This window comes from Pelecanus crispus, chromosome 9 (genome assembly GCF_030463565.1).
Source record: "Pelecanus crispus isolate bPelCri1 chromosome 9, bPelCri1.pri, whole genome shotgun sequence".
In the NCBI taxonomy this organism is placed as follows: domain Eukaryota; kingdom Metazoa; phylum Chordata; class Aves; order Pelecaniformes; family Pelecanidae; genus Pelecanus; species Pelecanus crispus.
In genome coordinates this window covers 2213450-2356843 of record NC_134651.1, presented here as the reverse complement: position 1 = coordinate 2356843, position 143394 = coordinate 2213450, and the positions used below count along the sequence as shown (strand labels likewise).

General features: G+C 44.5%; 3 protein-coding genes across 4 annotated transcripts; 1 reads left to right on the top strand and 2 right to left on the bottom strand.

The window, feature by feature from the left end:
• Positions 1-12639: 12639 nt before the first annotated feature.
• LOC104029405 (lysosomal amino acid transporter 1 homolog) lies at positions 12640-25720 on the bottom strand. The gene is made up of 7 exons (XM_009480737.2): positions 25383-25720; positions 24009-24138; positions 22778-22868; positions 20868-20992; positions 19865-19960; positions 18712-18897; positions 12640-12741 (listed from the first exon to the last, which is right to left on the bottom strand). The coding sequence occupies exons 1-7, from the start codon at positions 25718-25720 to the stop codon at positions 12640-12642; spliced, it is 1068 nt and encodes a 355-aa protein (XP_009479012.2).
• Positions 25721-51415: 25695 nt separating this feature from the next.
• VEPH1 (ventricular zone expressed PH domain containing 1) lies at positions 51416-134283 on the top strand. 2 transcript variants are annotated; one of them, XM_075716925.1, is made up of 13 exons: positions 51416-51553; positions 53653-53868; positions 58331-58505; positions 72657-72823; positions 74362-74571; positions 82980-83200; positions 89137-89346; positions 90256-90650; positions 107554-107693; positions 111717-111851; positions 117253-117370; positions 129163-129299; positions 134047-134283. In XM_075716925.1, exons 1-13 carry the CDS (start codon positions 51416-51418, stop codon positions 134281-134283), a joined length of 2499 nt encoding a protein of 832 aa, XP_075573040.1. The 2 variants fall into 2 exon arrangements, with proteins under 2 accessions (XP_075573040.1, XP_075573041.1); XM_075716926.1 differs by lacking the exon at positions 111717-111851.
• On the bottom strand, positions 62998-67798 carry PTX3 (pentraxin 3). The gene is made up of 3 exons (XM_009477682.2): positions 67651-67798; positions 66707-67240; positions 62998-63611 (listed from the first exon to the last, which is right to left on the bottom strand). Exons 1-3 carry the CDS (start codon positions 67796-67798, stop codon positions 62998-63000), a joined length of 1296 nt encoding a protein of 431 aa, XP_009475957.2.
• Positions 134284-143394: the final 9111 nt, after the last annotated feature.

The window sequence follows — 143394 nt, the reverse complement described above, 5'->3', positions numbered from 1 at the left end:
GTTGTGCAAAAGGAAGCCCTGCTGTCTTTAGGCCATAAGTAGGAAAGTGTCACCCTGCAAGTGCGGGGAGGGGGAGAGGGGTCATGGTAACGAAGCACAACAGCATTATTTACCACATCTGTACCAGAGTTTGCTCAAACCTCTTTGGTCTGATCTGCGGGTCCTCGCTGGCGTTGTCCAACCGTGTTGCCATTGCCCTTGGGGCTGGGGCGGGGGCTGGGGCTGGGGCGGGGGCTGCCCTGTGCTGCTGGCTCCGCACGGGCGAGGGACGGCGCCGGCCCCAGAGCCCACAGCCAACCACGGACAGCATCCTCAAGGACAGCATCCTCAAGGACAGCATCCTCAAGGACAACCTCAAGGACAATCTCAAGGATAACGCCTTCTGTCTCAGCACCTTCGCTCCACTTCCCATCAATCCTCTTCCCACATCTTTTTCTTCTTTCCTTTTTAAGGCTATTGCCTAGCCAATTCCTTTTAAGCAAAGGAGATTTCACAAAGTCTCACGGGCCATTTCCCATGTCTATAAACGTTTTATTACTTCGGCAATATGGCCAAAGCACTCACTTGTCTCCTCTCCAAGACCTCAAATGCAACAAAACCGCTCCCCTAAATCCTCACTCCCGAGTGAACACTCATTTCCTTGCTACCACCGGATCACCTTAATGAAATCAGTGGGTTTCTACAAGTACTACTAAGCCATCAAGAAAAGTGTTTCTGTATTAAAGCAGTGATTTTATTAAAACATCTCAAGCGAAAACAAAGAAAGAACTTAAACAGATCTGGGGAAAAGAAAGCCACGGACAAGAGACGGTGGACAGCCCAGCAGTATCAGACACGGTGGCTGCAAAGACCAGGAGTGCAATGGGCGACGTCTTGGCGAGGGCTGCTCTTTACATAAAGGTGTTTGCCTACGAGCAACACGCTCCTGGAAGGTTTTGCTTCTCCCAGCATCGTTTGCAGACAGTTTGCTCTGACATACACACGGAGTTGTTGAGGAACAACTCCTGCGTTGCGAGCTCCCAGCCTTCTTTTACCCAAATTCACTTGCGAGAGCAAAACCTTGCCCAACCGGGGTGGCTCGGTGCTTCCCCATGCAGTTGCAGGGGTGCTGCCGGGGGCTTTGGGGGTGGGAGGCTGCAGGGAAAGCACACACCTCCAGCAGCCGCCCTGCCCGCGGCGGGGGAGAGGGAGGCAGGCAGCAAGCGTACAAAGGTGGAGTGTAGCCCCAAGTGAAAAACCCGACACAACCACAAAGTAAAGGTAGGATAAACCAAACCTGCTGCTGAGAAGCTGCAGAGGTTATCCATCATTGTCAAAGCTCCCTTGGCAGTATAAGCCATCAGAGCAATTCAGAATACTGGCAGCTATAGCTGTTCCTCTATCTTAAGGATATCTTTCTCAGAAGACGTCAGTGACAAGAAGAACAAACAAAAAAAATCCCTCTTTTTAAGAGACCCATCACACTGAAAACTTGCTTGGGTTTGTGACAGCACTTTTACATAAAGATAAAAGCATTCAGAGTTTCCCTGTGATGAGGTACCAAAAAATCACATTAGCAGATAGTTGAGCAAGAAGATCAACATTTAATATCTCCCCATCATATACTCATTTTTAAGTATAAAATGAAATATTGAATAAAGAGGGCTTAAAATAAAACCCGTCTCCAGCTCTGTGCTTGGGGCACCTTCAACGCGGCGCTGGTAGCCACCAGGATTGCGGTATATTCGTTGTCGGTTACGTTGGGCTCCAAAGCACAACTAAAATAATTTGTCTGTTGTAGGTAGGGAGATTGAACTGATACATGTTGGCACGAGGAAGATTAGAAGACATGCTCTAAAGCTTAATATATCTGGAATATATATTATAATCTATCCTAAACTACACGCTCTGTGTGTGCAGCAATTGGAGGTGGCACCGAAGACCTGTAGTCCTTGGTGCAATGCAGACCCCCCCTTCCCAGCCCCTTCAGCTCGGGCTGTTTCTGAACTGAGTCAGGCATGGTGTACAGTATGGAGCAGGGGCGTACATCGGTGATGTGATCAAAATAAAATCTCACTTTCTTTCGGGAAGACATGGAGTTTAAACAGGGCACGGATGGACTGCGCTCTTTGGGCAGCGGAGCATGGTCTCGGCTCGCTGCAAGGTGCTCTGCCAAAGGGAAAGCTGCTTGGCAGGGAGGGTGGCAGATGAGAGCGCGCGTGCTGCAGGTTGTTGTTGCACTGAGCAGCCAGATTTGTATTTTAGCAGCACCTAAATCTGTATTTTGGCACCCGGGCAGCGCGGTAGAAACCTGCGAGTGCTTCTGCTTGCCTGCCCTGCCTGCTGCGAGGCTCCCACAGCAGCACCAGGAACAGGCAGCAATAGGTGTGCGAGAGTTACACGCACAAGAAATGAGTGCGTTTCAAGGCCAATGGCATCCTTTTGTGGGGGTCTTTTGTAGCAGCAGCAGCTTGATGTCCAAGCCTTTCGTTGCAAATGCTTTGCTGAGACACGTCTCCCAGGACAAGCCAGGGCTCCTGTCCCACTGCCGGCCAGCTCGGCTGCTCCGAGGTCACACTTTGCAGAAGTTACTGCAGCTTGGTAGGCACAAACGGGCAAAAGATGTTGGTTTCCTTTGGAGGGACTTTGCCCTGTCCCATCCGTCCGGCCTCCAGGCAGGAGCACTGCCTGCTCCCCAGCACTGCCCACCATCCCGCAGCCCCACCAGGAAAAGCACGGAGGACACTATCTACCAGGAGAGAGGGTAAAGCTTCCACATCTGTGCAGGGAGAGAATGCAATAAATAACAAATGAGATTTGAATATATAATATAATATTACTTTCAATGTAAAAATGAATTACGCTGCATGCAATAATAAATCATAACTTTACATTTCACCAGCACAGAGCCACTTCTGAACTGCGACAGCTGGAGCTCAGGCTGAATCTTCCAGCTTTTGGGGATGCTTCGACCCCAAGCTTCATCTCCAGCAGATCAGATGAAAAACTTGAGCCTGATTGTCATGAAAGTACCTGCAGGTGGAAGAAGGCATCGCCAGTCCATGGCAATGTGCAACCCTTGCAAGAAGGCCATATGGGTCGGGAACAATTTTTTTAAAGCAATAGCAAAGCAGAGTCAAGAAGGTCTAAGCTTGGTGATTTGAACAGGTTTCTTACTCCCATTGCAGCAGCACGTGAAGGTACTGGTCAGTAATATGTATGGAGCCAGCATCATGGGCTGTCCTCCTGCAGAGCAGCGTCTCTCTGCAGCCAGGGCTGGGGCAAATCTCCCTGCTTGCCTTCACAGGGCTGGTGTCAGATCCGCGAGGAGCAAGGGCGTGGGATGGGATGCAGGACGAAGTGCACATTAGATGGGTAAGCTCAGCGCTGACGTTTTTCCAGGCCTTCGCACGGCCCTGGTGCATGACCAGGCTGTGGCTGAGTGTGCCGGAGCGGGCGAGTGTGGCACGGCACCGTGGGCACCCCGCTGCTGGGAGTCACTGCCCACCCCACAGCTCCCCGCTCCCGTACGGAGACTGGCTCCTCAGGAAAATTTGGATAATGAGGGCTTAAAAACCCTGCTGCAGTTTGGCATCATTCCTTCCGTGTTTCTATTAGCAAGCATACACTTAGCAAAACAATAACAGTTTTGCAAATGCATGGTCACCGCAGACCCTCGGAGGCGGTGGCCGGTTCTTCGGCGCATCGCCCCGGTGCCTCTCCTTGCCTGCTTGCTGCAGCTCTGGGGAACACACCCACCGGGTCCAACACCAGGCACGGCCCCTCACGGGTACACCCTGCCCACGCCACGTTGTCGGTGGCACCTGTGGAACCCAAGCACAGGCTGGTCTGACGCAGGGCGAGCTGCCAGACCCGGGCACCTGGCTCGCCGTGCCCCAGCCGCTGGCTGCCGGAGCTCTGCCGACGGGAGGGTGACGGCTGCACGGGCAGCGCGCCGGCTGCTCCCACCCGGCAAATGCACGCCCGGATCCACAGCTAGGTCACATTTTACTTTCAAGTGTTGCATGATTTTTAAGCACTCGTTCGGCATTTTGGCCAAACCAGGTGAAAAGGGACAGTTTGCTAAAAAAGCACTGCAAATGGCAAAGTTAGGAAAAACAGGGACAGAGGTTTGGGCACGCTCGACAAGCGAGGAGCTGCCAAAAAGCAAAGCGAAGGACCAAATCAGAGGCAGTGCTTCGGCTCGGCTCTCACGGCTCTGTGACTTTTGGTGCAGGTTTACACCCCGGGAGCAAAGACGAGCTCCGCCGGGGCACTTTGCAGGGCACTTGGTGAGGACCCGCTGCAGGGTCCCTCCTCGGGGCCGGGGGATGCAGCCCCTCGGGGCCCCGCAGGGTTTGGGGTTTGCCGGCTCGGCAGCACTGGAACGGCAACTGCTCCATCTGGTGGGAACGGCTCCGTCTGGGTTGGGACGGCAGGCTTCCAGCTTCATCCTCGGGAGCAGGCGGCCATGCCCCGGCCAGCCCCGGCACGCCGCGGGGCTCCCAGCCCTCTGCCACCGCACGCCCGTCACCCGCTCGAGGCACCAGGTCCCCCGCCCTGATGCGGCAAGATGGACGAGGACAAGTGTACTTCTTGATAAAGGGCACGTGTGAAAGAGGGGCCGAGGATCGACCGAGGATGGAGCGTTCGCCCTGCGGTTGTGCCTGTAGGCGACAAAGGGGGAAATGAAAGTGGGCGTGCTGCACGGCAAGGCGTCTTCTGCTGAAAACCCGGGTGTCGAAGGGCTGCGTCCAAGGGGTTTGAAGAACAAGGCCAGCACAACCACGGCAGGGCAGGGCCGGGAGCACGCAGCCTGTGTCGGGCTCTGCCTATATTTGCAGGCAGGTGCTTTGCTGATTAGCTGAACAATCTTAATATTTAGGAAAACAAATAGTAAGCCAAGATAAAAGTGGAAGGGGCTGCTTGCACTACAGCTTAGGTTCAAGAAAATAAACCAGTTGTGAAGCGGTGGTGTGGTCTGGCTGAGCGGAGCAAGGTCCGGCTGACAGCTCGGCAGCTGCTTGTAATCCAACAGCCCGCTGGCATTTCATCCTACAGCAAACATTTCTTGCTTCTTCACTATAAATATGTGAACAAGAGAGGACTGCAGCACCCTAGGACTCATAGAAAGCTTCCAGCTTTGGTACTTTAAAAAATAGACGCAGAAATGTAGAAAAAAGTTTGATGTTCAGCATTTAAACTTCCCTTCCGTATTGAGTTTCTGCTTGCTCGCAACCCAGGGAGAGCGCTGAGAGACGAGGCTGTGCTGCAGGACTCGTCTCCAAATTAATGATCATAGATGTGCTTCAACAGCGTTGACTCCACACGTTTGTCCAGGGCCAACTCAAATGAGCCCACGCTACAAAAGGCGTCAAAGCACCCAGCTGTGGGCCCTTATATGGGTGACGGGAGAGGTGCCCTGAGCCAGCCCCGCTGGCCCCGTGGCCAGGGGCTCGCAGCAGCTTTCCGTGCTCTCCAACACACCCGATGTGCTGTACGGAGAGACGCAAATGAGCAGAGATGCTGAAAGAAGAGAGGAAGAAATACTTGCTTGCTTTCTAAGCATGGCACTTTTGTATCTCAGCGAATTGGCGTAACTGCAACCGGCAGTCCTTATTTTAAAATATGGGCATTTCTCTGCTGGAAATGCTATCCTCCACTATTTCCTTGATCTGAAAGCTGCAAGTGTCAATACATCAGCAGTGAAGTCTGCTGAGTGCCTAGAAATAAGGCGGTATCGTTTCCAAAAGTAAGTGACCACTGGGCTGCCGTTAGCTCTGCCAGCGCAGAGGGAGAGATGGCTTTTTGCAACTTTGATTTACTGGCAATTGTTGGAAAAGAAGCAAGCAAGAAATGAAAACCCAATATTTCCATTACAGTTTACTTAATAAAAAAATATTGTAGGAAAGTCAGACATCATAAAATGCCCATCTTCTCTCTATATTTACAGGATCATACAATAACTTGAGCCGCACCGGTAATCAATTTTAAAAAGCCCTTTGCAATTGAAGGCACAGCCAAGCGAGTGTTCAATATCCCCGTAGCAAACCAGCAGCCACACTTCACCAGAGCAGCCCGAATACGGCCAGACTCCATTACAGCAACGGCGGAGGGTAAAGCACTGACTAAAAGGCTGCTTGCAGAGAGCTCTGGAGCGGAACGCTCTATTTCCAAGAAGCTGTTTTGAACACTGAGCAATTTCTCCTCCAACGTGCCCAAGAGCTCTTCTGCATCATCCATTCTCCTCACTTGCAAAACACCTTCTCTCGTTGATGTGGCGGATATTTTTAACATCAAGCTCCCGTGTTATGGCCAATCCATCAGGCAGCAAGTGCTGCCTATGGGAAAAGAAAATCAGTTCTGACTTGGTGGTTTCTCCTCCCCTTCATGCACCCCTCCCGCTCCTCTCCCCCAGCTTTACACCCTCCTTCCTTGGCTTCTTCTGGTCCTTCCCACTATCTTCACTTACTACTGGTCCTACAAAAGTCTTTGGTTTTGCTGTAGATACCATGACCTCAGTGCTAGGGGACAGTCCTGGAGGAGAGGGGCTGCGGAGGACCACGTCACCTTGCCCAAACAACGTTCCCCCCCACAACATCTGCCGCAGGCACTCTGCCCCATGGGCTGTGGTACCTGGGGGAGTCCCCAGCCTTCCCTGAACCTGCACTGGTTTCAGCTCGGTGTCCTACCTCCTGCTGAGCCAGTGTCCCCTAAGGAGATGGCATTAGTCCATGCGAGACGCCTGGCCCATGGGCTGGTGGGTTTAGGGCTACCTCGGGTCCATCTGTCCTCCACCTCAGATCATAGAATCATAGAACCGTTTAGGTTGGAAAAGACCTTTAAGATCATCCAGTCCAACTGTTAACCTAAGGCTTTGCTCAAGCTGCAGTAAGTAAATAGCCTAGGCAGCTCCATACGTTGAGCTTCGTCAGAAGAACCACGTCATTTCATGTATGAGTCACTTTGGGCCGTACCTACAAGAACTTCCTTTAAGAGGAGAAAGTTGAGGCTGGTGCTGAAGGCAATGCAAAGAGAGTTGCTGAGGCTGCGCTGAGAAATAAAGGCTCATTTCCCAGTGAGGGCCATTCCCTCTGGAAGATGTCCTTCAGCCCAATAGCGGCTTGGGCTCCAAGCAGGAGTGGGTACAAGCCTGCGGCCACTAGCAAGTCAAACAAAATGATGCAATGCTGCTTTCTTCCTGAAGTCTGCAACCTGTCTTCCAAAGACATTTAAAGATAAAATGTGCTGTTACAATAGGTGCTAATTTTGAGGCACGTGATGCTCAGGAAGAACAGTAACTGGTACCTGCCTGAACCTCCACGTAGCAATGAGAAGTTGCAGGGAGCAGGAGGGGCTCTGCTGTAAAGTCAAACCAGCCCTTCTGCCGGAGTCAACCAGCGTTTCTTATTCCTCAGTCAATAGTTTAATCTATTTTAATGATTATCAGTACCAATGTTGAGTGTAATCACCTTGTCTGATACAATGGCTAGAATCTAAAAGTCAACTTGATTTTAATGGTTTATCGTTAGGAGTATTATTTAGTTGGATTAAACTGGTCTTAATTCCTCCACAGTCATCATTTAAAAGCTGTTTGGAGCACATCACGGTGACCCCCCTCATCACGATATGAATCAATGCCCTGTCTCCATACCATATATTTTCAGCAGCCTCTAGCAAGCAGCCGCATGGACGGACAACCAGAGTACTACAAGCTATTAATATTCATGAATCATCCCTACCACCATTAAAATTTCCTTAAAACGCACCACAGCAGTGGCTGGATTTACCTCTCCTGGAGATGATGGGGGCCATTAACCCCTGACTGTCAGAGGAACGGCTGGGAATCGCTCATGAGCTGGGATTTGGAGGAGAAGCTGGAGCAGCCCTTGCTGCAGTACTGAGGAGCTTTCAGGGGGTAGATGCGGTTGGAGGAAGCGCTGCACCGCAAAGGTAGCTCTGGGTGCATACCCATCGCTTGGGGGTGCCCATGGTGGCAGGCACCGCCCGGCAGCAGCCACCGCTCATCCAAGCACGGGGCGCAGGAACCGGGTGCTGCCGGCAGCATGGACACTGCCCTGAGGCTCCCCGTGCCCAGGGAGCAGCAGCATCCCGACTGCATGGCCGCTGTAGGGAGCAAGGGCACATCTACAGCCAAGAGCCGTACCGGTGGCTTTTGGAACGGGAGCTCTGGATCTGAGGCAGACCTGGGCCCCGCGGCAGTAGGCGGCTGCGGACTGAGCAGGGCTCCGTCGCTGCTCCTCTCCTGCCTGGGTACCAAAGCCACCTCTCTCCTCCCTCCGCAGCAGCCCCGTGCTCCGCTCCCCGCGCACACGGACCGGCCGCCCTACCCTTACCCACAGGACTGACGGCTTTCACATGCAGAGCATTAATTTCCCAGCCGTCTGCCTCTAGGAAACCGGGGGAGGTATTTGTGCCGCTGGGAGACTTGCCCGTGCTCGCTTTGGGAAGCAGGCAGAGCTGGCACGGGGACCACAGACCCAGGATGCCCTGGCTTGGTGTCGTGGCATCAGCTCACTGCAGCCGGTGGCCCAAGCGTTTTCCATGTCTTTTCCTTGCTATCCATTAAGTTGTCTTTGCCATCCATTACCTAAATACTAACAAATGTCGTTTGAAGGGACCCAAGCCCTGGCTGTGGGTAACAGCTCCTCAGGCTTCCCGCAGTTAAAGGTCTGATTAACTGAACCTGCCGCTTCTTACACACGGTGCCGCACAGGCGCTTAACGCTCAGCTTAAACATCCACAAACGTAAAGCATCACGGATGTGTCATGCCCCGCAAAGAGGCAGCAGCCAAGCAAGCGGCACGAGGCACAGCTGCCATTTTTCTCCAGCACAACCGTTGCTCCGTTAGGAAAACGCTATTTCACCTCTGTAATAACTGCTGCCGTGACAAACAACCGTTTGCTCTCGCATCTCTGAGGTTGCAGAGGAGTAAGCAAGCAAATGAGGGTGGAGTAATTAGAGCAAGGCGGCTGTTGCCCAGTCACGCACGTTCTTGTCTCCGGGGCTTCCCAGAGAGCGAGCGACCACCTTGCACAGGTTCAGCCACGGCACTGATGGCAAACGGAGACACGGTGCTGGCTCCTGCTCTTTGAACCTGAAAATAAGGTGGGTTTTCTTGCTGTACTTCCTTGTACTTTTGGTATAGCTGTAAACAAACCCCCTCTAGAAGGCATCGTACTGTCGGGGCTCAGCGCCACGCAGCCATCGCTCACTGCCCTGCCCCGGTGGGATGGGGAGAGAATTGGAGGAGTGGGAGTGAGAAACACTCCTGGGCTGAGATAAGAACAGTTTCATAATTGAAAAAAAATAGTAATGATAATAGTAACAGTATAATAATGATAATGATAATAACAGTATCCAAAGCAAGTGATGCCCAATGCAACTGCTCACCACCCACCGACCGATGCCCAGCCAGTTCCCAGCAGCGATCGCTGCTCCCCGGCCAACCCCCCCAGTTTCTATACTGCCCATGACGCCGTATGGTATGGAATAGCCCTTGGGGCAGTTGGGATCAACTCTCCTGGCTGTGCCCCCTCCCAGCTTCTTGTGCCCCTGGCAGAGCAGGGGAAGCTGCAAAGTCCTTGACTGGCATAAGCAGCGCTGAGCAACACCTAAACCATCAGCGTGTGATCAGCATTCTTCTCATCCTAAATCCAAACCACAGCACTGTGCCTGCTACTAGGGAGAAAATTAACTCTAGCCCAGCCCAAACCAGGACACGTACTAAAAACCTTGTGGGAGCATCTGCTGTTGCTTCCGTAAGATGCTGCAGACCTTAAAAGCAGGAAACGGAGGGAATGAGATCCTGGAGCAGCCAACAGCGGTAGCTTTTGCTCCGTGCTTCCTACTAGAACCAACCTTGTCTCCTTTAGACTAATAATACTTTTTTTTTTTTTCAGCAAGAACACAACCATGAATTTAGAAAAAACACTGCCAAATTCACCCTTTCAATAGATAGAAGTGGCAAATTAAATAGATATTTTTCTTACTGAAACAAGTGATCAAAACCGATGTGTAACAGCCAGGAGTAACTTGCTCCCTGGAAGAATCTTCCATGGATGATGGAGAACTATGTTAGCTGAATTATTTGATTTATTTGTTTAAAAATAAAGCCCTGAAGACATTTTAGATGTTTCCTTTAGTTAATGAGATTTCCATGATAGCTAAAAAAAATGAAATTAGAAAACAATGTCGTTAATCTCGGATTACATGCAGCATGGGGGAAGAATTAGCAGCATAAAGCGAGAAGATTAAGACATTTTGCTTTCCACCAAAATAGCTGATAGATGCTACATGCGGTATTCTCCTGTCTGCGATCAGCGACGAGGTGGTCGGGATCTGCCCTTCAGTCTCTAACCTGGCATATTTGGGCACGGCCCCCACTTCTCCTTCTGACATGGCAGGGTCTGGTTCAGAGAAAATAATTACGGGCTGAGCAAAGGGATGACAAAGATGTAGTAGGCGGTAGGAGACAGCAAGGACAAGCGCATGTATTTGATCAGCTCGCGCAGTCAAATAGCTAATCGGGAATGTTTTCTCAAGCATTTGGTTAATGCATACACTAAATATTACATACGTGTGAACTATCAATAAATAACTATCATCACTTCACATTTTAAAGGTTAAATTATATTCCATTAAAATTCTCAAATTAAATCACAGTAACTTTATATACCCCGTATTCGGCTGTTCTAATAAACAGCAGTATGAAACGGGGATAAAAATACATCCCAAAATAGGATTACATATAGCAATAAAAGGGGAAATAATCTTTGAAGAAACGATGTAAGAACAAATTCTAACTGCATTAAAAAGGAACAAGTCATGTTTTCAATCACCAGCCAGCCCAGGGTTTGATAATCTCATGTGTACAGCATATAAATCTGCGAGTACGACAAATTGCATTTTAATTTATGTACTGAAAAGGTTAACTTCTCCTACCCTCTACTCGCTTCAGAAATCAGGGAAAACACGTTCGCTCTCAGCGCACGCCGAGACTCACGCAGTAACCGCCTTCACTGGTGCAGATCTCGCAGAAAGCCTCAGCGTCTCGCAGAGCTGCAAAAGGTTTCAGAAGCGCTCGGCTTTTCACACCGCGCCTTAGCGCATCCCTTTTACCCAGCTATCGCGGCCCTGCCTAAACCGACACCACCGAGGCAGGGAGTACCAAGCAGTATTTTTGGCAGGACCATCAGCCATCCGGACCTAGAGAGCCGCCGGAATGTGTTTACCTTCCTGCAGCACGTTGTGCCACTGACGCCCAATCCACCATCTTCCAGTCAGCCGTCGCTTGATGGGACCCAGTTCGTTTCTAGCAAAACCACAGAATTCAGTTACTCACGTAACTTACTGCTGCAAGAGAAGTTGAAATTAAATTTCCGTATACAGCAGCAGGGATGAGATTGCCCCCCACCCCTCCAAAACCACCCCGACCCTGTTTCATGGGGTTTTATCAGCAGTATATGAAGTTCTATAAAAGTTACGATCAATTGCACTCAGTTTCTTCTATTATTTAAAAATAAATTTATTATTTATTCCTATTGTTTCAAAACAAAATTTAAATCATGTCGCTTTCAGTTATCTGAAATCAAAGGGACTGAGCTTCATGATAAGCCCGCATATGTACAAAACGCTCACACCAACCTTTACAAAAACACAGCCCTTTTGTTCACAAACTTTTTTATTGAAGAGTGAATCGTTATGCAGATATTCAACAAAATATTAACAAGTTTATTCTTTGAGATAATTTTACTAAAGTTTTTGTCAAACACAACACAGTATTCCAAAAATCCGCAACTGCAAGGTACAGTCTCCTTAGCTTCTAATTTTTTTTTTTTTTGGTACTTATCTAAACCAGAAAAGCTTGCAAAGAAAATGCATATTGTACAAAACCACTGTATGGGGCATATGATGACATACAGAAATTACGTTCCTTGGAACACACAGGTATTGATGCATAAACGCTTTAACTCTTAAAAATAAAACGCGCAGTGATACTCCACAATGAGCTCTGCATGAGGCTCCTGACTTACACCAGGATTCTGCTTTTGCATCAATAATGGATCCTCTGCACTGCAGTTACTTAATTACAGGGTGTTTTTTCTTCTGATGCATACCAAAATTGAGCAGGACTAAAAAAAGGCCAAATCTTACATGCAATGCAACTGGACTGAGCAGTCGGTAACTCCAGGTTGGGTTCAAGGCATGCAGGTAATCTCATCCCCTGTTTTTAAACCAGCCACACTGCTGTTAACTAGATGTACACGTTCATCTCAAAATAAATAGTCATCCCATGATACGCACTGTATCACGACGTCAAATAAATATTTCTACAGCACCTACTGCTGTGACTCCAGATCACACCTTGAGGAGAGACAGCTAAAATGGGAAGAAGTCAGGAAAAAAAATCGTCTCTATCCTGAAACAACATAGTGAGTATTAAATATTTTATTATTGGCATGTCATATTTTATTATTGGCATGTCGTTTGCAAACAAGTAATGACAAATTCATGACAAAATAATTAATAAAAAATAAGTAATAAATTTGGTCCCTAAGCAACTGCAATCTTAACCGTTTGTCAAAGTCACCCAAGAGCAAAACCCAAGGGAAAGGGGAGCCGAACCCAGCCCGACACTAGGCAGTCTCCTCGTTCACCAGCAATGGTTCCACTTCCAGTGCTACTAAAGCAGGCTGCTTTTCCTTGTGCTGCCGGTACAGGACGAATTGCAGAGTCACCTGTTATTTTGGGGTAAGGAAGTAATTAACTAGAACACAGAGGTAGCATTTGCGGTACTTGCTTTCAATTAAAACCAAAATAAGCTGTACAGAATAAAAGCAGCCATCCATTTAGTTCTGGCACATACTCTGAATACCACAGTCCACAGAGGAAAGCTTAAAACTTGCTGTATCTAATTCATGTACTGTAGCGTAAGTATTATCCATTTATTTAATCCCAACTGTGGAATTTTCTACATTAGCATATAACCTTTTCCAAATCCAACTTAACGCTCATTTTCAGTACTCCTCTATGGCAAAAATTCTAATCGTATTTTACTTGCAACACTAGAAAAGGGAACATGCAGAAAAATTCCAACTCAAAACTTCAGATCTCCTTGGTTACATGGCTCAAATACACATGAAAATACCCTTTACTGCCTCATCCCCGTGCTTGCAAGGGCCCCAAGTGTGAAATTCATTAGAAGCAGAATAGGAACAAGGTTCATCCAGGAACAGTTTGGAATCAAACATACTGCCCTGCGCCACTCCAGCATCAGCGGTCTAAATACTGCGGGCTGGGCTGAGGGCGGATGCTGGCAAGGAGGGCGAGTTATTAAAAACTTCCCTTAGCAATAGATCAGCAGGGCCTGATCAAAAAACAAAATTCTCGTGTCCTGCAAAATTCTAGGCGGTTTGGTATTTACAGGCACTGACAGGCAGACAGCGCTGTGACTCAATATTTAATGCTGTTTTCAACACAGACTTGTGCAATTAGACATAATTATTTATTTCTATTGTAAAATAGGCCATTGGAAATCCTGCTAATCTAAAAAGAATTAGCAAGTATGTACTTGTCCTTCTTCTTGATGGTTCCAGCTCTCCAACAAAATTATTGACATTGAGCATATAGAGCCTTTATATTAAAAAAAAAAAAAAAGGGGGGGGTGTGTGTGTGCAGAACGGGCAGGAGAGATGTCTTACTTGTCAGAATTTTTGCTAGATAGTTGAGGAGTTTCATACTTGAGTACTGAACTTGATACAAACCACTTTGTTTTCTGATACAGATACCATTTTAAGATATAAAGATATCACGCAAACCTATCCAGCCATGCCCTCCCCTTAAGTATTCTTCTCTATTCTAGTCTATTCTAAGAAATATGCAGAATAAGGATTTCCTAGCCACAGTAAATCGATACGGAAATGACGTGAAATGCAAAGCAGCAGGTACCAGAAGCCCGTCTTCACCAAGGCAAACCACCACCAGCCAGCAAAGTGGCAATACTCTCCATACGGCATGGTTTATGGCTCCTACTTCTTTTGCTCACTTTGGGCACGTTTTTTTCTTTCGTCTTCTAAAAGACGGAGTGATTTCAGCAGCAGACTGTGCTAAACCCAGCATTATTCGCTATCCAACTTTGCCGAAAAGTTTTGAGGAGGGCATTAGCTGGGTGGAAGCAGTAGGCGAGGTCAAGTAGGGAGCCTCCAACATAAGGATCTGCACGAAAGCACGTTTAAAGGCATGCGGCGCAGAACCAAGTGGCCATCCGTACAGCCGAGTACCTTCTACAAATTCCAATGGATGCTCGTGTAAGTTCAGCTTTTGTAGATCCTGGATCACCACTACTGTTACATCTAAAATCCCATTTTAAAAATGAAATCTGACATGCAGAATTCTAGCAGGAACGCTTTAGATCGGTTAAAATAACTTGGCTGGTAGACAATGGTTGTGAGAAGTTCGAGGCTAATGTATGTAATTGTTTATAAAAATGAGGAGAGGGAAGAAAAAAAAACAAGCAGCTTTCTGGGAGGCCTGGATGAATGGAGAGGAAATTCTCTACATCCTAGGCAGAGCCCCAAGAATTATCCCACCTTCCCAAAGCTTTCCAGCATCCCACCTCTGAGGCCCCCCAACTAAAGACTAGACAGGATTTCCTTCAGAGACAGCAGGTCAGCACTCCTTTTTTAGTCTTCCGACAGTATTATGTGGGGAATGCTTTCTTCTTGGAGCTTCGCAAATTAGTTTTATAGCATATATAGCTACCACTTAAATTTCCTGCCTTTTTTTTTTTTTTTCTTTTTCATAGGCCTTACTGTACTTGCAGCTGAGTACCTCCCTAAGTCTTCATAGTTGCACTGGTGGAAAAAGAAACTGTGAACTAGGAATCAAATTTGCTGAAATCATGCTGCGGGCTTGGGACAAGCCTGGGCTGTAGCACTGTGCATTACCACTTTTAGCCACCAAGTTGGCAACAGCAACAGAGCTTTTAAGGAGGAATAAATTATAAACACAAGTTATGTGGAGCTTATCAAACGTATTTCCAGAATATGTTTTTGTAGCATATGTACTCAGCTGCTCATATTTTTTAAATAAATGCTAAACTGCCAAGACTACTTAACATAGAAACTAACTTGCTGCTCAAGTCTGACTTTCTGGGGGAAACTTTAAGACCTATGCATGCAGACAGCCCGAAGTGGAGGAGACAGTCAAACTGACTTCTCAGAGTAAAGTTCATGACAGCCACTGAGCTAGCGTATCAAATTTGTTTCATTAAATAAAATAATTTCATGACAATTCAAAAAACAAAAGAGTTTTGAGACAAAAGCGGGTATTTACAGGAGCGCAGAGAAGCAGTTGTATGTTTGGCTGGGAAACTCTCCTGGCTGAATTGTCAGGTCACACTTACATTCTTTGCACAGTGTAATTAAATTACAAAGCGTGATGTTTTGTAGAAGTATATAATGGATTCCAAGTGGTTGCCCTGCAAATCACAAAAGGTGCAAGAGAAGAGCCTCCGTACAACAGCTTGGCTCTTGCTCGAATATACTTTGGCTATCTAGTAACAACCTGGCTACACTTAATGAAAAGAAGTATATGTGGAGGATTTGAACACAGTTCTCTGACAATAGGGTGATGTCAAGTTAAAAAAAAAAAAAAAAAAGGCAAAAATCTTGGTAAAGGGCTTTGTTGGGAGCAGGGGAGGAAGGAAGCAGGGTGAAAGAGGGGAGCAGGCTTACAGAAAAGGACAAAGTTTTCTGGAAAAACTTGCACTAGATTCAGTCTCTTGGAAACTTAGCGATGGCTGCTGCTGAAAGTCTAAGGGCAGAACTGTTCATCAACCGATTTAGTATTTTAAAATATGTAGTGTTGCATCCTCATGTACAAGCGAAACAAGAAACAATCATGCACATAAAATAAAGCTCTAATAAGATCCACCGTGGAACCTTAAAATAGGCAAACCCAGACTAAGCGTCTCTGGCCCATTTAAACCCTGGGCTTTGTGGTTTCCTGAGAAACTCCAACACCTTCCACTGCAAAGCAGCAGTTGAAAGGAAACATTTCCTGCAGAAGAAAATCATGTCCAATTTCTAATTCAAATGTGTAAGGCTATGAAACTCCTTTTAAAAAGAAAAGGAGGACAATTCATACTCTACAACCAACTGGACACTTCCATTATTTATTGAAAATAACTGGCTTATTGTGCAACCAACTAACTTTAACTTTAGACACCAAGGAAACAGGATGACCGTGTCAGCCTGTTGAACTGAGCTGAAACTACTCCAGTGTAATCCTGCACTAAGTAACGCTGGAGCTGCTGTTCCAGCTATGATCTGGAGTCCATTTGTTTCTAAAAATAGTCAATGTCAGCCGTGTCAGATGGAAGCAAAAGAATACTGCAGCAGACACAGAGTAAGTGAACTCCTAATCCTTGCTTGGACCTTGAGAAATGAGAGTTTACTTTCCACCTAATGAAACTCTGGACACTATCAGGAATAACATCTACTAGAATTAGGCAATTTCTGCAACTACTCCTCAAAACAGAGGCCATCTGTTACACAAAAGATCAATTATGAAACACCTCCCTCTTAGAAATTATTACTTTTTGGTTTAATTCCTCTGTTTTCCAAAAACCAGGTGATCCTGTTCTTCATTTTCTGGTCCAACATGACGTACCAGTTTGTTAGATTTTTTATTTTCTTGCTTGGCAAGAGACAGTAATGAAGCTCTCTCTAAAAGCGCTGACTTCCATACCTTCAGGGCTTCTCAAAGCAGGAGGTCTGCTTTTGTTTTCTCTTGATTACAAATACTTCATACATTTTCAACTAACACTATATACTTGACTAGAATCCTATAAGCTCCTCAACCTGATTTGGAGGCATCTGTTTTCAATATAATTTGAACTGGAGGACTATTAGCAAGATTGGATTCAGACTCCAATCAAGACAGAACCCAGAAATGAATGTCATGTGCACACTGGCACTGCAATCCTGGGGCAGGGTCAGAGAGGGGGGAGGTTTGTGGCCAAGTTCCTTTTCAGAGTACATCATAGAAAGGCATCTGCAAATATGCATATAATGTACTGTAAGGGTCATCAAGATCAAGTTCTAGGGGGTTTTGGGTAAATAAATACTGGCTGGTTTATGTTTCCAGCTGGGGGTGGAAGAAAGAGTCACTGTCACCGAACAAAAGGCCTGAGCGCTCAACGTGGGCTAGCAACCCCGAATCCCTACAGTCTGCTCACGCAAAAGAAACTGCATTGTCTCCTACAAGATAAAACTACAATTTATTTCAAAACGGGCCACCAACCACAGTTTAGTCTCACCACTAGTGGAGTATTGTGTTCCCACGACGCAGAATGTTTTACTAAACTGCCCGCTCAAATCGCCATGGCTGGAGATGCAGAAAACACAGATGGCTATTCTGAATGACAGTATAATTTAGCAGTCCATCCAAAGGCCAGGCTGTCCCATCGCTAGTCTAATTGGAGTGGCTTATGAAATTACTTTAATCAGAAAGACAAGACTGAGGCCTGGGAATCATAACTTCTGGAACTGTTCCAGGTAAATCTGGTAAAGAACTTCCTTTTAATATGGAACGGATTAACACAATATGCTTCAGCATGGTCCTGAAATCACTCTTCATTATATCCTGTTTTATAGTTTGAGTTCATGGAGCTAAGTACCAAGATGTTTTCAGACACAAACCTAAAATTCTTATTTTGGGAAAAATCAGAAAATCTCCTCTTTATACTCTTTTAAGTGAAAATACAAGCTATAGTATCAACACAGGTAACTGTAAACCTGTAGTGAACAGTAAGACCACCACATTACTGTTGACTAGGCTTTTAAAACAAAAGTACAATATTACTCTAAACATTTTGCTTTTAATTTCTTGATCACAAAATGGTAATGCTCAATCTAGAAAGAGCACGACTAACAATAACCAATATACTGCGGGCATCTTACCTACGTCCCCTGAATAGAATTAAAAAAATAGAGTGTTTTAAGTTTGCTCAAGACTTTCAAGAAACTGGCATACTAATCTAGACAACTGTGTAGTCGGTTAGCCCTTGGCATGACCCAGTGAGCATAGCTGCTGGTTTGCAGAGGCACCCAGCATCTCAATGCATCTGATTTTGCCCCGAATTATGCAGTTAAGGGTAGCTGCAGCATCTCTTTGCTAAGTGCTCTTTTCTGACACAAAGTCTGCCAAAACCTCACTGTTTGTCTCTGACGTTAATGCAATCTTGCAATAACACTTACAATTTAACCAAATTCTCAAAGCTATAATTTTATATTTGCATTTAAAAACAAGCAGGTTTGGGGTTTGTTTTGGTTGGTTTGTTTGTTTGGGTTTTTTTGTGGGTTTGTTTTGTTTTTTTTTTACATTTATCAGACAGCAAACCTAAGAAAAACAGCACAATGTGCAAACACCCCCCCCAACTTTTAGTATACTACACATTGGCTACAAGATATAAATTAACCTCTGCAATGTAGCTTTAATGTAGGTATTTTCTATAAACTTGTTATTCTTATCAAGAAATATTATTATAAAAAGCATAGAAATTATTGTCCAGAAAGAAGATTTTATGATCACGTTAGAACCATAGAAAAAATTTCTATTTAAAAAAAAAAATCCAATCTAAATTTCTGATATACTTATTAACAAGCCTATCCTGAGAAACTCTAGCTATAACAGGAAAAGGATACAAAAATGTCTAGAAACAGAACTCCAAAGCTCCCAATAAGCCATGGAAGATGGTGTAAAAAGTAGGGGGCCCGGAAGGATGGAGTAGCTGGCATCTTTAAAACAAGGCTCAGTCCATATGTGCAGTTTCCCATCATGGCTAATGCAAACAGCAGGTAAGAGGTGCCTTCTGTTGATCTTCTTCGGAACTAAATACAAAGAAGTTTTTACAAATACGAAGAAATTTTAAAACATATATCACAGTAGCCAGTTATAGATAATTTTGGCATTTTGTACTGTAACACATCCAAAGACTTTCAGTCATTCTTGTCCATCTCTTCCTGGGCTCTGAATCCCCCAAGCTTAGTACTTTCAGCACATATCACTGAAAACTACAGAAATTGTTACAGTTCTTACAAGCAGCTCTGGTTAATGTAATTTTTATGCAAGTGTAAAGCAACAAGGATAATCTGATTCCAAATAATATTTAGTTCTTAAGAAATCTGTTGCTCTATCAAGTCTGTTGAGTAGACCTTTTTGAAAATATTGTGGTATTCCAGCTGTGAAGGAAAAGGTAGAAGGGGAACATGAATGGGCTTGGAAATGAACTAATCATTTCCATAATCAATTAAAATGCCTGTATACAATTGACAATGTAAAACCTTCAGGTCTTTTGTTGTGGGTTTGGGTTGGTTTGTTTTTTTTTTTTTAATATACTGATAGTGAAGAGGCTGGGGGTGGGGGGAAGTTGGTAATGGCATCTTTGTGAAAAGGGGCTGAAATTCTAAATGAATTTTCCTCTAACTTTTGATCCCATGGTTGGTTACTTCAGGTAGAATAGTTTGGAGAAAGAAAAAGGGCAGACATCACTTGCTCGTGACAACAATCACACAAAGCATAAATCTAACTGATAAATCCAACTGTAAACACTTCCTCTTCCCCAGCCAATCAATCCTCTTCCATCGATCAAAGACCATCATTTTCCTAAAATTCTCACCATCTTCCTCTGAATGGGAAAACACACCCATTTTTTTTTTCTTTACCATTTAGACAGTCACAAAAGCAAAGTAGGCTTTCGAGTTCAAGAGGGCTCACTGTTAGGGAGAACCCAACATCTAAAGCAACAGAGAGTACTTTGTAAAGTATATAAGTGTACTTAGCCAAAAACCTACTTACATTTTTATACAGCTGAGGAAATCTACTTCCCAAGTAAAACACACAGGATATATAGCCACAAATGAAGCCTGACATTTCAATCATATCAAGAGAGTTCTGAAAAAGAAAGGTACATATATTTTGGCAAGAATGTTTTCAGGCATTTCAGAGGATTAAACTGAGAGTCCACTGGCTGATTTTCTGGACAGAACTCCTTTCAAAGGAGTTCAGGGCTGCTCTTCATATGACCAAAAAGGGCTAGAAATGGTTTAATCTTTATCTCACAACAATGCACACTGCTGCGTCATGGCCATGACCGAGATCAAAACTAGTGCCAGGCTTTAGGATACGACACTAATATCAATCCAGTCCTGCTAAAAAAGCCTGCGCACAATAATTCAAACCAGAACTAAGAACTGTAGCTAGGACCACTAAAAAAAAAAAAAAAAGAATCATCCTGTCTGGAGAAAGCAAAATACTCGTTTTTCACAGTTTAAGAGTTGTTAGTTTTCTCACTCTCGCTGCGTTTTGAAAATAAGCTGCTTCCCTGCTGGGCAATGTTGCTGGATTACAATTATTTTACTGGCATTAGTACGAAGGCCATAAAATCGCCAGAATAGCCTGTGATCTTTCCTGCTGAAATGACAGCAGCAGCAGGTACAATTGTAATTTTCCACTTTTATTGATTTCACTCGTGACTGTGTAGTCTCTACATGGATGTCTACAGTATTTAACACAAGCAGAAACACAACATGTATACATGTTATTTCACAGAGCAGCACATCCTAATGACCCAAGGGACAGAAGAAGCCCGAAACACAGGAAGCTGCTAAAAGCAGCTATTTTATAACTTCTTTATTTTGGGATGTATGGTCCATAGTTAAAACATCCACACAGAGCCACATTTATGATTTCTAAATCATTGTTAAAACGTCATCCAAATTTCTTTAAAGCTCAGAGTACACAATCTTTTCAAGACACTTTTGGGTGGGATTTTTTGGAACGGAAGCAGGTGAGAACTTACATTACTCCTTTCAATTACTGTACTCTGGTCTTGGCTCCTTAGTAACAGCTGACAGGGCAAAATACTACACAGTGCTATACACACCATGATCCAGGCTACACAGAAATTCTTCAGGCTTTTGCTGCCTAAAATGACATACAAACAAATTAGCTGAAAAACAACATCTGCTGTTGATTTAAGGTTACTTTTTGTTTGCAGTATAAATATGTAAATTTAAAGGTACAATTTCATGTATCTTTTTCTTGGCAGCAACGCAAGTCCAACCTCTTTCTTCCGGGCTCTGTGCCCACCCCTGCTCACTATCACAGTTGTGCTGTGTCTTTGTGCAACAACTGAGGGTAGCAGTGCAGGAACAGGGGGGCAACTCCTTAAACAGGCATTGCTACCAAGAGAGAAAATTTTCATACTCAGCTTGTCTCTTATATTAACTCCTAACAGTTTGCTATTAAGTAACAGCTGATAAACAGAAAAGTGCTAAGTAGAATAGAATGTAACAGTTTCTGTCAGCACGTCTCGATTCAAAAGTGCAAAAGCAAGGATATTTGAAATTTAACTTAACAAAAATATCTTTAAGATAAATATGTAATCTAGGCGCTCTGCTGGACCAGCCTCTATGGCCATGGTTAACTAGATACTGAGCCTTACCGAGACTCACATATTCAAAGACACAGACTCCATCTAGAAAGTCTCCATCGACACCTACAAGACAACTTGAAAATAGCAGGCAATCTCCTACAGAACTCTGGAGCTACGCTAACTTCTGTATCTACACGATGCTGCTGAAGTCCCGCAGTCACGGTTACCAGTGGAACAAACTGCTGTACGGCATTAGTAAGCCTGTGCTGAAGACCTGTAGTCTAAATAAACCAGACTTAATAGCTCTGTTCCACAGGCTGCACTTCGAGATGCAAAATTGACCAACTTGTCCAGGGCAACTGCTCCAGAACCGGGTACTGAAAAGCTCTCTTTCACAGCTTTGATCACAGTACCGCTCCTTCCTCTCCAGCTATGCAAACCACTGAGCTGAAACAAGGCACTGGCAGTTAAAATGTACAAAAGCCTGTGTTTGTTTTCAAGAGTAGGCAGCAGGAAGGAAATATCTTCAGCACTGACCTATCTGCAGGTTTATTATCAGTTCCATATTGAATGAATCTGCTTTAGCTCTATTTAGTCTGCTGGGCAGGCATCTGTTTTACTTCAGCTTTTTGTTACCTCTGCTGCACCACGGATTTTCTTTGATACTTACTTTTTTTTTTTTAGATTGATGAGTTAATGTTTTTGATTTGATACAATGTGAACAGAGCTTTCTGTCTTCCATTTCAGTCAAAACGGCAGTCCATTGGTAGGCTGAATACTACAACTACTGCCAGGATTTTATGAAGCACAACTCAAGTAATTTCATTCCCCTTGAATATGTTTTTTAACTATATGTATTGAAACAGAACACATGAAGATGTCAAGATATTTTATGCTATAAGCAAATAAAGTCCGGTTGCAATCAACATGGAGGAAACTAACTGAACCACACAAAGAAATAATGCTTGCTTTCAACTTATACATATATTTAGACGGCTGTAAGTAGATAGGAAAACCATGGAGTAAGTTAAAATATGGAACCAGATTCCACAAAACTACCTCATTTTGTATGTCTATATAAACTGCAAGTACTACATGGAAAATATTTACAGATATTATGTGGGTAAGAAAAGAGAAAGGCAGAAAAGAGAAAGGGCAGGATTTTCACAAGAGCCTGAGAAAACTGGAAGCAACAGGCCTAACAACTTCAACCAGAATTTGTGCACTCTATTTTATGATCGCTCTGAAAAAAAAGTATTTAAATGCGGTAGAAAATATCAAAGTAAAGAGTGTGCTATGTTATGGAGAACATTTTAATTCTTGAAAAACCTTACATTTTGTCATCTTCTGGTTCTTGAGCTTGTAGTAGACAAATTGTGAAATCATAATTATATCCATGTTAACATAAAAAATGGCAGTGACAATCTGAAAGAGAAAACACATTTGCTTGTTCAGTATACAAATAGTCCAAAATACCTTAACTGCATGGAAATTTTGCTTCGCAATCATAATGTGAATGACAAATAGCAAAGCACTGCCAAAAAAAAAAAAAAACCCAAACAAAAAAAACCAAAAAAGCAAGCGTTTTCAGTACAAAACAAGTTAGACTGCTGCAGATGAACACAGTGTAAACCTTATGCAACAGGGACTTGCTGACACAATCGCAATAGCTGGTCATTTTCCAGGATGCATAGCACAAATTCCTACCTGGGCAGACTGATAAACCCTTCTGGCCCAGAAGCTTAAGTCCGTTCCACCTAGTTTCCCAGTGCTTCGGCAGCTACTAATCTTACTCAGTGCCTCTTCCCTCGATAAGACAAACCCGACATTCTCTCTTCCCCTTTTCATAACGGGGAGATGGAACGGTTAGCACCACACGTTAAGTTGTAAAAGAGAAGACAACTCTGTCCACTCTTGGATCCACCTCCAGCTTGTGAAAACTTCTGCAGGTGGCTGACACGTACCTCTTTCTCTTTTAATGAAAAGTCAAAAATAAAAACCGCAGATAAAGTTTCTGACACAATGTATTACTGACAATGACTGTTCCGTTCAGAGAAACCCTCCCCTTAACGAAGAAAATACATTTTCAAATTAGCCAGACATTAACAGCTTTGAACCAGTACTTCCCTGTTAATAAACACTTTTCTCAAAAACAAAACCAAAAAACAAAATCCAAGAGGAATTTTAAAGAGTAGCTTCCCCAAAACAGCTTGATCCATTACAAGCTAAACAACACAACTTCCTTCCAGCCCTATTTGCTCTGCAAGCTTAATTTGAAGCTGAAGCTCAGATGAAAATTCCCAACTTCATTCATCATTGAGCAACACCCAGTAAGTCTCTCCGGATGTTAATTACAAGTGTGAAATGATTCCTATAACATGTAACAGTATCAATGTAAACATTTGGGAAATTATGACTTATTTTATAGATGGTAGATCAGTGAACAGAACACAAAACTATTTTCTTTCCCACTATGTACTTTGTTGTGCAATATTAAGATATCCTAGAGTTTAAAGAGACAGTTTGAAAAGGATAGAACAAAAAGTAGGAATATTGAGAGGTTACCTGAATTGGCAGTTGATTTGTTAAATAGCAGCCTACGAAATTTGTAAGATCTCCAGCTATCCAACACAGCAGAAAGCCCAAAGACAGCGCTTGATCCACTTTTCCATTCTGACAGGCAACGTAAATTTGACTGCCACAAATTAATTGTAAAATAGTGTAAGCAAAAAATGTTTAATAAGCTCAGAAGTACATTTTTCAAAACCCAAATAAAGATTAAAACTCTAACTACAAGAGACCTATCGCAGCAATACTCCACTTACCTTTCGAAGAACTCCTCAGGATCACTATAGCTCACCATGTCTTACTCTAACATAACAAAAGACTCAAATCACAACCTCATTACTGCTTACATGTGCTCCTTTTTTATGGCCTGCACTGAAATACCATTTTCTGGGCACCAGAACTACGCCATAAGCATTTTATGTTCATCTGCTGTAAATGCCAGCCTTTAAAATATTGAAATAAGGAAAACACTGTTATTTAACACAGAAGGGCTAAGAACGAACAAAGCTTCTAGAAGAGCTGACAACTACAGTTATGCCTCTAAATTGGAGAGCTGTTATTCAGATTCACAATGGGTACTATGAAGCAATCCCAAACGTGAGTCCGTTAGATGTATCTTGATGAATTCCATGCTCACTAACATGACAGTTTTAACGTAAAGCCCCCTTTCAACTAATATTTCAACTAATATTTCTGAAGCTCAACGGCTTACCAAGAGTGGTTTTATTTTGCTCGATTTCCATAGCCCTTTTACTAGCTCAGTAAATTATATCCCCTTTACGGGGATAGACTTTGGAGTCAGTCCCATTTTGTTTCAGGCATTTTCACCTGCTGGGAGCATTTCTACTTTTCCTTTGTCATCTCCCACCTACATATCTGAAACCTGAAGCCAGCGCCAGTGACCAAACCGCAACTGATTTAGCACTGCCGAAGTGCTAACTCATGTGCTGTTTCTGACCTTTTCTCAGCCCAAATTTCATTGCTAGTAGCCCACACAACAGAACTGGTGACACAGCATGTGGTTTAAATAAACACTGAGCCAGCTTCTGCTACAAGTGTGCCTGTGCATGCACGCACATCTCAGGGTGGAGAAGATAAGAGAGAAGAGGTGATTTATTCTCATTTGCTCTAAGTGGCAGAGATTAGTGTCAAGTCAGTACAACAGAACAGTACATCAAGCGCATTTGTCAACCACCAAATATTGTTGCAAACATGAACAACATGCTTCTCTGGCATATTATATCTGTATTATGCAGATAGAGAAACATATCCAAGATAAAATAAAAAAAAAAAAAAGGCAGCTTTTGAAAAAGGCTTCAGGCGAGATTACTTATGTTTGAATCTGAGGACTGCTTAAGACTTTAAACTTACGGTAGTGCAGCAAACAGAAAACAGACAATGGAAATCAGTCCTATGACAACGCTCCAATACTCCCACGCATTCTCGACACATTCTTCTAGGAGATGCCAAATCCATGGTGTTCCATTTATGCACAATCTCCTCTTCTCTATTGGGGAGATATTGAAAGCATGTGTATGCAGCTGAGAAGCCATCATTCCTGGACCGAGATTCAATTTCAGAAGTTTATTTCTGCCTCCATTTTTACCCCATGCAAATCCGCAAATCCATTTACCAATGCTGAATATCCTCTGTGAAAAGACCTCTGCATCCAGACGGATGCTTGATATCACAGTTATTTCCAATCTCATAAACGAACCTGCCAAATTCAAAGAAATAAATATAGCCGGTGTGAATAAGACATTAACCATACAATGCTTGCTTATATTTACTGCTTACAGAAGAGAAGTCAGACTTCCAAGAAAGAAAATTACTTTGTGGTCCATCGCATCCATTAGCTCTTGACAAATACGCAACACACCAGGTTTATATCACTATAGCATTTTAGTCTGAGGTCGAGTTAGACCAAGACTGCCAGCTACACCGAGGTGCCAGCAATCTGCTACAGGGTAAAGTAAACCAAGCAATTTATTTGCACTTAGGACCAAAATTCTGATTTTCACGTTCAACATTATGCGAATAAAGTAACAGTACTTTCTTTAATGGTACTAAGCCCAGATTCTGAACACTCTACTCACACTTACAAAACATAATGTTGCTTTTATGCAACTGATTTCAGGATAATGTTATGAAAAAGAAGTCACTTACGACTCAGATTCCAGACGAGCTCTAAGGTCTACTTGAATCTAGCAAGCCCATCAGACTAACTAGTGATTCGACATAGCGTCAAACAGTTTGCATTATTTAATACTCCAGAGGAAAGACAGAAAGCATAAGAAACTTGCAGAAGGCAAGTGTAGGGTGCTCCTGCCCCCAAAATTCCCAGAATTAAACATAATAGTACAATACAGCTTAAATTGTAAAGCAAGGGAGGGTTGGGTTTGACCTTTAAAAATATTTCCTTGTAGCCAGTTATAATAATTCTGGATATTTTTTGTTCCTGCTGAAATATCCATCCTGTCTGAAATTTTAATATTTACTTAGAAGACTAACAACTACAAAATTGAAGAAAACTAACAAAAAAGCAGAATTATCTATTACTATTCCTTGAAACTTCCTGCTGACAAAAACCAGCTGATATCCTACTCATTCTGATGATAATTTAAGTCTTCTGAAGGTTAATAATTCCTCATACAGAGGAGTCTAAAATCAACTAGCTAATAAGGAAAAAAGCCAGAGCAAATGCGCTGTTTAAAAAAATGAAAAAAACAAACCAAAATGAGTACTATACTAGTAGGTTCACCTGTTTTGTATTTAAAGCCAGATGTAGAACCAGTAACAAGAAAGATGGTGAAAATTTTTAAGACCATTTGGAACATCTCAGACGCGCAGCAAATTCAGGAAACAGGAAGAAGTAATACTGAGGCATAAGAACATCCCTCCAGAAGTGAATAAAGTTATGCAGTATCTCACAGACAACAGTCCCCAAAGGCCTGATGTTTGTGGCTGGGATTTTTGACGTCCTTCACTCTACACACATGGGGACAGGGCTTGGAAGAGCTGACAACATACCCCTTCTGCAATGTAACAGGCTGGAGCCACCTTCATGATGCGCTAAACTACTTTCAAATCTTGATAAAGTTTCACAAAGTTTGTTTTCATAGAGCATCATTCACTGTAAAGTCAGGACTCACTTTGCTAGTCATCGAGAAACCTGCTTTGCCTTTTCTTGAGACTTCAGGTATCTGTGGCGTTAAATGCTGGAACAAGGTTTCTGCAGAAACTGGCTGCCTCTCAAGAGAAGTGTCATCATTGGACCTAAACCAATTAAACAATAAAAAAAGAACATGTATTCATACACTGAGAATTACATACACCTTAGCCTATTAGATATATTCAGTTTATTCAGCTTATACTGGTGAAGTTATTAGACTTTGTAGCCATCTTTGAAAATAATTTTTAAAGTTAAAACAAAAAAAAAAGTTGCGAGTAATGTTTCAAGTAAGCTTTCCCATTCTGGTACTCTGCAGCTGAGCAGGGTTTTACCACCCACTAAAAAGGGAGAAATATCAAAGCACACGTACTACTTAGGATGCAGGTTTTAGGCATGAACTTTCAACTATTTGTAAACATTGTAACAAAAACCTTATACATTTTATTAAGCTTCATCCCAAAATGCCCATTTCAAGATAAGCAAAATAGGTCAGATGGGGAAAAAAAAAAATATCGAACATGGTATTTTAAAACCATGTCTGAAAAATTATGTTTAACGTGGTACTTAAACCCATGTCTGAGTATCACAACCGCAGTTGGGCTCACGCATGCAAAAGTTCTCCTGTAAGATCAAGGACTATGTGGCAGCAAGTCTAAACAAGGCAATTCAGACTCAACCACCTGATCTTATGCTATACCCTGCTCCAAACCCCTGCAGCTATTACGGAAAACCAAACACTTTAAAAAGTGGTAGGAATTAGGCAGGCCACTTACACTTCCCAGATGACTGATGACTTGCGCTTTGGCCTCCTGCCACGCAACACACTTAACACATTTAAAGCATGTGGATATTCTTGGGTTGTTGCTACTTAACAGTTATACAGCAGAATAATGTCCATGTTGCCAATCCTTGTGACCGTATTATTAATCTTACAATAACTGCTATTTTTCTTAAATCCTCAGCAAAACACTCTGTCCCAGTAAGCATCACCAAAACCAACAACTCCAGCAGTGGCTAGCACAACTGGCTGCCATCAAATAAACACATCAGCTGCAGAACCTGAATTCTTCCTGGGAAGGCAAAAGGCAATGGTGTCAGTGTCTGATCTTCAGTTATTTTCACACCTGGACTGGGTGTGCCATATTAGGCTACACCCTTCACTGAATAAGCTACGTCTTCTGACACTGAACTGTTTTATAACTATGTTTTCAGCTGAAAAGAATAATGGTGTTTGAGCTAGACTGATGCAGATGGTTCCCTCCCCAGGTATATACAGTATAGCATAGACATACAGCCTTGCATTGAATTTTTCCTCAACGTTTAAAAAAAAGCTTTTACTTTTCTACTGTTGCATTAAATGCTTTCCGCCTGAAAAGAGGATAAGGAGATTGCTATGACATTTCTTTTCTTCTTCTAGTATTTAAGTTATCAATAATGAGAAAGGAAAATAATATTAAAAGGTGATTTATGTTCCTATAACAATTGTTTGCCTGTACCCTCATATTCTTTCTTAGATTATTGCCCAAATACTAGCTACTACCACTTGGAAAAATTACAGTAAAGGTATTTTCACAGAACAGTTAACTTGGAACCTTGACATCCTACCTTTCTGAAAAGGCTTAGTGTTTGTCTAGCTAGAAATAAAACTATTCTGGTGTAAGACATTTAGTAATAAGGAATCAGTAGCTTGAGACTCCTGTTTGGGCATTCTTTTTCTTACTTTAATCCCTTATTCTGGCATAAAAACGTGCAAACAGAAACAGGCAGCAGTTTAAAAGTGAAATCCACTTCATTAAGAATAGCTTCACAGCGCAGACGAGGAAAAGCAAGCCTTCCCTGGAACTTGGGAGACTCGCCACAGATTCTCTGCCTCTCCAACTGCCAAGCTGCCGTGAACATCCATGTGTTCTGGCTGCTGCGTGTTCCTGGATGTCAAATAAAGAGACACTGCTAGTAATGTGTAAAGATGTCAGATACGTGCGTTTGGCAGATTTGCAAGTTCTGTAAATAGCAGCTAATAACAGCTTGAAATCCAAAAGGATGTTCAGTTGTACAGTATTCATAATTTAATTACTCCTGGGGAAAAGGAAAGGAAAAAAAAAAAAGCGGAGCTAAGCTGAGGAGCAATTCAGGGCTTCTGAAACAGTTCCCAGCATTAACCCGGTCGGCATATTGTCTCCAGCTACCCTCTAAACACATTTTTACACAGCTGCGACGGTGAATGCCACATCTGAATTCAGAGCTGACGGTAAAGCATGATCAAATTTTACCTAGAAACCAAGCCCAGTTCTCACAAAGCACTTCCCACACAGCTTAAGGAAAAAAAAAAGAAAAAACCACCAAACAACCCAAAAACCCCCAAACGAGCCTTCCTTCAGAAGAGCCCCTCAGGCCGCACAGCCCTCCAGCCCCCGGGCAGCGCCGCGCCTTTCGGGGGGGGGGTCCCCACGGCGGCAGGATTCCACGGCTTTCTGCAAAGCCGGGCTGCCCCGGCGGGCCTGAGCCTGCACCCCAGAGGGCGACAGTGCTTGGTCACCAGAGGAGAGCCGCGAAGGCGACACGAAAGGAACAATAATTAAGAATGACTTTAAGGGAGGGCAGCGGCTCTCCGGCGGCCGGGCATGGCGGGCTCGGCGGGGAGGGGGCTGCCCAGGGCCGCAGCCCCGGGAGAGCGCGGCGGGCCTGGCTGGGGAGGCGCAGACACGCACCCGAGCGGGGCAGGCACCGACCTGGCGAGAGCTGCTGCTGCTCCGGGGAGCCGGGGATCCGGCCGGCCGCCGCGGGCCCGCCCGCCGCCGCACGCCTCCGCCCCGCCGCCGCGGGCTCCGTCGTGCCCTCAGCCGCCCCGCTCCCCTCAGCCCCCCGCCACCCGCGGCGGCGGCTGCCCGGCCCGCGGCGCGAAGACGGGAGGGAGAGAGGGCCGGGCCGTCCGCGCCACCGCCCCTTCCCGTCCTCCGGCCCTGCCCGGCCCGGCCCTTCCTCCGCCCGGCCCGGGCCGCCGTCAGCCGCCGCAGCGCGGGCACGGGGCGCCCTCTGTGGGCGGGCGGCGGCGCCGCGCTCAGGGCCCGGCCGCGCCTCAGGGAGGCCCAGAGCGCCCGGCTGGGACCGCCCTTGGGGGCCGCCAGCGACCGGGCGCTGCCGAGCCCGCCGCTAAACCGGGTAAGGGAGGGCAGTAATTTCGTGTGTCCTGCCTGCGTGGCTGGATTAGTTTTAATGACAGTAAAACTGGGAATCGCTAAGGTTGGAAAAGACCTTCAAGATCATCAGTCCAACCATCACCCCAACACCCCCATGCCCACTAAACCATGGCCCCCAGTGCCACCTCTGCCCGTTTTTTGAACCCCTCCAGGGATGGGGACTCCCCCACCTCTCTGGGCAGCCTGTTCCAATGCTTGGCCACCCTTTCCATGAAGAAATTTCTCCCAATATCCAACCTAAACCTCCCCTGGCGCAGCTTGAGCCCATTTCCTCTCGTCCCATCGCTGTTCCTTGGGAGAAGAGCCTGACCCCCCTCCCTGCCCCCTCCTGTCAGGCAGTTGTAGAGAGCGATCAGGTCTCCCCTCAGCCTCCTCTTCTCCAGGCTGAACACCCCCAGCTCCCTCAGCCGCTCCCCACCAGCCCTGTGCTCCAGACCCTGCCCCAGCTCCGCTGCCCTTCCCTGGACACGCTCCAGCACCCCAATGTCCTTCTTGTGCTGAGGGGCCCAAAACTGGACACAGCATTCCAGGATCTAAACCTCCCCTGGCGCAGCTTGAGCCCATTTCCTCTCATCCTATCGCTGGTTCCTTGGGAGAAGAGCCTGACCCCCCCTCCCTGCCCCCTCCTGCCAGGAGCTGCAGAGCGATCAGGTCTCCCCTCAGCCTCCTCTGCCGAGGCCCCCGGCCATTCCTTCACCACAGAGGTGAAGCCGATGTGGCCTTTGCAAACCCGGCCTCTGCCCTGGACGTCTGATAAACACCACGGCGACCTTTCCACTGCGGTCTTACTGCCCGCTCGCTGAGCCTTGGCGGCTCGTGAACGCCGCCTTTTCATTTGGTCGGTAATCGCAGTTAGCGATCCGCGATACAAAGAAGTCCAATGCCCAATCCCGGGATCTTCGCAGGATGTGTACTTTTGGACATGAATATTTAAAAATATTTGGTAAGAGTGTTGTATAATTTACTGAATTTTTAATATAATTTTACTTTTCATTCTCCTATAGGCTCATCGTTTCTGTAGTTACTGCAGCCTGGCTAATTAACACAGGGTTGGGGGAATGATTAAAGGAAGGCTTGGGTATCCGCATTGTTCTAGTTTAATTGCTGCTCAAGCAATGATTCAGCGTTGGTTTTGGCAGTTGAGCAGCGTTTGTACTGGCACTGTGAAATTCCCCGTTTGCATCCAGGAGACTCATAGAATCATAGAATCGTTTAGGTTGGAGAAGACCTTTAAGATCATCCAGTCCAACCATTAACCTACACTACCAAGTCCACTCTAAACCAATCAAGGGTAGACCAGACTAAACCATGTCCCAAAGTGCCACATCTACCCGTTTTTTAAACACTTCCAGGGATGGGGACTCCCCCACCTCTCTGGGCAGCCTGTTCCAATTCTTGACCACCCTTTCCGTAAAGAAATTTTTCCTAATTTCCAACCTAAACCTCCCCTGGCGCAGCTTGAGCCCATTTCCTCTTGTCCTATCGCCCAACACCCACCTCACTACCCCCTCCTGTCAGGTAGTTGTAGAGAGCGATCAGGTCTCCCCTCACCTCCTCTTCTCCAGGCTAAACAACCCCAGTTCCCTCAGCCGCTCCTCATAAGGCCTGTGCTCCAGACCCTGCACCAGCTTTGTTGCCCTTCTCTGTTGCTGATGGGCAGAAGCTAGTGTTAGGTCAATGGTTGGACTTGACGATCTTAAAGGTCTTTTCCAACCTAAACAACTCCATGATTCTGATTCTAAGCGTGCAGATTTGCAACATTTTTAGTGGCAGACCGACCTGGGGAAGGAATAGGTTCTGTTAGGTGCCTTGCCATGTTTTGGCTGAGGTGCTCAGGTGGTGCCTGTCGTTACAGAGCCTGCGAGCTGGAGTCTTCTCGCCTGTGCAGACAGAATTGGGTCTGGGGGTTGCTGCAGCACGGGGGAAGAGGGGAGCAGGCTGGAAGGAGCTGCCCGTGCTGCAGAAGGGGCTGCACCCTACACCTCCCCACTGCCTAAAGAAAAGCTCTCTCGGTGTCAGTAACCCATGCGGTACCCAACCCAGAAATGGATGTGAACCTGAGGCATGCAAGGGCAGTAACCGGGGAGACCATCAGGCGACTGGAGAGGATAAAGTAATCCGCAAATGCTCCTCATAACAGTTTACAAAGGCGAACAACACTTGAGCAAACGGGTCATGGGACCTGGGAAATGTTTGCGCTCTGAGGGCACTGATAGGCCTTGATGGCCCTGACCAGCCTCACCTGGGGCCTCCACCCACACCTGCCCAGGGCCCCAGATCAGCTCAAGCTCAGGCCCAGGTAGACCCCAGCCCGATGCTGTTAGCAGCCTGGCTCCTGGATGGACTCTTCATGCAAGCATGTCATCGCTTGCATCCAGCCCTCTTTTCTGGCTTGACCAGCTGGGTTAGCTCAGTTGGTTAGAACATGGTGCTAATAACGCCAAGTTCACAGGTTCATTCCCTGCTTACTGCGGGGGGGGTTGGACTCGATGATCTCTCAAGGTCCCTTCCAACCCAAAGCATTCTATGATTTTGGAACTCTGCTGTCGCCTTGTCACTGGTCTCATCTCCTTTTGCTCCTGGCTGGACTCCCTGGGCGTACGTGGGACTTGGTTCATCGTTTGACTCTCCCGGGGCTGTCGGCAGCCGGTGTTGCCTGCACCCAGCTGTGCTGACCCTGCGAGGCTGCGCGCTGCCTGTGCTGATGTGTCTCCCTGCTCGTGGCTTGCCTGGCTTTAGGATACTGAGTAAGGAGGTTTGAGTATTTTTATTATTTAAGTCAAAACTCCACATACCATTAAATACATGAATGTAAGCATGCTGATGACTAGATACAATCTGTTGACCTCAAATGAGTGAGTGCGTTTAAAAATACATAATGTTAATTGTAAGGAAAAAGGAGTAAAGTAGCAATTTATACGTGGAAAAACACTGTAAAGATACCTCCAAAATCCTTCCAGAGACTAGAAAACACTTTCAGAAACAGAAGTTGAAATGCATAGGTTTATCCAGGCCAGTTGTTGTCTTTGTTTCTGGAATGAACACATCTTCTATGTCATGAACTGTGTTTTATGACACCCGCTTAAAAAAAATAAAAGTGAATAAAGAGAGGCTAATGTGGTGAAAGACAGCCAATTATTTCATAAATGTAAACTACATTAAAAAGTGGTGTACAACATTATATATTTATGGATACAATTTTGTTCTACTGTCACATAACAAAATGAATAATACATTAGTCCAAGAACTTGTCGTTAAGTGAATTCCTTTGTTGCCTTGCCGTTAAAATTAATAAATCCTTGGTCTGTATGTATGCATGACATTAACCCTTTTCTGGGAGTATAATGCCTACATTATGGTGGGTGAAGGTACTGTTAGACTGCAAATTTGAAGTACATTTTATAATTTTTAAGGTGAAATAATGCTAATGAAATTCATCAGAGAGATCTGAAGACATTCAGGAAGGCTTTAGGGTTTTCTTCTGTTAATGAGATGTGATAAATGGAACTGACATTGGATATTATTTAGACAAGAAAATGCTGTTCTGTTTTACCCTCTCTGTTGTCAGAATGTTATTATGGTAACCAGTAGGAAAGAGTGTCTTTGCAAGAGTTAATGAGAACGTGGAATTGGAGAAGATTTATTTAAGCATCGGAGAACTTCCAGGTAAGGCTGACAGTTCTGTTTGATCAGTTTTAACTCCAGAATACCAATCCTTTTTCTCTTTTAAGTCACTATGTATTACAACACCAGTGTCGCACTTATGTCTGTCTTGTTGTAATGAGGTTGAGTCCAGTTGTGACAGCCACAACTTTTCTCTGTAGTGCCTGTTTATGTTGTTCTAAAGCCTGGTTCTCAAAAGTAGTGACTGAAAACATTTGAAAACAGTGCATGGAAAGCTGAACCAGTGTCTACAGAAGTTTCTGGATACAGAGGACTTTCAGTGGCTCGTGAGCCAGCAATGTGCCCTTGTAGCAGAGGCAGGCAACAGCACACCGGAGCATTGCCCGGCCCTCGAGGGAGGTGATCTTTCCCCTCTGCTCAGCACTGGTGAGACAAGCCTGGAGTGCTGGGTCCAGTGCCGGGCTGCTCAGTACAAGAAAGACAGGGATGTACTGAAGCGAGTCCAGTGAAGAGCCATGAAGATGATTGAGGGTGGGAGCATCTGCTACAGAGGGAGAGGCTGAGACTGCTTAGCCTGGAGAAGAGAAGGCTCAGGGAGATCTTATCAATGTATATACATGCCTGATGGGGAGGAGTGAAGCAAGGCTCCTCTCAGCAGTATCCAGTGACAGGACAGAAGGCAGTGGGCACAAGTAGAAATACAGGCAATTCCAGTTAAATGTAAGGAAAAACTTTACTGTGGGGCAGGTCAAACACTGGAACAGGTTGGCCAGAGGGGCCGTGCACTCTCCATCCTTGGAGATGTTCAAAGTCCAACCGGAGGTGGCCCTGACCAACCTGCTCTGACTAGATGATCACTGGAGGTGCCTTCCAATCTCAACCATGCTGTGATTCTCTGACTCTGTGAAATGGGGCAATGAATAGTTAAAAAGAATGAGGCCGTTACTCATATGGTTAAAGTTAAGTTCAAGAATCTGTTAACTTAAGATCTGGTACCTCCTAACAACGTCTCCTAAGTTCATGGTATCTAACTCTAGTTTGTATGGGTTTCAATCTTTTCCCATGTCTCTTCTTTCTTTAATTTTTGTCCTTCCAAGAAGAGAGAGGAACATTTACAGTCTGATGAAGACGACTAAAGGGGCAATCTAACTTGACGATTAGGAGAAAATTACCTTTATGGTTAAAGTCAGATAGACTGGATGTGGGAATTTCAGGCCCCGGCCTAAATTGTTGTCTTATCCCATGAGTCCTGCTGAGAGAAAAACAAAACAAACAAACAAACAAAACCCTAATACAGTTAGATGATGGTGTAACTGTTTTGGTGTTGAGCCTTCCAGGTGTTCTGCAGAATTCTCCGTGTAGATGTATGTGATGAGTTTGCACCTTTCAAAAGAAAGATTAAACTTATCTGAAATACCATTTATCTCAGAATGTGTTAATCTGATTTTTTTTTTTCTATTTTCTCCTTTTTCTCCCTAAAGTAATTGACAGCAAAATTGAATCGGTTCACTAATGAGTTGGACTTGAAAGGTGAACACTGAATTTTCTATTACTTTATTTTAATGCAATGTGTACACTTCACTATGTGATAAATTCAGACCTGCTGGGGAAAAACAGAACCGCATTTTGGACACAAAGGATCAGATGTTGACTTATTTTGCAGAGACTATTGGTTTAAATTTCTAGTTTATGACAGAAAAATGGCTTCTCTGCAATGTCTTCTGAAAATTCAGGGAGCTGGTTTCGTACTGGAGCCCCTGCTGTTGGCTGTGTGCCACGTCTGTGGAGTAGGAGGGTCTGCGGCTAGGGGGAATGCTCAAGGAAAAAGATAACAGGTATAGCGGTACCACCCAAAAAAACCCGCAACCCCACAAACAAACCCAAACTAACAACAACAAAAAAGCCACGAAGAAATTGAAGCCATGAAAATTTTGTGAGGCAAATTTTGCTCAGGCCCTGGCCTGAAGTTAAGGCAAGTGAATAGTGCATGCAAAAGCACTGGGCACAACGTGTGAAATTGCCAGGTGTCGATGGTGTGAGAAGCTAACAAAGCAAACAGCAGTCGCAGGTATTGGGGAGGGCTGGATTGCACAGCTGGTTAAGAAGGGGCCATTGGGGAAATGATCAAACCTCACAGATAATTCAGGGGCAGTACTGGGGACCTTCTGGGGAGGGGACTCTTGCAAGGCCAACTATATCTAGACAACTGTATCTGTAATACTATATAAAACTGAGTTTACCTGGATGATGGTGATGGAGATACTAGTTTTTTGCATGGAGAGGCATCCACAAGGCAGCAGAAGGGAGGATGGCCAAGAAACAGGAGAGGGGGCTGATAAACGCTGCTGCTGCTGGGGGGTACCTGTTGGCAGCCTTATGATTGATCACTGCAGCTGGCACAGGATAATAAACCAAACTGGTTGTTCTGACCATGCCACAAGACTCTGTGCCGCTGTTGTGGCCAGGAGCTGGGGCAGGGAGGCTCCAGCTGTGTGCCACCTCCCTTGGCGGAGAGCTGGGCAGCTTGAGCATCCTGGCACCCTGTTGGTGCCCAATCCAGGCCTCCAGGCATCAGCTACCTGCTGCTCCCTGATGGCACAAGTGCCTATGGAAATGGGCTGAGAAGTTCCAGAAAAGAGAGTCCAGAGGAGATTCGACAAGAATGGAAAAAAAGCAAGAAACTATGAGAAGGGTAAGAAGCTGAAAGAGGCGTTTGCTCCAAAAGGAGATGTTAGAGCAAAGAATCATAAGGTCAAACACTGTAACAAAACAGTGATCTGTTGTCCTCTGTTTCTAATGGAGTAGGAAAAAGTCTTTGGCTACTGGGTGAATTCCTAATTATGAAGTGTTGAAAAGGAATTGTTGAAGCAAGATGAGAACACCCATCAGGTGTGCTTAGACCTGACAGCTCTTGCCTCAACATAAGGAGGTAGCTTAGATAATCTCTTGAGGACTTTCCAATCCTACATTTCTATGGTTTCATGCTCACTTATTTGTAGAAGAAAGCTTCTATATAAATCTAGCAAACAAAACTTTGTCCTGGAAAGGCATTTACATAGTCATATTACTGCTGATATTCATTTAAATAACTTGTACCATGAGGCGGTGCCTCTCTCTTTTTTTTTTCCTTTTTTTTTTTTTTCCTGCTGACTGTTTTCCTTCAGTCTTCAAATAACTTCCACTACTTAGCTCTGATTCTATTATTGAGATTAGAATTTCTGGTGGAAGTACTACTCTTGTTTGTCTTTCAAAGCATCGTGCTCATCTGTGAGGTATAGCATTGATGATGGTAAGCTTATTAAGCATCTGAACAGACTTTTTAGCGGTTTTTAAATACTGGCTCTTATGGTGGCATCTATCCATAGCCAAGAGGAGAACCTGTGCACAAGGAAGGCGTGAGCACATTGTATCAGTGTGTACTGCTTGTCTTTCTTCTAAGTTAGCATAAATGCCTGTATTATTTTTAAACATGGATCTATGGTACAGATTATCTGGTTTCATTAGTAGCTTCAGAGGGTAGGTGTTTAATATTAATAATCACTGTTAGCCTATAGACTTAATTAGGATGAGAAACAGCTGGATGCTGTGCGGAAGCAGTCTTGGCTCCAGACGCCGTGTCTCTCTGCAGCAGGCATGCCCTGATCGCCGGGCTCTTAACTCGTGGCAGCTGAGAACAGCATGTCCTCATGGTTACTTATCAATGCTGCTTTTCCTTCCTGCTTCTAGGACCCTTTTAAAGGCTTCTGGCTCCTAACCAGGAGCGTGAGCGCCTATTGGAACAGTCCCTTCTGGTCAGGCAGATTTTCTCCTGCGTGGGAGTAGCTGCCTTTGCTCTCCTAGGATAAGTTTTCTTGACTTCTGCTCTCGGGGACAGAATACAAGGGTTACTTGGGCTGTCATCAACAGTTTAATTCATTTGTCCTGGCTAGCCTTAAAAAAACCTTTGCTGAAGCCAAATGCAGATTTCAACCCATTCGGGTATTAGAAAGTAGGAAAAACATACAGAAATTTAAGAAGTGAAAAATACATCAGGACTGTTAAAGTACTCCTCAGCTTGCAGAGCTTGTAACTCCAGTGGCACAAATCCAGCACTCGATATTCTGCTTGATGCAGTATATAAAAACTCAGCAGTGGAGTTATGCAGCTCAATTAGCACAGTTCATAAACTATGCAGCTCAATTAAGAAAGCCCTGTATGTGGGAAACAAAGTGAATGGAAATAGGTGCCTGAAGTAATAAAATATGCAGTTCGATTGGAAAGTGATGCAGGAGGGTAATGCGAATGTTATTTGATACGCAGAATGTGAGAGTGTGTGCGCATGTACATGTACGTGTTAAAAAAACAAAAAAAAGAATAGATTGAGTGTGTTTGCAGTTTGTCCATCACAGCAAGGGAGGCTGCGGAGCATCTGAAGTACTGTCAGATGGACCGGCAGTGGCATTTGTTTGTTGCCTATGAGTATTTTGGAACCGTCTCCAAAAGAGCAGTGGCTATAAAGAAATGAGTATGCAAACTTTTTCTATTTCTGATATACTTTATCAACAAGATGGCACCTAGATGCACAGCAGATGTTGTCTTTTGTGATGCAGATGAGCCTTTTGGAGCAGTGCAGCTGATAATGAGCTCTGTGTATTGTTACAAGATAGGGCTGCCAGGCAATAACCACCTCCGAACCTGACTAACGAACAGCAGCAGTGCTGAGGCAGGGTCTAGCTCCTCCGAGACAATGGGTTAAATCCTATAGTTTTTAGACTTCATTCGGGGAAAACCTCGTTTAATTTCAACAGGAGCTTTGACTTTGTCTGGTACACAGGATTTGGCCTTTAGAAATAAACAGCTATTCTAAAAGTGTCAAACAAGATTGCTGTGCTTTGCCGGTAATTGGAGTATAAGCAATACTTAGTGTGGGGAAAAAAAAAAAATTAGAATAGCTAGAGAATAACTTTAGTAATTCATATGGAGTTTGATAGAAATGTTAGGTTGACATCTAACATTTTTTATTTGGCAGGACAGTTTACAATCCACTTATGAATGTATATAGAACTGTGCAAATACACTAAATATTGGGCTGCTACCAGTCAAATGCATGGCCCAGAAATGCTGCTTGTTACGTGGTCCATATAGAAACCAAAGATTATTTCATAAATGTCTGTGTCATTATCCATTTCTTTGGGACAGCAAATGGGCATAAGGTAACCTTAGAGAATACCTACTGGGAAAACAAAAGACTATATAGATCCTTGCAATGACAATAAGAGTCTCTCCATTAACTTCAGTGGGCTTTTGAGAGGCTCTGTTAATTCTGGAGCAACATTTTCATCCTCACGGGAACAGAAACACCAGGATGTGTTATCTGAAGGGAAAAAAATCAAATTGGATATCTCCTAGTATGGTAGCGGAAACATTGCACCCAGTTCTACAATTCTTGGGCAAAATTCCTAATATGTATGTAAAAGATGTAGCTGTGAATTAGTGAACTATATGGCATGTGATAGCTAAAGAACTTGCTTACGTGGAAAACATTTTCATGGTCCTCAAGGTATTTGTATCCTTTCTGGTTCCATCAGAATCAGAGGAATGTTGCCAGGTTTTAAAAATGAGTGGGTTCGGGGAACATTCATCAGCATCTTGCTCGGCAAGATTTTGAGGGGTGTGGGCACACATATTTGAAGGACAGTAGTAGGTGGTGCCCCATCCTGTGCTGAATCTGTCCCCTGACAATGCCACCACCAGGTCCCACAACACAGAACAGAATTTTGCTGTGTCAACTTGTTTTTTATCGCAACGCAGGCTTTAACTTCAAAATTGGATAATTATTAGTCAAACACGTAAATCATTTGGAGGTATGATCTGTGATTTCTATACTATTCTCCTTGTTTTTCCATGGCTGACTTTTGGTGTGCAACAGATTTTTGGCATTGAGACAGACTGCAGGGACGTAAACCTGTTTTTTCCATTAGCCTTTTATGTTAGTAGGTTGGAAGGGGGTTGGATTTTTATGAATACTCTAAATTAAAGAGACTCCAGCCTGACTGTGAAATTAATAGAGCTATCAAAAAACCCACTGTCATTATACAACAATTGTTAATTATTTACAAGCAAACTTCTGCAAGAACAGTATTGTAGCTGTCAGCATTGTCGTTATTAAAATTAAAATGCTTTGTCTGGGTAGAAGATAACATGACTCATTTAGGCTAAATGCAATGAATATGGAATATTCTGTTTCTCTTCACCAATTAGTCAGAGAGAGAACAACAGCACGTCTCTGTCCTAACAAGATGTTTATTTTAAAAAGTCTAACAAAATAAATATTTTCAGGGCTTTGTTTAAAAAGGACATACATTCATTGTAGCTATTATAATAAAAAATAAACCCAAGTTTTTTCTAGGATGGGAAAACCGATTTTCATAAAGTAAATTCTCCTTGCTTGTTTGGGTCTCTCTCACCTGATCCTTACTTTGCTGCCTTATATTCCCCAGCCTGCTGTCTTTCGTGTTTTTCTTTCTGACTGTACAGATGATTCCAGGAACAGAGCACATTCACTTCACAGTAAGAGATATTCTGTGTGGAGATCCCTTTCTACTGGCCACCTCGTGACATTAAGAGAACAGGTTGTCTGAGAAGACAGTCAACGCTGGTGTTATCCTTTCAGCATAGTTATCAGAAAAGCTTTTCCATGTAAATCTTCTGAGGAATGTCATTAGCCACAACTGTAGTTGTGTTTGAATAAGTGCAAAACCAGCTTGTGGTTCTACTTTTCCTTCCACGTGAAAAATTAAAAGGTTGTCAGACACTAAGGGGGGAAATGCTACTTGGATTCCTATTAGAAGTCAGAAGTAGGCTTGCAGTGAGTGAAGGAATCAACCTTTTAATTCCTACTGTACAATGACTTAAATAGTTATCGGATGCAGAAGTAAAATCCAAGGCCCTCGTTTATGCTCTCCTAGTTAGACCATGCTGCCTTTTGAAATTTTTTTTTTTTAAAGAAAATCTCTTGTTCAGAAAATTATTTTTAGAGTGAGTATATTTATGTTCTGCTATCAGCTTGCAAGTCTTTTACAGTCTTGTGGAGGTAGGAGAGAAGCAAGGTGTGTTCTTCATGTACATACTAGAATCATAGAATTGTTTAGGTTTTAAGATCATCGAGTCCAACCATTAACCTAACACTACCAAGTCCACCACTAAACCAATTAAGGGTAGAGTAGCAATTTCATGTTTCCTGGCTTGGTGACTGGATTATTGAAAGGAAGATGTAGAGAACACACAATTGCATTTTATTTAAAAAAGAACAACAACAATTACTTTCTTAACGTCATTAAAAGTATGTGTTCACCCACCATTAATTTTGTATTTGGTTGTAGAGGCCATGGTGGAATGAACAGGGGCAAAAAAGCTATTTGGAGGATTTGCCATCAAAATTGAGGACTCACGTGACTGAATGCGTATTCTATAGCACAGATTTTTTTAAACTCTGTAATTTATAAATCCTTTCTGTATTGCAAAAGGACAAAAGCCCTAACAAGAATGGTACAAACATGCTTCCTCGTTATCTTTGGGTAAACAGTCTTTCTTTTCTTCCAGCAGCTGGCTAAGAATGCTTGACCTTACTCTCTGCTCTTCTGAGAGCTGGTTCATTTGATATTACCTTGGCCGTTATTGGAAAAATGTCAGTGCTGGGACACTCCCAGTGTGGGTTTGCTCCGAGGCTTTCCCAGGGAAGGATGCCATAGCCAGTGTCAGTTCTGTGAAGATCCGTTGGGTCAGTGTGTAGGGTAGGCTTCAGTTATGGTTGATCCATTGGGAATCTGGAATTTATTTACCAAAGGAAAGTTAAGGGGAAAAGTATACAGACGTGCTTAATGTGGAAGGAAAGCATGTTCAGCTTGCATGCAGAATGCCACCGGAATGATTTAGAAATAATTTCTCTGCTACAGCTGCCAAGCTTTGGAGGTGTTCAGGTAGGTCCTGGGCACTGGTTCCACCTGGGTAGTTATGCTTTCTAAGGGCTGGCTGAAGTTCCGTGATTTGGTGAAATGCAATGGGTGTCAACTGAAAAGGTGCATTTCCTCCAGTGTCCTACTCTTTCCTGAATTTTCTTCTGGCTAATGTTCCTCCAAAGACACTGAAAGGGTTCTGCCTTCTCACCAACTTCTGAGAAGAGGCCCCATAAGTAATATTAACTTCTGCAATTTCCTCGTTACTCTTAAGCAAGTTATTAATTAACTGAATGTAACCACTGGCTGTTGATAAATCCTTTTAACTAATTCAAATTCCATATCAAGCTCGGAGCATTTTCACTCAAGCTGCTGCTGAAGTTAAGCTTTGTGAAGAATTAGTTCTGATCTGTTTTTGAGTGCCGGAGTTGGGGAAAATGGAGAGAAGATATTTGTTTGCTTGATTCCACATGACAACTCCAGGGTAACTGAATAGACTGTACGGTTGGTTTGACAAGGCTGTGCACCGAGCCAGCAGCCTCGCATACCAGAGACAGGGGGATGGAAGGGGGACTGACAACTGTAATGGATTTTATCAGAATTTCTCTAAAGAGCGACAATTTGCCTTCAATTATTAATGTTTTTCAGAGGTTTCTCTTCTGAGAGGTATGAATAACTAACTTCAATATGCAATCATGTAACATTTTCAGTAATGAATAAATTACTGCGTGGAAAGGAGTTGAGTAGCAGATCCAAATATTAAATAATGGAAGAGGTTTTTGAGAGTGTAGGAGATGTAGTTTTTAATACTGTGACTGTTACTGGTTTTTCCGTGAATGCAGAAACTGTGGTTATTCTATGTATAAATGTATTACAGTGATGTTTGTGAAAAACGTCGTTAAGTTAGCTTGAAGTGCCACAGAAAGAAAAATCAGTGCCTGTTGTATCATGGTGTGTGACAGCGCGTACGTTAATCCTGCAGTTCTCTTGACTCATCCTGGGGCTCAAATGTGTTTTGCTTTCCTCCCCATGCTCCGGAGGCACTTTGTGCCCAGTGCTGCAGAATTACTGCCTTATGTTAGGGGAACTTTGAAAATGCAGGCTAGAGAAGCTGTTGGCCCTGTTAAAACATGTGCTGAAGAGAAACTGGAGTGGATTGCCAGGTACCTGGGAGGAACCTTAGGACGATCGATGATTGTTCAGTGACTGCTATTTCAGGAGACTTTGAGGGACAGTGGCTTTGAATTTATTTATTGCTCTAGTCCAGTTTTCACTTCCAGAGTGGCGTTCTTAGAGACCCGATCCTGTAGTCCCTCATGCTCTGTTCCATTTAGTCTTTCACTCTCTTTAGACAGAAATACATATTTATACATTTCGCAAAAATTTATAACAAGTCCTTTTTCTGTAACATAGCTACAGTCTTGAAAATTTGTCACAGATATGAAAGCTTGTTAAGCAGCACTTGAAAATGATCCGCTTTTGACAGCATCACCATGACAATGAGTGTGTTGGTATTTGTTATATGAAGCAATTTATTCCATATTAGCAGTGTGTTTGTTTATTTTAGCATAATATTTTAATATCATGAAGATATTTAGAAATGGAGTTCTTACAAATCTGTCTTACTGATGTTAAAAAATGCGAAGTCTTATGAAGTGTTATATATAGCATTGGTGTGTTCTGAAACAGCAGGCAAATACAAACCTTTGTAATCTCTTATATACCGAAAATTGTAGAAAACTGCCTTGACAGCACATAGGTTATCAAGTAGATATATATATCTCTATATAAAAAAATCTGGTCAAGTTTTAAACTGTTTGCAAAAGTAGCACTTAGCAAGTTGCTAAGTACATTCTTACCACTGCATCAGTTGGGTTCTGCATGGATTGTGCAACCAAAATTGCCTCGGAGACCTGTGAAATCTGCTTCACTTAAAGCAGCATCTGACCTATAAAACCTACTGATTAAGCCAGTTTATCGCAGGGGAGAATGTTTACACGCTGGTTTACATGTCTAGGAAGAACACCGAACTTCAAACTGAGGATAATAGTATAGCCCTGCAAGTGTGGTAGAAGAGATGGATTGTAAAAGAGGCCGTATAATTCCTCTGATTATTTTGCAGTTGCCCCCAATAAGAATCCTGCTTCCTTGTGTATAAGAACTGGATGTTGAGAGCAAGTCACTTCACAGCTCCCAGGACTGCAGCAAGGTGTTTCATTAGCAAAAACCATTTTTAACCCTAGCCTAATTAGTAGACCTCATAATTTATTGTTTCATCATCTGGTCCAGCTCAGCATCCATGGGATTTCTAGATGACATGAAGTGTGGAAACCTGTCATGACAGAAAAAAACAGAGGCTTGTAGGAAACAATGGTTGTCTTGTGGGAAGAGTTTAAATATATGCAGCTGATCCCATGGGAACTGCTGTAGTCTATTCACCCTGTGTGAAAATGATGCTCTTTCAATATAATCTTTAATCCTTTTCTTTCACTGAAAAATGTGAGAACTTTATTTAAAAGTTTTGAAAGAGTGCTCTATTTTAGTGAGTAAATGCTTTTCAAACATTAAAAATAAATCAAATCATTAGTGTAACACGGAGGGGAAAAGTTCTCTGAAATATCTGGCAATATTCTATCCATAAATTGCATATGTGAATGTTCTTGGGAAAGTTTCAGGCTGAAAATAACCAGGAAATGTCTCCAGGCTTTCTTTTTCTCTTTTTGCCTGGATGGGCACATGTGGGGAAGGAAGTATCCAGCAGTCTTGGGGATATTACAAACTCCTGTAACTGTTTGAGACATACTTTTTCTAATCCCACAAAACAGATTTTTTCCTGTGAGATGGGGGAGAAGGATTTCAAGAGGGGAATCCTATCATATGCACAGAATAAAAGTTTGCTTTGAAGATGATTCTAATCTTCCTCCTATTCATGGAAAAGTAAAATAAAACTAAATATGCAGTTGTTGAAAACATTTGTCCCCACCCCCAGAGAGAATGGAAATCTAAACCTCGCTTTGTTCAATCCATGCGTGTGTGAATAACATCACAAACTCCCACAGGGTTTAGTAGAGCTGCTGTCCTGTTTGTTTTTTTATGGGACCATGTCCTAAATATTAAACCCTGTTTGGTGAAATACACAGTTGTATTCCTGGAGGTATCATGCAGCATATATTTTATAGTCTGCACGCAGAGTGCTGAAAAGGCAAAGAGTTACTAATACTATTTTGTTTTTGCTTTCCTACAGCGTCTTTCATCCAAGGCATCCAAAGCACTTCATACAATCCAGTGCATTAAGCATGGCAACATGTCTGCGAGGTAAGGAAATTGCTTTTTTTTTTTGGTTTGGGGTGGTTGGTTGGTTTTTTTTTTTTTCTTTTTATAGGTAGAGTAGTCAAAACATTGGGCTGTGATTTGCCCAAGATCACCGTGGTAAAGCAAGACCTCTGGCCTCCCAGTCCTTTAACACAAGTCTCTCCACTTAAGGGGAATTCTCATTCCTCTCCTGTGTAATTTACCCAACATTTGAATCTAAGTTACTTTTTTGAAATGAGTGCTCAGTTCATACCTTTTGAGATGTCTGTCTTTAATATTTCAAGAAATGAACATCACCTTTTGTTTATCAAAGAGCTTTGGCATCTGTGGTAGCTTGGTCCCTCAGTACAGAACAAGAAACATCGGCTGGAAGTGCTCCAGCTGGGAGCTGTGCTGCAGCATTTGAGGAGACCCATGCACAGTACCCATGCAAGCCGGGTGTTACAGAGGAGAATGGGGTTTGGGAAGTGCCGAATGAATCGAGTAACGCAACCAGGTCCCACTTGGGAGCCCTGGCTGTGTGCTGAGTTTGGAGCACCATCTGTCCTCGGTGCGGCTCCAGCAAGGTGATGGTTTGTACTCACAGCCTGTTGTCTCTTGAGGTACTCAACTGCAACTGGCCAGTGGCTTTGAGAGCCTGAAGGGACTACCCCTGATGGTAGTGGGTCATGGATTTTGTTGCAGGGATGGCTTAGCTCAGGACTTAGTACTGTGCATGCTTAACCTCCTTCTGAAGTGCAATATTATGTCAGTTCACGTACAGGATTGGTTCAACAGCATAGTAAAGTTTTAATGCCTCTTGCTTTGCAGTGAGAAAACTAGAAGATACTGTGAGGTTCACTTAACATGAACTCTAGGTGGCCCGCGTTTCCTAAAATTCCTTAAATATAGTGAGGGTTTTCTTGTTTTATGTTGCTTGGCATAGAACTAGAATAACAATATCATTGCACAGTTCTTTGAAGCTTGCACTTTATTTTTCGATGGGATAGCACCATCTGGTAAAACAAGCAGCCATACTTTCATTTCAAGTCTTTTTGAAAGTTAAGGAAATTTTTCTAATTTCTTGTAGAATTTTCTTCACTGTAAATTTTAAAATTTTTATCCTCTCCCCTTCATCTTTGATTTAAAAGATTTTTTCTTTTTTTTTTTTTTTTTTTTTGTCCTTCCTTGTCACTCTGCAGAATCTGAGTTCCTGATAAAACTGTAAGACTCAGTCTTTTAGCTCAAAGTTCAATTGGCTTTTGGATGCCCTTAGGTCCAACTGCCCTTTCACATGGAATTTTTATTGTTAATCTTCTATTATTGGGGGAATTATTTTGCAAACAGACCAATTGCTTCAAGCTCCGAAACCTGTCAGGCTAGCTTTTATTCTGATGGCTTCTGATAAGGAGCTTTGGTAAGAATGCTGTGCCTCCAGCAAGTTGAGAGACTCACCTTGGAGGAAAACAGCTTCAAGGTCCCAGGGAATGTATGGCTTTTTCAGCTTGTCGTGGAAAGAAAGGGAAACTAGGTGTTGAAAATGGGAATCAAAACTTTGAATTAGATGTGGGACTGCACCGCAAACGGGTGGAAAAGGCCTGTGTTATAAGCTGAGTCTTTTTTTTTTCCTGCATAATGATGACTTGAAGTTTGTTACAAGAGCTGGAGCCGCTGCTTTGTTTCCCACGTTTTGACCATAGCAAGGTACGGATCCCTGCTGCGAACCCCTGCAGACACTGTGCCGGTGGGGAGCCACGCAGGATGTACAAACTTTGGCAAGACCCTTTGCCCTTTTCCATTGCTTGTGCTCGTGGGACACAAAAAAAAAAAGTCTGATCTGTCCGAGACGCTGATCTGACAGATACAGTAATCTCTGTCCTATCTGAATGAGAAGATACTGATAGGTGATGTGGACATCTCGGGAACCATATTCTGAAGCAATTTTATCATCCAGCCTGACCCTTTTTTAAAAAAATATTTTAAAAAATATGACATTTTAGAAGGCACACCTATTATGTTTTTCCTTTTCCTCAGTGCCAGCTACCTATTAGTAGGAAGCGGTATGATCTTGTAGTGAGCAAGGAGATGCTTAAGGGAGATTCTATCCTTTTAAGACCTCTACAAGAAAAGCATTTTCAGCACCGTTACATAATGTAAGTATTAAGAAGATTTGCTCTAATTCCATTTCAAAGAGCTTATAGTAAGTAAATGTTTTTCTCTATTGTCCTTAGTGTTGTCTATAAAACTTACATAAAAAGTGTCTGTTCATCAGGTGGAGAACAGGGCCTTTCTGAGAACCTCTTCTTCTGCAGAAGCACATTGATTAGAATATCACTTGCAAAAGTGATATTCTAATCAATGTGCTGTGTTTCAGTGCAGCTGATCAAAGGGAGGGTTCAAATGGATCTTCCTTCCTAGAGCACTTTTCTGAATTACGTGTGCAGATTTTGTTGTGCTGCCTATGAGAGTAATGTTAAAAGCCAAAGCAAACTTCAGACCCTCTTTTGTATTCATGTAAAGTGTTAGAGAATGATAGCATTTATTCCTTTTGGACAGAAAAATCTCTTCTGTAGCAAGTTTGTTCGCTTGTTCTTTTTCTTTCAAACAGTGTAGCTTACTGAGGATTTTTTTCTTGCCTTCTTCCCAGGGAAGGATAGCTTTCCACTAACACAGAGAGTTCTGTTTTCTCTATTAAAAACAACTGCCCTCAAGAGGAGTAGGCTTTGTATTTTGTCCTACAAACAGAGTTTCATTCAGAGATAAGGCCTCTCTGCGTTGAGGTTCCTTTAGTCACCTGATGGAGCCATTGGTAACTTTTAGGCTGCTTTAGTCTGCATTCCTGAAATGCCTGACTGCTGGCACTGCAATTAACAGCTTCAGGTTCACTGCCTGCCACCCACTTCCCCAGCTTTCTGCTTGCTGTGCCCTCGGATGCTGCCTGGGGTAGCAGGCGAGCAAAGCAATGGTCAGGCTTTGTTTCCAAGAACACAGGCTTTGCACCTGTAGCCATCATGGAAGATGTCATTGTGGAATCGTGAACAGGTAAAAAAATCAGTTCGTGTCTGCGGCTTTTTGAACTTTTGTTTTCGCATTTGAGAATTGCTGAGTATGACTACGATGGCCCCAATCTCCTTCGTACTTACACCATCCCCTTCAGTTCGGTGACTGGTGATTTATGCCATAGCGATTGTCAGGAGGATCAAGCCTGTTGTGCTTCGGGGTCTGCAATCTTTTTAGCTCTTTTCTGCTTCTCTCTTGTTGCAAATGATCAGACTAGAAGTCCTGTGTAATGATGTAATGATATTGACAGATTTGGGAAAAATAAAAAAACCCTTATGGCAGATCAAGTGTAAGGTGATCTTTTAATGCTATTAAAATAGAGATTGTTTCATTGAGTTATTTCCAGAAGGTTCTCAGTGTTTTGCATTGGTTTTGCCCCTGATTTGACATTTTGCATTTTTTTTCCCTGAAAAATAGCATAAAATAGAGTAACAGGCATTAAGGATACTCTGTATCTCAAATAATAATTATAAGCGATCTAGTTTGCGACAATGTAGTATTTTGTTCATCAACTCAAGAGATGAACCTAGAGGAGGTGGCTGTGAATCCCCATGGGCCATCTGGAAGACGTGCCTCGTAGTTCTCTTCCTAGCCTCAAAATCAGTAAATAATCTGTATTAGATGAATAAGTGAAGACAGAGGGAAAGTTTTCCTTTGTGACATGATGTTTGTATTTAATACATGTTCTCATGTCAGGCTACGCCTGGGTTCGATACACATCTCTGAGAGCTTTCTGCAGGCCGCCACGTGCTCCAGCGGGCAGGCGGCAGCGGGCAGGAGCTCTCTGCCTGCCCCACTTGGCACGTGCCATCGGGGCGACTGTGGCTGTACGCTGCTATAGCAGGTTCATCTAACGCAACCCTGTGCGGAAAACATGGTGATGTTTGAGTCCTTAATATGTCACTCTTACCCAGCCTCTTCGCTCTGTCCAGACTACAAATAGCCTTTTTTTCATAAGATTCCCTTTTCTCCTATATTTCACTTCAGCTAATATATGTCAAAGCTCAGACATTGGTTTTTTTTCCCTCTATATAAAACTACAGGGAAATTTTACTAATTGGAAACACAGACTAGGTCATTTAAGCAATGTGCACAAACAAAAGCAGACTGATCCAATTCTAGCAACTGCTTTTCCAATGCATAACATCCGAAGCTTACTCAAACTCTTGAATTAATGAGTATCATATTTAATGTATGCCTACCTTAATGTCATAATTTCATCAGCTAGATAGTCACGTATTTGTTGCATTCCTGCAAAGACAGCCGCTAGTGGCTAAGCTGAAACTTTTTTTAGATTGTTGCATACCTAAATGTAAAGGACATACGTATGTATGTTTATTTCAATTCAGAAAGACATTTTGATTCACAAAACAGAAGCTAACAACAGCCTACTTCACAGTTTCTCTGAATGATGCTGTGTTTATCTCCACACACTTCATTATGGAGAAAATATTAATGATGTGGAAGATGTTGGCGTCGAAGGAGTGAGAATGATCACTTGTGTACTAAAGGATGGCCAACACAGATGCAGTTAAAGCTAAAGGGACCTTGAGGTGACCATTGAGCAGACCTTGTGTGGGGTGAGGTCGTTGAGCTGTGCAGCAGCTTCCCGGGGCACAGAGGCATTCCCCATTTGTAACATCTCCTTTCACGTGCACCTGAGCTTACTCAGGGCCGTGGTGCTATGTGTCTGTGTCCCCTTTTGGCTGGCAGAATCTCAGTGTCCTTCTGGCCAGCATGGCTGCTATGAGTGCTGGTGAATGGCCTCTGTGTGGTTCACCCCTTTCTCAGCAGGGTCTCAAACGGTAGGGTCTTCCACCGCCCCGCTTCCCTTGCAGCTCTGCCTGAAGTGCTAGCAGCCCGTGGAGGGCCCTGCACTTAGAGGTGCTTTTTGGGGCTGAGAAAGTGTGGCTTGCTCGGTTTCTTTGTCATCATGAATAGTGTTGCTGGGAGAGGATGGAAGAAGTGCAGTGCAATCGGGAGCTGAGGGACAAGGGACTGCCCTTGTCCTATTCCTACTGGTAGGGCCATCATAGGGACCCTTGGAAGACTCAAGGAAAGACATTTTCTGCCTGCATGGATTTGTACCTGCCTTGGCAAAGCCCAAGGAGGGTATCCAAGCCCCGTGGGCTGTTCTGTGCTGTTGGTCCCTTTCTCGTGTGCACTGAGGTTGGCCATGAAGATCCTTGCTTCAAAGATGTATGGAGGGGACCCATCAGGACAAGGCAAGTCCTGGCAGTCTTGGAATAACAAATAGCACTTCTGAAATGTGGAAAAAACAAACTTCTATACTTAAGGCAACGCTCTCCTCCATGGATGCTTTAAACACCAGAGTTTTGGGGCACAAATGCAGGACTGTCCTTTTTCAGGACTGTGTGCACGGTGCCGAGCCCGGCCCCCTTGGCTCAGCTTCTGTTAAATTCCCCAGCCAAGGAGAAGCGCATAGTTTCATCTCAGCCAAGTGTTTCTTTTACATGAGCTGAAAAGACTGCAGGGATCATTTTGGCAACAAAACTGACTGTTTTTTCTAAACAAAAATCATTATCTTCTCAATCTTGCTAATAGTGTATTTCTGGAGTCAGGACACAACAACCCGGAAAACAAACGAAGCAGCTTCACCCACCTCCTCTAGCTCTGCTCTGCTACTGACCACAGAAAGGCGGTTTGTAATCCTTATCAGTTAGTCCAGTCACCATCCTGCTTAGGTGATATGCACTGAAATGAAAAAAACTTGGGTTTATTTCTTAAAAGTTATGTATTGCTTAGCTAATTTTAGGCTATTTAGTGTTTGAGGGCAAAAGGTCCTTCAACATGTAGTTCGTGGTACGTGCTTAAGGACATCCCTGGACCAGGGGATCCTGTATGCTGCTTACATACACCATTTAAAAATCTTTGCAAAATTGGAATATGACAGTCAATGCATTTGCTAATTCCCCTCCTTTTCTCCCCCCTCCCCCCCCCCCTCCTTTTAGAGTGGGGCCAAGGAAGTCTTGAAAGATGCCCCAGATTTATTCTTCCTGTTAAATTCATCGCTAGTCCACAGGATTGTTTCCACTCTCCCCTCAACTGAGCCATTCATGCACATGGTGCATGCAGAGGTCTGGCTGAGCGGCAGCGAATGCAGCCATGCATCACCTGTTTGGGCTGGTTTTGGCACAAAAGGACCTTTCACGTGCAGGGGATCTCTTCTCCTTAGAGGATGCTGAAATCGAAGGAGGCCTCTCAGAAGCTCTTGAACAAATAAGAATAATTAGTTCATCTGCGGTAAGTGAAACACTGGCTTTAATCATTTTACATGAGGTTAAATGTATCCTGTAAATAAAATGTTAAAGACAGGGACATACGCAATTTAAGTTTCTAAAAAACTCAAGAATTCTGAGCAAAGTGTAAGACTAAAATGTGGCAACCAAATCCAGTTCCCACTAGCTGGATTTCCTTTAAAGATATTTCAAGTTAATCTTTACCATAATTTTTATTAAATAGTTATTTAAGACATATTAAAGATTAACAGGTGGTTACAGGTACACTGTATTTATAGTGCGTATTCTGTTTGCAGCAGAAAGTGTTCTGAATGATGGTAGGCTCACGGATTTTGGTAAACTCTTTAAAAGTGCTATCCAAGAAAAAAAAAAGCTCTTTATCCTTCCTGCTTCCAGTCTGCTGAAGGGAAGGGAAAATCTTTTTTGAGCCTCAGGATATTCAATTAGCAACACGTACATGTTTTCACAACTGCACTTTTCTGGCACTTCATACAGCATGCGATTTCAGAAATCGGTTTTGGCAATGTGCAAACCTCTGCCTCTCAGAGCATTGATCACGGTGTTGCTGGTTGCAACAAGAACTGACTCGTCCATCAGGGCAGCCGCTGTACAGTGGCTCTTCTCTTTGCTCGTTTCTCTGATAGCAATTACAGCTGCACAGTCTTTCAGAAGGTTAAGCAAGTTATTTCGGCCCTTGCCTCTGCTGTTTGTGATGTACTTCGACTCGCCTAACTGCAGGTTATCAGGAATTTTACACAAACTCCCTCTAATACGCTTTTTAGTATATTGGAAATTAGTATATTGGAAATTAGTATATTGGAAAACACCTGAATTCACTACAAAATGTTTTTACAAGCACGCCAGCCTGCGTTAAGCAGCTAGAGCATCCTGCAGAGCCATGCCCTGGCTCCAAGCGGCGATTCCCACCAGAGGGCTCTGGAGACTGGGGAGATGCTCCAGCGCTGCCCTGCTCCGGCTGTCTGAGCAGTCTGCATTTGACATACGTTTTTCCCCAAATGTGAGGATTTTCACAGCAGCGTGGACAGGACTGCTCTGCTCCCCGTGCCCACGCACAGCCAGCGACTGTGACTCACCAGCGGTTTGCTCTTGTGCTGTCCAAGCCAGCGGCTGTTAACTCGTTCACCTCCTTACCAATAGGTAATCATATACAAAAGCGCGTGGATTTTTCTGTCACGCCGAGCAAAGCTTGCAGAGGGCTAGCTGTGAGTAAAGGCAGAGGACTGCTTTGAGACAGACCCAAATGTCGTGGCTTCTGCCTGTGATGTGCTGTCACAGCACGCTGCAGCACAGAGCCCCCGGAGCTAACTCTGCAGCTGCACTTCCGAAAGCTGGTGCCGAACTTGGCTCCAGCCCTTTAAAAATGACCATGCGTTATCTAGCAAAAAAAAAAATTACTTTTGATTAATACTTCAGTCTGTCTTTTACTTTTTAGGGTGGAACAGCATAGGTTAGACCAAGGGACGGCGATTGTGTGTTCTGGGTCTTTTAAGTTATGGCGAGGCGCTGCCGTTTCATATCCACGTGGCACCTGTGTCAGTGATTACGGGGGGGTTACAGGAATTTGTGATGAAGTCTATTTAATTAACTTTTATTCATGCTACATTGATACTAATTGAAACTGTGTTTACATCAGGCACATGATGTGATGTGAAATATTTGGGACCCTGTGTTTGGCTATGTATGTTGTGGATATAACAATTCCAGTTTCAGTTTTAGGATGGTTATGGGAGAAGACAGCCAAAGACCGGGTTAGCTCTATGATTCTAAGAGGCCTGTGCGAGTGGTTCCGAGGTGTGCGGCTGCAGTCCCTGGTCAAGAAGGCCATGCTTCAAGACAGACTACTAAAAATCATTTGATAACGTAATCCACACCTTTAAAATAATGAGAATTAAGACCTAAGCCAGCGAATTGTCTATGGAATGACTAATTCCTGTGTTTAATCACACTAAATGTTTGTTGGAAAGGTGAAAGTGAGAAAATGGACGCTGGACAGTTCCAGAAATTTCATGTCTTCCAGCTAATTTTGTGGGGTCCTTGAAAAGGATGGGCACCCATTGGCAAACATCTTTTCTTTTGAACCAGGACTACCAGACCAATGACAATGACCAGGCTGTGGTGGAAATCTGCATCACTCGCATCACCACTGCCATCAGGGAGACGGCGTCCATAGAAAAGCACGGGAAAGCCCTCGTGGCTCTCTGGGAGTCATGTCTAGAACACAACCTGAAGCCTTCTGGAAAAGATGAGGACACACCACATGCAAAAATTGCATCCGATATCATGAGCTGTATCTTGCAGGTAAGACTGAGCTGAAAGCAAGGGAGTGTAATGCATTCGTTGGCTACTCGGTTTTATCTTTTAAAATGCAGCTGTACTTTATGTTTTCATAGGATGCATGGGAATGGTTGTATTTATTTTAAACCAAGAATATGACCCCAATTGTTAATGTATGTCATTACGTGTATATGGTGTCTGTTGCAGTGAATCGAGAGTTTTGGCAGCTTCCTTATCTTTAGAAGTGTCTTGACTGTTTAGTGCCAGATTTCATTATCTGAATGCTCCATTAATTCTAAGTATTTGTATTTCATGTCAGTATTAAAGTGGAAGACATAGGACTATCATCTTCTTGTGGTTACAGGAAGATTCATTTGAAAGCACTTACTATCAGGGAAGAGATTCTTTCGAATCATTCTGGAAGGCAGCAAAATGCTGAAGAGAGTTTAATGACATGAAATTTAGGTCGTTAGATATGCTGTCAGTAAGGAGGATCTCCCTTAACATTTTGATTGTAAAAGCTGAGTCCAGATACAACACAGAACACTGACTTCTGAACTAAAATCTGATTGCTGCTACTCTAAATAGAGGACTAGAAAGAAGTTATGCTCTGGCCAGGAGTGTTGGAATAGTTTCTTAGAATATTTTACTAAATGTTAGAGGCAGCAACAAGAAGACTGAAAAAGTATTTAGGTCCCAAAACCATTTCCTAGAAGAACAGATGAAATTGGGTCCTGTTTGAACTCAGTAGCCTATGAACTATCACTCACTGTGAATGCAAGACTAAAAAGATGACGTCTTAGTATATAGCAGCCTTTTGGGGATAGGAATGGGCTATTCCAAGGCTTTCTAAGAAAGTAAGCTGAGGGTGAAAAGCCATTTAAAGGCAGGGGAAGGGGGAATCTGGTATTAAATCAGGGTGAGTTTGGGCTTTTGTTTTTGTTGGTTTGTGGGGTGGTTTGGGGTTTTTCTTGTTGTTGTTGGGTTTTGGTGGTTTCCCTCCCGGGACTGCAGGCAATATCATTTCTTGTTGGGAAAGCAATATAATACACTGGAGACACACACAGAGAAACCCATGTGCGCAATTATCTAACTGGAAGCAGGAATCGGGGTTGTCTCCACAGTTTCAGCTGCGGGTACAATTCACGGGGACGAGCTCTGTGTCAGATGGAGAAACGCTTGCCATGAAGTGCCTTTCCACGCAGACCGCTCTGGGGTGATTATTTGCAGTACGTCTGCTGTCTCGTATTTGCTTTCTTTACCTCTGCCTCTTAAATCAGATGTGGGGGTCTTTTTGTTCTTTCATTATAAAAATTCAAGCAATAGCAGCACAAGTATGTCACTGTCCCATGAAAGGTACTGCTTAGCCCCTTGTAGGAGATATTGTTCCATAGACTTGCTGAGATCCCTCATCTAGTTTGGCCAAAAGTGTTTGAAGTCCAAAAGAAACAAAGAGTTTCAGGAAAAAAAATAACATCAGTGCTGAATTTGCTTCAATGAAATTTTACTTTACAAAGGTCAGTTCCTTTTACCCCAGCTCTGTCACACTGAAGACACACACAAAAGTGTATTATAGCAAAATATTAAAAGAAGGAAAAAATCCCCTTTTCTGAAGCCCAGGATTTGTTGATTTTGCTTTGGGAAGCACAGAGGCTTGTTCTAGCTGGACATTTGGTCAAGACTGTGGATGAGGCTTAGCGAGATTTCTTCTGCACCGCGCTGGCATCCCTGAGCCATGATCCATAAGCTGCAGCGTGGCACAGGGTACAGTAATAACACATCCCGTGAAGGTCAGTGGTGCATCAGGGGGTTGTGTCCCCTCCGCCTGTCTGCGTGAACGACTGGCGTTGGCAGGGACTCGCTTTCTAATAGGCAACGCCTTCCTGGAGATGTTGCCTAATATCCCTTTCCATCTTGTGTCCCTGGATTTGGATACTGGTAGCAGCACAGCTTAAACTTTTCAGATGAGGGACTGTACATTGTAAAATCATATTTTGTCTTTGCGGTACTTTAGAAATCATATTTCATGAGACTACTAAGGTATGCAATGGTTTGTCTAAGCTTTCAGTTTGTGCTGTTGGCAGTCATGTGCCTAAATCAAGCTAGCTCGTATCCAAATGTTTTGGGGATTGCACTGTGTTGCTGATTACTTCAAGAGAGGAGTTCATTGAAATGAAATGAGAAAGTTACGAAACTACATTTACTGCTCCCTGAAACAGAGCTATTATCAGCAAGTTCCTTTGCATAAAAAAAGAAAGGCAGCATAAAATGAGTTTTCATACAATACATGAGGGATGGTTGAAGTAGTAATGAGTATCTGACAGCTGGGTTGAATCTCGCAGCGTGTTTCTGTTGATATTAGCAGCAGGAGGAAGGTCCCCTAGGTTTGCAAACATCACTATATCATATTATTGAAATCTGTTTTTCATTGTCACCTTCACATTTTCATAAGTGTGCATTCATGCCCTGATATTTATAATGGAACAAATGAAACCTTTCTCCTTCCATCTGAATTCAAACCTTTTCTTAACTAAGTATTTTATGTTTATTGTAGGAAAAAAAAAAATTGTTCTTTGGAATTTTCTTAGATATTTTTAATCATAGTCAGAGGGCCAAAACTTATCTTCTCATTCTTTCTGCATGGAGTCCTAGAGTATAACTTGGAGGCAGAATTTGGCTCCTGCTCAGTAGTGCCTCTCAGCCAAACATAATGAGGCATTATGTTCATTTAAACATGCTGCTGCATAAAGCTGTATTCATTTGAAGGGCTTTTCTCATTAAAGATGCAGTTTTTGGTCATGTGGCAGTTGCCACCATGAGCTATCTTGACACCTAGGAGTTGCTGCAGCTCCTTCTTCCTTAGGGGCTGGCAGAAAGGGACTGTCCCGGAGCGGCTGCAGCCCTCCACTGCTCAGCAGGTCTCTGTTGTGAGGAAAAATCCTCACAGCCGGTTAAACTTGGCTCTTTTGCATTGGTTGAGTAGCACAATGCAGCCTTAATTAGAGTCAGTCCTGCTCTCCGTGAGGCTAATGGCAAAGGCAGTTACTACTGATGGAGGCAGAGCTGGCCTAGGAGGCAATGTAGCAGGCTATATGGAGCAACAGGTTTGTTTTTTCTCAAGTCTAAATTCATTTTTTTTTTTTGCAGTGCTGCTCCAGAACAAGCATGTGTTAAGTCTGGACCACCTTTCTTTGCACTATTTTGTTGCTTTCCAAAACATCTGGGTTCCAGTGGTTGCCTGTGATTTCAGATGCTAATTAAGTATAATCATATTGCGGGATTATTTTAAAAAACAATGATGTACTCCAGTTTCAAAGAGATATTCAAAACTGAGTGAAGATGAGAGAACGGCACTGATTGAGGAGGCTCCAGAAAGCATGTAGGTCCTCAGTGACACATAAACATACCCTACTAGCTTCAAGGGCAGTTATGTGTGGGAACTTAACGGGCAATAGATGTGTATCGTCTGCGCACACAATTTCACGTATACAAATAATTGCAGAAAACCTTTTCTGACCTTAATATCAAAAGTTAAGTGTGTGTGCAGATATCCCTGAGATCACTGAAGCTCGATGCCGTTTTGAGGACAGAAGTTAGCTGTCTGGAAAAATTTCAGCTGGCCCCAACGTTCAGAGAAATTTACTGGTGTTTAAGACTGGAAATCTAAATTATTATTAGAGGGAAACTGATGATTAATACTAAAGCTATTACCATGTGAGCAAGTCTTCCAGTACACTTACTCATGCGTACTCGTTTCCTCATTTGACCAGTTTGCCTTTGATTTAGTCCCAGTGGCTTAGCATGAGCTCCTGTTCTGGGAATAGAGGAGTCCTTTCTTCACATGGTCTCTGCCATCACAGAGAGAGGCCAAAACTCTGTGACTTGTGCTGGAGAAGATTTACCCATGCTTGAAATTAAGCTTCCCTGAGCCTTGACTCTGTGCCTGCACACTGGGCTGTCCTGCTTGGGGCTGGACATCGGAGTGGGGCTAGTCACTGCGACGCAGGAGCGACAGGCAGCAATGCGTCTCTTGCTGCAGGGAGCAATATTTACCAGGCAAGAGCATGAGCGACTGCTCTGAGGTGCTTCCTATGCTTTGGGATGAAAATTACCTACTCTGTGTGGATGAGGGATATAGGTTCTGCTGTTGTCTCCGAGAGCACCAAACACAAAATGTCTTGTTAGAAATGTTGCAGCAGTTAACATTTAACTTAGTACACTTGATATCATGTTTTCTCCCCTTGCAGAAGACAAAAATAGGTGCGTTATTAGCATCTCCTGGTGCAGTACTTCTTAAATTTCCTTACTCACGCTTTCTTTGAAGTCTGCCGTCAGTGGTGTTACCAAAACATGACCTTTCTTGACATATTTTTTGCCTTTCTCCCTCTGTTTTGATTTTTGTTTTTCTACTCTGATCAGCATGAGACTTCATTTTAATCATTTTTTTCAGCTGCTTATTTTTCAGTGGTTTTTCATGTTTTTACAGAATTACAATCGACCTCCAGTAATGGCCTTAGCTGTCCCAGTGGCAGTGAAATTTCTTCAGAGGGGCAATAAGGAACTCTGCAGAAACATGTCAAGTTATCTATCCTTGGCTGCAATCGCTAAAGCGGATCTGCTGGCTGATCACACAGACACCATTGTCAAAAGTGTCCTTCAAGGTAGGAACACACTGAGATTTTGGGTTTAGTCCTGCGGTGTGCCCACCGTTAGATTAATTAGGCTGTATTAGGCATATATACAAACACATGTTATACGTAAAACCATGTATGAGGCATGTATGTATAAAACATACGTATGGACAGTATCTTTAAACATGTGATAAAACATGTTAGACACAATCTAATAACAGACAATTTTAAGGAAGACCTTTCAAGAATATGTGAATTTACTGAACCTTGTTGACTGTGGAAGTTTCATTATAGATTGGATGACCCATAGGGCAGGAAATACATCTGTACTTGTTAGTGCACCGTACTAATGGCCTTCAAATTATAAGCCGTGATATGAGACACTAGTTACTGGGCTCTTATCCTTTCTGTTAGGCTCATTGGCAATACTCCAAATATAAATGGGGATGAAATGAATCCCACTCTGTGGCAAAATAGTCAGAGGTAAGATATAAAAGCTTTGTAGTGGTTCTTTAATTTTGCCTACGCTATTAGCTTTACATAGAACTCTGTTGCTAAACTCTGTACGTTTTACTTTTGTGGTTTTAAAAAGCCAAAAATATTCATGCCTCTACCAAAGAAAGTCCAATTTAGTTGAAGTAGTAAAGTTCACAGTATTTGTTGCAATACAGTGCTACTGCGGTAGTAAAATCTTTGTAGTAGTAAAATCTAAAATCTATTTGCTTTTCTTCAAGTACGCGTAACAGCAATAAGTAGCAATTGCTGTCTAATTATTCCAAGAACATTGTTATAAGGATGTTAAGCCCTCAAATTAAATGTGTGCATTCTGTATTTATTAAAAAATATAAATGGAGTGTAGTTATTTTTAGGCATCTTATGGAGGGATAGCTAAGCTAGAAAGTAATTTTGTTGTTAAGACATTATGGTAAGAGTTTGCATAGTTCTGTCTGCTTTGTTTAAGGACAAATGTGTGATAAATATGATAAATGCTAAATATGTGTGAGCTATGTGACAATACTAATTGAGTAGAGTCCAAGAACAGAATATTGCTAATGACTTACGAAGCCGCATCGATAATTCTTTTAAGACGCGTGACATTAGTATTTATGTGTTAGTATTGTGCATTACCACTTGTAATGCAGTACCATTAACAGAAAGAAATGAAGTGAAACAGGTTTTATGGTGCAGTCATACGTTTAGGAAAAGTGATTAACACCCGCAACTGAAGGTTTCATCATGACTGTTCCTGCTCATTTTTGTGTATTTATGTTATTCTACCAGCAGATGTTGCTGTGGACATCATGTTTGGAAATTCCAGACTGGAAGAGGGCACTCTGAATAGGCGAAGTGCTCCGTTTTGCATACTGGCTTAACTGCACTGTACATAATTTGTATTTCAGGCATGAAAAGGTTGGTTTGCAGCAGGCTAAGAACCGCGCTTAAAGACCGAGTGTTTGCTGAAGGGAGAAGGGAAGCCAGAGGATAAGCTGCTAAGGATGGATTTACAAAGCAGCGCGGAGACAAAGGGCCTTGTTCTGGTGCTGCACAGATGGGGCTCAGCCTAATGGCACCAGTGAGACTGATAGTAGACTTTGGCCTGTTGCCTGCCAGTGTTTGAGAGCTAACTGGATTTTATGATTACTTGGGGCAACTGTTTGGCTGCATAATCAGCTTCTTATCTTATTAGCTAAAAAAGAGCTCTTTAGAAAGAGTGTTTAACCACTCTGCTCCATTTAGTGTGAACTCAGCTTCTAAACATGCAAATGGCTGTACCGTGCCTGCGATGCTGACAGGCCCTGTGCTGACACCTTCCATCAGCGTAAGGGATCAGGCAGATTTATTCCTGTTTCCAGGGGACAGCAGCAAAACTACCCTGCAGTCGTTGCCGTAACCTGAGAGTCCCACAGCTGCTCCACCTTGCAGAGGAGCTCAGGCAGGGGATGTGGATGTTGCGTTCGGCAGAGGCTTGTTAGAGAGCAGAACTGGGCTCAGCAATGAGCTCCAGGCACGCAAGTCTTGTGCTCGCTCCTTCATTTCTACGTTTGCGGTGCGAGAGCAGGGTTGCAGTGGTTTTTCTGTATTTGGAGCCCAAACTCCCCCAAAATACTATTTACTTGGCGTTTTCCAAACAGGCAAAGTAACCGTAGACAAAGAAAAATATAGTTAAGCTAGGAAGGAAGGAGGGAAGCGTGCGGATGGAGGGGACTTGTGGTGCTGGGCAGGAGGGGACTAGACTGTGGGAAAGCTTTGCTAGGCCACAGAGGTGATAAAGGAAGAGCAAAGCAATTGGAAAGAGGAGAGTTTTCCAGCTGAGTCAGTGAGAATGAAAGGACTGGCTTTGCATTTGGTCATCTGCCAAACCACAACAGAGATAGGAAAAGGCTACTTCCAAGACAAAGCGTTTCAGGGTATGAGGTACGGTAAGAAAAGTGGCCAGGAAGGACTTCTGGTAATCTTTTTGAGGATTTTGCTTTTTCTGCTGCGTTTCACAGACATTTGTTTTCATTTAACGGAGGGCGCTCTATGGAAAGAGGATTTGAGAGCGGTTTTGCCCTTGCACAATGTTGGGACATCAAGTGTTTTTCTTAACTCTGAAGATCTGTTTTCTGGCTGACAGCAGATGAACAGAGGTAATCTTTCATTGTTCTGTAGTTAAGGTTATTTGAGATATTATTTAGGAAGGCATTTTTGTTGTGCTTTTACTACTAAGCATTTATAATTTAGATACATTTTTATTGCAGGGTAATAGGAGAAATTCCAGCAATCAGAGCAGTTATTTTTACCTTAAATAAACAGTGTTTAAACTTCGGAGCGGGTCACATAACTTTAGCTACGAAGCACAGCCCCCTTGAATGGCATAGTAAAGTGGAAATTACCTTGTCATAGCTTTTTCTTACTACTTTTGTATCGTGGAAGGAAGGATCTGGTAGCTGCGTCATATTCAGGAATAAGCATCACAGCAACATGTCAAGAAACTTTTCAAAGTGCGTTCTTAGGGCATCTGTAGAGAATGAGAAAGAGAAACATGTGAATAGAGCAGAAGGGTGGGCTGCTTCCAGTGGAAATAAGAATTGCTTTGAACAAGACATTCTCCACGATAACTTGTTCAGAGGCTTCAACAGGTAGTGAATAATCGTTCTTGTCATAAATGGTTACATACCCAGCAAATAACTATTTATCATTGTCTACTTCTGCTCCGTTTTCTACACGCAAATCACCACCAGTGTCTTGGCTCTCTGCATCTGCTTCTTATGCACTGTATCCAGCCCTATGTTTTTATTGGGTTTTGGGTAAGCTTGCAAACATGAGACAAGAAAGCTACCGCCATCAGTTCTGCCTTGTACGAACCTCCTGTTAGTATCAAACAAGTTGGTTACTTTGGATATCTACTTTGGATATCTTGAAACTGAGTATGTCCTTCTGGGATGGCCAGCACCATGCGTGGAGTACGGATTGATTTTTTTTTATTTGGGGATATCTCAAAACCAATCCTTCCTTCAGCCTCCAAGTGCCATGCTAGCACAGCGTCAGGTCAACGCACGTCTATCAGTATGTCAAAGCATCTCTGCTGTACAAGCGACCATGTGCCTGTGGGAGAACTGGAGTGGCAGATCCTCGCACATGGCTGCGTTCACAAGAGGGATTGTTATCATGATGGGCCTTTAAAGCAATTTCTGGCTAATGCTTGGATTAGCATTAGTCCTCTGAGGGTCTCTCTATGAGATGTTGATATTTATTTTCTTTTTCTATTAGCAGCTAAACCTGTGTGGTTCAAAATATGGAAAAATTCCCAATTGGTACGTACTTTCAGAGTTTCAGTTCATGAGAAGCATGGAAATTTTTAGTTTAGTAAAGTATCTTTATTTATAGAACAACTGTACAAAAATAATTTCAATAAAATTATTACAAAGTCAATTTACAATATAATACAGCTGCATTTTCTCAAAATGTAACATCAGATTATGATGGGGGATATTACTTTTATATGTTAGGTCAACCTGTGGCATAAATAATGCTTTAAACAAGGAGCTAGTTTTGTTATAGTCTACAAATTACTAACAGCAATTAACAAACAACACTTTTCTTGGCTTATGTGGTTCCTCTGTACAATTCACTATAAAAACCAATGACTGGAGGAGTCGGGAAGATGCAGAGACTGGTCAGCCGGATACCCGATGCGTTTGCTTCAGCAGGGATGCCAGGAGCACAGTTCAGCTCCACAATGTCCACAGTGGCACTTTTATACATCAGGAAACACTGTGCTAGGGAGACAGCAGTCGTCTGACCTCAGGAACTGCTTCTCCAATGTCACGCCTTGATGTGGGTTTTTTCAGTGTTTTGCCAAAGCAGCAGGCAGAGGTCAAATCCCATCTCCACAGTACCTCATTTTGTAAACTTGCAATGCTAATCTTCCTTGGGAATTCGAGAGACGTGGGCTCCTACAGCTCTGTTTACTTGTACGTATTGGCATTCAGCGCCTCATGAAATACGTTCCCTGCTTCAGAAACTGCCTTGCCAGAGTTTAAGAAATGTACTGGGCTCCTCCGTATGGCAAAACTTCTGTGACTCCCCACCCGATGATGTTGCCCCTGATACTGCACGCATCTTCTCCACTCTGCGCTGCTATCTCTTTGGCACTGAGCACTCTGTCCCACATGTTAAAGCCAGTTAATTTTCCAGAGAAGGCTAAAGCTTCATCAAATCCACCTCCAACACAGCAGCCATTCTTTTCTTGACCGATCTGCAAAATCCCTCCGTCTGGAACTGTGTGAGTGTTGGCAATGTCCGAGGCGGTGGCTGCGAGCTCTCCCTCCACCCACAGAGATGCGGATCCGTTCTCCGAGCTCCAGGCACCGCAGAGATGGATCCACTTCCCAGGAACAACTACATTTTTGACAGCTAACTTGTGCTGGTCACCGCCAACAACAAGCACCGCAGATTCCCGGCTGAGATAAAGCTGGATTTCATATGGATTTAACTTGGTTCCATAGGAGAAGACAATAGTTTTGTCCAAAGCTTCAGTTACCTTGATCCAGACACAAGCAGTAAAGGAGTGAAGGGTCATTCCAGCAGCTGGGTGAACGCTCCCAAATATCTTTTTTGAACGCATGGGGAATAGAATTGCTGTTTCACACCCTGAAAAAGTTAGAAAGATTGTTAAGTAAATAAGCACCGGTCTCTTTGTACAGGCACAGTTAGGACCCTTGACATACGCTCGCTCCTGGGCTTCTCAATGGGAGCTGAGAGCTCAGCTCATGCAGTGGGATGTAGGATGCTTTGAAGAAGCTGTCAGACCTGATGGATGAATTCCCCAACCGTTATGGCGATAGGTCTAGAGGCTAATGAGGCTGCAGAAGCAAGGTTTGGCTCTTCCCTTGCTGCAAAAGTAGTGTGTTGTATAGTCCTATGCCATGCAAAGTGACATTTAGGTTTAATGCTGCCTGTCTGCCCTGGTGCTTGCCTTGGGAAGTTGGACTTCCCCGAGGGCCTGCACGGGGCAGGTGCTTTCTGCTCCGATGTGCCTCCGAGGACAGCTTCTCCTTTGCTGGCTCACCTAGAGAAATTAGCACTTTACGCTAGGTAATTGCATCGGGCAGTCCTCTCTCTGTTTCATTTAGGTCTTGTTTAAGCCTCCGTGTTCTTTTTCAGTATGGGGTGATGAGAACGGCAACCTTATGGCGAGGGGCTGGGTTCAGTGATCTGTCAAACGGCAGGTTTGGATACTGTGCCGTTCCTGGGGTAGCAGCGTGAGACCGCTGCTGCGGCTGGAGAAATGGAGCCGCCGGGTAGTTGTGTCACGAGCAGTTATGTGGTGTCCTGCGGTTGCCCCATGGATAACTGGGCAGCGGAGGAGAAGGGGACAGGAGCTACTGAAAAGCAGGCGCAGGGAGCATTGCCTGAAGCCTGCTGAGATGTATTTATCTATTTATTTTAATGGCTGCCTTGTCTGACCCTGCTTTTAGGGCTATTGGTCCAGTAACTTTCACGTGCGCTGGTTAAGCATGGGAAAGGTGTAAGATAACTGATATTTTTAAAATGGTTCATCTCTCATCTCCAATTAATCACTGTGTTGATAATAGAAATTGGGTTAGTTAAAAGCACTAGCAGAAATTTATGAAACTTGGAAAAGTAACTGATGATCACCAAACCCAAGCCACTTTTGGTATTCTATGTACTGTTCCCTAGTCATATATGACTTAATATTTGAAGCAACATTAAGGAAAAAGCAGCCCCCTTTTGCAATTAAGCTGGTTCATTTCCTGTTTAAACAAGCTAGAGGATCTAAAATGTCTCAAATGTGTGTGCAAATTGCTGCTTCAGTGAATGAAGGACTCTTTGTGTCCTCCAGGATTGCGCTGCGGTGTTATTTCATAGACTGCCTCCTTTCAGCTCTGAGCAGATTTTACGTTTCTTCACTGGCCCTTTTGAGGAGGGGCAGGAGCAGCGAGCAACTGTTTGGGATAGTCCTTAAAATGCTACTTAGGAAGAGTGTTGTGAAAAAGCTTTTAATTAGCAAGCTTTCAGGCTTTGTTATCAAGGCCTAAACAAAATTAAAAACAGCCTCACTGAAGAACAAAAAGTGCGATTAGAAAATCCCTCAAGAGTATGGCTGGCAGTAATTCAAGATGTGAGAAATTAAAGTCAGTTGCTAACAACTCCCTTGAAAAAAAAAATGCTAGACACACACTCTGGAAGTACTTAAAATGTATCTTTTAAATTAAAAAAAATAAGAACGTTTCTTATAAAACCATGTAGGAACCAGTGGAAATAACCTGGATTGCCACTAATGAGACTGAGATCCTTGATGCTGATCAAGTTTTTTTACTCTCACCTAGCACAGAGTAACTGACTGCGAGGCTGGCCGGGATACAGGAGAGAGATAAAGAATGAGATCATGCTTTCTGGAAGGCAAGATTCATGTGCTTGGGGAAAAAAGGAAGATGCTGTAAGCTCTACTCCCAGTATGCAAAGATTACTAAAGTGCCGCGATAAAGGAGTAAAAGTGATTTACTTATAAAGCCAAATCCGTGTCCTACATGAAAGGATAGATTCATGTTTGATTGTAAAGCCCTCTGATAGCAACTATTGTTGTGTTTGTATTGTAATAGGCTTGTGTCAGTTGTTGCCTTTGCTTTAGCAGTTAGGATAAGCGCTGCTTGCTCACCTGTGTAAGAGCTCGCGCTGGTGGTGTTGCTAAGGGTCGCTGGCAAGGCTGGTGTAACTGCACCCCTAACTTCCTACTCACACCCACCCGCGGCATTCTACGACTGCAGATTTCTGTGAGGTTTTTAAGCTGCAGTACCTTATGTTTGTGGAAAATATGGTCATTAAAGACACGCTGACATTTAGAAGACACGCAATGATAGCTATCTAGTAGGCAGAGTTATATTCAACATAGTTATATTGTGCATGTGGCAATTTTGCACCCATGCTTTAAATAGACGGGGTTCTGCTCTGCCATACCCACGTTGCTGCAGCTGCATTTTGAGTTTCATATTACAGTGCACAGAAAAACTGACATGAAAATTGAGATATGAGCTCATCTTTCTATGGCCACCTCGCTAACCAATGCACATTTTGCAAGGGGAAAACAAACCCCACAACAATACCACAATGTTACTAATTTTTCCATGCTTGAGGAAATATTCTGTCCTGACAGTTGCATGCGGTGAATGTTCCCTCCCTGCTGCGGGAAGCGTGCTTAGCTGGTTGACATCGGCAACGTGTCCTCGGATCTAGCTCTACTCTTGGGCAGTTGGAGTTGGTGAGGAGGCAACATTTACTTTAGGAAGAGGAAGGAGCGGGTACATGCATGAAGAGAACAGCAGAGCTCGGTGACTAGTGCGTATGCGTAGGAGTTACCAGCTGGGAAGGTGAAAGGTGAGAGAACCCAATTCGTACATTTAAAATAGGTTTTCTGCTCTCTGGCAACTGTTTTGATCTGGTAGAGCCTGCAGGAGGTGGGATCCTAGCTGGCTTTGTCCTGTGTAAGGACTTTGATTAAACCCTTCTTAGATCCCACGTTTTAAAAGCTCAGCGCCTCTTTCGAGAACAGTTAATGGGTTTCCTCCCTGTACGTACAGACCGCTCAAAGCTGCTGTGCTGTTTGTAAGATTGCTTTGGGGTCATATGCAGAGGAAGGTCCTTAAGAGGGGTGTTTATAGGATGTCTGTTTGGACAGGCCCACCAAAAGCGAGCTCTCCAGTAAAGCGCAGCGCACGTGGACTTACCTGCTGGCAGTAAGTGCTGAGCTGCCCATTTCTGCGATGCCTTCAGTTCAGCTCTGGTTTGCTGTAGCTCTTTCCACAGAGAGTTCAAAATGAGATTGTCTCCTCTGGTGGGGCTGAATTTATCCTGCTGAAAAGCTGTCTCCTGAGCCTCCACTTCAGACCTCTTCAGCCAAGCGCTCTCCAGCTGGCCGAGCCTGCTGGACACGTTGTGGCTCAGCAGCAGAACATGCTCGAGAACCTTTCCTTGCTCGGCCTCCTGAAGCCTCTTGGCTTCTTCAGCTTGACCACTGTTCCTCACAAGCGCCTGCTCTACCTGTGACACGATGTGGGAGGTGACTTTCTCGACCGCGGCGGCCAAGGTGCCCGCGAGGTTGGCGGTGAGCTGGCTCAGCTCGGCTTTCAGGGTCTGCAGGTCCACCTTCAGGATCTCATCCATCGCCTGCAGCATCATGTTCTCTTTCATCTGCGAGTTCTCAAGCATGATGAAGAGCTTGTCCCACTCAGTGTGTTCTCGCTGGCAGTCGCATGAAGCAGCTGGAATGGAAGATACAGATGTTGCTATTCCTTTGTACTTACATTTTTAAACAGGAGTATTTGACAGAATCTGGGTCTGTGCAAGGCTTACGTGCTCCAGACTGTCAGTGTGTTTCCCTCTATATCAAAACAGGAAAGTAAAGTAGTGAGTATTATAGCAATTCTAAAACTAAGTGTCATTGGCAGTCTTTTGCAGGGAAACTGAAAAATAAAGAGTATAAAGTAAATTCCAAGGCACACCATCCAGGTGCTTTAGCATTTGCTGTCCATAACAATCTACTGGTACAAGCACACGCTTCTTCCTCTGAAAAAAAAAAAAGAATTATGTTTGTAATAGTAACTGTTACAAGAGCTAGGCAACAAAGAATGCAATTCTGCACCTAACACAAATTCAGTTGAAATCTACTTACTTTCCTCAGTACCAAGAACTGGACCTTCAATTTCATTATCCAGATTCACGTACATGAGATCATAGTCGTCATCTTCCTCCAGAGCAGAAACAGAAGCCCTGAAAACACAGAACAGCGTAAGCAGAGAAAGTACTGCTCGGGGCAGCATTCTCTAGCTGCTTCCTGAGGATAGCCGGGCTGTCTGGAGCTAAAGTCTAAGCCAGACTTCAGCAGAGACAAGGCTGCGAGCGAGACGCGGCGAGCCCCTAATAAATGCTCCGAGCGCCTCGGCTTGAATGAATGAGCGATGCTGGTGCCAGTGTTGTAACAAGAGCACTTCTGGCTGTTGGTTTTGGCTGAGAGGAGAAGGGGGCGTGCAGCTTGCTCAATTCCAGCCTTCCAGGTTTGCGCTGGTGGGGGAGATGTGCTGACTCGCGGAGGGGAAGAAATGGGGAAAGCTGCTCTTGCGAGCTGCCACTTCCCCTCGGAGAGCAGATTGCTGTAACGTGCAGCAACGCGAGGGCGAGAGCGGGGGATGAAATCACTTGCAGTTCGCTGCCTACGAGCACTGGCTGCATCGGTTGGGCTCTCTTGTGTTATTTGTGGAAAGTGTTCTCTGTAAGCTCGTTTGTAGCTGGTATGTGCCAGGAGTCCGGAGGGGACTGGTAGAAAAATAAACATACCCAGAGCTGGTTTAGATACACGTGTATGGTTTAACCTAAATATTGTAGCTTTTTTTGATAGTTCTGTATAAAAACTTCTATTATATACTAACAGTTTACTGCTTTAAGCAATAAAGGAGCGTTCATAAGGACATCTTATTAGAGTTTTGCTTTTCTAGCCCTAATTACCAATAACACCACCATAACTATGTGGCTAATACCTAACTGCTAGTATCTTGTTTCAGGAGCACGTAGATTGGCAGCTGCATGATTAGAGGTGTTTCTGTTAACTTTGAAAAAACAAAACAAGGCCCTCTTGGATTAGATGCTAATCGAGTGTTAATCTATTCTTGGTTTTGGTGTTAATCCGTTTTAAATTCTGGAAAGCTTATCAGTTCAATGGGCCATTAATTATTTCAGAGATGCATTGCTTAGGTGAGATTAGGGGTAATATGGTACAAATTATATAGGGCTATGAAATATTCAGAGAATAGCAAAAAAAAAAAACCCAAAACAAAACACATAATTGCATCTAACTTACAGTCTGTGTTCCCTTTCCATTTGAGTCTGGTTTAGCCCCTTATCGCTGTGCACAGGAGTGTGTCAAGAGGGTCCTGTGCTTCTTTTCTTGCTTATTCTGCCTCCGACACCTGGGCTGTGAGTGGGAGGTGCGGCCGCACGAGGCAGCGGAGACGGTGTCCGTGGCCTCAGCCATTGCCCCCTCCTGCAGCGGGGACCAGGATACATTTTGCAAGTGTCTCCTTTGAGGAGACAGGTAAGGCTGGAGCTGCCCACTCCCAGCTCCTCCAGCTTGCTCCACGCACCCCAGGGCAGCCCGCTGCTCCAGGGGCCGCAGAAGGCTGCTGCGAGCCTGGTGCTGCTGCACCAGATGCCTCCTTTGCTCGGGCAAACCTGGGCTACCTGCGCCTTGGGCTGCTGGCCACGGTACCGTGCTATTCCTACGTGCCAAGCTGCCTCACTGGTTTACCTTATGAGTATATGGGGTTCCTGCCACTGCGGGGGTTCCAGCTGCTCTCCTGCAGCTGCAAATAATAAATAGTAACGTTGAAGCAATATATTAGAAACCTCAAAAGTTTGGTAAAGTAGAGGTGAATGATTTTGGGGAGGTATGTGCCTAACTTGAGCTATCCCAGGGGAAAAAAAATTAGTCTTGGTGCATGGGTTTTTATCTCCAAATACTCAGTTTGCAGTGAATGTCATAGAATCACAGAATCGTGTAGGTTGGAAAAGCCCTTTAAGATCATCCAGTCCAACCATTAACCTACACTACCAAGTCCACACTAAACCAGTTAAGGGTAGACTAGACTAAACCAGTCAAAACGCTGCTGTACAGCTTTGGGAGCTCCTTCTACCCACGTTACTTTTGCAGTGTGCTACCAGGCTCTTTTTTTTTTTTTTTTTTTTTTTTAACAAGCTCTCTATGCTGCTGGGTTGGGCAGAGCAGAGCCTGAGTGCAAGGGCAGCCTTTGCAATTCGTGTGTGCAGGGAGCACGGCCAAAGCGTGCCTGGGGCAGACGGAGCGGGCTGGCACCGTCGCAGCGTGCGGCTGTGGTTGCTCCTGCTGTACGTGCCTCTTCCCTGCCTGACTTGCAGCCAGCGGTGCAAAGCCATCGAGTGTCCCCAACTGCACGTTAGTTTCTGCCTGAATTGCATAATTCCCAGTGTGTGGTCTGCTTGGAAAGTCTGAGAAAAGCTAATCTGGAAAGTATTGGGGGTAAGGGTGGTAGGGGAAGGAAGAGGGAAAGAAGGTAATTAAGGAGTTGAGTATAATGTTTTTCCATTTGCAGACAACAAACATACTTTTCAGGCTCTTAGTTTAGACTGAGACAGACGAAGCAAGAGGGGAAAAAAGTGAATTACTTAGGAACAGGCACAGTACTGCCTCTGACAGCCCGAGCTCTAAGAATCAAAAGGTCGGTGAGGTGCATGTGCGTAAATCCCTGAGAAACTGAAAAGGTGTGACAAACAAATGGCAAGAGGTACTCAGAGCTAACTCGAAACATGAAAAGACAAGAAAATAGTGAACTGGGCTGTGCTTTGTGACCTTTCTTAAGGTATATGAAGAACAGACGCAAACTGTGATGTCTGCTTTGTTTGTTTACAAGTTTGTATACACAGGTTATTCAATTAAAAGCAATTCCATGTCAGTGAGGTCATTTCAACATCGCTCCAAAGTGACAGGGTTGCTTCTAATTTGCCTTTGCTTCTCATTTATCTTGGTTAGTGAATATAAACCCAGTATGTTTGCTGTATGATAACCAGAAGGTGTTGCCCAAATTTGCATTTGCATGAAGTATTTTTGTTCAGAGAAGCTTCATGGCTGCAATCCATCATGTTGTGTCATGTCAAATTGCATTACTCCTATGATACATCTGATACTTAAAATGCTCGTTTTCCCAGATTGAGTAATTAGTCTTACTTTCCAAATACCTTCCTACCTGTGATATCCTAGCTTAGGCAATAGCACGTCTCAGGTTCGTGGCTGTCCTTCCTTGTTTAAAGTTTCTAGTTTTGGTTCATCTCTGCTGAATTCCTTCCCTCTACACTTTTACAGCTGAGATGAATTTTGCCAGGAACATGGGAATTTCATCTTTTGCAATAGTCAGTGTTACTGAAATTCGACTGGAGCTTAAGGGCTCTGCTCCATATGGGCAGAAAATTTCCAGTGGAAACTAAACATGTGCAAGTGCAAAGAAAGGACTTATTCCTGTAAGCACTAAATTATCCGGAGAATAAAATAATTTTTAGTGTATTCGGTTACAAAATTGTTCAATTTCAAACTCAGATCTGAGTCTAGAAAAGTGCAAGTAAATACATCCTCTGACATTTTAGTTCTAACTTTGGGTGAATTGGTGCTTTGCATGAATCCCACGGTATGTTAGTGACACTCATAAAAAACATGACACTTTTTTTTTACAGACTCGCTTGTAACATCAGGAAGAGATTTGCACAAAGAATGTGGCTAGAAAATGGCCAGAACTGAACAGCTTGCTGATCTCTTTAGGGTAATTAATCAGCAAAAATCTTGCCTTTGCAACTGGCCTTTGTGCTTTATATATGGAACAAACTGAGGCAGACATTCGCCGTGTCTGCGGGACGAGGGGTGGGGTCTGAGCCTTGCCTTTAGGACTGCGGTGGTCGTACGGAGGGCTCAGAGCTGCCTTCAAGGAGAGGCCAACGATTCTTCAAGCAGAATAAATGCTTCAGGATGGGATGCAGAAGTGTGGCGGGTCGAATAGTGTGGAGGCACTCCTCCGAAGCACAAGGAGCCCATAGGGATCGTTACAAGCTCTTCGACTAAAAGTTGCCTGAACCTGCAGCGAATTATTATCTTGGCTCAGAGGTGACATTTCAAGACCTAACGGTGTCTTGGGGTGCGTTTTCTATATCTGGCAAGAGCATGATGTGGTCCAGTCCGACCCATATATCCTTTTTCTACCATCCATGCAGTGCCCTGCCTATCTTCCAAAATTATAAGGCTCAGATTTAAATGGGAGAAAAAGCAGCAGACCAGAGTGCTAGCTCCTATTGGAAACCAAATCCAAAGAGACCTTAAGGACTTTCAAGGGTTTACAAAAAGGAGCCATACTACATTGCAATAGGCAGATGTTTCCCATATGTTGTTCAAGTGAAACTTAAACATATTGAGGCAGGCATGTACAGCAATGTGAAGTTATATATTTTGGTATGAGCCTGGGCTTCAAATTGAATTATGCGCAGACATCTTAAGAAAACGTGTGAGAGAGGGTTTTGCATATCTTTGCCTGTCTGCAGTTGACTCTGGCTCCTTTCTATTCCTGGAAATGGCATCCTTAACTATTTATGTTCAAATTTACTGTCATGCATATTTAGTTCTTTTAATAACCAACTATTCTTTCCATATGCTGCTTATTTAATTTGAAAGTCTGAATCTCAACAAAGGAGAAATATAGCTTTTATGTGCTTTTTTTTATATTTTCTAGCTTTTTTTTTTTTTTTTTTTAATTTAAATCACACTTAGTTTGGTCTAGGACTTAACAGAGTACCATCCAAATCTGAAAGCTCATTAAGCAGGCTTCTCATGATACTGTACTTGAGAATGAAAATTATAATTAATAAGATTTCCTTTTTTTTTTATACACCTACATTGTTATACCTGCAATGATTTATTCTATTTAGGTCACTTATTTCTCTTCTTGGCCTGGTATTTATTTTTCTACAGTGTGTTTTATGCCTCCCTGTTTTTGTACTGATGATTCTTTAAAACCTGGTGTCTCCAGGTGTGTGCTGATTTTCTAGGGCGCTCTCCAGCCGTAGGGTGTTGATGACAGTAAGTCACCGGCCTCTCGTTTGCTCTCTTCTCAGGGAACTCGATGCTGCTGCGCGTCCTGCCCGCTCTGTACGAGAAGCAACCGGAGCCGATAAACCTGCATCTGAGGGAGCTGGTGGCACTGATGGTTCAGCTGGATCAAGCCGAACAACACCACCTCCTCCGGCTCTTCCAGATCGTGGCTAGGAAAAAAGAATTGGGGGTAAAACCATGTTTGGAAGATTGTACTGCTAGATGCTGCACCTCCTTTTGGAGGAGTTTATTTGTTTCAGATACCTTGCCAAGGTCTGTCCGCTAGCTGCTCTCAGAACAGCGAGGAGTCCCATGACACGCATGACAGTGCTTTCCTATGCTAATTCCCCATGGATTCTTTAATTTCTTTCTAAATTCTCCATCTAATCATAAAGAGAACACAACAGTGACTCTGCTGGACCAAAACGTTTGTGTTAAACCAGTTTCCTACTTTTCTGGCTCTTCCTCTGTCAGCTGAATATGAATTCCCATAACTATGTTTCTGTTAGAATAGATGAACTGTATTAAATTACATACCAAGGAAAATCCAAATGAGTTAGGAGTTGATTAGGAGTGAGATGGAGATTAACTAAGGCAAAATATATCATGCTTTGGAAATGGCATGTCACTGACAGCACCCAACGCATTAGAACAAGGCACAAAACTACCTGCTTTGTGAATTTATGAGATTAATAAAAATCTTTGGAAAAGAAGAATCAACAATTGTTAGTATCTTTCCCCAGGTAGCCAAGGCAACTTTATCATAATACGCAGTCCCAGATGAAATAGGCTCCTTTCGGAAGCAAGGGACTTGTCAGCTGGAGGGGGCTGGGGTGCACCGCTGGCTATTGCGGGGCTCCATGCTGGAGCCGACACGTCTCAAGTTTCTTTGTATTATAATTTTTACTATTATTATCATTTATTACTACTAACAATTTATTCAGCCACCCACCTGCAGTATTTTGCCAGAGCGATAGGTATCAACTTGCTCAAACTGATAATCCTCAAAAACATAACAGAATGGGTCACTTTATGCCCCGTTTCTGCGTTGAAATGTCTTTTACGCAGATACAACAGTCTCGCTGAATCAGAGGTGTAATAGTGTACATGTGTGTTTATATGATTAAATAATCATTCGGCAGATATTTGTATACACTGTATCCTGTTTGTGAGATGATTTTAAGGACTACACCCTCAGCCTCTTGAAAATTGTGTTGTTACAAGAAATGACAACTTGCCAAATGCATTTTTTTGTGCAGTGAGGATCTCACCTCTTACTTTTTCCTGTGTTCCAGAGATTAACCTTGTTACATTATTTAGTTTCCAGTGGAAACCAAAAATTTCTGCTAGCACTTTAATTTACTGTATCATTGGGGAAGGCTAAGTCCTACGTTGTTTTAATCAAAAAAGTATAGGACTGGCCCAGAGCAAGGGAAATATTTGGCGAGGGGTTTTTTGTCTTTTTTAACAATTGGGCATTTCCTTACTTATATATGCATAACTGCAATATTTCAAAGCTACAGCTTATCCTTATTCCATATGTTGAGCTGAACTTTGATTGACCTCAGCAATAGCTCTGTGCAAAGGTCAGCAAGGGTGGAAAACTATTGTACTAAATCAAAGTCTAGTGTTTTATTTTTATCACTGCAATGTACAGTACCTCTTTTTGTTATATGTATTCACAATTAAATATACTCACAATTTGTTTCTGTCTGACTTTTTTAATAGGTGCTGAAAGAGTGCATTCCATTTCTGTTTGGACACTTGAGAGACCCTAACCATAGTGACATTATTCTAAGCGTACTTATAGAAATATCCAGCTATGAACCAACAGCCTTAGCCACTTTTCTTCCCATGCTGAAAGAAATTGGTGAGAGTTCTCCAGGTTTGATTGGGCAAACAGCAAAGATCTTCGGAGCTGTTGGACATATTGATGAGGTAAGTTTAAAAACAAAAGAAGTTGGTTGGTTGGTTTTGGGGCTGGTTTGTTTGTTTTGGGTTGGTTCCCCTGCCAAAATCTTGTATAAAGTAATACATCTAAGTATTCCTTTCTTCATGAGCAACCGGACTGTCCTACCAGAACATACTCCTGGTCATAAGACCACGATAAGTCTAGACTGTAATGCCAGTACGGCTAGGAGAGCAAGTACCACAAAAATCAGATGTGGTGTTTTAGTGACCGAGACTGCCCTTCGATCTCCTAACCAAGGAACAGTCACGTAGTAAAGGGTCTCTGTAAAAATGGGGTTTAGGTTAGTGGGAAGGAAAGAAACTTTCTAGAATAGATTAATGAGCATGAAAAAGAGAAATATTTAAAGTCTCATAACTGTAAAGATAAATATATAAATAATAATAATTATTATTTACTGGGTAGCTGGTCTGTGCACATGTTCTGTTTATATGAATTGTCTTTTTATGGAATGATTAAAACTCCTATTTGATAAAAGCACATAATTGTCATTATTCCAAGGGCTCAGCTAAGTTAGGTTGCGGTGTACCTGTATGCGAAATGAAAGGCAGAAAAAAACCCCCAACATATTTTGCGCACCCTTTGTATGATATCATACAGGAATGTTGTAATCGTGCAGTGAAATATGAACTTCCTCGTATAGTGTAAGCCAGATATTTTGGCTCTGTAGCCGTCGTTAATTGGGTACTTCAGACAAATGTCTTTATAATGAAAACTCTCAGTGGTGATGCTGGGCTCGAGCCTCATCACAGGCACATCTTGGTTTGGGGTCTGAGCCAATGGCAACACTATGCCTACAGAGGATTCACAGTGACAAACTCCTAAAAAAATTATGGGAGTTTCATGGCAGTGTAATGAATTTGCACCGGAGCTTTTGCTTTAGTCATGACCGTGCGGTCTGGCTGCTGGAGTGATGTTCACCTAACGCAGGTGCCAGGAACACTGCGTGTACAGGAACCGTCAGGCAGCTCTCGGGTCCCAGAGCTCTCTGCCCTCCCCAAAATACCAGCAGCCCAAAGATCCCTGTGGTCCCCGTCAGCGAGGGACACTGCTCATGAAGATCCGATGTTAGCCCTGTCCCGCTGGGACTGGGAAGTGCCTTAGACCCTGACGAGATTCGTCTAACCCTGCCGCTATCCCCAGCTCCTAAAAATCCAGCCTGGAGGAGATTACCACCATGAGCTTGTAAACTACCTGATTGCTCAAGACCTTGGGTGTCCTGAGGACACCAAACTGGCTAGACATGCTTACGACACATCATGATTTTTAATGAGATTTTTATCTTTGTTCCCAGGTATGAGTTTATGTGTCTTTCACCACTGTTAATAGACATTTTCCTTCCACCTCAAATCATGGTTCTGTAAAGGCAAAAATAATGTGCTGCTGAACTCAAAGAGTTTCTGGTAAATAATTCAAATTTTTATGGCTGTGACAAAACTCAATTATGTAGCAGAAAATGAATGGCGTGTAATAAATCTAACCATTTGCTGAAGTGTGGCACCGATGCCTGCCATGCAGTAACCTGGATAATTTATTTCAGCAAAGAGTTGAATCCCGCAGTTTTCGTGTCCTTTCAGTGATCCTTGAGGCAAAACTTGCGCTAAGTCAACTGGAGTTTGTCTGCATAAAGGCTACAGCTTTCACTGTACGTTTTGCCTTTCTGAATCAGACTTTTTGGTTGTCCTTCCTTTGACTCTGCCGGAGGCCAGTTTGGAGCGGGGAGAGGAGAAAAGTTGCATGGTTTTGCTGTGTGGGGGAAAATCCTCCGTATATTCATCTTTTGCCTTTAAGATGACGGTTCTTCTTTTTACTTGTTTAGATACAGGTAACGGTGTGCTCCCATCAGTGGTCATCGGAGAACCTCCAGAGAGGCTTTTGTCTCCGGAGAAAATAGTTTCTTTTGGCCCCTAACCAAAGTTAGTCCCTTAAATGTCGGGAGCGGGTGTTGTTGGGGGTTAGGCTCTGCGCCCTGTACCGCAGCTCGCCGGCAGCTGTCGGTGCCTTCGGGCAACAGCTCTGCTCGATGATGAAGGATCGTCGTGCAACTTGGAGCACGCCGCCTACCCCGGCGTAGGCACGTCGGGCAAGCCCACCGTAGGGCATCGGGGTGCGTTACGCCCTGTTAGGTGTTGCCGAAGGTAAAACAAGACACGTGGAAAAGGCAGGGAAGTTTAAGGGGAAATTTTCCTTTGCACAACCTTTTTAATAATTCAGAATTGTCTCGGTAATAGTCTTAGATGAGATGGTTGCGCTAACTTAGATGGATATTGTGGAGTGGCGGAACCTGGTGGGAGGCAGGGAGGAAGGTCGGGGGGCAGCCCCTCTGCACACCCGTTCGCTGGCGTGGGTGGATGTTGTGCAAGACTTATTTCACTTGTTGCAATAAGGCAAATCCTTTCGTCTTTGGCACTTACTTTTGAGTGTGTATTGGCGGGGCGACGGGTGTCTGATTGCTGTGGGTACAGCACAGGAAGACACTATACTTGCTGTTTCTGCTGATTTTGAGCTTCATATTCATTTAAAATGCAATTTATGTGGTAAGAATCGAAACCAGATTTGGTTTGGCTTTGTAAATCTTATTTCTGTTGCAGGAGGTGGGGGGAGAAGCCAAAATCACATTGCAGACTGTGAAGTGCAGACAAATGAAGTTTGTTGTTCTCTCCTTGTCTACATGCATCACCCCAGCAAAATATACCTCTGTAAGAACCGCAGCTGACCACATTTAGTTCTGTGTTTAGTACTTGAGAGTCACCATCTCCTAGAAGCTTTACAGCTTATAACTAGCTAATCCTCAGCTGAGCACAGCTGGGATCAGAATTGAAGGATTTAATTCAGATTCTGTGTTTTAGCATGTTGAACCAGCTCTTCCCATGGGAGTGTCTCTGAGGCCCCTTTTCTGCTGTGTTCTGCTACTTAAAAGGGACTGAATTCATTTTGCCTTTTGTTGTTGTTATTGTTTTATACCAAGAATAAGCAAGAAACCAACTGGACGTGTTGTATTTCATATATTGTTGGAAACTACAGACTACAGTAAAGTTTACAAACAAATGATTTGCAGAATATTTTCTCCTTATATTTTTTTAATGTGTTGGTTTGTGTGGATACACATAGCTACCAAGTGTTACACACACAGCCTGGGCAAGCTTGCATTGAATAATCTCCAATGTCTCTCTTGGAAATGCCGAGTAACTGGCATTATGTCCCGTGTTGTATGTCTTATTTTTCTAAGAAGCAGCAAGCTGCTGACTTAGCAGCAGACTGCATTCCAGCCCGCTCTGCCGCCACGACTGCTGTGTGTTTGGAGGGGTGGCACGCTTTTCATTTGTTTGTAGTGGGCTCTGTTTTAGTGGCATCCCGGAGACCTTTCACTGCATACTCAAAAACATGGATAAAAGCAACATGCGAAGGGTGGCAGAGGTGAACTTTCCAACATGAGACAAATGGCTCCTCTCCTCTCGTTTTCTGAAAAATTTCTGAACTATGGAAGATCTGCCCTGATTGAAATGTGCAAGTGGTTACCAGTGCTCCGGTGACTTGATTTTGTTTCTGCAATCACCTTTGAGCCGTATCAGTCCATGAGGCTTCTGCCATCGGTGCCAGGCTTGCGCGATGCTGTCACTTGGACGCAGGTTACACACGCTGAAACCCCACCACTGGATCTTCTCTGGAGGTCGTCCCCACGCTGTCCTGTCTCCTCTGTGCTGGGCAGAGGAGCCAGGCTGGCAGAAGAGGCTCTCAACGCTGTGGCTCAAGCCAGGGAGAACATCTTGGTGTGAAAACAAAGGCAAGCTCTCCGGGTGAGGCGAGGTCCAAGCCCAGTATACAGGAGCTTTGGGGCATCCTGAGGAGCAAGTAGGTCTTGGGTGCCATCCGCATTGCCATGGGTGCCCGTGAGCAGTCCGGCAGCTGCCTCTGCCAGCACCACCGCTCTCTTCTGGAAGACCTGGTGCCTCCTGCCTTTCCGCAGTGGGGAGCAGCACCTCTGTGTCACTGGTGCTCTCGAAGGGTTGGGATGTGCTTCTGGCAGTGCCACGCTGCCAGGTCAGTTATTCCCTCTGGTATAAATGGTGCAGAAAGAGCCTTAAAATGTGCTTGGGTGATGGCTGGGCATTTCATGCTGGAGCCAAGGCTAGTCAACATTTTGGGTGCAAAACATATGCTAGAGTTGCAGCAGGGTGGGGCTTAAAGATTCCAATTTTCTCCTTGTCAAATACTTCTGTTTCATGGGGCTTTTGCCTCTTCTGTGACGCGGGACGTGGTCTGCTCCCCACATCACCTGGGCGTTTTCACATAGCAAGTTCCCTCTTCCTTCACAGACATTATCACTGATGGTCTTTCTCTCCCCTTCTACTTGTGAGTTTTGTCCTTTACCCCAAGGATTTTTTTTACTTTCTTTCAAGGACCTTGAGTGCTTTGCGGCCCACAGTTTTGTGGGGGTATGAGGAGCTACTTTGGCGGGGTGTTCGTTGGCCCACGATTGCGTGGGGTTGCATCCGACCAGACGTGGTGACTGAAGGGTCCTTGTGGCTCTTGTGTGTTTAGTAACACGCTGGGTCTCTCCTAGTCCTTTTCCCTTGTAAAGGTTTTGTTTGCTTTACTCCGGCAGCTCCTTGTGCAAATTTTGCCCTTTCTTTGTGAGCCAAGAGACGGGTCGTGCCTGATCTGCATGGGAACATCCAGAGACTTCTTGAAAGGCAAAAAAAAAAATGCCATGGATTTCACTGATGTATGGGGCATCACTCACTGCCGTGCAGACAATCGGCCTGTGATAAAATAAGCAGAATCACATCTGGCATCATAAAAGCTGGACAGATCTCAGAGGCTCAGTATATAGCAATGAGTGCACTCAACAAGAAAGAATTAAAATAATACTCTGATCTAAGAGTAACTGCTAAGTTACAAACATTACTGAAACCAGTTAATTTATTTAGATCAGGTCCAAGTAGAAAGCGCAAGCAGCAAAATGGTCCCTGCGGACGCATGCGCTGCTGCTGGTCTCATCTTGCAGCCCACCGTGGCAATGCCTTCCTGAAAACCTCTGTTGTCACTTCTCCCCCTCTTCCTTTTCCTGTCACGGAGCCATGTTACAGATACGCTGCTGGCTCTTACTTATAGACGTGAATCAGCATCAGCAGCCCCTTCCCAGCCAAGCAAAACAAGCGGGAAATGAAACAACAATGGTAGCGTTGGAATTTTATTCATTGACATTTTATTTCACTGGGAGGTTTACTTGGGGAAAAGAGGTGTCAAGGATTGAGGCTTGGCTCTTTGTGGTCTAGATTGCAGATAGGAGCAGAAAATCCTTTCTGCTGGCTTCTAGAAGCAAGCTCTTGTGCTTTCACTGAACTGCACTCTCCACCTTGGCAGTTCAGACAGACCCCTGGAGAGATGAGAGGTCTGGCTGAAAAGAGATCCCTTTATTTTAAAGGTTGCCCCCTTGTTTATACACGCCACTTCTGTTGATGTCAGCGACAGTCTCATGGGTGAAGTTGAAATCAGAACTTGTCCCTTAACCATAAATTTGTGCAAAGCAAAACACTGGCTTGGGGCATAGGTCAATCGAACACGTTAATAATATTTTTTTTCCCCCCCAATAACTGTATGTTTTGAACCAACTGGAAATCGGAGTTGCTTCTGAAAGCCTTGTGACCTCTTTTTGTAGTCTCCTGAGCCCGATTTTAAGATAAAGCAAAATACTTTGCCACACCCCATTGCTTGTATTTTGGATTTTCACCTACTAGCAGATGTAACGCCATAAAATGCAAGGGATGCTTATGAAAAAAATACATGAATACATAAAATAAGCATTGCTAAAATAACAATGGGTTATATATATGAAAACAGGCTTTCTGAAAATTTTTGGATAAAACTTGTGGCAGGGATAATGACTGCTTTCATGTTGAGCTATTTTGCTGTAATTTTGTTTTGTATAACAGTTCCATATTATATTACTCAGTAGAGTTTATTGTTCTTTTACCTCACTCCAGGCGAGTAGCAGCATTTCAGCCTGGCTGGAGACACTCCAGCTGGATCAAAATGACATGAAAATGGTCAAAACTTCTCTTCCAGTTATGTCTGCTGCACAGTTTGTTTAGGAAACAAAAATGTGTTTTAAATGTTAATTGAGCCTGTGTTTATCTCTTGGAGGGAGGATTGTCTTCCAAATAAACTAGTGAATATGTACCAAAAAGGCAATTTCTTTCAGCCAGTGAGGGAAAAAAGCTCATTCCGTCACACCATCCCGGCCCGTCCGAGGATGTAGCTGTAGTTTTTCCCCATATGGCTGAAGGGAAGCAATTTGTCTGCTACGCTTTTCTCATTTATCTCTGTCATGGCGTGGTGTAGCAGATCCTCTTTTGTTTGAAAGAAGTTGACTTTTTCTTCAAAAAATGTCATGCTTGTGATGCTCAGGCCGTGTTCTTCCAAAGTCCCCCATGTATTTTTACGGCCTGGCTGTACTGGGAATCAAACTTGCAGCAATTTTTTCTCTCCTGTTACACGGTCCCAGAAGAGAAGAGGTAATAATGATATTGCCCCGCAGTTTGAGGATGTGTATGGCGCACGACTTCCCCTCCTTTTCTGCTAACCCTTGGGAAGAAGAGAATTTTTTATTTTCCTAACGTGCCTTTGCTTGCGTTTCAGCACAAGCTCTAAAAGCAAAATAACTCCCAGTTTCTGTAAGAGTCTGCTGAGTACCAAGTGGGTTTCACTGAGTGGAGCCATAGCCGGTTACCCCAGTGGAGGATCTGATATGAGGTCCTGAGCTTCTTTCTCTGCTGCTTTTCCCACTTAGATATTTTTAGGATTGTGGAACCTAATACATTTAGGACAATTCTAATGAAACAGAGAAGTCTAACGCGTTTCTTCACCTTTGGGGTTTCTGGTTTAGTATGTGAATTTGTACACGTACATACAGAAATAGTTGGAACTGGAATTGTGTTCTCTTGCCAAGCAGAAATGATAAAGTATCTTTGCTAGAAAACATTTGCATGTTTAATATTACGATCTGAAACAGCCCCTTTAATCCTAATTTGTGGGGGATGTGATCTCACTGATAAATTGGTGAGATCGTATCCCCCTGAAAAATTGGCTAGCAAAACTTTTGGCTACAGAGGGCATATCAGACTTCAGTGCATTGGCAGTGATTGATACAGCTGCCAGACAGCGCTTTACCGCGTGTGATGAGATCTTAAAATGAAATCTCCTTTTAAACTTCTCTTTGTTGCAGTTTTGGTCATGGGTCTAATCTGAGTGTTGCTCCTAAATAAATGGCTGTGAAAGGAGAGAACCCCTGTGATTTACGAGGTACTTTAACCTCTTGCCATTAGCGAGAAGAGATGCTGATAGTCCCCCCAGCTCCTCTGCCAACGCTGTGCCGGAGCAGTTCCGCTCAGTCCGGGTAGCACCGGTGACAACAGGCTGTTGGGTGACACTGCTAAATATAGCAAATCAGCAACACCCAGCAGGTCCAGAAAGGAAGTCGTGATTGGGAAACGTTTTATGGTCTGAAAAATAGATCTTCACTCCTGGCAAAGTATTTGTAACAGCTAGCGGCATGCGCAGAATTCACTGCAATTGCCGGGTGACCCTTGATTGTTTGCAGTTATGGAGTGGAGAGTAGCATGGACAAAGCAAAAATCTGGACATTAGCCCGTTAATACAACGAGGCGGCAACAAAGACAGAAAACCGCAGCCGGTCATGGGTCATGCAGAGCCACAGAGCCGTGCAGACCTGAGCCGCAGGGTGTGTTGAGCTGAGGTCTGACGGCAGGTTATCACGTTTGTGTCCGTGCTAATGCCTCCGCGAGCTCAATGTGCGGCAGGTCAGGTACGGACACGAGGAAAAAGACCCTGGGGGAGAAGACCCTGTGGACCGGAGCAGCACACATGAGCGCTTGGCCACTTACAAGAGAGTTTGCCTGCCACAAACAGCACAGAATAAAGCAAAAAAAGGGCGCAGAAACTGGGTGTAGGGAGATAAATTAGCTCAGCCGGGCTCATAAGGCTCATCGAAGGTGAAAGGGGAGCTAGGTCTGCTGCTGGTGCTCTGCTCACGGAGCCAGGCTGATGCCACCCTAGAGCAATGCAGGGCCCTTCAAAGAGACTTTAGGGACTCTGTCTCTAGGTTTGAGGAGGAGACAAGGTGAACTCAGGTTAGGTCAGGTTAGGAAATACCAAGAGGAATAAATGTAACATCTATAGTACACAAAAATAAACTCTGTGTTTGATGTAGCTGCCTTTTTGTTAGTTCTTGTGGGGTAGCCGCTATTCCCCAAGGACAATGTTTTAATCAGCAGCATGCACACAAACCTCCCTTGCACAAGCAAACAATGAATTAATTTGTTTAAAATTATTTTTATCTCCTCGTGTTGTCTAGGAGCAAGCTAGAATATGCCTGATGTATTTGGTGAACCAGCTGGCCAACATGGAGCACTCATTTCACCATATTCTTTTGCTGGAAATTAAGAGTCTTACGGACACCTTCTCGAGCATCTTGGGCACCCAGAGCAGAGATATCTACCGCATGAGCAACAGCTTCACTGCCATCGCCAAGCTCCTCGTCCGACAGCTAGAGAACGACAACACATCCGGAGCCAGGTAAAGCTAGTTTTGCTACGATAAAGCCATGGCCAACTCCATGGCTGTGTGAGGCAGTATAAATTTGTATTAAATATATTCAAGTTGCAATGAATGAACAATCAGCTGCAAGTTAAGAAGTACTGCACTTCCTGTAAGCTGCTACATTGCCATTTTCAAATCGATCTTGATATTCCTCTTGTATCGTTCCTTTATATACTCACTCAGCCATTGGATTGTGCAATTTATAGGGTCGGGTTAAGTGTACAAAATAGTTTACAGACACCTGATGGGCAGCATCCCTACATGTAGAAGTAATTTGAGGTATGTATTTCAAATGCAAGCATAAGGATGATTGATAGTAAAGCAGAAATCTGTAATTAAAGGGTGGCAGTAAGAGCTGTAGGTGCACTGCAGACACCAGCTTCATGCTACCAGGCAGAATGACCTCTGAACATCGTACCACAGAAACTGCGTCATTTGGCACTGAAGAATAAAGAAGCTGTTCAAGTTTTAGCACTTAAAGAACAGGAAGAAAGCCGTGTCTCAGATAAGTAGACTAAGGCAATCTAAAAAGCTTCAGTTAAAAATAAATCAGTGAAGTCAGGCTACACAATTATCATTGAGTGAATTCTAGAAGATAACCAGTGAAGCTGATGAGAACTATGACTGTGTAGCTCCCCGATAAAAGTTGGCTAAAAATGTCTGAAGAAAAATTTCTCAAGCTTGTATAAAAAGATGTTCTGCTAACTCAGCTTCTTTCAAATGTGTATCCTAAGGCTAAAGCATCGGGAGTATTGCTGCATTCATCATAGTAAGAATATAAGTGTTACTTAAATGTATGGTGGTAGTCACTTTTAATTAGGGAGAGACTTATAATTAGCATTGTGTATACTGAAATAGGTCAAGAGGGCACAAAGGAATAGTAATTCTGTGATAAAATTTAACACAGATGTCAGAAAACTTATAACCATGAAGGATAGCCTTGGAGACAGACTTGTGGAGTTGGAGCCAAAACATTGAGGTCATTCGAGAAACTATTAATTGGTATCCTGGAGAGAGTTAAAAACGAAAAAGGGGAGGAACTCCGATGTAGCCCCTCATTTTACAACAAGGCTGTAAGAAACCTCCAAACTTCACCTGGTGGCAGAAACCTCTGCCAAAATCAAGCCCTTGGCACTCGTTTTAGGAAAAGTTTCATTGAAGACAGCGAAAATGCCTAAGTGGAGACAGCAAAGTGAGCGTGAAATGACAGGCGCGTTTTGCAAACCAGTCAAGTTCAACTGTGAAGAAGAGTATGCCAGATGTCACTTAGCGCAGGGGACCAGAAGCATGTCATGTTCTGGGAACTGCAACGAAGCAGTGCAGGAGTTGAGGCTTCATTAACAAAGCGTAATAATTATTCATGCAGCCCACTGCGTGCCTTCGTTTATGGTAGAAAACTTACTTTATTTGCTAAAATGTTGTGATATTCCTATTCCTTACCTTGTGCACCTGATATTTATCCCTAGAGCTGGTAAAAAAAAAGGAAAAGGATTTTGTTAAAATGTCATTGCTGTGTTTCTCCATTTCTCTCAAAAAATCCTCTTCGTTAAGGACTTGCTTTGCTGAGGAGTAGAAGCTTCTTCGTCTGCGTGTGTGTGGTTACGGATGCAAAACACTGTTTGGGTGGAGAGTCTGGGGGAGGAGAAGGGAGGAAATTATAATATTTTTCAGAAAATATCCTTATTTTCCTTCAGGAAAAAAAGCTCTACTGATTATACTGAGCATGAAAGGAGAAGGCTTTGGTTGTTGGCTTGTTTAAGTTGCATTTGCTTCGGAGTGGCAGGTTTGAACGCAGCTATGCATGGAAGTTAAATGGAACTGCCGTCTTCTGGAGGGCAATACGTAGGGGCAGACGATGCAGATGCACCCACCTCTTCCCAGGGCTGCAGTGGAGCTGCTCAGAGTTTGTCCTGGTTTAAGGAAGGGCAGAGTTCGGCCTTATGTCTGCAGCGGAAGGAACTTAAAATAGACATTCCTCCACACCGTTTGTTTTGTTGTTAGCAATTTTTAACATTTCTGTGGATGAATTGCTGCTTTTATGAGACCGGGCAGTCCCTGTGATGCGGCCGCGCTCGCCACGAGGCGGGTGCGAGCGTAGCCAGAAGCAATGGGAAGAAAAAACTGTTCCTGATGCTCCTCCGGGTAAGGAACGGTGTCCCGGGATATGTCTGCTGTGGTGGGATCTGTCTCCGGCCAGTGGTGGGGCCTGGACCCTTTCAAACAAACCTTTCTGAAATTATTCCTTATTCTCCATCTGCTGCTTGATTTTTTTTTTTTCCCCTCTTAATTTTATTTTTTCCTGCTTCATCTGCCTAATCCTCTGTGATGCCAGTTCCCTGTATGCTTGCAGCTGCCATCATCTTATTATCTCAATGTGGCCATGAGTGAAACACTGATTTTTCACCATTACAACTTTTAGGTATTCTTTGGCTTTACCTCTCACATCTGAATCAAACATAGTATCAGCTAGATCGGACAAGAACAAGTATGAAGCAACTAAAGGCTAAAATGAGAGTTCTCCACTGATTTAAGATGAGTTTCTTCTGACTTGTACTAGCCTACAGGGGACCGGCCCAGGAGTCAAAATGGAAACACCTCCTAGCTCCAGAGCTGCTGCAGTTACTGAACTGCAATGTTTTTTATAAAGCAGCAATCCAGAGTATTTATGCTGTGAAAGGAAAACCGGATTTTAAAATGTGTGGCTGGATTATAACCATTCCTTCCAGAATCATGTGTTTATATAAGACGAAACTGATTTCTTCAGAGCGATGGCTGGCTTGGAGTTGTTTGACACAGGGAATTTTACATGCAGTTAGTGGAGAGTATAATTAAAACCATGCGATGCTCTGTTGCCCCTTACTGTCACAAAACTGCAAGTTAGTCAGTCTCAGAGGTGCTTTTTAAGAACACATACTGAGTTTTAATGGACTGATCCAACCTAGAAGTATGGCACGGTCAATTAAAAGAAGGCAAGAAAGGAAAGGAAGAGAGAAAATTTAATGATGCTTCCAAGCCCTCATCCTGAGTAAGAACTGAGCGTAACAGGCTATACCAGTGCTACTCGTTTTAGTGTAGTGGCTGGATGAATTTATCCTTTCTCCTTAAAGGAAAGGATACGTCTAGCACATGGCGTCATTGAGCATTTATTTACCACTCATTTGCCTTGCCTTTTCGGCCATATTTGTCCTTCTTTAAATCAACATTTGTAGTGGTGAAGAGAGCTGTAATAGCATCTAATCCTTTCCTGTGTTGGTAAGGGACTACGGCGTGATTTAATTCAGCGCAGGTACCAAGAAGCCTGCCTGCACGAAGCTTCCCTCGCCCCTCTGCGTCCTGCCCGGCCCCGGGAGCAGCAGCCCTGCAGGCATGTTCAGCCATCGGCATGTTCTGGCCTCCCCCGTTAGTACCTGCGAGCGCGGAGGCTGTGAGCACCGCTGCGTGCGAAGTGCCGGAGGACGCGGCCTCCAGCTCCCTGTTGAACGACATCTAGAATCACAGAATCGTTTAGGTTGGAAAAGACCTTTAAGATCATCCAGTCCAACCATCTAGCTGATGGTGTTTCTGTAATCGGTTCCTAGCAATATTTGGAAGCTCGTGATGGGATTCCCAACTGTGAGCCCGGAGGTTTTGAGATCACTATCCGCTACTTGCCTTCTTCAAATCTGCGCTTCCGTCGTATTTGAGGAGGTGATTATGTCTATACGTTGACAAACCACAAGGACCCGCGCTTGATCTGCTCGTGTTGCCTCCATCCACGCAGAGTTGAAGCCCTGGGAGCAATCCCATCTCGAGTGTATTTTTAGCAATTTCTATTTGTGTATGCTCTCTTTCCCATTTTAAGCACCTGACTGGTGACGTTGATAATGGTGCTGGTGGTCTGGAGAAATGCTCTTCAAATTAATGCATTGCTCTTGACTTGCTGACCTGTATATTTAGATCTCTTTCTACAGAGAATTTAGAAGCAGTGAGGTGATGAGTAGCATAGCACTATCTTTGCAAGCCAGGTCCTTACGATCTTGCGCTAGGTTTGTGCATCCTTTTCCCCTCGAAAACAGCCTGAGCTTTGGTGTAAGCTGATCCTGCTCCAGCAACCTCAGCAATGTACCGAATGCCTCTTGCCAAGATTTCAAACAATAGTTTATTTTACTGTTGCTGGAAGGGGAGGCCAGCAGGAAGGCCTGCCAGGCATCCCGTTGGGCGTGGGGTGGAGGCTTCATTGAACGTTTCGCTTAGGGTATGTGCTTTTGGCTCCATGGGAATCGATGCGAGCGCAAAGCGGGTACACGTGCGAGCGAGCGGTCCCCCGGGGGCATGCCCAGGGCTGAGCGCTCTGCCTCCCTCCCGCAGCGCTTGCAGCTGCTCCAAAATCCCGGGCACCAACAGGCTCAAAACCGAGGTGGTGGTTTGAGGAGCACCAGGCAGCGACGAGCCCTGTATGCACTAGCTTACTGCTGTTTTCCCTATGGCAAACAGGATTCGTTAATGTGTTTCTTTAGCAGAAGCATTTTCTTGTGTTTCCTTCGCGAAGCCGTTGGAGCTCAACAGGAGAATGCTGGACAAAAAGGTGCTGTTATAAAAGGTCATTTTTATTTCCAAACGTCATCGAGGCTTGCTGGCTTGGGTCTGTCATTCATAGACCCCATCGGTCCATCAATCCCCTCTCTGTAGCCAGAGGGCTTTGTATGTATATACATACGTAACAGGCGTTTTTCTCAGTGCTTAGTTCCCACAATGGGAGCAGTGTTGAGAGTTATGCTGGAGTGACAGCTTTCTAATAAATTAAATCTCGTCCCACATCTCCAGAAAGATTTGTTAGCAAAGGTCACACCAAGGTTCTTTATTACAGAAGAATAACTTTTTTTTTTTTCCAAAATGTTCTGCATTGTTAATATGAGATCTTGCCTAAATTAAAAACAAAACAAGACAAAACTTGCCAACTCCCCTGAGAAATATCCTGAACTGCCTTTATCAAAACAAATGAAAAAATGCATTCTGTGATGCAGTATTCATGGTTGGTTTTTTTAATATGCTTTGTTTCCACAATTGGTAATTTGCAGTATTTGGGAATTTTTAATAGGCTTCCCAACTGCAAGCATGACTTGTTGAGACTGCTGCTTTGGAAGTCCTACGTTAAAACTCTCATTTGTGGATTTCCATATCCATATCTTACAGACCTAGCTATGCAGATGTTTGCTCATCAGGGGATAAAAAAAAAAAAGATTAACAGCATACTTTCAATTTATTTTAAAGTTATCTTCAAATTTTGCATTAAAAGGTTACGTATTCTAAGACTGACATAACAATCAAATTTAAAATAAAACAGCTTGTCCTGCAGTCCTAAAAGTTCATTTTAACTCTTCGTTTTCTCTTCCTCTTTTGCTGAACCTCAATCGCATTGCTTAGAACTTTTCCTGAGCCCATTTCTGTCCATGTGCTGAGTTTTAAAAGATATTTTTCTTACTCAGAGTACAGTAATCCAGTAGGAACTGCATGTACTTTTGTCGAACATTTAAAACCACAGACTTCTATAAACTCTACAATTAGCTTGACTTTTGGTTTATGAAAACAATGTAGTAAGTCGTTGTTTAGAAAGCTTGAAAGAATGGTTTAAGTTCACTTGAAAAACTTTTTGCTATGGGACTATCAGGGGAAGCGTTGGGTTTTGCTTATGCAGATATAGCACATGCAGTTTCTAATCCAGTGTTGTCAGAGATGTTCAATGTTTCTGACCCATCTGACAGGGACATTAATCTAGAAGATGTTTCTGAAAATGATTAATCAACCTCTAAGAGAATCTCTGCTGGAACATGATTATTTTACCAGGTACGTAATACAGGTCACAGGCAGAAATGCAGCATCAGCATCGCTATGAACACAGTGTGCTAGTTAAACCTCTGCTTTCTACTTCTTAGGATGGAAAATGATACTGAAACCGAATCTCCTGTACCGCTGGATGATTTAAAATCTGTTATGAATGGAAATGAAGAAGATGAAAAGCTTCAAGTTAAAATACAGGCTTTTGAAGAGAAAATAAATGTCGACAACAGTACTCCTGGCTCAGTGAGGAGATACAGTTTAGGCCAGGTTTCTAAAGAAGAAAGGAAGGATATGAGATTTAACAGGTATGGCTCTAAAACGTGCGAGTGGTTTTCATGAATATCAGTTTTGTAATAAAACTTTATCCAAACATTGAGAATTTGGGCTGCTTGTGTGATACCTATGGGCATCATAAGTCTATTTTTAACCGAGTCTCATACCCATGAATTCAAAGGCTGGATAAAATATTTCTAAGTCATTTCTTTAATCTCTTCTGTGCCCTAAACCAGCACAAGGGATAGGAAAATATTTGCATGCAGATATTACTAGAAAGGAAGATACAGAGACCTTTCTTGGGTATTATTGCTAACAATACGTATCGAACATTTGAATCAGACTTTGCCCGTGTGCTGTGTGAGACGAGCGCCCAGGACCCTGGGTGAGACAAGGGCTCGGACAGCGACGTGCACCCACGGCGTCCTCAGGCTGCCTGTGCACCGCAGCTTCGCAGCAGAGTTTTTCCTCTTCCTGCCCCGGTATTTGCCCCTTCAGTCACTTCACTCCTACCCTTCTTGCTCTTACGGAAGCTTACCTTCATCCTCAGTATATAGGCACGGGGCAGTGAAGAACTGGAGGCTGAATCTTGGTTCAGTTAAATGGCTGCTGGATGGCATTTTTATGATGTGATCAATAAAGCATGTACTCCAGTGCTGGGGTTATAAGTTTTTTGCAGATAGGTTAACTAGCTCCCTCCATGGCATGCAGATGTTGTGATGTATGGGTAATATTTAGTTTCATTTGCTTATTAAAGCTGTGGCTTGAGTTTTGCTTTTGAAATGCATATTGACCAAAAGACACTTGCCTCTGGCTAAGCGAGCCCCACATTCAGCTCTGAACCAGCTGCACAGAGGTAACTCGGAAGAGCACGTGTTCGGGTGATTTTTGTGTCTTACCTCTATTCCAAAACATGTTTCCTTTCCTTAATCGCCTTCCAGGTCCAAAAGCCTTGCTTTGCACGCAGTCCGCATGAAGGGGGTAAACCCAGAGAGTGGACAGGACGAGGAGAACGAGGAGATAACTGCTGGTATCTCCTTCACCGAGATCTACATTAGCCAAGAAAATGACAAATTGCCTTTTAGTGTTGATACTGAAGCAATGCAACTGGGAAATTCTTTGGTTTCACACCAACGCATCGATTACATGGAATCAGCAAATTTGCCAGAATCTGCTAAAGAAAAGGCGCACGAAGGAAGCGCAGAGGGCGCGACGAGCCCCATGGAACACCAGGACAAGCTCTACTTGCACTTGAAGGAAAACCTGGGTAAAGTGAAAGCATATGTCATGGAGATGGGGAGGAAAATTCCTATTCCTGATCAGTGCGTAATTGAAGGTAAGAGGTCTGAGCCTTTCCAATTATGAGAACTTTAACACTACACTGAAAGCCGTTACAGTGTTCAGGCAGATGGGCAGTGAAGATCCTCTAGCGCAGAGCTCATGGTTGGGGAGGAATGTTATTTTTATAAAATGTCATTCGCAAATTGCAGTGTTTTGAAATCTTCCAGGATTGTTGTTCTTTTCCTTCAGGGATATAGCACAACCCTCGCCTACCCCGGACACCCATGAAGGTTAATGTGAGGATTGCCTTTTGGCTGTCATAGGCAACAAACCCAGAGCTCTCTGGAAAAGGGCACGACCTGTCACGATGAGCTGAAGAGTGATGGCTGTTGGCTAGGGCTGGTGAGACCTCTGGGCACATCTGCAGGGCGTTAATGGTGTGTTAACGGTCATGGAGAGTTGAGTGCAACAGAGTGCACGTACCACGGGTTGGACTCGGCCACGCAGGCATATGGGTAAGCGCATGCTTGCCCAGAGAGATGGTGGAGTTACCATCCCTGGAAGTGTTCAAAAAACGGGCAGAGGTGGCACTTGGGGACATGGTTTAGTCTAGTCTACCCTTGATTGGTTTAGCGTGGACTTGGTAGTGTAGGTTAATGGTTGGACTGGATGATCTTAAAGGTCTTTTCCAACCTAAACGATTCTGTGATTCTGTGCTAATACTTAAGCCTCCTTCTTGGCCTGCTGGGTTGGTCTAGAGCAAACCTGGGTATCCTTCCTCATTAACATGATAACATTAAATCAATTGACTTACAAGATGCACCAGAAACGAAGCAGGTCAGGACCCTCAGGTCAGCACACTCCAGCCCAGACACAAAGCTCCTTGAAGGCAAAACAGAACGAGATCCCCAGTGCGTTGGGTTGGGTTGCTTCCTATCTCACCACTTCCCTGTGGTTGTCTGCTTTCATGAAGGGTGGGTATTTATTTTCAAGTACAAGAAAGCTGGTTTTGTGAGATGGCGGCGGAGGTGGGCGATACACTGCAAGATGGGTCTTTGATACTCCTCTTCAAAGTAAATTCTTTCGGTTGGGTTGTGAGCTTCTTGCTTATACTGAGCAGCAATCGCTCCCTTTAATGTGAATTTATGTGCATCTAACCACTTGCTGGTGGTCATGAGCAATTTACAGCTCAACACTTCACGGGCCATGTTGATTTCAAAGAGCAGCTGACTCAATAAATTAAATTAATTTGCAGTCACTTAGAATGTCATCTTCTAATACTATGTAACCTCAGGTCCATCAAATATCAACTTTTGTTGATAAAATATTTGGGTTTTTACTTTTTCAGTGGTCAAGAAGTTGAAAAGCAGTTTCCACTCATCAAAAGGATATAACTATATATACTTTAAAAGCTTATGTTTCTGAAGAATTTCCTAAATATCTTAAATTCCAGGTTTACTATTTGAAATAGTTATTTGGTAGAATTAATGATAAAACTTTTTTTTTCTGTAAAATTACAGTGGAAACATAAGAGTGAACAATCTGGCTTGAAGTGCTGAATGCTACGACCTTGCATTAATCAAATACAATACATTGAATATTTTTAAATGTATTGCTCAGTTTCCTTTCTGAAGTACCTATTATGATATGTTCTAAGCATGTGACTATTTCTAAATTCATTCAAACTATTGTAATTTCCTGAAAATCCTCAGCTAGCATTCTTAGGGAAATTCTCTGAGTAGGGACACCATGTGCAGAACAGGAGATTTATGTGACTCATTCTGAACATGTTGAAGAAATGCAGCCTGGCTCATTACACAGGGGACAGCTTTGTTAATGTTTCAGATATTACATAAACAACTCCACCAAAAACCTCGCAGTTATTGGACTTCTGTGGTTCCTGCACACTATAAAGGCCCATTCAAATGTAGCTGTTTTACATTTCAAATAAGATGTTTAGAAAATAGTAAGAAAATGTCAGAAAACATTAATATACATAGTTGGCTAATTTTATGTTGGTTATGTAGGAGTTTGTTGAACTGGAAATTTAATACGTAAACCAGGGAAAATATGCAAAGATAGGCACTTCAGGGCAATCTCCCATGAAACAGAGTACTTGAAGGAAATAGTGGCAAAATATGTTGCAAAATAGCACTGCAGTTTGCAGTGAGAGAGTGCAAATTTCATGCTGCGTACCTCTTCGTGAGGGTCATGCCTTTCCTGGCCTTTCGAGTGGCAGCTCGCACACAGGTCAACAGAGCGTTAATGTCAGTCGTAAGAATTTCTGAGTAATGATGGGCCAAATTCTGTTCGCTTCACTCAAACAGAATTCAAACCCCTGCTTGCATTCCTAATGACGATGGCGTCTAACCTTTGGGCACTGTGAACACGGTGAATTCCTTATTGCTTAAAACTGAGGGTGGGTGGCATCCCCGAAAGGATGCTGTGATGACGTCCTGGTGAGGACAGAAGCTGCTTGCGTGCCTTTGGATGCATCCAGAATTAGCATGCACGGCCCCTGCCAGATCTGGGGGCACTAATACCACGAGCAGTAGGAATGAAAGCAGGGGGCTGCTGAGGTTTTCCCAATATGGAGTCGCTGCCTTGCAGCACGACAGAGGACATTCAGTTCAGTGCTTGGCAGCTGACAAAAAAGCAAATGGACAAGAGAAGAATTATTAAGAAAAATAGACACACCAAATGAAATCATTGCGTCGTTGTCTGCATTAATTGGAGCCTGAATTGTGAAGGACAAAGGAGTCTGGTAGCAGGAGTATGAGGATAATCAGAGACCTCCATATGAAGAAAAATGGACTGGGACTCCACAGTCCGGAAAAGAGACAGCTGATAGAGATTTGCAATGTCACAAATGACTGAGATTAATTGGGAGTGGTGGCTCACTGTCTGTCCGAATACAGGTACTAGAGAACATGTAATGAAGCTGTCGGGAAGCAAATTCAAAATACACAAAATAGGGACCTCTTAACACATCATTAGATACGTGTAATTAAATGGCAGAACTGATTGCTACAGTACATTAGGTATGTTGAAACGGTACCCGGTTTCAAAATTGATTAGGTAAATTCATGGATTAGAGCCATTCAAGGGTTATCAAAATAATACCACCCCTGACTCTGGCAATGCTGGAGGCACAGATGGAGGTACCAGGAGAGCAGGAGGGAAATTACTGCTGTGTGCTTGTTCTGTTCTTGCACTCCTCGCTTACAGCTCTCTTACTCACTCTTTGCAAGCTAATACCAGGATAAGGTACTGGTGGGACTTTCTGACTCGAATCAGAATTGCCATTCCAACATCCCTCAAAAGGACAAAGATTGAGGAAAATTTGGTTTCTTAACCAAAGTAGGGGAAAACTGAAGGAGGACTTGATAACAATTTTCAGCTGTGTGCAAGACAGTTAAGGGAACAGCTCATGCTGGACAAGACAAGAAATAATGAGCTTAAATACCAATAAAAAAGATTCAGCTTAAAAAGTAGAAAACGCTCTTTAGCTTGCACTGGCAGAGGAGGCTGTGGAGGTTAAAAGCACGTTAAAGAAACCTGGGAAGTTGGCCTAGGCATGGCAAGGCTGCAAGGTCTGGCAGATGTGAAGGGTGTTGGTACTCTAAAATATTTCTGTTTTTTCCACATACATCTGTCGATTTAATATAAGATTTTATTTCTTCTGACGCTTGCCTTACACCATCAGCCAGCTGTACTGCTACTACAACTCCCAGTGTCACAGGCACTCTTGACTCTGAGCGTGGGTAAGGGGACAGATCCGATGACCACCCCAGGTCCCCTGCATGTCTTTGCATCCTCTGCTCTGTAACATTGTGATTTGCAAATTTCCTTTTTTACTATTGAGTCAGACATTTGCTGTGTAGGTCTTAGCCTTCACAAAATACTTTTGCTTTACAGGGTGTGTTTTTCAGTCTCCTTGTTGACTTATAAGCTCATTCGAATTATAGTATATATCAAAATTTATGTAGTATTAACTTAAGTGCTAGATTTTACAGCTGTGAAAAGATACAGGTTAAGAACTGTAAGGGTGGATCCATGATCTGTGGCAGTTTGAAGGTGCCTCCTATACACATTGAAAAATTGACATGTCCTCAGCTCTGTTATCTCATTTATATTTACTATTTTTGGCTGCGTGTGCTTCAGGCAGAGGAGAGTTGTGAATTGGGTGATGAACCTACAGCAGAAGCAGGGTTAAGACTGGGCTGTTGGCCAGAATGTCTTATACTAAGAAAATGGTCAAGTTGAGGGTGTTTTGAAGACAGACAAGCTACAACAGCTTACCAGATGCGTCTGCGTATGTGTGTAAGTGAATCTTTTGGAACTAACACTGCAGTCAGAGAGGGGATTTAAACTGGGGCAGAAAGGCGGCTTCTGAAACCACAAAAATCCATTTATTTTAGCTTGTTTCAGTTTGGGGCTGATGGTTTGGTTCAGTTCCTGCTTAGTTTGAACCACTTTGCCGAGATTCACATCTCTGCCATACCTTAAGCAATTTGAGGCATTCTTTTAGGTCATGTTCATCACTTTAATCCTCTTAATCCTGTCGATCTTACACACACACACACCAAAAAAAAAAAAAAGGGGGGGCCACCATATTTGTCAGGCATTTTAGCTTTCATGGAGCTAAGCAACGTAGTTTTCATCAGCCCGTATTTTTCCAGATGGTTTGTGATCTTATATCTTATCAGTACCTCCAGGATCTTGCAGATGGCAGTGGCCCAGACTTGTGCATCTATAGTTTCCTGAATGCTCCCAAGTTTGGTTATTGCTTTTTAGCATATGCTGGGCAGGATTTCCGCTGCCTCAGTGTGGCTGGGGTCCCAGTGGTTAAGAACAAGAGCCCGTGTTCAAGGTCCCCGTGTTGCATTTGCAGTTTCTCCGCTGGCTGCAGTAGGCGCTCTCTGAAAGGTCCTTCAGCCTTTCTGCTTTTCTAGGTCTCATGTACTCTCCTGGAGAGACAGTGCAGGCAATGGTTTGAGCAGGTTTTGAAAGGCTTAGGTGAAGGATGGCATTCCTGTAGAATCACAGAATTGTTTAGGTTGGAAAAGACCTTTAAGATCATCCAGTCCAACCATTAACCCAACACTGCCAAGTCCACCACTAAACCAATCAAGGGGAGAGCAATAATTCATTTCATGTTTCCTGCCTTGGTGGCTGGATTAGTTTTTAATGAAAATAAAACTAGGAAACATTAAGGTTGGGAAGGCCCTTCAAGATCATCAGTCCAACCATCAACCCAACACCCCCATGCCCACTAAACCATGTCCCAAAGTGCCACCTCTGCCCATTTTTTGAACCCCTCCAGGGATGGGGACTCCCCCACCCCTCTGGGCAGCCTATTCCAATGCTTGGCCACTCTTTCCATGAAGAAATGTTTCTTAATATCCAATCTAAACTTCCCCTGGCACAACTTGAGCCCATTTCCTCTCATCCTATCGCTGGTTCCCTGGGAGAAGAGCCCGACCCCCCTCCCTGCCCCCTCCTGCCAGGAGCTGCAGAGCGATCAGGTCTCCCCTCAGCCTCCTCTTCTCCAGGCTGAACACCCCCAGCTCCCTCAGCCGCTCCCCACCAGCCCTGTGCTCCAGACCCTGCCCCAGCTCCGCTGCCCTTCCCTGGACACGCTCCAGCACCTCAACATCCTTCTTGTAGTGAGGGTATTAGGCATTATTTATGTTGTGGCCTGCCAGAGCTGGTTTCGGGAGTGCCACAACATCCAGCTGAGACCAGAGCCTGCTCTGTTTTACCTGGTGTAGTCCCAATTACCCCTGTGTGCAGCATGGGGCTCTTGAGCAGCTGGCAGGCTCTACCTGCTCTAGCCTTGCTGGGTCTCACCTTGAACCCTGCATGTTGGATGATTTTTTGACTTAGTATTCGTGTTTCCCAGACGCGTAGGGATGGTCAATCAAGTGCATGGCCATGCGTACCCTGCTGCTGGGAGTGGCTGGTGTCAGATGGTTCCCAGTCACAAGCTTGTCCAGCTGCTGGATTTGGTTATAACTTGAGGGCAGGTCCTTATTTTCCACTCTAGTTCTACTTGCTCTTTAGATAATTGGGATAAAAATGCCACCATTAATGCCTACAGCTCAGAGCATTGAGTGTCGAGTGAGCTGTTGGAAAGAAAGCATTTGATAATATATGTGTGTAGAGGATAAGGACAAGGAATAACGGATTTAAACTGAAGAAGAATAGATTTAGACTAGACATTAGAAAGAAGTTTTTTACAATGAAGGTGGTCAGGCACTGGAACAGGTTGCCCAGAGAGGTGGTGGAGGCCCCATCCCTGGCAACATTCAAGGTCAGGTTGGACGGGGCTGTGAGCAACCTGGGCTGGTTAAAGCTGTCCCTGCTCGCTGCAGGGGGCTTGGGCTGGGGGAGCTCTAAAAGTCCCTTCCAACCCAAAGCGTTCTATGATTCTATGATACTGAAGGAATTGCACATCTCCAGCCTGCCTAGCCTCCTTTTTAAAAGGACAGAGCCCAGGGAGATCTAGTGCATCATTCAATGCTTGGTCACTGAAGCCACATTCAAAATGCGATGCCATCCAATGAAAAATATTATAACCATTTTATAGTAGTAAGTTGCTCCTGGCTCCTCAGTGCCCTACAGGAGGAAATACAAACAGCAAACATGTTGTGGGATTAATGACAGAATGCTGAAAGAGGAGGAGGCGGCAGGGGAAACAGGTTGCTGTACACTGGCCCTAAATCTGGTTGTTATTATGTTTTATGCTGTACTGAGAGATAATCGGTACCATATGACGGTGTAGATGGAAAAGCTCATTGCTCCCCTGCAGTGCTCGCCCCTGCACTGGTCTGATAAATTCCAGCATTCCATAAGCCAAACGTTGATTTGGAACAGATGGACCTGTGCTCCTTCAGTGGGACCACAAAGTTGCATAGGCTCAGGCCAGCATTTCCAGAGATGAACTCTGCTGCTGCTAGGCCAAAAAAAGTATTAGTTGGCATTTTATTCTACAGGACTGGTATTTCAAACGCATCCCAAATGTGAGGGCTGGCAGCGAGAATGCAAGTGCTAACTCACAGGATGGCCATCGCGCTCATGGTGATCTGCGTCGTCAAACCACAGAGAAACTCCCGGCTCAACGGGGAGCGTAATAGGAACACGAACACGCTCATAACTTGCTGCCCTCACATACGTGATAATAGCAAATCACGTGTGCTTTACGCCTAGTCTGGAAGCATCAGTTTAAACAGGCTGGTCTCCAGATGCGCTTTACCTGGTAGCTGGGAGATTCCCGGCGGGGTGGTGTTATCACGCTCCTGGGGGGAAAGCTAAACCAGAGGACTTTGACTTCTGAGCTTCTGGGTTGGACCAGGATGGACCTAATGGTTCCTCCAGGAGCTGGCTGTGCCCGCTGTGCAGGCAGGGTGAGCCAGCAGCCCTCTGCCAGGCTGGGGGTGCTGGGCAGAGGTGGCTGAGGGATGCGGCTGGGACACGGAGGAGCCAGGCAGCGGCAGGAGCGGGACGTTTTCCCAGGACCCGGCTTTCCTGCGCACGCCTTGTAGGCTCTTTGCGCATCAGTCATCGATAGAGGCAGTGGAAAGGTAAATGCACTTCTGCTTCTGAAGGTGGGACAACGTAGCAGAGATGTTTTACTGTTGTACCTTCCCAAATGACGTAGGCTTTTCATTACCCTGATGGTAAAGGGGTTTATAAAGTTAAGCTGATCTGTATCTTCTCAAATGTGGCACTTGCCACTCAGATTTGGCCTTGGTGTACTGAGTGCATTGTAGTGGCTGTCCAGACCCCATTACAGTCGTGCCTTCTCCATTAATTTTTGTGTAACTTACTGGAGGTGAATCTATTGGACTGAGTTGTGGCACGCACACAAAGCTAGTAGTGTTAAAAAAAATCTAAAACAGCATTTCTTAAAGTTGATTGATTTAAAAATCATCCTCTTCTCCTATAAACATGCTTATTGTTTGCATGCTTATTTGTAATCCAAACTCAAGAGATCAGGAAAAGGAAACTGAGGAAGCTGCAAAAGGCTTAAAATGGAAATGCTGAAAGTTCTATACATTTCTTCTTCTCTGGTTTCATGTTTATGGATGGGTTTGATTCTATCTGGGAAATTTATGAGCATACTTTTATTCCTATTAACAGATTTGATTTAATAGTAAAGGATTATCAATATAAATCAAATAATGCATTAATTGTTCCCAGAACCAGTGACTCTGTACCTACTTGCCTATGTCCCTCCTGGTTTAGGCCAGCATGTTAAGCTGGAATAAACAACAATTAACAGCTCTACTGACATTCTTCTCTTTATATTTTGTCCTTTTTCCCCAGGCACAACCACTTAGTAGCAAACTTTAAAATTGCAACATATATTCTTTTGTTTCCTGTAGGAAAAACAAGTTGTTGCTTATTCTCTTGCTAGAAATTTGAGACTTGCCAACAGATGTGATGAGAAATGTTTCTTGTCTGGGGGAGCGTTTCTCTGGGTTCTGGATCAGTCTCTGCCACCTGGGGCATTCGGTGACTATGTGGGGTTGTTTTGTGCCTTGCATTGCCTTTCGCATGTTCTTCATGGTTTAAAATCCTTTCCTGGTGTTACTCGGACTCTCCTTCCCAGCCAAGCCAAAGCCAGGCTGAGGAAGGAGGAGAACTCGTCCTTCTTCATGGAGATGTGTCCAAGCGTCACCAGCTGCTGCTGCCAGCGATGCAGGAGAGCAGGACGCGGGCGCAGCTGGGTACGATGCCCGGGGCAGGCTGAGATGAGGAGCTGCTTGAGCGGAGGGATGCACAGACCCCGAAAATGTCTTGGCTTAGGTTTGCTCTTAGGTGCTCGCCAATAGGGATAATTCATAGTCACTGGATAAAACAAGCAGTTGTCCCCTCTGTTCAGTGTGTTGTCGCGGTTACTCAGCAGCAGTAGGTATTCCTTTGCTGCTAATGAGGTGAAGCAGAGCTACGAACTGTTCTCCTTTGCCCAGTTAACTGAGCTGCTGCTTAGCCTAAACAAAACTCTCATCAACATACACAGAATTCTCACCTAAGAAACCTGTTTTGCCCCAGAGCTTGCTGGCCTGTCCCCGAGTATGGGGTAGGTCCAGGCTGGCCACCTTTCCACCTGGATGTGGGGGCACAGGCTGAGATCCCAAGTGCTGAGAAATTGGTTTCTCTGCCGTTACCAAAGGGAGTGCTGACAAGACGTACAAAATGTGCCGTAATTCTCTCTGAGAAAGTCAGAGCATGGCTCGGCCGACAGCAGCTCACGGGTGCATGAGAAGTTCGTTTTTCACGTGAGTAATACAGCAGCAGCACGCCCACGAGGGTGACTGGCGTTCAGACCAAGGCGGTGTGTGCATTTCCCCGTGACCGCCTATACTAAGTCAATGCCACGCTGAAGACAGACCTGCTGTCGTATCATCTTGTCCCTGAGCTTGTCCCTTTCCTCCTCGTGCAGTTATCTTTTGACGTGTTGACACGTACAAGGGATTTTCCTGGCCCAAACAAAACGATCGTATCCATCATCCAGCTCCAAGAGCTAGCGCTCTTAAATAGTCTTAAGACAAGTCTGCCTCTGGGTTTTTTTCTTTTCTCTTTCCTTTTCCACAGTCAAAGCCTCTACGAGCCCGTGCAGTACAGAAATGCTATTAGAGTCACAGGTCTAGTGGCTGAAACGGTGTTTCCATAAATCCCAATTTAAGTCAGATGGGACAGGTTACTCAGTGCAATAGAAGCTGGCATAAACATCCTGCTTCAAATTTGCTTTCCGCATTTAGAAGCGACAGTAGTTTTTAAAGTACAAAACTGGTTCTAGAGTCTGTAAATATGTAGCTTAAATGTGACCAACGCAATTGGCTTAATGTCCTCAGGGAAAACTAGTTAACTTTTTCCTTCCTCTCTCCCTTACATACCTTTGACCAATTATTTTAAAGAGTTGCAGATCAATCTTTGCCGTAATTTGGACTTCATTGCTTTAACTGACATCAAAAGGACCTTTACTCAACATTGGATTACCGGCGTTCACCAAGAAGTGCCATGTGCTGGGGGAGCTGTTGCAGAGCAAGCAGGTTTTGTTGACGGGAATCTCCTGTGTGTCGTATCTTACTGATATCCCGAAAGTTTCTTCGGGGCTAAGTTCATCTTTCCTTACCAGGCAAAGTCAGGGTGAGTGGTTACGCATTTCCGCGTGGGGAATTACACATAGATTCAGGGAACCGAGTTGTCTCCACCTTTGCAGGCTGAGACTGGTTTCTTTTCACCTTCAAAGCTTTTTTGCTAACTCAAGCCTGCGAGTGATTTATTTTTGTTCTTCCTAGCAAAAGTTTTTGTATGCTTCCCTTTCCTAGCTAAACCTACAGACCTGATACCCGCTCGCTCATCAGATTCCCCTTTGTCAGCCGCTGTGCATTGCCAAGTGCAAATGCAGAGAGCTGTTTTCCCTAGAAATGACTGCCTTCGAGTTTCATAGGTGTGAAGAGGTCTTGCTATGATGTATTATCTCTGCTTTAACTCCTCTAAAATCCGTTGGGGTTACGCAAGGTTGATATTTGGTTCATAGTATTTTATATAACATTGCAATGATGGACTGGGAAAAGTATGCAACAGAGCTTAGCTAAAGCTCAGCCGATTTATGTATGCGTGTTTTAGGAAAGCCCAATATGTATCTTCTTAAGCTGCGTACCATACTGAGTACATAAGTACATGCAATTCGTAAATAATGCAATGATTTTAAAAGCACCTTTTTCATTCTCTGTTAAAGTGTGTCTGAGCACAAGTATGAACGTGGATGTGTTGCATGCATGCTTCACTCCTACGTGATCCTGCCCCGCTTCTAACTTATCCACAAGGTACAGCAAAAACTACCTCCTGTGATGGACATTTTGAGGTTTAAGTAATGGTTCTTTGGACATTTTGAGGTTTAAGTGATGGTTCTTTGGGATCCTTGAACAAGATATTTTAAAAGTGCAATATTATACTAGAAATATCAAAACCCACGGTGAATGTTATTACTCTGCCACAGTGGGATACAGTGCATAGGCTCTGAATCGAAATTGCTACACAGGTGGGGAAATACTGGTAAAGAGTAATGTTGTCGCTTCTAGAAACATTCAATGCTTTCATATGGCTTCTTGAAAATGTAGCACAGAAAAGTGTCTAACAGCTGGCTGCTAGGATAACATTTGCCATATCTAACACAGACATTTTGGGGGATATTTTGAGCACAATAGACTCCGATAACTTGTTGAATAATATTTACAACCTCTGCAATGTTTTTATATGGGGTGTAGTACAAGAGAACTCTACTGCCATGGTTACATTTGAATAAAAGTTTAAACCTATTTTGTTATTCCTAATGCTAGAAAGAGAAAGCTGCAGTGGTTAAAGATCTCTCAAAACTTTGGCCAGACACTTGAGCGCTTGGTTACTTGTGAGCAGGAGTGCACGTTCCTGGGTGGGAAGTGCTCCAGTGGGCAGTACTGCAGGAAGGCAGCGCTTTCGGTTCTGCTCCTTCACCTGCAGTGGATGCTGTCAAATTTTGGAAGACTATGACTCAACCTATGCGACTATTACAATTCCTATTTTTAGTTAGAGGTCTGTCTCTGTGCGGGAGTTAGTGATACAACGAGCCACTGGTTATTCTGCAGCGTGTGTACATCCAGTGTGCCAATCTCACATGCTGTGGGTCAGTCTCTGATGATGCTATTAATTAAAATGATCAGGGTTTTTTTTTTCCATTTTAAACATTTGATGAAATGGCACAATGTAGATATTTTTCTGACACATCATTTTCCTGAAAATGTGCCCAGCTTCATTCTGGGCAGCTTCATGTACCCAGATGATGACAAGAAACTCATTTTGCCTTGCCTGTCTATTTACAGGTCTCCCATGACCATAAAAATTAATTCCCATGGTAGTGGTGTGTTGGTTTGCATTTGAGTGAAATACAATGCAACAGTGCTGTATGGACCAGGGTCATCTTAGCCTTCATCAGAATAGGTTTATTATTTAAATACTGCTTTCCACTGACTTTGGGATAACTGAGATTAGCTGTCACACGTTAAAACTGGTAGTTCATTGCAAACCATTGAAAACCACATGTAGTAAACTTTGGCTTGTTGTCAGACATTGCCAAATTCAACATATCAAATGTAGCAGAAATAGCTACGAGTAATCGCTCATCTCATACCAAAACTTTGAAGACTGTCTGAGTAGGAGGCTTTTTCAGTTGGTATTGACAAATGAATGCTGCTTTTTTCTAGGAACTAACTTTTTGCTCAGCCAGCATGGACTCCAGCACTTCAGCTTACATTCATTTTGGCACGTGTTATCAGCCCCAGCATTTTTCTCCATGTCATCCATAACGTCTTGCTAAGCAATTTGCTAGGTTTTTGTGTCTCTCCATATATCCTTTGCAATTTTTTGTTCTGCAGCATTTAGGAACCTCCTTCACAGTCCCATCGAATCCCAGGTGGGATTTAATCAGTTTGATGTGGACCTACTGTGATGACAAGAAATCTAGCTCTGGACTCTGCTGCCTTGTATGGTTGTTTAATGCACTCCAGTGTTTGCCTGCAGCCTTTAAATGCCTCCCAGGTTTCTTGTCAATTCATACATTTGTAACTGGAAAAATAACCGCCGTACTCACTGAAGAGGAAGGCAGTGACTTCCAGCTCCTTTTCGCAGTGGCAGTACGTGGTTTATGGTCACTTTTAGCTAAGAGGGATTTCCCCAAATGAAGCATTAAACTTTTTCACACACTTGGACCAAGGCCAAGCCTCTACTACTTGTTGAGTGTATTGAAGTTAAGGTTTTGTTAGCGTCTGTGATGCATAAACCAGGGGCCTTTAGTTTGGACCATGCTGCTGGAAGAGCGTTCTGTCAACAGCCTCCTTGGAGACATCATTTAGTTTTGTGCTTTAATACATCCCAGGACTTAGGGTGGCTCCAATTCACTCCTTCAGTTTCTCAAACTCCTCATTTACATTGAACATGAACACTGGCGGGTTTGGGTATGAACCAGCAGGTTTGGGTAATTAGGTTAAACTCAAATTTTCCCCATAGCCACTAATCCAAGAGTAATGGATTTTATGCCCCATCCTTTTCCTGCTAAGGTGAGCGTGTTGCTTAAGGGCATGGTATATCTGTGATCTGCAGCTAAGTTTTCTTTTCAGAACTGTCATCTTTCAGAACTCTTTAGCAGCTTTTGCATCTTTGTTGGTTTAACTTTAAGCCCTGGCTTTCTACCGCTGAAAGCTTGCGGTCGTACATTTCTAATATTGTCCCACTGTAGATCTTAGAGTGTGTTTGTGCTCGGGCGATTGACACGACCCAAACAGCACTTCCACATTCTTTAGGATTTAGTCAATGTGCACAAATCAATATTGTCATCTTCAAAGAGCAGCCTGCAAATGCCCGATGGTTGCCATCAAGCCGCCACTTCATGCAGATTCTTCCCTTCCTCAAGGCAGTATTTTCCAGTAATATATTAATTTTTTCAGGCCTACATAGGAGGAAAGAGTGCTGCATTTCCTAACACCAGTGAGTGTGCCTCTTTTTTTGGTATGTTCAGTGAAGCCAAGAGCAGTGGCCCCACTTCAGGTCCTCTTTCCATTGCTGTCTCAGAGCAAAGCAAATATCTTCAAAGTTGTCCTCTGCTAAATGCACTCTCTAGAGACAAATATGGATGGGTTTTCTTGTTAGCTCACCCATGGTTTAGGAGAGCCAGGACTGGTCTACACCCTTCCTCCTGTGTCTTTGGAGGGGAGTGATCTGGAAGATGTTTGAGGTCCTCTTCAGCTCAACATCATTTTGACTTGGTTCATGAAGTCCCTGACTGGGAGGAAAGCTCACCACCTGCTCTGACCCGCTGACCTCCTAGTGCCTGTGGCTTTTCTTCTGCTTTCTCCTTCTGGCCCCATATTGGTTTATGCACCTGCCTATGATTAAAGATTAATGAACACTCCATTGGTTTCCAGATAATCCAAGCTTCATCTGCTGTAACGTTGCCAATTACACCATGTAAGTGATGCTTTGAGGAGGGAGTGCTGTTATCATCCTTTTCTCTACAGTCGGTACAATCTGGTTGGGTTCTTGTGTTGACTTCCAAATATTACATATTGTCTTGGCTTGTGTGTGTTTCCCCACAGTATGCGTAGTGACTCTACTGGTTTTTGTAGAGTCTAACTTTAATCTTCCCGTGCCTTTACATCTCAGATCTCATTGCTACAGTGGAGTCTCAATGAGCTCTGCAGTCCCAGCTTGACACCAGTGAATTCCATTTCTCAGCAAATTCAAACAGCTTGGTCAAAGGATAATAAAGTGGTTTCCGCTTGCCAGCTTCTGAAGTTTTTTCCCCCAGCCTAACAGCCATCTGGCCTCTCTGTAGCATCTTCAGCTGGATCCAACATCCCAGTTTTGAATTTTCTGCGGTTTTAGTGATAATTTGATGCATTGATACTTTTGCTCAAGGGACCCATCCTTTTGTACCTCTGGTAAACTCCTTCCTCATATGTGGTGTTTTTATGTGAAATACAGAATTTATTACATTTCTCTCCTATGCTTTCACATCTTGATTGGATGAAAAATGTTAAAACCAAGAAGTATTTCAAGGCGGTCTATTGTTGGACAGAAAGGCTGCCTTCTGATATCAGTCTTCCTTGTTGCTGGCTCTCACTGTCAGTAGCTCCAGAAGGCTGCACTGTTTAAACTGTCTCTCGTTAGCTGCATTTTCTAAAAAGTTAGAACTCATTTTTCCAGCCAGGATATTTCCTTACAGCATTTTATTCCTACACCTTCACTGCACAGTGACTCACCAGCATAGCGCTAGGCTCTGAGTAATGCTCCCTGCGCAGCTGGCCCGTGTCAGCCTTCTCAGCTGTGTGATTCATTCTGCCGACGCCGCACGGTGAGACCTGGCTGGCCGACTCCGCTGGCGCCTGCGCTGCTCTCCGTTCTCCCTGAAAACGCTTCGGCTTGGGCTCTGCAGGCGCCGGCAGGACAGGGCCACAGGAGAGGCAAGCACCGGTGGCTTTGTGCATGGGTCAGTCTAGCGGGCTGATCTGCAAGGGCAGGGCAGTTTGTCCGTCTGTCTGTGTGTCATTTCTGTCTTTAGCTAGGAAACAAGTGCGGCAGCAGCAGCTGGTGGGGCTGGTTGTTCCCCTCCCCTTCCAAGTTCAACTCTCCAGCTGGGCAAAGAGGGTGCAGCTCTCCCCGTGTTTGCATCATGGGCATCACCTAAGGATCTCCATCTTTTGTTTTCCATGCCTTTTTACCTCGGATAGTCGCTTGGTCCTGTTCAAAGGGGCTATAAAATGATACCGCTATTTTAAGTTAATAAAGAAGTCTGACTAGGTTATGCCTAACATGCTGTTATCATTATGAGTAGTCATCCAAAGACCAGAAAACGAGGGTTCAAGGTCAATATTTTGCAAAAGCAGAATCATGCATCTCAAGGGTTTCATTTCCAGTTAAACCCAGCACGGGAAGTTCAGGGTCAGGTAACATGACGCAGCATATAGCTTTTCTTACTGCACTGTTGATCCCAAAGGACACCTTCAGATTGCATGTAACCACTGCGGGATTTTTTTATCAGCAGATGACATGATCACAGATGGCATAAATGATCAGCGTTTGACAGAGCAGTGAGAACTGGAGATGCTTTGTCTGTAGGGCACTGGAGCTGGGACTGAGAGTGACACTGAGTCACAGCTGTGAACGGACATATCCCAACTTCCCCAGCGTGTAACTGCGTATGCATTTGCAGTCCCTTGTCCTTTTGGACCTGGAGCTCCATGGCTTTTTGGTTTTTGGTTTGTTTTTTTTTTTTTTTTTCTGCAAATTCTGTGGCTGTGCCAGCAGTTGTGGCCTGCAGGTTCTGATTTGCACGAGTCACTGTGTTGCCTTGTCCCTTGCAATATGGCAGCAGCAACGATTCCTGTCCCTTGCGTGTTGGGTCTCTCGGTGACTGGCTGCACAAGCTCCAGCATCCTGGCTTAGTGTGTTTAAAAAAAAATTGGGTATGACAAGCAGGCTTGTAGCTTCTGTGCTTGATGAGAAGTGGGGTTTGTAGAACCTGGAGCCCCTAGAAGCGAGGCCATAGCCAGAGCATCTCTGCACGGCGGGTTCAGGCAGACCGGAGCTTGGGCTGGGGCTCCGGGGTGGACGGGGAGAGGGGCTGCGGCCGGGGGCCGTCACGGTGCGGGGCAGGACCTGGCCCATCGGCTCCCCGCCGTGTCACAGGGCTCCGTGAATACTCATTAACGCTCTTCTTTGAAACTGCGGTTTTTCTGACAATGAATTTATAAGATGGCCTGTACAGCAAACGTGCTACGCGCACAGTAGTGCTGTAAATGGATTTATGCCTCTCTTGGCTCCTGGGGGATCCATTGCAGAGAGGGAAAGTACCGCGGCTTTTACCAGTGGCTGAACGAGCCCGTTCCTGGCCGGGAGCCGCGCGCTGCGCTCCTCCATCCCTACGGACACCGGCTTTCAGCAGCGCAAAGTCTCAGCAAGGATCCCACAGATGTCAGGCTCCCATATGGCTGTTTCCTAATATGGGATGCTTTTTTCCAACCAACTCTTTAAATAAGAATAAGTGATGCACAGTTTTGACATCTGTCTGGTTCGATAAGCTAAACGACAGTACCGAATGCATGAGCAAGCACAAAGATAAACAGCCTGGCTGTGCGCCGTCTTGTACCTTTTGCGTTTGGGAGTAAATGATTACTACGTAAGATTTAAAGCACTGGAGACTAAATTTCTCTAGTAGATGGCTTGTGTTTAATTTAAGGGTGTAGACAACAGCAATGCCCTTCTGAACGCCGCAGGAGTTGACCCAGACTGAGATACCCCCATAGTGGAAATGTACGCCCAGGCACTGCTTGATTGCACGTACGCTGGTAACGGGCAGTTAGGTCTCTGCCTTTTATGTGGTTGATTTTAATATTCTGTATATTTATTTCTAGATACTGTTAGAAGTTGCGTAGCAAAGCTGTTCTTCAGCTGTCCCCTGAAGGGCCATTACTGCCTGTACAGTAAATCCAGTTTTACCCTCATCAGCCGGCAGCCTCCGCTGTGGATCCACATCATGCTCCTCTTTCAGCAGGTGTGTGCAATTAAATTAGTGGCACCTCTCTATTCTAACTTTCTACATAGGGAAAAAAATGTTTTAATGGTTAATCTCTTTAAATATGCTTCTAATGCACAGTGCTTTGTGACCCTTGTGATTTCTCAGAAAGTCATTAGAGTAGGTTGAAGTGATTTTGCGGTTTGTAAGCTTTTATGTTTCTTTTAAAGACAACAAATTCAAACTGTCTGCAGAGATTACAAAGCCTGGGGATGAAAAAGCGGGACCAAACCTTAGTGTCCTGATTCAGACAAAACTTGCAGTAAGTCCCAGGCGCCTTGCAAACGAGCAGGAGCGTTGCAGCGGACTTTGGGGACCAGAACCAACCCCCAGGCTGCAGGTGGAGGTTAGAGGTGCAGCACCCGCTGGGGATTTTCTTACTGCAGAAGTTTTGACTGAGCAGGATTTGCAAATCTGATCAGTGCTGTTCTCCTACCAAGCCTAAAGCTATTTTCTCATGTTTAATACCATTTCCAAATACAGCCCAGTGTTTGGACATAAGTGGAATTTCCTAATAAGTTACAAATACCATGAAATTGTAAGAGAAGGCCCTACATTCACACTTCAAGATGAAACAGATGGCTTTTGTGTTAAAATAGCAAGGTTCAGTTTCTTAACCTATGCGGAGCCGTTCACTACAGTTCATCGCGCCCTAACGCAACCATAGAAATACAAAGAATTTATCTGAAATTTAAAATGCGCATGCACGGCGAGTTTATGCTGTGAATTTAACAGCTCAAATCACCCTTGCCTGTGCTTGCTCCTAGATATAAATACAAAAAATGTTTTTAAAAGGCAAGTCAGTAAGAGTATTTGGTTGCCTCAGCAGAAGTGGTCTCCATGGCTCCAGAGGTGCCTGCATGAGCTGTTTGTGGGGACGGGGGCTTTGCTGTCGGTGAGGAGCGAGGATGGTCAGGAGCCAAGCCGAGAGGTGGGCAGGGAAGGCGAGGACGGTGACAGAGCACAGCAAAGGGAGCAAAGAGGAGCAGAGGCAGAAGCAGGGGTGAGAAGGCGATAGGAAAGGTTGAAAATAAAGGAGGTGAATTACCCTGCAAATGAAAACCTGAAGAAACAGGTTGCATTTTAACAGGACCTAGAGAGAATAAATGAATTATATTATAAATGTATCGTTTTATTCCTGACAAGAGGAAAACAGATGTTGAAAAATACGGACAAAAGTACTAAAACACAGAAATACGAGAAAGGAGGAGCAGAAGCAGAGGAGACGGGTGGCAGAGCTGGCACGCCTCGCTCCCTGCTGCGCAGCCGTCGCCGCCGCTGCGCTGGATTTTAACACAACGACCTCTGCTCTGTCTGCGGTTCATGGTTTGAATCAGTTGCACTGACAAGTGAATCCCTGATCCACCTCTAATCCCTGGTGCCTAGCCTTTTCGTGAGACGTTTTCCATTGCAAAACCTCTCCCTTTCACCCCTTCCCAGATGACTGAATTTGGCCTGGCCGGTTCCATCTTCATGAGGACTATTGAGCTCCGCACAGTCCCAGCTCACAGGGCCAATATGACTTCCCTTCCCCATTCCTCTGCATTTAGGTGCCCATTGCCCCCCTTCCCCATCCCCACGTGCCCCTGCTGGGTCCTGCTTCCTCCGGACGCTGCCCCCAAACGCTGGTGTCCCCCCGTTCCCCATGGCTTTCCCTGCCCCAGGCTGGGTAATTCCACTTGTCCCACTGCAGCTCCTCTTTCCAAAGCTTTGCTTTTATTCCCTATAGCCTTGCTAATTTGCTCCGGCTGTGCTAGTGTTACCCCTGGCCCCGGGCTCCCGTGCCAAGGAACCCCCCAGCAGAATCCCCCCGCGCTGCCGGGGCCGGGCTGGAAGCAAGGCAGTTTAATTTGTGTCTTTGCAAGCACGCTGTAACCACAGAACTTATTATGCTTTTTCTAATGGGAAAAAAAAAGTTCCTCTTGTGTGGCACCGAGCGTTCCAGCTTGCTGTGCATCAGGATGGTGTTTAATGTCAGATAATTTATGTTCTTCTTTTGTTCAAAATCCTAAAGCTTTTAAGTACCGGTTACATAACTATTAAATACAGGATAAAATATATAAATACCGGATGTAAACCTATTAAATATATAACTAATGAAACACAGGGCACTAAATTCAGCCCTGGGATAACGTTATTTAAGACTGTGAAATTGTACAAGAGAGAAATTTGACATAAAATGTATTCATAGCGTGTTGACAATGAATTAAATGAAAAGCTGGTGATAAAAACGTAGTTTTCAGCAGATCTGTCATAGATTCACGGACAGATGGCTAATACATGGTTTCTGAAGGTTTCAATACCAGTTACTGTATTTTTATTCCTTTTTTGCTAGTCACTCCACATTCTGTTTGGTATTGCATTCTGCAAAAGGAAAAGCGAGGAGAGAGACTCTCAGGTCTCCAGAACAGATCCTTAATTTCATGACCCTGCTTTCTCTTTAATTTTTAACATATTAGTGAATAGTTATGTCATCTTTCAAACCCCTTTGATGGAAGTTGTGAAACGGCAAATTATTAGTGCGGGGCAGTAGGAAGAGAAGCATATGTCAGCGGATTTCTGAGAAATTGTCTTGCAGTTAAGTGACGATTAACAAAAGGAACAAAATTAGAATAAGGGGTGATGTTAGAGAGCTTACTCGATAGGCAGGATGCTTAGTTTCACAGATTCATTCGTTAAAATAATCCTCTAACGCTATATGATTTATGGCTTAATTTCCCTCATCGGGTGGGGCAGCGTCACGCTGCTGTGGTAGCACCGGCGAGTAAGGGGCTGCCTGACGTGTCCCTTTCTAACACCTTCCCCGGAGTCGCTCATAAATTTGCCAAACACGAACTAATTGGGCTGCAATTTTTTCGTGCCAGGTGGCTGTCTGGAGCTGACTGCTTCTGCCTTTTAATTTGGACAAAATGATCCCGCTGTTTCTGACAGCTTAGCTGGAAAAAATGCATTGCCTCAGCCACCATAAAAATTCCTGGTTGTGCCTTCCTGAAGTGTGTCTGTGTCAGTTGGATGCCAGAGGGTGGGATTAGGATCACTGGATTTATGCTTAGAAAGAGAAGAAGGAATGTCCATCCAGGAAACCTACGTTAAAAGGACATGGTTCATATTGCGAAATCAAATACTTGAAATATGGAAAATCAGGTTTGCTTGTGCGCTCTTAACTTGGCTCCTGCATGCAGCTACATTTTTTAATTACAAGATCATGTGGCAGATAGAGACAGAAATGCTAAGCTCTCTCAGCTGCAGTAGTGTTCTTGTAACATTGACTTTGTGTGTTGTTTATACAATGAAGTACCTAACACTGTTGAAATACTAGAATAATTCAAGGCAGCATAAGGTTGTATCCGGGCTGTCCTTTGAAATAGGGAGCTTTGGAGGTGAGAGCACCCAACCCAAGACAGGTTTCATCTTGTTTTGTGGATGTTCAGGGGATGAAAATTCCTGTACTCTGCCAGCAGAATCTGTGTTGAACGTGTTCTGTGGAGCTGCTTCTCTTGCATTTCATCCCGCTGTGTGTTCAGTGTACTCTTCCCTGCACAAGGACCAAGAGCTGCGGTCAGGTCCAAATAAACATATACAAACCCGCAGCGGTGCTAAGCATCTCTCTGCACTGACTGGTAAATGACGTGTCCTTTCCAAAAAGATGCGTGTCACTGAGATCTACACCTGGTTCACAGAGGCCAGTGCTGCTAACATTTTGATAAACTAGCATTTCAATACAAAAAATGACATGCAACTTGCTATGCACAGTGGTAGTTGATAGATAATCTTTGGTGAGCCGCAGACCTTAAAGACATGTAATGTACAATTAAAAAAGCCCCAAAGGAAATGAAATATTTGGGGATTTATCTAATTGTGTGCATATTGATCCATCATAACTCCTTACAAAGAAATGAACTAATCCCTGGTTATTCACATGGCTGTGCCACTGTAAGAACAAGGTGTTCTTTGTTAATGGCCAAGTAAAAAATGCTTGAAATCCTATTTTCAACATTTCAGAGCTTGTTTGCAGAACCTTTGTCCATACAGAGTCATTCTGTGCAAGTCCTTAAGGCCCTGTGGGAGAAGACACAGCTCAAGGGGACGCACAGTTTTGAAACTGCCATGATCCAGTCCACATTTCCACACCAAAAGGTAAGCTTTTCTTTTTTTTCTCAGAAAAAAAATAGTAGAAGAACTTTGCCCTGACTTTTAGAACAGCTGTACAAAGACCTTTACAACACCTACAGCAAGTCTTTGCTGTGCTCAAATCGTGAAAAACAAAACCCCTTTCCCTGCCCCTTCCCCTTCTTTGCCTTAGCTCTGCTGTCTTCCGAGCATTTGTGCTTATGGCCATGCCAAGTCCTCTTGGATGGCCATACGGCGATCCACAGCGCGTGCCTCTGACCTCCCTTATATACGAAGCACTCAGCTTGTGGGGACGTTGAAAAGTGTTCACCAGCCATTATATTTTCGACCTCTGCAGAGGGTCCACAGTGTTGTTTTGTACTGTGCTTTGAAAGGTCTCCAGGCTTGTTCTCCACCCCCTTCTACGTGCTTCATGTGGATTGTTCCCAACGTGATGAAAATAAGCGATGCTACATATAGATTTTTTCCTGCTCGCAGTTTCAAACTCTAGACTCAGATTAGATGCCACTATGGACAGTTTGGCAGCCACTTGGAAATTCACCTAGTTAAATACAGACTTGGATTTTATGGAAATGATCATTTGTACGTGCACTGTTAGTTACCCCCATCAGTTTAAAAGATTACTCTTTCAAAGCTGGTTACTGTCTCCGGGATTTCAGCGAATGCTATTTCAAAGCTATTAATCAGGCTTCCTGGAGAAGGACGTTGTAGGATTGTAAAACAAGTATCTGTTTATTCCTAACCATCTCCATCCAGCTCAGTTGGATGAAATGAATTGTCAAACACAATTTTAAAATACTCTGTCTCAGAATATTGTACGCATGAAGATGTCTGGCTGAATAAGATTAATTTACTAAGGTTATGGCTGATTTAAAAACAGGAGTTTTGATAGAAACACCTTCTGAACCCCCAAGATAATGCTGCACTGAAGTGGGAGCTCCTGCCGCACGGCTTGTAAAAGGAGTAGGGGATCCCCACATCTCAGACCCAGCTTATGGGCCGGTTTTACTTAGACACAGCGGAGCTTGCACTAAATATTTTAGCTGCTATTGAAATGCTAGCCTGACTCACCCAAAAGCATTAGGACTGCTTTTCTGTTCAATACCGGTTTAACTTGAGTCCGTGCCAAGTTGAAAGTCCAAGCCGGTGGAGTGTACAAGAGTTTGGGGTGAATAAAGGGCTTAGGGAAGAGCATGCCTTCACGGGTAGGATTCGATGTAGTACATCATGCACACAAAGTCTACAAAACATGTCCAACACCCTAGAAACATGATTAGTCTCCAGAACATTGGTTGCATAATCCCACTCCTACTCAGATACTAGCATTTGGCCTATTTTGGGAACTTCCGTCACTCCATGACAGTAAGAGTATCTTTGAGTTCCCAAAATAGCAGAGCTAGAAATTGAGATACTGATCTTCACTGATATAAAGAATTAAGCAGTGAATCAAAGTTTGGAAACTCCAGGAGCTGCAGATTGCCTAACAGCCTTCGGAGACTGAAGACAGTCAGGCAGATGTAATGTGTCTGAAATCGTAAAAGACACTAATATTCAGTCTTGGTCTCTGCAGTATGCTGCTGGATTTACTTTCTCAGTTTTGGTTTTGCTTATTAATACAGAACGTGAGTTTGTTTTTAGTGCAATTTCTATTCAGTTCACTAAGAAAAGTCCCACCGAGTTTTCTGGGAGTGAGACCTAAGCCTGCCGTAAGGAAAGTTTCCTTTAGCTTTTACATTCCCAGAAAACCTAGCCAGAGCATTCCCGGCATGACCTAGTCCTTATTTTGCTTGACAGTCTAATCTTCTGCAGTAATCTGAAATTTTCGTTTCAGAAGTTCTTCCCATTGCTAATAGAACTTCAAATATTGTGAATGATTTGACAAAATTATTGTAGTTGTTAGTCTTATTCCTCCTGTCAGTAGTGCAGGAAGCCAAATTATGGGTGTTTGCTTGTTTCAATAAGCGGAGCACTTTTAATTTAAAATATTTTAAAATCTGTTGATATAAATGCAGTGTCAGCATCCCGTATTATATTTTATATTAAGTTTTATGCGTTGTGTGACGGCAACGTCTGAACACTTTATCAGAACTGAGGAATTTCTGTGCCGTGAGTACGTGGGGAAGGTCTGACCCCAGCAGCCAACAGGAACCACAGCGGAGTCAGCGCTGCAACACCGCTCCGCGATTCCTCCGCTTTTGCCCTGTGACCCTGTGGCTAATCCAGAGTAAATTAATTTAGACTTTTTTTTTTTTCAATATGTACTCTAGAGCATTTTGCAAACCTGGAGGAAAATCTATTACATCAATGATTTATTCCAGAGCAAATTCTGAGAAATAGCTTCAGATTTACATCACTGTAAGCAATTTCTAAATTTGGCCCAGGATGCGTATGCAAGGAATTGCAGCGAATACCTGGCTTACAGAAAGCAAGTCGTGTTTCACTGGGCAGCCTGCTCATGCCACAAAAAATATTTATACAACACGGCTTAAGATATGCCAGAAGTAAAGCATTTCCAGATGTACATCCTTACAGATTTCCGTTCGGTTGCTTCATAGTTCTTTATCAAAGTACACACAGGCCACGTTACAAAAACTAAGCCGGTTTTGAGCTCGTTGCTGGATTCTTTGTGTTGACTCATGCTGTGTCAGAAGAGTGAGATGGTGACTACTTTACGAGCCTTATGTGATGCCTTACAAGAGTCTTTTGTTGAGCAGCAAGTTGAGTTGCAAAAGAATAATTAACAATTTTAAGCCATTGTTCGTTCTGTTCTTCCCTTTCCTCTGCTTGCTATCTCGGTTTACGCAGCAGAAAGCAGCGCCACGTTTTCACAATGGAGTCACTGAAGTTTTCAAGATGATGGACCATGGGGATGAGATTAATCTCTCCAATTAGGCTTTTCCCTCGTGCTTCCCCTCCTGAAATATGTGCCTTATTGCAGATTTTTTCAAGCGTACTAGACTACAGAGTGGAAAAGAAAGATTGCTGCATTGTTATCTCAGTGATATTTGTTCTCTTTCAGTCTCGAGTTGGCTCATTGCAGCCACTAAAAGATTTTTCACAGGATGGAGAAGCAGCTCCTAGGCTTTTTGTTCAGCGTGACCCGTGTGCCCTTATAATGTCCCGCATGGACCCGCTCAGAGCAGCACCATCGTTGGTTTGCCCATCTTGTACCCTCCCAGATGCCACAGCGGGAGGATCAGGGCGCGTCGCTGGCCATGCCCTGCTCCGCTGTCCCCTGCTCGCAGGGACATCTGCCCCTCCGTCGGGAGCCCGCAGTGGAGAGGAGAACCCAGGGGGTTGGCATGGTCTGTCCCTCCTGAGGACTCGGCTCTCCTGCCCAGGGAGGCATCTGCTCGGGATTCCGCACCACACATGAAATATCTGAAGGGAGGCAGGGAGCCTCAGACTGTCAGATCCACTAGCCACAGGCCGGCAGGAGAAATACGGAGAGAAGCTGCACAGCGCCTCTGCTACGCAGCATGGCAGCCAGCTAAATTCCTTGAATGTATACAATTCCCCTTTGGAGGAAAATAAGAACTTCAGCAACACATAAAGAGCAGGTACAAAGCAAAATAATCAAGTTTTACCTGCGATCCCCAGTATAAGCCAGTTTGAGTGTGCTGGGGCAGGGCAGCCCAGCAGCCGACTGTGCAGAGGTGCAGATGCAGCCACAGCTGGGTCACCCAGTGGACAGGCATGCAGGGCACAAGGAATTGCATGGCCGAGTGTTACGAGGCAGCCCATCAAGGCAGCAAGGAGCACAGGCGACCTCTCTGCACACAAGGATGGAGAAAAGAGCTGGGCTGTGAGGCTGCTGCCCTGCAAACGAAGCCAACGTGTGTCCGGGACCTTTGTCATGTGCTCAGTATCTTCCTGTGTGTTGTGAAGCCCATTCCTCTGCATGTTCCTCCTGGAAAGGGAAGGGAACCTTTGTCATTTGGAGCTTCTCAGGTGATGCGAGTTGTGCTCCCCGTTAAGTTAAAACTTGACATTTGGCTCAGCTGAGCTTGTTATCCGGGGTGATGGCCAGAGGTCTGAAGAAGTCTAGGGAGTTTTGATTCTTGTGAAATCTGTTTCCTGCCATTTCCAGGGTTCAAAGAGGCTGGGGAGGAGAGGTTTTGGTCTCCCTGAGCCAGCCGGCCTCCTGCTCCATCTCCTTTGCTAAAGCTTCTCTGAAAAGGCCCAAATCGAACAACTCCGTCCTTTGCACAGCCTTATTCAGTGCGTTGAACTAATGTCCCTGGCAAGGGATGGTGTTTTCCCCACTGACTGCATAAATCCGTGTTTTCTTTGGGCTGCTGCGTGCGGTGTTGCATATCTGTGAGGATCCCACACAAAGAAATGGGAGTGTTTTCTGAGTGGTCCTGGCAATTCCCTTTGTGTTTGCAGCGGGTAACTTGGTTGCTGTTATTTAACGCCAACGTTTGTTTAAGTGGGAGATCACAATCTTTTTTAAAATTAAATAACAGGGTTTAAAATATACTGAGTTATGCAGTGTTATTAATTGCTTCAGAAACAGTACCCTCTGGCTTTTCTCGTACTTGAAGCTGCAAATACACTTTCTGTAGGTTTCTTTGATCAAGTCAGACATTCAGTTTACTTTACAGATGCATAATCCTTACTTCCCTGGCTTGTCACTGGCAGAATAATCATAGAATCACAGAATTGTTTAGGTTGGAAAAGATCTTTAAGATCATCCAGTCCAACCATTAACCTACACTACCAAGTCCACACTAAACCAATCAACATCACATTTACCTGGGTGTGTTTTGAGTGAGATAAATCAGCACCGTTGTTGCTGGGTTTTTGAAGCATTCGTATTAACTTTCACATTGAACGTTTGTGTTAGCGCTTCTCACAGGCGGCTGGGTTCAGAGGTTCTATTCTTTCTTTTAAAAAAAGAAAAAATAAAATAAAATGGTCCCCAGCCACTAACTCTTGCTTTCATGGGGGATCCGGTTGGACAGGAGAAGGTCCCAGCACTGTAGGGTGTTAGCAGAGACCACTACCTTGTGGACCATTGAAAAAAATCCTGAAAGAAGGCTGGGGGTAATCAAGGTGGTTCAGCTGCTGGGAAACGTGCTGGGCAGGACTGCTGAGCAAACTGCTGGCAGCAGTGTGGAAGAGGCAAAAAAAAAGCCCAGACCAGTCCTCTGCCTCCTACAGACTTGGGGTTTATATATATATAATATATATATAATATATATATGCTGCTGCTACCAATGATTAGAGAGACGTACGTCCTGCTTAACACATTTGCCCTGGCAGGTTGTTTGCCCACAGGAGACACAAGGAAGAGGACCTTCGTCGACGCCTGCTGTTCGTCCCTTTGTGATTTCGGGTTACAAGCTGTTAACCAGCAGTTCACCTTGTTGAGCGAGTTTGCTTTTTCTCATTGTTGGCCTAGGACCTGGACCACGTGCAGATGCACCTGGAAGAAGTGAGGTTCTTTGATTTATTCGGCTACAGCGAGGAAGCGGGAACTTGGCAGTGCTTCATGTGCAATAACCCCGAAAAGGCAACAGGTAAGTGGTCTGCCTTCGTCGCTGGTGGGCTGTGTGTGGCAGTGGAGCTGTGGTGGGTGGAGGATGGAGAGACGCTCACAGACAACGCTGTGTCTCTGGCGACGGTGGCAGAAGTTGAGGAAAAGGGAAAGCAAACTTCCCAGCATAGCACAGGCAGTATCTATTTTAGCTGGAATTCTCCATTAAACTCCTCTTGTCTCAGCATCTCTGGTGAGATATAGTGTCAAGCACAAACCTTATTTGGCATATGCTTAGAGGGATAAAACTCAAAACTAATGTAGACTCATAAATCTGCACGACTACTAACCCCCGGGGAGTGGGAGGGACCTGCAGCGATCTTGCGGTGTCCAGATAAAGGAGCTGCATCTGCTGGACCATGGCCCAGGTCCTCTAGAGACTGCACAGGTGCCACATGTCAGGGGACATTGGCCCGATTACTACACCCGATTCATATCTTCTTCGTTCTCAGAATTATTTGCCTTTATATCATTGAATCCATAGTACGTGTCTTTTTAGGAACAAGGCAGTGTTTAAGAACATAATACTTCAGCTGTATTAGAAAGCAGGGTGAGTGGCAAATCCACTTTTTCCCAGGTAAAAGCTTCTAGTGACCTTTTTTCTGAAGCCTTCTGAGACCCATGTGTTTTAGATCACTGTACTGAAATTTGGAGCAATGGACTTTTTCTTAGATGTTTTTTGCCACTCTCTAAAAGCCTGCACAATTCTGGCTGAGAACTTTGCATATTTTGGCCAAGCCTTTCAATAATTGCCTGTTTCAGCTATTTATTTTAACAGCTAGCATCTCTTTATATTTCATCAACCCCGAATTTAGTAAGTCTTGTGAGAGTGGCACAGCCTCTGCTGCAGGCCGGGCTGCCCGTGCTCATTTCATGGTGTTTGACCATCTTCCTCCTTCCACAAGTCTTGTGGGATTCAACAACCATAAAAGAAATCATGCGTTGAGCTGAAATTTCATCTCAGTACCGTGGTCTTGCTATGGTTTGTCCATCACATCAGTGATAGACGCCTGTCAAGCTACAAGGAAAAGGAGTCTGTCTTGCTTAAAATTTCAAAGCTTAATGAAATAGCTTTGTTTTGAATTTTCAGAGACATTTAACTAGTCCAAAAAGGGGAGGTTTTGTAGCAAGCTATCCATTATGCTGGTAGGACAGCCGTATCGGAGCCAACAGACGAGATGAAGGTGGCAAAGGCAAACCTTGGGGGTGACATGAGGCACCATTTCCTTATTGATGCCAGGGGTTTTGCCGATGACACTAGTCTGGAGTCACCAAAGGACAGCTGACACCTTGCTCTCCTGCCAAAGCACCGTGTCCTCCAAGGAGAGGTCTGAGAAGGGCTGGAAGCAGGATGAGGTGTGAGGAGGTCCATGTGGCACCGCACCGCGGTTCTGCTGCCAGGAGCGCGGTTTTGGGGCTAGGATCCGGACCCCACCAGTACGACCAATATGAAGCTGGTATTTTCAAATGGGTCTGAACTCAAGGCAAACAGCAATAAAAGACCGCAACAGCAGGCAGCAATTCCCAGGGAGCCCTTCAGTGCTCTTTGGTTGGTACAAGAGCTTATGAACGTGGGGACCGTCTCTGTGCCACTGACAAGAGGCTCTTGAGACTGTTTGCAGAGCACTTGAACTGACATCTCGAGTAGCGTAAACTGTAATACTCTGCCTGACACTGATGGTCTTCGGGAAGCGGGAGCGCAACGCCTGCCGTGGAGTGCCTGCGGCGGGGAGGTTTGGTACTCGCGCTTGCTCATCGTTGTTTCAGGCCGGTGAAAAATCACGTTGCGGTGCTGTAGAGTTGGTGTCGCAATATCCCACAGAGACAAGGGAGAAGGTCAGGTCACTCCCAAGGGTTCACCATTTCCCCTAACTGTTGTGAAAAGGCTGCAATGAAATGCGTGTGCTGACCCCACTTCCCTGAGTGTGTACATACGGTTCTCCGTTCACACACCGGGGTCAACGGAAGGGATTAATATACTCAAAGCTCTGCCCTCCAGCCTGAGCGGTGTCCACCTGGCAGCGCAGCATTTCTGTCCTTCCCAAATAGTGCCAAAATCCGCTCTGCGTGGAGCTGTGCAAGTGCGGGAGCGCTTGGCCAGCTGGGCAAGGGGGGTCTGCCCTCATCAAGCTCGCCCAGCAGGTCCGGGTACAAATTAGGCTTTCATTCCTCTATGCTGGTACTTATACAGGCCCTTGTAAATTATACCACCTCTTCTAGGAGTGGAGAAACAAATACTTTTTTTTAGATTCACCTTTTTTTCTTGCTTCTATCTGTATGACCTCGACTAAAGCCCAATGGAAAGAAACTGCAAATAGAGCACTAAGGTGTTACATGAAATGCTACCTTCTCAGCAGATGCAATAACTTGAGACTTTGCGTTCTTTTTCTTGAGTACCATGAGTACTCAAGACCGTGGAGGATGCCTGGACATTTGGAAGAAAATTTTTGCTCCTCTAGCACTGCAGGGCACCAAGGGTGGTGCCTGGAGTTCACAGGGTTATCGCTGCCCACAGGTCATAGAATCATAGAACCATGGAATGGTTTGGGTGGGAAGGGCCCTTTAGAGCTCCCCCAGCCCAGCCCCTGCAGTGCCAGGGACAGCTTTAACCAGCCCAGGGTGCTCACAGCCCCGTCCAGCCTGGCCTGGGATGTTCCCAGGGATGGGGCCTCCACCGCCTCTCTGGGCAACCTGTGCCACTGCCTCACCGCCCTCAGTGTAAAACATTTCTTCCTTATATCCAGTCTGAATCTATTCTTCTTCAGTTTAAAGCCATTACTCCTTGCCCTGTCACGACAGGCCTTGCTAAAAGCTTGCCCCCCCCTTCCTGCAGCCCCTGTCAGTGCTGCCAGGCCGCACTCAGGCCTCCCCGCAGCCCCCTCCTCTCCAGGCTGAGCACCCCCAGCCCCCCCAGCCTGGCCCCGCAGCAGAGGGGCTCCGGCCCTCGGGGCATTTCTGTGGCCTCCCCTGGCCCCGCTCCAGCAGCTCCGTGTCCTGTGCTGAGGGCCCAGAGCTGGGCGCAGGGCTGCAGGGGGGTCTGCCCAGAGCGGGGCAGGGGGGCAGAACCCCCTCCCTCGCCCCGCCGGCCATGCTGCTGGGGTGCAGCCCGGGATTTGGTCGGCTTTCTGGGCTGCCAGCGCACGTTGTTGTGGCAGCTCTGCCTGCCTCTGCCCCTCTCAGAAAGGTTTCCAGCCTGTCCTCCTCCCTGCCCAGCCACCCGGCTGTCTCCGCTGCCATAGCCCAGGAGAGGATCCCGAAGACTTTAATAAATGTCAGCATCTACGAAATCACCATTTACCCTTTGTTTCAGAGCCAGGGCTGGGAGTTCAGGGATGCCTTTGAGGATGGTCACGAACAGGAGGAACCAGGCACGCAGTATTTTTGGACTGCAACTGTCCTTTTTATGAGCAATTACTCTCTTTGTCTCAGTTTAAAGGAAATTTTGTAAGAAAGACACGTTGTGAATATCATGATTTGCTTCTCAGCTCTAAAAGCCTTTAGAAGGCCAAAAAAATAAAGTATTGTTTGGGTCATAAAAAAAGCTGAGGTGTAGGAAAGAAATGTGGAAGGTAGCACTTAACGGAATAAAAATCTGCAAGTGAATGACAAATTCACCTTAGTATTGGTGGTGTAGAGCTGTGGCAGCTGGGAAAAGTCGTACCAGAGTGGGAGACACTCCAGGGTCTTTTTGGGTTTATAAGATCTGAGACGAGAAAGAGGATTCGGAGGTCTCCTGCAATTGGTAAGAAATGTAAAGGCTAGAAAACATCTTTTATTTTCATTCCACAGTGGGACAGACCCTTTGAAATCTCAAATACTTTTGAAAGACAAGAAAGTAATTTCTCCCTCTCAGCAATGCTGTTTAGCAACCAAATTCTTCCTTAAGAAGGAATTCAGAGGCAAATTCTTTTTCTATTATTGTCTTTTGTTTTTTGTTAATGTTGGGGTTTGTTGCATTTTTTGGATGCCGTGTTGCAAGATGCCATTTATCCTCCAGACTTAGGAAAGCATTATGCCTTAAAGCCTCGATCTTGCCTTACGATGCCAGTTAAATGATGCTTTTTTCAGATGTTGCTGGGAGGATTTTTGGAGCCGGACCACACTTGGAGGCTGAGTTTGTGAGGGAAGAGGCAGTTATGCTTAAGCAATGTGGTGGATGTACTCAAAGTGGCAATTAACCCAGAGAAAGTTTGAATATTTCTCATGCGTTCTTCTGATTGCAAAGCCTTTCTTATACAACCACACTTTTCCGGAAGTGCTATTAAATCATCCCAAATCGTTTTTTCCTGGCACCCAGGAAGAGCATTCCCACAAATCCCACTCATCTGCTCAAATGCACGTATGTGCCCTGACTGTGTAGCTGGTCTCAGAGCTGGGAAAACCAGGCTGCACAATTTTTTTTTTTTCAATTGATGACCATTCAAGCACAGATACAAGGCATTTGAAATTTTGGTAAATGCAGTGTGTGCCTCTCCTTAGGAAAAGCTGGCCTTTAAGAGCCTCATTTCAACATAACCTCCTGCATTGACAGTTGGCTTCACAAGCTCTTGCACAAAAAAAAAAATAAAAAAAAAAAATAAAAAAAAAAAAAATCAGTAAAACCACTTGATAGCTAGAGAGGGAATTGCAGTACATTCCCTGTTCTGGAAGCTCACAAAGAAATTGCAGTAATTCCTGTGGGCTGCAGAAGAGACATTGTGCCCATGGGCAATGATTTGGGTAAAACTGAGGGGTGTTTTTATGAATTCCTCTTTAAAAAAGAAATTCACTCAGAATAGCCTACATCATATTAACTTCTGAATACATTTGTCTTTTACTAGCAGTGGTGATTATCTAGTGAACTGAAATACCCCAGCTATAATGCTTGCTTGAAAGTTATAAAAAGTGGCATTCAGCAATGTGTCCTTTCCAGGTTTTCAGCAAAACCAAATGTGATGATTAATGAGAGAGAGTGAATCCATATTCCCTTAGGTTAATGGCATTTATCTTCATCTGCTTGCCACCCACACATTCCATTCTTTCAAGTTAAGAGTAGTTTATTGTCATTAAGATCATTCATGATTGGACTGAATTTTTGTGGATGATTTTATGTTTCATCAAATGCAAGATTTAATGCTTTGGTTTTTATCTGTCTTGAGTTCATCTCGGAAGAGTTTGGAGGGGTTTTTTAGTTTTTATTCAGTACCCAAACTACTTAAAGCTTGATGCATTGTAGTTCTGCAAAGAAAGCAAGACACAATTAATAGCAAATAATTCCAATGGACGCTTATGTCAACAGGTACTATTCAGGGTTAAATTGATTTTGGAATTAGTGTCTCTTTATTGAGATGGTTTAAGAAGCAATAGATATTATAGAAAATAATTCTTCATTTTGAGTTTGGGTAATATTTTTAGCTTTATTGTGTGTTCTGCAGGAAAAAAAATAATGACAAATATATAGTAAATACAACCTTTTGAATCCTTTAACGCTTTTTTCCAAGCTAGAGATCTCATCGTACATGTCAGCATAGCACCACAAAGAGTGATTTCAAACCCAGAGCTGATGTGATCACCTAGTCTGACCTTCTACAAAACACCAGTCAAAGAATCTAGTCCAATAATGCTTGTATCAAAGAAATGTTTTCTCTTTGATCTGTATTACTTTTGCATATTTTTCTGAAGATGTCTAAACCTGATATTTAAAAGTCAAGTGAAAGAGAACCCATGACATGCCTAAGTTGTAAGGTAATTTAACCATACTGTTAAAATGTGGGTTTGTTTCTATTCTATCTCTAAACACTGCATCACATTACGCCCTTCCCTGCTCTGCAGCAAATCTATTTGTAGACTTCATCGTGTCACATCTTGATCTTTGCTTGGGCAAATTAAGGAGAATACATTTCATTAGTTTCCTGTGATATGACTAATCATACGAAAGATCAGTCTTAAATTATTCTTGTGTCACTTTTCTGAAGTCTTTTAATTTGCCTTTATTCACGCAAGGTGAAGAAATCAAAACTAGGCATAATTTTTCCAATAATTAATATGTGTATAAGGAATGTGCACGCTCCAATTGGCAGTTGATTGCATTTTTAAAAAATCTTCTAACTGTATTAGAAGTGCAGATGCTTCTTTCATATAACCCTGCTCTACCGTGGAAAGCAGTGGGGGTCCCCAGCTACTGAATTTGGTTTTGGGAAGAGTTCAGTCAGAAGAGTAAAGCTCTGTATTTCTGAGGCAGTACAGATTTACTCATGATGCCCCTTGCTAACAGCTCCATGCACTTACTCCTACTTTGCACACAGCAGGCATTCAACAGCTACGGTGGTGACTGAGTAAAGTCCCAATAAGGATTGGGACAGGCTCCACCAAGATGTTTGGGGGCTGAAGCTCTTGCCCCATGAGGAGGGGCTAAGGGACAAGGGCTGGTAGAGGCAGAGCTCAAGGGGGAGTTCATAACAGTTTGTCCATAACTACCAGGAGGTCACCAAGAAGACAGAGCCAGGCTCTGTTCAGTAGTGTGTGGTTGGGAGGGCAAGAGACAACAGGCATAAATTGGAACAAGAGAGGTTCAGACTGGCTACAAAGGGAAGCTTCCCCACCATGAGCATGATCAAGCATTGGAACAGCTTGCCTAGAGATATTGTTGAGATTTTCAAGCCGCGTTTGGATAAATTCATGAGCAACCTAGTCTGATCCCATAGGTGACCTTGCTTTGAGCAGGAGGTTGGACGAGAGACCCCGTGAGCTCCCTTCCAGCTGAATTATTCTGTGATTCTGTGAAGTTAACCACAATGAAAATAAGCAAAAGGACTTAGAAAAATATTGGAAAAGAGCTTCATTCTTATCTTTCAGGAATCTTTTTCTTCTAATCATACCCTCAGACATACTGGCATCAGATTCATTACGACGACTTTGGAAGCTGACATCAGAATTCCCCATGGGCCTCTTTGTGGATGTACATGAGAAGTGCTCTGTTAGCATTGCTTCCAGCCACCGGGTGCTTAAAAAGAGATCAGCATTTCTTTAGTAAATCCTGGTTTTGAAAGACTTTGGCCATAAAAATCCACTTTAGGCCAAAATTGTACATTCACTTCCTTTCTCATGTTGCATTCCTGACCACCAACCATCTTAGTATCTTCTGGTCCCCGAACTTTTTGTGTTTTACACCTTCTTAGTTTGGGTTAAAGCATCTTCCTACTGCACTGGAATCAGTATCAAAGCCATTCCCATGGGCCCAGGAGCCAGGTAGATGCACAAGACCTAACCACTGAGCAACTGTCTTTTCATATCGACTCCTTCTTTTGCTGTATCTAGATGTTTATACAGCTGTCATCATGCTCTGAAAGTCACTGTGCACATTATGAATTCTTTATTGCTATCATGTAGGAGTAAAAATTCTTTTCCTGTCCTATCTTTGTCATTTTTTATTAAAGTGAAGTTATCTCCTCTTTCTTTTATGCACACTCCCGGAAAGCTTGCTACTTGGTGTTGCTGGTTTGTGTTTCTCAGATTCTCAGCTTTTTGTTCTCTGTCTCTCACTGGGTAAACTTTGTCACAGTGGTTCTGACACTTCATCTTGGGAGACAATATGGAGCCATGCGCTGCTATTATCACCCACGTACTACTGAGATGGTAATTTCCTGACACCAAACTGCATATTCTCATGATGAGAAAACATCCTCTACCAAGAGTGTGTGCACATGTGAATGGCAAATTATGGGAATGACAGGGATATTACCCTGTACATCATTACGTTAGAAATTTGATGAGGCATTTGCACAATAACCAAAATATCAGCTTAGATGCTGTTTAAAAATAAAACTTTTTATCCATTCTCGCAAATCTGACAAATTATAATGCTGATTTTATAAATGGGCAAGAAAGTAATCAGAAGATGAAGTGGCTGGTGCGAGAGCATGAGGACTTGTCCTCAGACCTGCTTGACAGCTGCCGGCCCTACGGGACTGTCCTTTTGCTTAGCTCCCAAAGAGGAATGACTCTTAAGGATGACCATCATGACCCAGCAAATCTCAGCTGCAGAAATGCCAGATAATACCTGATACAACCTTAGAAAGCTGTTTAGGAAGAAAAACAGCCCTTCTGTTCCCGGCACATTTCCCCCTGAAGGTGCTGTTGGCAGACGGTGTCCCCTCTAAGAGGCCATCAGCGCAGCCTTGGTGAAAAAGCCAAGGCTCATCTTGAGTCTGATGGACCCAGGTTTTTTGCGGAGACAAATTTGTCTGAAAAAAACCCCAGCTTTTTCCTTGCTCAAAATGGAATATTATTTTCTCCAGTACTTTTTTGTTCAGTGGCTTTTAATGATATCTTTTGTGCTTCTTGTTACCTGTGTGAGCCGGATTTCAGCTGCTTTCTGCTCTGTTTGAACAGGGTTGGTTGTTGTTAGGCAGCTTTGCCACAGGATATTGATTCTCTTGTCTAGAAAACGGGGAGCGCGCCTATGCAGGATTTTTTTTGCTATCGATTCATCAGCAGTTAACTCTATGTGTTTTATATGAGTGTAAATTCAGCATAGACCACGTGGCATGAGGCTCCTTCACAAAGGCATCTGCCCCAGACCAGTGCTTCAGAAACCCACGTCAGGGAGGCAGAGGGATGTATGGAGTTTGGGCAGCTTGGTTTGCTCTGCTTTGCATTTTCTTGGTCTTATTTCTAGGATTCTCACATAAACTGAATATTTATTTAAAAACAGCCCCAACCCTGGCCACGCTCCTCTGAAAGGCCTGGGAGAAAAGATTGTCAGTTGACGAAATCTCTGAAACAAGTGAAAACGTGTATCTGTAGTCGTTCTGAGAACAACATTTAACACAACTGCAAAGTTTTTATTAAGGGGCACACTGTAATACGTGGCTCTGTCCCGCTAAAGAGCGTGTTGTGAAATGGGTGCAGCCCCAAAGCAGCTTCCTTGTAAATTTGTGCCATTTTGCAGTGACAAAAATTATGCGGGGAGAAAGCAAGCCCCTGTTTTACATTGTCCCGTGCCAGGTCGGGTGGTGTAACGCATCAGTGCTGGCATGAAAATACACAGAAAAGAGCTGCTGCATCGAGCAGGCTGCGAGGAGCAGAGCACGACCTGTTTTTATTGTGGAAATCACAGCTGCTGTTCCCCATCAAAGCTGAAACTTAGCCACCCCCCTTTTCATTCAGTCCATCTCCTTCCAAAAACTCCCTATCTACAGAGACAGAAATGTTTAGAGTCTTTCTTGAGGAAATTGGAATAGTACACACTGAAGACCCCCAAAGCCTGCCTCTCTGCCAATATAAACAATGCTGGGGAGAAAAATACATTCTTTATCTAGATCTGATGCGTTGTATCTGCGTTGTTTGTTTTCCCTCTACCAGACAGGAGGTAGTGAAGAGAGGTATGTGTCCCAAAAGCTATAAGGCCTTTGAAACTCCAGGTGCTACCTTTGGTGGCCGCGCTTGGCCACCCTGCTCGCCTCGCACCCCCAGTGTCACACCAACCCTCTGCGTTTTGGGCTCTGAAAAGCTCATGCACAGACGATAGCAAACACTTTCAAGCAAAAGCATTACTGGATATACTTCCGTGCTAAGGTATGCAAGTACAGCCAGCCAGAGGATAAGTGACCATCTGATAGATGCTGGGAAGGGCTCCAAATCAAACATCGCATCAAAAAACATCCATTCTCAGCCTGCTTACGCCTTGGACTGCTCTTCAGTCTATCTGATCCATCGTGTCCTGTCTACCGGCATAAAAACAGAAGAGAAAGGAAAAAGAAACCCAGCCGTGGTATTAGAGAATTTTTAAATGGTTTGCTCCATACGTGAAGGGCAGTGGCTCGAGGTTGCTCTGCGGTTGTGGTTTAAAGCCCATGGTGATCCCTTTGGTTGCTGGGCTTTTCTTGTGCTGGAAAATTCCTTTTTTCCGTGCAAGGTTTGGGAACGCTCTTCCAGCTCCCAAAACCTCATATGCTTCCAGCCAAGGTAAGTGCCAGTGAATATTGATCATGGGTGAACACCATGGTCACAGGGCTGGCCGTAGAAGTGGCCACAACTTTATAAACACACAGTAAATGAAAGTGCAAGGCTTCCCAATATTCATGCAGCGCTTTGAATTCTGAAAGTAATTTTGAATATAGCAATAATTTTGCAATAAGAGAAAAAAAATAATTTCTTTCCCTTTCTTAGAGACTTTATTGGGGTTTTATTTTTAAGGGAATTGATTGAAGGAAAATCTGTAGTGACAAACGTAAGTTATTTTTCTAAGACAAATTGAAGCCACTTTTCAGGCCATGACAGAAGATGAACAGACTGGAAAGTAGCTGAGCTGAAGGTAAGGTAGCTGAGGGTGCCTGAATTTCTGCTTCCGTGCCAATTACAGTCATTGGGGTTATTGAACTGTACACTATGTATTTTTAATTGCATTTTAGATGATTCTTGGGTGACACACTGCAGCGCAGGTCATCGGCGAGGGCAGAAGCTTCTGTGTCTCTCCTTCTCCTCCTTCCTCGTCTTTGGCTTGGGCAGAGTTACCCATCTTGTATTTAAATAAGTTCAGTAAGGATGGCATTTACCCACGTGCATGGCAGAAACACTGTTTTAGCTCTTACCACCCAGGGTACAGGCCAGGTAGTGTTATTGGGCAATGACACGCTAATGGTTTGTAAGTAAATTTTGCCACAAGGTAGTAAAAACATCAATGTTCTCAAAGGGTATCATGATGAAAAGACCCTGACTGTTCCTGAGGGAGCAGGACAGACACCGGGTCCCTGGGGGCTGAGCTGTGAGTTGCTCTGGCCTTTGGCAGTCCAGATGTCAAAATAAATTGTGTTATTTTAGAAATGCAAAAGTGATAAACAACATCACATTCCTAACCGGTCAGTGCTGTGAGATTTATAGGACGTAAGTAACTCCGGGTTTGTTGTAAGGATTTTTTACACAATGGATTGCTAAAGTTAAATGACTTTTGAAATATTCCTGAAGAGAGAACTAGAAAAGTTAATACAGATGTAACAGGGAGTGACCTCTACAAAATGCAGGGCTAGGTTATTGCTTGAACACTGGATAGGGGAGAGCTGATAATAAACACATCCCTTTCCCAAGGGAAGAAGGAGATGTTGGTTGGGAGGGTGAGGAAGGGAAGGGTCATGCCTGGGAGACAAAGCCCTGGGACTCACCAAGCCCTTTCTCAGCAAAAAGTCACATTTCTGGGCTGGAATTACCAGGTTGAGGTTGGCGCTCGTTCCAGCGGGATGGTGCCGAGTCTCTCAGCCCCACATGGACATCCCGCCTCTGGCTCTTAATTCCTTCTCCACAGGGCTGCTTCTGCAATGAAGCAAGCTATTGCAGTTACTGGAGAGAGATATCCTCAAAATATTTGTGTCCAAAATACTGCACAGCAGGAATATAACTGTATTGAACTCTGTAGCATGGATTAAAGCCTCAGAGACAACATAAATGCCTCCTTTCAATTCCATGAAATTATAAATTATTATTGCAGGGCTGAGGAACAATTGGGAGGCGTAGTGGTGGGGATAAGTACGTGATGGCTAAGGGAATAGAAGAAGTGATGGACAGAGGAGTCCGAGCTGTCAGCTCCATCTGCTAGGCCTCCCAAGCAAAACATGACCAAGGGCTGAAAGGTCTTTCTGAAGTGACAGCTGAATGCTTGAGGTCGGGAGAAATGTGGTCTTGGAGCTGACACAGCTAAACTGCAAAAAAAACCCCTTTTCTGCATCGCAGCAAAAGCCTGGCTTTTGGCTGGGCCAAGGGAAGGACAGAAATAACCCCCTCGTTGTGTGTTCACCTCCCCAGTTGTAAATCAGGATGGCCAACCTCTGATTGAAGGCAAGCTTAAAGAGAAGCAAGTCCGGTGGAAGTTTATCAAAAGGTGGAAAACTCGCTACTTCACTCTGGCTGGCAACCAGCTGCTTTTTCGGAAAGGAAAATCCGTAAGTCAGAAGACCATCAGTTTGATGTCTCTCTTTCCCTCCTCCCCAACACCATTTCCCAGAGTTTTTTACTACTCAGCTTTGCCCGTGGTCCCTGTATGCCACATGGCTAACTTCAGCCAAGGGGTTGCTCCCTGGCTTTAGTTATAGTTTTCTCTCTAGATTTTCGAGAACGTTAGACTGGCGCTGCTCTTGTTCAGACAAGAAACGCCCAGGGCTCAGCACTGCGACTCCCACGTCTCAGTAATTTATACCCTCCTCGCTGGTGACCTGTGCCTGAGCATCGTCCCCTCCGCCTCGAGGCACTTCTAGGATATTGCAAAAGCTTCTGTTCCTGAAGGAATTACAGTCGGTTAAAAAACAGTTTCCAGTCTTGACCAGGGATTCTTTATTTCCTTGAGTAAACACAAATTCAATAAATTCTGCTCAGGTAAAATACATTTTTTCCACTTGCAAAGTGCATGGCACGGGACAGCAAGGTATGTAGCAGCCGCAGCCAACGTGCTGCAAGTGAGCTGTCATTTCTGGGTCCCCAGCTGTCACGGCAGCAGCAGTGTTCAGGGGGGAGATGGTTATGTTCAGCACATCTGGAAAGTCAGGCCCTTCTGAACACCTCAGGGCCGTCTCCAAAATCAAGCAACTGTTCACCTTTTTTGAAAGTCTTGCCTGCTTTTGTACATTAATAACTGTTCTGGAGATGGCGGCATTATATTTGGTGTTGTTTGTGCAGGAAATACAAGTGTGTTTAAAGCAAGGTGATGCTAAAATGCTTTTCTCCCAAAGGAATGGAGGGGGTTTTTGTTTTCAGTTCTACCGTCATCTAAATTCAGAGAAATTCTACTGAAATTTCTGTGAAATTCTTTGAAATTTATACCAATAGGGTTCAGAGACAAGTGTGTCCCAGGGCATGGAAAAGCAGGTAATTTAATCCAGTCCTCATTCGTTATTACTTCTCAGTTATTAGAAACTAATTTTCTTCAGCATTTCACAATGAGAAGTATCAAACATTGTGCCAAATAGTCTATTTATTTTTGTTACAAGAGCTCTCTCTTAGATAATCCAAAAATAGCAGCATCTTCCAACTGTAGCCAAACCTTAACATTGCTGGTAAATAATCTTTATTATTATAGAAACCTAGTAAAGCTCTTTAAGCTGCTTAAATGGCTTCCTGAGCCCCTTCCTATAAGAAATACAACAGGGCGTCCTGCCTAAGAGGAACACGTGCCTTTTGTGGGACAATACGATCCTCCTGAATGCAAACAGTTCATGAAACAGCCTTTTCCTTGCTTTCTAGTGACTTTTTCTGGTGTTTTGGTAGAGACTCTGAAGAGCGTTTAATCCATACGTGTACCATAGCTGCAGCTGGGTACTGGCTGATGTTCCTCTTTTGAAAGAGTGCCAGAATAATTGTCATTTTTTAGCAAGTCGATTGGCTTATAGAAATGTATTTAACAGAATGGCTTTAATTAGCTCTCCAAACAAGGCAGGCATAAGGCACATCAGAATACCTTGATTACTCCTGGGATGCAATTAGCACGCAGAAATCACCTCCTTGGATTTGCATTCTCAGTGCTCCCCGTGTTCACGTGGGGAACGTGCAACGCGTGGCAGGCGGGTGAAGCTGGCAGATTAGATTGTTGAGCAGCAGATTTTGCTCAACAGTGTAATTCACATAGCTTAACTTTCCTTTTCTAACTGGCAAACTCAAGGCTGCTTCGCTTTTTTTTTTTCAAGTTGAACACAAATACCTGGACTGGTTTGTCAGCGTAGCAGGCTGGCGTCCAGCCCCCCGGGGACAGCAGCAGGGTTGTTGTGCCTGGGTAGTCAGTCTTTCAAGCTGGTGCATTGTATCCTGTTACTTCTCCATTTTTGGCCTAAATTCAAGAGTCAAGTCCTGCCGTTAACCATTGCTTGGGTTGCAGGCTGGAGCAACCCTGAGCCCACCAGTTTAGGTTGCACTCGTGCCCTGGGCTGACTATTGCAGACACCAAAGAGAAAATTTTAAGCCCTTTAAGCAGGGCTGGAGTTATGAAGCCTCACAGAAGTGGTTTGGACAATAAAAGTGTGACTTTCAGATCCCACAGGAGGTCCTCTCCTGCGCACCTCCGGCAACTGGCAAGAGGACCAGCCCTGTACCTCGCTGGCCGGGTACCGGTGCCGAAAGCATCGCAAGATGCACGGCTATGGACTGCGGGCAGCTAAAGCGGTGGTAGAGGCTCCTGCCCAGCTGCATCTGGTGCTTGTTTCAGTCTTTGAGGCCGGACGGTGCTTGCCTGGCTGAGCGTGACATCTCTGCCCCGTCATCTCTGGCATGGTGGAGCAGGGCTGGGTGCTGCGTGGGTGTTTGGACTTTACATGCTGCTTGCTTAAAAATACAAACCTAACACAGAGGATGTATTGTGAGATGGCCAGCTGGCTGTGCCTGCTCATTTCTGGAGCCCCACCATGAACCTTCCCTTTGTCAGAGTAACCGTGTGGACAATATTTGCTGTGTGTAAGCAACTCTATGGCCAGTGGGTAAAGGGGAGGCAGGAGAAAGCCAAAATATAAGAGGTCTGAAAGCAAGCCACATCCTCAACTCCTGGAAAACTGTGGAAAACTCCTTCACAGAACTGTGCCTAGGGTACAATCAACTTTCTTTAGCAACTTGAGGTCAAACACTATGTGGTAATGAAGGGAATATATCATTTTTTGCTAGATAGGCTTCTAAGTCTAAGAGTCTGGCCCATGGGGTACAAAGTTTTGGTTCTCGAGTCTATTGTTGCTTTGCATTTTCCATCATAAAATTTTCATAATATTTATCCCCAGTGAGCTTTCAGTGCAGACCCAGCTTAACACTGTTGATAAAGCCTTAATCAGTGTTTGTGGAAGCAGGGAGGGGTGGGCCACTGCTGTGGTCCCATGGTCGTGCACAGGGACTCAGTGATGGCGCTGGAAACATTTGTTCCCATGCGAAGCTGGAGATGAACTTCATTGTTCATGGAAAGTCGTTTGGTCAGAACTGAACATTTTACTGGGAAATTATCCATTTAAAGAAAACTTCTCGGGTCTGGAATGGGGTCCCTGATAAAAAAAATGAATGAGACAGACAAATAAATGTCCCATCCCAGAACGAGCAACAGCAACACCGGGGGATGGAGATGTGCTGGGAAGACAATGGCTCTGTGCTGTCGCTGCTGTTCGCAGCCCAGGGACCTCCCGTGTCCCGGAGGGGTCTGTCTGCTCGCCCAGCTGCTGGCTCTGCCGAGGGGTTCGTGTCAGCCTCTCCTGCTGGAGAGCTGCTCCAGGCAAGGGATGGAATTCAGTGCTGGTTTGAGTCAGAAAGGAGGGGATTGCCCAGGGATTATGGCATTTCAGGAATGTAGCAGACCTTGACTGCAAATAATACGTACGTATGCAATGTGGAAGAGCCCCAAAAGTTGGGAAACTCATCCTGGGTGTTCATTACAGATGTGGAAAAATGGCAGATCAGTGGTAAGGGTAGGGGACTATCAAATCCCAGACAGAAATCACAGCCCTTGGGCTTGGGACTTCTTTTGGATGGTCTTTTCAGATGAGCTTTTCCTTAGAACAGAAAAATGTTCCTGGTTCTTTCCCAGAAGGACGGAGAAATTATTGCAGGAGAAGGCTCCCTGCCCAGTTCTGGTCCTGCATTTCAGACCTGGCCTGCTGGGAGAGCAGATGAAGCCGGGGCAGGCAGAGCAGCTCTGGAGACAGCAGTTCCCACACCGCAGCCTCTCCCAAGTCGTGCTCAGCTCCTGCAAGATAATTAACCACTAATTCTCACTCAGATGAGTCCAGACCTTTCCTGTATGATAGGAGCATAAAGCCTTTGGAAAGTCTGCCTTACTCCTCTTGGTAAAAAGTATAAGAGGCTCAACAGGAGAAACATGAATATTCTTGAGGAATCAGGACCTTGGGCTTAAACTTCTTACCTGGAGACCTAAATTATACATTTTTCATGAGCTCACAAATCTCTTCTCCTGCAGGAAAATTCCATGACTTTGTACAACTATCTCTTATGCTCCCTGCATCATATTTCTTACAATGACACTAAGATTTCCTAGACATACCTATTTATATGTTTTCAAACAAAATTGCAACTGAGCTATCCCATATTCTCCATTCCCCGCTGAGAAATGCCATGATTTCGCTCACATTCCTGGGTCAGATTCAAGGTATCTGTTCTGTTTTCAAAACAAACAAAAGGAGTTGCTGGTTCCATTTTTGGGTGGAGACTCTGAGGAGGGGAACAATTTATCACTGCTTACAAGAAGAGAGCTTTCTTCAGTCCCCAGGGGCTGGCTGATTTTTGTACCCAGAAAGCACTTGCCATTGGCACGAGTTGTGCATGGCTCTGTTAACAAAGATCACCATTATTAAAAGCCAGAGAAAGCAAAATCCAAGCCCATGTTAAAAGCTGAAGCTGGAACTAAAAAGTGCAGATGCTGGAGGGGGGAGAGCTTGTGGGCATCGCTGCGGACCCTTGGCCATTGGGTGCAGTAGACCATGACACCCCATGAAACCCAATGGTGTTCAGTAGGTGAGCGTGGCACTGCGTGGGAGGGGGGTTTCTAACTCCTCTAAGGCTCTTCTGGGAAGTCCCCATCAGTGCGTTTGCCCACATGAGCAATGTTTACAAGCCTGTTTATTCAAGCAATGTTTACTCTGAGACATCAACTGTTTATGAAGACGGTGGAAGCTCTACCGGGTGAACTTGGTTCTGTTTGTCTTCCCTGTGTTTCAGAAAGACGACCCCGATGACTGCCCCATTGAGCTCAGCAAGGTGCAGAGCGTTAAAGTGGTGGCAAAGAAGCGCAGGGACCGCAGCCTGCCCCGGGCCTTTGAGATCTTCACCGACAGCAAGACCTACGTTTTCAAGGCCAAAGACGAGAAGAACGCCGAGGAGTGGCTTCAGTGCATCAACGTCGCCGTTGCGCAGGCTAGAGAGCGGGAGAGCCGAGAGGCAACCACCTACCTGTAGAGCTGCTGGCACCTCCACGGCCGTGCCAGCAAACCAAACGTGTGTAGGACCACTGCGGCACAGAGCATCCCACTGCCATACCATGGACATCTTTTACCTCCAAAATCCCCACCGGCTCCTGGACCATGGGAAACTGTGGGGAAGATCATGTGTCGGCATGGGCCAGGGAGAGCTTTGTGCAGCAGGAGAGGTCTAACGCCTTGATGACGCTACCAGCTGATGGAGTGCCACCACGCGGGCGCGCTCCCTGGCACTGGGACATTTGCTGGTGTAGAAGCACCTTCCATGTCCACGTGTTAAATGCAGGTTTTTCCTTCATCCTAATGGCCTGCAAGCCAGGAGGGGTGGTTAGAAACAAACCTGGACCCCAGCCCCTCAGCCGCTGCTTCTGAGATGCACAAGATCTCCGTGGCTGTAGACACTGCCGAGAGCATTCGAGCACGTAAGGACTTCCTGCTTTCCTCAATCACTTTCTGCCTGTAAAAAGGTCATTTTCCTTCTTATTTAATCTCAGCATACTTTATGCTTTTACTGTTTATACGTGTCTGTGGAAAAAATCAAATTTGCTGCTTCTTTCAGGTTTGAAATTGAGCAGTTTTAAAGATTTAATACTGCTGAAAAATAATTTTAAATATTTAACTGGTTTGATTTTCCCTCTCTTTCCTGCTTTTTCTCCCCTTCGTAATTAGGGGAGAATAATACAGTGAAAATAACTGAATGTAATTTTAAAAATGTATTTTCCTTTCTTTTTTTAAATTGTCTTCTCTGTTCTGTAACTTTTCAAAAATACTCCAAAACTGGAAAATTCCCACTTTCTTTGATTTTCTTTGTCATTCTCGAATGATTCCAAAGTGGAGGAAGAACTGTATGAAAGACTGAAAGCAAAAAAGGAAAAGGGGGGTGGGGGAGAATTAATGAGAAGTCTGTGGGTGAAGAAATTAACTTGGAGATCATTCAAGACTGAGGAGAAATAAAATTTGCAATTTTCCAACCTAGAAAAATGTATCTTTTGCAAAAAGTTGTTGCCAAAAAGAGAGAGTTGGGGGAGGATCAGGAAAAAATTAACTGTGGTGCTTTTTACTGTAATACATGTCTTTCATTCAGTAGCAGAAGGAGCCCACAGCGCTTTTGAAAGTTCCTTGCAGAGCACGGCACATTATAAAGTCAGCAATATAATCTGCTTTCTGAAATGTTCTCGTGTCGTCTTTGTGTCGTGGTCGCTGGGTGAGTTTGGCCGTCGGCTTTGGCTTTGGCTTTGCGGGCGGGAGGGCAGCAGGGGCTGGTGAGGGCGGCAGCGCTGCTCGGGCGGCTGTGATGGTCCAAGAAAACTGAAGAGCAATTGGAAACACGGGCACCATTTTGTGTCATCAAAAGCGCTTGGGGAGCAGGGAGCAAGAGGAACGACCTGGGAAATAAATTCAGATTAAAGCCAATTGACTAAAGCTAGCGCTGGCGCTGCTGCGCCAAGCCCGTTCTCAGCTGTCATCACGAGGTCTACGTCTCGGACACACTTCTCCGGCGGGGTGAGGTTGAACGACTGCGTACCTCTGAATTTACAGCCTGATTTTTCCATCATCCTAAGCGTTCCCAACTCTCTTGATTTCACTGGGGCTGCTGCTGGTCAGCGGCTCTGCAAACAGGGACGAGGACAGCTCAGAAGTGTTATTCCGCCTGCGTTGAGCATCCCTCGCTTTGGGAAAACGGGGCCACGGCAGGGGCTGTGGCAGGGCTGGCACCGCGGGGCTGGAGCGGGGATGCTCGGCTGGCTCCGGGGAGCCCAGCCGCGGGCAGGCCATCTCCCTTCCCTCAGCCCGCCCTCGCCGCGGTGTGCGCGGGGAGGGGGAGACGGGCAGGAAGCTGAGCAAGGGCTGGAAGAGGTGTGGAGGGAGAGGGAGCTGAGTGATTTCACTTGATGGTTTGTTCCTGCTTCCTTGATGTGGTTGTTCAGCAGGGTTTATGGCCCGAAGCTTGGAGTCTTGCAGCATGCCATATAAATATTTATCTTTGGAGTTTGATAAGTTGCAAGCACTGAGTGTTGCTGGTGTTTGTCTCTCCGGCTGCCAGAGCTCTGTAATTTGTTACGATGACAGGTAAGATGCTAACATTTGGTAATGAGCATGTACTCGAATTAGAATGAGAAAAAAATTAGTTTCTTTACGGTACCACGGGAGCGCCTGAGCTCTGCTGCCAGGTCAGAGCTATGGGCTGCCTGGTCCCTCACAGCAGCCGGAGCTGACAGCTCCAGAGAGGTATTTCTCAACCTGATCCATCGAAGCACCATCAAACCTTTTGGGGAGAAACACCATGGACCTTGGGGCAGTACCAGTGCAGTGAGTTTCCATTTACAGTGAAATAAAAATTAGGCTAGACTTTGACAGGCTGTTTGCTATTTCTGTGTCCCCCTTTTTAGTTGCCTGCACTGGGGGGGTTGTCTGTGTTTCTTTGCTGGTCTCTTTTTTCATTATTTTCAATCATTTCCCAGACCTGACGATGTCTATGGAGGCCCTGGGGCACAGCGGTGCACCAGGGACCTGGCAGAAAGATGCTGAGACCTCACACTCCGCGGCTCTGCTGTACTCACCCATGGGCAGGCTGCAGCGAGCGCAGGGTGGGAAATAAAAGCAAACAAACTCAAAATTGGTTGGGGGCAGGATTAATCTGAGGTGACCTGGCTCTGACGGTGACCTGGTGGCAAGGACGATGTCACCAAGGCAGGGTGCCACCACACTGCCCACCCGTAGCCCTGATAGCACCTTTCCAAACCACCCCTCCAGCCTGGAGAGGTCCCCGTCCCCCTGCCTGCACCGCCCACCTCTCCTCCTCCTCCTCCTCAGCCACCGAGCACTAGCTGGACCAACCCCAGATCATTTCTTTTCCAACTCTCCACGTTTTTCCCCAAAACCTCCTTGAGACAGTGAAACAAAACTGGTAATTCCTTCCTTATGCTCTCGTGCTCCTTCCCCGACTCCTGCGGGAGTTTGTGTACGTTTGTTTTCTTTTGCTTGAGGATCTCCAGTATTTCCTGTGACCCGGTTCCTCCCAACACTGATGGGTTGGAGCTCTCCTCCAGCCCCGGGGACCTCCTGCCCCGAGGACCTCTGCAGCGTGTCTTGGCCAGCACTCCAGCCCAGGCTCCTAACCCGTGTCGAACAACTGACCTGGCACCCGTGCCCTGGAAGGTCAGCAAGCCTTGGTCTGAAACGACAATATTTTATTTCCAACATTCCCATGTTGACTGGAGAAGGAAGTGCCGATAGATCACACCACACGGCCAGCGACTGAGAACAAAGTGGTTGCTGAAGCATTCCTGGATGATGGAAAATCAGAGAGGGCTTTAAAGCCGGCCATACATTTGCAGATCTAAAAGATAAATTTGCATTGACGCTAATGATGTCAGAGGGGAAAGAGAAGACCTCTGCCAATGGTGCATGCAATGCCTTAGCCAGCTCCAGGCCTCCTGATGCTCTCGGCGCTCCGGGAGATGCTGAAGTGTTCATGTTCCTGAAAATTCTTGTAACAACTAAAACGTGGAGATGAGTGTTAGGTCCTTGAATGTAGCAAAGTGATCCGAACAACTTTGTTAAAGTTAAATTTAGTTACAGAAAATATGGAAAGCACGTCTGGGACCGGTCTACCCAAGCAAGTCTATGGACGTCCGCGTAGGTTGCCTGGCCAGGCAGAGCTCCCTGGTACAGAGCTCCATCCCAGTCTTTTTCATTTACATGGAATCAGGCAAAGCGTGCTTTGCGCGTATAATATAATATTGTAATACTTACAACTTCTATTACACTTCATGCCTCTAAAACTCATTACACCAAATTCAAGCCTGATTCTGAAGTCCAAAAGTGGTTTGTTTTGGGGAAGGTGCACCCTTGCCATCTGTGCCCCTTTATTTACTGTTATCTCAGTGATGCGGGATGGTTTGGTCGGGGTTGCTCATGCCCGGAGTACAAAGCCAGCTTGGTGCAGAGAGCCTGCACTCCAGGACGTGATACAGCGTGTAAGGAGCAGGGCAGAAGTCTACAGTAAATTGTGTACTATGTCCATACAAATAATGCAGGTCTACAGACCAGGCTGCCGCCGCCTCTGCTGCCTGTGGAGGTACATGAAGCCGTGGAGCCAAACCTTGATTTAAAGGCAGCAGTGCAAGGGTAAGAAAAGACATACGATGGGAAATATCCACGGCCTCTCTGGCAGAAGAGGAAAGGAGATTTCAATCATTTAATTTTCAATACCTGGACCAATAAATCCTTACTTTACCCACAGGACATGCCACTGAGTCTAATGGGAACGAAGTTAATTCATCGGCGTGAACTTGTGGATTTATGGACTCAGGTTCCAGAATTACATCCGATACTAAACACTGAATTCACCCACAGGGCCATGTCACTGGAGGACAGTAAGTTGGCCATTAAAAACATTTGTTACAGACAAAATAGTCTGTGTTTCTTAATCTTGATGCCAAGTTTCAGTCTGCCACCTATGCATTGCATCATCAATTTAATGCACCTGATTATCCGTGTGTGCGTACGGACAAATGCACATTGCCAGCTCTCTGACAGAGTATGGGGGTGTGGAAATCAGGGCTGAGCGTCCACTTCACCGTCAAGCGAGTTCCAGGTCTGAGTGTGATACTTGCGTATGGAGCAAACGTGGCTCTGCTTCACCTGCTATCTCAAGGCTTTGTCATCAGCACTTGGCTGTCACCAGTCGCTTACATCCTTCCCTTCTATCACAACGTGATTGAAACAATATGGAATGCATAGCTATGCAGTTAGAGAGACCCCGGGTTCTGTGCCAAAAAATAATTGCATAAAATAAGAAGCTCAGCCACACTTCTCCTGCCTTAAATTAAAACTTGGAATAAAATAAAAGGGAAATTCGGATGGCAACTTATTCTAGTCATCCTCCTAAAAGGAGAAACACAGCAATCATCAATCTAGTTATGATGAGAGCAGGGAGATTAAAAAATAAATAAATAAATAAACCCCCACTGTTGCAAATTTTCTTCTCGCACAAAGATATAAATAGTTTTTATTGGTTCTTTTTAAAATAACATGCACCGAAACATCCTAAATTTACATAGCTGCTGCCCTCTGAACAGGGAACACGCCGGTAGTTCCTGCTGTGCTGCATTTTCTTGGTGTGTTTGCTCATCCCTTGCAGGAACCGTCCCAGCCCTCTGCGAGGGCGATGCGAGAGCTCCCCACGGCCTCGGTGGAGGGTCCCTGGGCACGCGAGCATGCGTGGCAGTGCTCTCGGAAAAAGGGATGCAAACGCCCTCCTCGGCTGCAGCGCCGGGACTCTGCCGAGCGTCCGCTCCTCTCTGCCAGGAAACAATCTGCCTTCTGTCTTGCACAACTTGCTGTACAAAAGATGTCATTGTCTCTCCTTGGAGGGGCAAGTTCACCTTTGCTGAAGAATCCTGTTATTCAGCCAGTGTTCGGTGGAGGAAAGGAGCCTTGCTCCTGTGGAGAGAGGGACAAATCCCAACCCTGGCCATATGGGACACCGAACCCTCCCGGTGTATCAGGTACTGCGCTCCCTCCTGCTCCCCCGCAGCCATTTCCATGGGGTCCATTGGGTGACTTTGGGGGGTCCCGGCTGTGATGCTGGAGCTCAGCCAGACAGTCCCCCCCGTTACGGCGAGGCATCGCCTCCCAGAGGCATGGCACAAGGTGGCCCGGAGCCCAGGCTGCCAACGGGGAGAGCTCCCAGCCTAAATCAACACCCTCCAGCCCTCTTTGCACACTGCGGGGGACAGACTGAGGTTTAGGATCTAAACCTGAGCCCACAGCTAGAAAACCAGACCAAAATCTGGACATGAATACTCCTGCATGCAAGCAATTTCCAAACCTAAACCGAGTTTTACAGATCAGCATAATTTCTCTAGGCAACATAATTCTTCAAAATATTGGCTCCAGCTTCTATGAACATTTTTATGTAAGGAAAATAATCCACTTTTCCTGGAAGAGTTGATGTCCACCATGATTTCTGTGCCACATCACATCTATCTTTGAAGAATCCAAGACTGGGCGAGTGTGTGGCCTCACATTACACTCAAGAACAACTGGTACTTCAGCATCACTTCTTTGCCCGTCTGACGATACAACGACGAAGGGGAACAAGCTGAGGGTTTTGGCACAGAAGAGCTGGCTCGCACCTCGCGGGCTATAGACCAGCCTCGTCACGTAGCACTTCTGCAGAGAGGACAGGAGCATAGGCCTCGTCCGTGGGCTAACGCAACGCGGGGAGCGACTCCTGCTCACAGGGTGGGAGCTGGTGAAGTCAGAGTGGAGTGGGGTGTCCAGTGGTGGGATGAGCTTGCTTCCAGCTGTGGGCAATGGCAACGGCCTGCAGTTGCTTGAGGCACTGACCGTTGTCATCCATGGGGGATCTACTGGACCAACGCCCTGCTGTGAATGGGAGTTGGACTGGATGACCTCCTGAGGTCCCTGCCAGCATAAATTATTCTATGATCTATAGCGTGGCAAGAGGTTTGCCAAAAAATGTCTCAGCAGCTACCATCGCTTCTTCTAAAACAAACTGCAAAGCACTGCTGTGGCACTGCGTAGCCCCTGGAGCCTTGCTACGCTGTATGGGTGCAGCTGCGTGCATTCTTCCTCTTGTGACAACCGCTAAGAGAAGAGCAAACAAAGAGTAGACTTCTCCGTAAGCAGTGTGGCTGGTGATGAGCTGCTGTGGAAAACTTTATCATGGGGAAAATCTCTTCCCCTTCCTTCCTTCAAAACTGTGCTGTCATGACCATCTTCCTGCGCTTGTGTTGGTTATGGCTGTTTGCATCTCTGTAAGCACAAGATGAGCTGCTTCTGTGCATACCCATGCCCCTGTGCGGACTCCTGTTATCAAGACATCCATCTGATCGTGAGGATTGACCCGTGCCCTGCCTGAGTTGGAGCAGGGACCCGCAAGCGCCCATTTGCTGACTCCACGGTGCTCGGGGCAGCAGCTGCACCTGAGATGTGCAAAGTGCAGGACCCCTTCTGCTGCTGGCTCCCTTCTTCTTCTTCTCTCTGTCCAGAATATAGACAACCTAGATTTCTTACCTTCCAATTTCCCACTCGTGTCTTGCACGGTTTGACTGTTGAGTGGTGAAGCATTGGAAGAGGCTGCCCAGACAGGTGGGGGAGTCCCCATCCTTGGAGGCGTTCAAAAAATGGGCAGACGTGGCACATTGGGACATGGTTTAGTGGGCATGGGGGTGTTGGGGTGATGGTTGGACTGATGATCTTAGAGGGCCTGTCCAACCTTAATGATTCCCAGTTTTATTTTCATTAAAAACTAATCCAGCCACCAAGGCAGGAAACATGAAATGAATTCTTCCTCTCCCCTTCACTGGTTCAGCAGTGGACTTGGCAGTGTTAGGTTAATGGTTGGACCTGATGATCTTAAAGGTCTTTTCCAACCTAAACAATTCTATGATTCTATGACTGCCCGTGGCTGTAGGGAGAGGAGCAGTGAGGACTGGTTTCTCCTGGCTCATCTCTGCTGCACCCAGCCCTGGTCAGGGGGAGCTGGCAGCACAGTGGGTAAAACAAGAGCAGCTTATGTTGGTGCTTATGGCCACTGCCCACGCCAAGTTGCGTCATCAGTAACACCACCAGTTTCAACAGCTCAGGAGAACAGGAAGAACAAAGTAGTTCTGTGGTAAAAGGTTTGTAAAATAAATATGACAATTAATGATATTTAGCCATGCAAATGACACATAATCATTGATCTCTCTAACACATTTAACTACTTCATCTATTCTTCTGTTGTTCACAAGCAAATCATTCTTTGTTTCAAATGTATTTGTTCTATTATTCCCTGAAAAATTCTTGTATTCCTTCTTGTGAAGTCTTTGCAAGCGGCTGTTTCTCATCACTTGACACCTACACTGTGCTGGTCAGTTTTTACTGCCCGAAGGGATATTTCTGTGCCCGGACCACAGGATTGTACCTTCTGGAGTCAGATGACAAACAGCAGCGGTCTCCCACAAACCTCCTTATTAAATTGTTGTTTCCTCCCCAGTGCTAAATTGCCTGTGCTTGAAAATTCAAATTAAAATTTTGGACATTTTTGCTGTGTTTACTAAGTCTCAAGTGGATCACATTCTCGAAACCAACCAAGCAACAATTTCCAAGGAAGTGCTGCGGGAGTGTGCCAGCAGGGCTGGCCGGGCTGCAAGCTCTCCAAGCTGTGTGAGCTTCCATGGGGCCATTAGTAGCTCCACTTGACAGTATTTCCTAGAAATATGAGCCATAGGTTGTACACCAAAACTGCCTTCCCAGGGCTTGTTTATGAGAGCTGAGCCCAGTTCTGGGAAGTTTTCCAAGGAAATTTTACCCTACAATTCCCTCCCACCTCCCCGAACAAAGAGTTCCCCAGCGTGTTTGACAGGAACAGAATAAAACAGGCGATAAATGCTTAGGTATTGCATACAAGCATCGCATGCTTTGTGGGTATAAATGGAATAAGCTGGACATTATTTTTCCAGCTTTTCCGATTCCGAGCTCAGCAGCCCACGGGAATAACCTTGCCTGCTTCTTGTTGACAAGTCATCTAATTCATCTTGATACTGATGACTAATACTCCTCGGGTAAAATCCTTGGCCCCACTGAGGTCAAATGCAAAACTCCCATTAACTCTAATAGGGCCAGAATTTTACTCCGATCATTGCCTGTCATGGCATTACCTTAACAGCTTCCTACAATCACTGGACTTGCCCAGCTGCAGAAACACAAACCCTTCCCTCCCCACTGACAAACCTCGGGCACCAGGTTTGCAGCGAGGGGTATTTCGGTGAGAAAAGCTGCTTCTCTCACACCTACCAGCTTCGAGCATCGCCCGTGGCTTGAGCAACGCGCACCAGGGCTGCCTCACACGGCGGCCGCCCCATGGGACCCATGGGATGTGGCCACCCTGCAACGTTGCTTCTTGTGCTTTGGGGCAGCAACTCTACTTCAGATGGCTTTTCATGCTGAATGGTAGGAGAAAGAAGGAAATAAACAAATTTTATGGGTTTTTGTTTGGCTTTTTTCCGTAGAAACATGCCTACACCAGTTAGGAAGTATTTATATTGCACCTGAGAAGGAACAGGACATTGATTAA

Excerpts from the sequence above, each read along its gene's own strand:
- PTX3 (XM_009477682.2), bottom strand. The coding sequence starts at position 67,798 with ATGCTGCCCCGAGCAGTACTTTCTCTGCTTACGCTGTTCTGTGTTTTC. Across the intron at positions 67,241-67,650 it reads AGTTCTTGGTACTGAGGAAA|CTGCTTCATGCGACTGCCAG; the intron begins GTAAGTAGATTT and ends CTTCCATTCCAG. Across the intron at positions 63,612-66,706 it reads TCAGCACTTACTGCCAGCAG|GGTGTGAAACAGCAATTCTA; the intron begins GTAAGTCCACGT and ends TAACTTTTTCAG.
- VEPH1 (XM_075716925.1), top strand. The coding sequence starts at position 51,416 with ATGCATCACCTGTTTGGGCTGGTTTTGGCACAAAAGGACCTTTCACGT. Across the intron at positions 53,869-58,330 it reads TCATGAGCTGTATCTTGCAG|AATTACAATCGACCTCCAGT; the intron begins GTAAGACTGAGC and ends ATGTTTTTACAG. Across the intron at positions 111,852-117,252 it reads CCACATTTCCACACCAAAAG|GACCTGGACCACGTGCAGAT; the intron begins GTAAGCTTTTCT and ends TTGTTGGCCTAG.
- LOC104029405 (XM_009480737.2), bottom strand. The coding sequence starts at position 25,720 with ATGAGATTGGAAATAACTGTGATATCAAGCATCCGTCTGGATGCAGAG. Across the intron at positions 24,139-25,382 it reads TTTCTGTTTGCTGCACTACC|TCAAATTTACGTTGCCTGTC; the intron begins GTAAGTTTAAAG and ends AATTTGTGGCAG. Across the intron at positions 18,898-19,864 it reads TTCCTCAGCTGTATAAAAAT|TTCCGAAGAAGATCAACAGA; the intron begins GTAAGTAGGTTT and ends CTTTGTATTTAG.